This window comes from Hyaena hyaena, unplaced genomic scaffold (assembly GCF_003009895.1).
Source record: "Hyaena hyaena isolate Hyena2069 unplaced genomic scaffold, ASM300989v1 scaffold_1996, whole genome shotgun sequence".
In the NCBI taxonomy this organism is placed as follows: domain Eukaryota; kingdom Metazoa; phylum Chordata; class Mammalia; order Carnivora; family Hyaenidae; genus Hyaena; species Hyaena hyaena.
In genome coordinates, this window is record NW_024082630.1 from 1 (window position 1) to 135,089 (window position 135,089).

The 135,089-nt window shown below is 41.9% G+C and overlaps 2 protein-coding genes and 1 pseudogene across 2 annotated transcripts; 1 reads left to right on the top strand and 2 right to left on the bottom strand.

Annotated features, from left to right (window-relative positions):
* Positions 1-5,660: 5,660 nt before the first annotated feature.
* On the bottom strand, positions 5,661-90,497 carry LOC120227099 (CWF19-like protein 2). Its single transcript, XM_039225258.1, has 14 exons — positions 90,257-90,497; positions 87,476-87,586; positions 86,363-86,485; positions 77,601-77,711; positions 76,750-76,869; positions 70,378-70,471; positions 63,223-63,338; positions 50,509-51,170; positions 35,637-35,733; positions 33,934-34,026; positions 11,833-11,946; positions 10,122-10,259; positions 6,156-6,305; positions 5,661-5,750 (listed from the first exon to the last, which is right to left on the bottom strand). The coding sequence occupies exons 1-14, from the start codon at positions 90,458-90,460 to the stop codon at positions 5,661-5,663; spliced, it is 2,223 nt and encodes a 740-aa protein (XP_039081189.1). The 5' UTR covers positions 90,461-90,497.
* On the top strand, positions 20,622-21,460 carry LOC120227098 (annotated as a pseudogene).
* Positions 90,498-124,025: 33,528 nt separating the features above from the next.
* Positions 124,026-135,081, bottom strand: LOC120227100 (alkylated DNA repair protein alkB homolog 8-like; the record flags this gene model as incomplete). The annotated part of the gene is made up of 3 exons (XM_039225259.1): positions 124,026-124,983; positions 126,276-126,425; positions 135,049-135,081. Coding segments are annotated over 3 exons (741 nt in total), but the record flags the coding sequence as incomplete, so codon positions are not given.
* Between the last annotated feature and the right edge of the window lie 8 nt (positions 135,082-135,089).

A 135,089-nucleotide genomic window follows, 5' to 3' on the forward strand; every position in this document is an offset into this window, starting at 1 on the left:
ATATGCCAACAAATTGGACAACTTAGAAGAAATGGACAAATTCCTAAACACACACCCACTACCAAAATTCACACGGGAAGAGATAGAAAATCTGAACAGACCCATAACGAGTGAAGAAATCGAATCCGTGATCAAAAATCTCCCAACAAATAAGAGCCCTGGACCTGATGGCTTCCCTGGGGATTCGACCAGATGTTTAAAACAGAATTAATACCAATTCTTCTTAAGCTATTCCAAAAAATAGAAATCGAAGGAAAACTCCCGGACTCACTTTACGAAGCCAGCATCACTCTGATTCCCAAGCCAGAGATCCAGCTAAAAAAGAGAACTAGAGGCCAATATCCTTGATGAATACAGATGCAAAAATCCTCCACAAGATACTTGCAAATCGAATCCAACAGCACATAAAAAGAATGATCCACCAAGATCAAGTGGGATTCATTCCTGGGTTACAAGGCTGGTTCAACATTCGCAAATCAATCAATGTGATCCATCACATCAACAAAAAAAAAGATAAAAATCATATGATCCTGTTGACAGATGCAGAAAAAGCATTTGACAAAATACAGCATCCTTCTTAATAAAGACCCTCAAGAAAGTGGGATAGAAGGAACCTACTTAAACATCATAAAAGCCATCTATGAGAAGCCTTCAGCTAACATCATCTTCAATGGGGAAAATCTGAGAGCTTTTACCTGCGACCAGGAACACGACAGGGATGTCCACTCTCACCACTGTTTAACATAGTGCTGGAAATCTTAGCTTTAGCAATCAGACAACAAAAGGAAATAAAAGGCATAAGAATTAGCAAAGAAGAAGTCAATCTTTCGCTTTTCACAGACGACATGATACTCTACATAGAAAACATGTCAGACTCCACCAGAAGCCTACTAGAACTGATCCAAGAATTCAGCCAAGTTGCAGGGTACAAAATCAATGCACAGAAATCGGTTGCATTTTTATAGACCAATAATGAAGCAACAGAGAGAAATCAGGAAACTGATCCCATTCATAATTGCACAAAAAACCATAAATAACTAGGAATAAACCTAACCAAAGACGTAGAGATCTGTATGATGAAACCTATACAAAACTTATGAAGGAAACTGAAGAAGACACAAAGAAATGGAAAAACATTCCATGTTCATGGATCAGAAGAATAAATATTGTTAAAATGTCATTACTACCCAAAGCAATCTACACATTCAATGCAATCCCAATCTAAACTGCACCAGCAATCTTCTCAAAGTGAAATCAAACTATCCTAAAACTTATATGGAACCACAAAAGACTCTGAAGAGTCAAAGTAATATTGAAGAAGAAAACCAAAATGGGAGGCATCACCATCCCAGACTTTAGCGTCTACTACAAAGGTGTCATCAAGACAGTATGGTATTGGCACAAAACAGACACATAGACCAAAGGGATAGAATAGGAAACTCAGCATTGGACCCACAAGTGTTCGGCCAACTAATCTTTGACAAAGCAGGAAAGAGTGTCCAATGGAAAAAAAGACAGCCTCTTTAACAGATGGTGCTGGGAGAACTGGACAGCAACATGCAGAAGAATGAAACTAACAGATCACTTTCTCACCATACACACATCAACTCAACATGGATAAAGGACTTAAATGTGAGACAGGAAACCATCAAAACCCTGGAGGAGAAAGCCGGAAACAACCTCCTTGACTTCAGCTGCAGCCATTTCTTACTCGACACATCCCCAAAGGCAAGGGAATCAAGAGCAAAAATGAACTACTGGGACCTCATCAAGATTAAAAGCTTCTGCACGGCAAAGGAAACAATCCATAAAACTAATAGGCAACAAAAAGAATGGGAAAAGATAGTTGCAAATGACATATCAGATAAAGGGATAATATCCAAAATCTATAAGGAACTCACCAAACTCCACACCCAAAAAACAAATAATCCAGTGAAGAAATGGGAAGAAGACATGAACAAACACTTCTCCAAAGAGGACATCCAGATGGCCAACAGACACATGAAACGATGCTCAGCATCCCTCCTCATCAGAGAAATACAAATCAAAACCACACTGAGATACCACCTCACACCAGTCAGAGTGGCTAAAATGAGCAAATCAGAGAACTCAAGATGCTGGCGAGGATGTGGAGAAACGGGCACCCTCCTACACTGTTGGTGGGAATGTAAACTGGTACAGCCCCTCTGGAAAACAGTGTGGAGGTTCCCCAGGAAACTGACAATAGAACTCCCCTAGGACCCAGCAATAGCACTGCTAGGAATTTACCCGAGGGACACAGGAGTGCTGATGCACAGGGGCACATGTACCCCAATGTTCAAAGCAGCACTCTCAACAATAGCCAAAACTTGGAAAGAGCCTAAGTGTCCATCAACGGACGAGTGGATCAAGAAGATGTGGTTTATCTACACGATGGAATACTACATGGCAATGAGAAAGAATGAAATCTGGCCTGTGTAGCAACATGGATGGACCTTGAGGGTGCTGTGCTGAGCGAAATAAGTCAGGCAGAGAAGGACAGATACCATATGTTTGCACGTATAGGAGGATTAGGAGGAACTTAACTGAGGACCGTGGGGGAGATGAAGGGGGGAAATAGTGGAGGAGAGGGAGGGAGGCAAACCATGAGAGACTCTTGAATGCTGGGAACAAACTGAGGGCTGATGGGGGTGAGGGGGAGGGGAAGGGAGGTGATGGGCATGGAGGAGGGCACCTGTGGGGATGAGCACTGGATGTTATATGGAAACCAAGTTGACAATAAACTATGAAAGAAAAAATAAATTTAAAAAAAAGAAGAAAAAAACAAAGTGTCATTCAAGTCCAATGTTTCCTTATTGCTTTTTGATCTGGATGATCTATTCACTGATGAAAGTGAGGTACTGAATGAAGTTCTCTAATATTACTGTACTGTTGTCTACTTTACTCTCGTAGATCTGTTATTATTTGACATAATTAGGGGCTCTGATGTTGGGTGTTTATGTGTTTACAATTATTATTTCCTCTTGATGAGTTGACTCCTTTATCCTTATACTATGATCTTACTTGTCTCCAGTTACAGTGTTCGACTTTAAGTCCACTTTGTCTGTAGAGGTATAGCTGTCCCTGCTTCCTTCGGCTCCTGTCTGCATGGAATGTTCTTTCCCATGCCTTCACTTTGAACCTATCTGTGTTGTTAAAGCTGAAGTGAGTCTCTTACACGGAGTCTATAGTTGGGTCTGGCTCTTTATCCATTCACCCACTCTCTGCCTTCTTAGTGGAACATTTAACCCATTACACTTACAGTGACTCTTCACAGGCGAGAGCGTAGTACCATCACCTCGTGAACAGGTCTGGCTGTTTGGTAGTTCCTTTTCCTTCCCTTCCATTCTAGCTGTTCTTCTCAATGAATGGATGAGTGTCCACAGTGGGATACACTGGCTCCCTCCATCTTTTCCACTGCAGGCTTTGGTTTATGGTGACCCTAAGACTTAACCTGAAACACCTTAGAGACAGAAGTAGATTTCAAACTGAATGATTTCTATCTCACAGAAAAACTCTACCCTTTTAGGTTTCACAACAGTCACATTTCATGTTTTTGATATCACACTTTACTTTTTATATTGTGCATCTATTGACAAATTATTGTAGCTATCACTATTTTTAACACTTTTGTCCTTCAACTTTTAGGCTACAGTTGGGGTTAACACACCGTTCTGTACCTGACTATATGCTTACCTTTACTAGGGTGTTGTACATTTTCATATGTTTTCATGTCACTAATGAGCAGCCTTCTTTAGAAGGCAGGTCTAGTAGTGATGAGCTCTCAAGTTTTACTTGTTTAGGGAAGTCTCTATTTTGCCCTTTCTGAAGGACAACTGTGCTGGGTAAAATATTCTTGGTTGGCAGTTTCTTTCCTTCAGCACGTGTACCAAGCCATCCTCTCCTGGCCTGAAGCGGCTCTGCTTGGAAATTCACTTAAAGGGGTTCCTTGTAGGAGAGAATTTTTTCTCTTACTGCTTTTAAAATTCTTTTTTTCTTCAATTTCAGTTTTACTATATTGTGTCTTGAAAAAGATCACTTTGGATTGAAATTTTGGGGTGACTTATTAGCTTCATGAACTTACAAGTGCAAATCTCTCCCCAGGTTTGGGAGGTTCTCAGCCATTATTTCTTTAAGGAAGCTTTCTATCCCTTTCTCCTTCCCTTCTCCTGTGGGATGCCAATGACACACAGAGTGTTTGTTAATGGTGTCCCCTAAGACCCGTATGCTTTTTTCCTTCCCTTCTCATCCTTTTTCCTGTTGCTCCTCTGACTGGATGATTCCACACGAATTCTCTGCGAGCTGATTCTTTCTTCTGTTTGGTCTGGTCTGCTGGTGAAGCTCTTTACTGATTTTTCTACAGTTCACTCAGTGTATTCCTCTGCTACAAATGTCTGATTTGTGTTCTGTTCCTTTGTTGAACTTCCTATCCTGTTCTTGTATTGTCTTCCCGATATCATTACATTGCTTATCGGTGTTCTCACAGCTCTCTGAGCATCTTTAAAACAATTACTTTGAATTCTTCATCAGGTAATGCCTGTATCTTCTTTTCTTTGGGGATGGTAACTAGATATTTACTGTATTCCTTTGTTGAAGTCATGTTTCCCTAATTATTTATGATACCTACAACCTTGTGTAGATGTCTGTGCATTTGAAGAAGCAGTCTTCCCTTCTAGACTTTATGGACTGCAGTAAGGGAAAATGCCCATCTGCACGCAGGGGCATGCTGGAGCGTGTGGTGACCTCGGATCTAAAGGTGCAGGATGCCAAGTGGGAGGGCATGTGGTGGCAATGAGTCTGGGGAGGGCGGTGGCTTGTGGGCTCAAGTCGCTGGGGTCCACGGCATCAACAACCGTGTGACCCTTGGCAGCATCTCTGGGGGGCCCACAGAAGCTTTGAGGGCTACTGCAAGAGCTGCACACCAGGGCAACAGACAGCCGTCACCAGAGCCAGGGCGCACCCTCAGATGTGGGGGCCAGCTGCAGGTGGCTGTATAGTGGCTGCGACCACACATGTAGCGGGAGGTGCCAGGGCACGCAGCAAGGGCAGGCGTTAACTGCAGGTGCGTGGCTTTCAGCACACACTGCCATGGCTACACGGTCTTGCCTCGAATGTGTGGCAGGAGATGCCAGTGGTGGGGTCACAGAGAAGTGGGCAAGTACCCAGCGAGTGGGGCCAGCTGCCAGTACAGTTCCCAGGCTCCTAGGGGAGTTGACTGGGGGTGGGATGGGGAGCAGAAAGGGACCCAGACAGCTGAGCGTGAACATCTGCGCAGTAAGAGCTGGTAAACTCTGCAAGGGCTCACTGTTCTCTTCGGGGGCAAACGCTGCTGGCTTGTCTGTAGGGCAGACCCCTGGGAACCATGATCACCCACAGGGTGGCTGCTCCCGGGAGCCCCTACTTTTCTCCCGTTCCTAGCTGTCTCTCTGTCTCGGCTCTGCTGGTCTCTGGGTGGGCGGACACTGAAGTGGGACCTTCACGTGGCGCCACGGAACACTCGGGGAGCTGGTCACCCTGCTCTTCTCCTTGCCACACGAAGTCTCTCCAGCAGGGGCGTTCCCTCTGGGCGCTGCGCGACGCCAGCGTGGGGACAAGGCAACCCAAGCACAAGTGAAGCTGTCCTCGTCCATCGGGTACAGTCGTTACCCAGTGTCTCCGTCCCACCGTGTTGTTGAAGGTTGTATGCAGACTCTGCAGCGCTCCTCAGTCATGTCCGCCACCCAACCGCTGACCTTTGTGAGGGGATGGAGGCGAGGGCCCATTACTCTGTCATTTGGTAACATCCCACTGGTAAATGTGTACCGTACCTATTATAATGTTCTAGCTTAATAACCTCAGAGTTTAAAAAATTCAAAGATTTTCAATGTTTAGGGATCGTAATCACTGCCAAATCAGTTAATACTAAAAACAACTCTACCCAATACAAATATTACTAAAAGATCTTATGCAGAGAAAAAAAACATAAACATCGTCTCTTATCTGTACCCTTAAAGCAAGAATCAACGGTGATAAAATCTGAAAAATACAAAACGAGTCATGATCACTGTAACATGATTCAGTAAAACTGAGTCTCTATCCAAACACGGAAGGGGAAAAACACACGAACACCCTGCCATGTTCAATGTCACATTTATAACCATGACGCTCAGACGGGCCTTCAGCGCCGCCTGGCGATCCTGCTGTACTTCACACAGGTTTTCTAGAAAACCATTTCGCCCTTCCTTCTCGACCCTCTGACGCCCCTTATTCACCGTGACTCCCAGCTGAGAACCGTCGTGTTCCCTAAACTTGGAGGGGCGGAAAGAGGGGCCCGTTCCCCCTCCTACACTTACAAGCTCTTCTGCCTCTGCGCACGGACGCGCACGGACACTCCCCCTTCCCTCGGAGTCTCCAGAAGCCTACACGTTGGCAAACCTAATGGCCACCTCGCCGGCTTCAAAGGTCTGACTCCGCCCCTCAGAAGCAACTGACACTTATTGCCCCGCTTCTCACCCACCACGGCCTGCCTTCCTGGTGCCTCACTGGCCGCCCTTCTCAGCGTCAGTTGTTGAACCCTCCCCGTCGCCTTCCACACGGTGCTCCTGAGCTCAGTCTTCAGACCCACTTCGTCAATAACTCCCTGAGCCCCGTGGCTTTACATACACTTCGACGTCAAGGGCATCCAAGTGTCTGTGAGCGCCAACACGGACGCAGAGCCCCATGGCAGTGAGCCCACGGCACCATGGGAAGGTCTCCTGGGCGTCTGTACTTCACATATCTGTGACAGTGTTCCTGATCGCCTACCTCCAGCGCAACGTGTCCCCTGCCGGGTTTTCTATTTCAGTAAATAGCAGCAGCACTGCCCCAAATCCTAACACTTCTCACTGTTTACACTCTGATCCCAGGCTCTGTCTGAGCTAATGCAAGACCCTCCTAAAGTGATCTCCCTATTTCCACTCCTGCCTCCCTATACTGCCTTCTTGAAAGAGCTGCCAGAATAACCCTTTCAAAAATAAACCAGCAGTTTCCAGCCTGGCATTTAAAGAGCTGAGAAGCTGCCACTCTGTCCCCAGAGCAAGTACAAAGCTGAAGAAACTGAAAAATCAACAACTCTCCTTAGCCCCAAAGTCAGGGAGCCAGTCAGCGGGCCAGAGGGAATCACAATCTGCGTGCACAAAGCAGGGGCTCCGTGGGAACCATCGCCAGGCCAGGAAAACCTAAACTTTAACTGACAAATTGCTGGAGGCTCAGTGCGGACAAAGTGGACAAATCTGAGAGTTAGAAACCCCGGGGGACCCAGTCATGGAGAAGCTGACACGGCTGTGTGGGTTTTACCTCCAGGCAGCTGCTCTCCCTTCCAGCAATGGGCAGGGAGAGAAGCACCACTGTGAAATACACCAGAACATTCTGTTCTTCTTAACAAGCCCAGCCCAGCCCTTAGGAGGAAGGATTTTACCAGAGCTGCACCTGCTGGGGCTTTATCACGGCCTAGCCCACCTGAAGGAAGGGGAACCCCCGAGTCCAGCCCCCCCCCCCCCCCCCCCCCCCCCCCCCCCCCGCCATCCCTTCCCAACTAACGAGGGAAGAGAAGCTGACAAGTGCCGGTGAGGCTCACAGTCCGGGAGCGTGGGCTCACCAAGAACAGACGGCTAATGTAAGCTGAGAGGTGGAAACTCCTAAGAACCAGAAAGAAATTCTAGAGACTAAAGACAGTACCGCGGAAACGAATAAATGATGGGTTTATAACCAGACCAGACACAGTAGAGGAAAGAGCCTCGGAGCTGGAAGATGAGGAGAGAAACTTCTGCAACGGAAGAAAATGGAGCAGAACACACAAGAGTTGTGGGGCAACTACAAAACCTAAGTCAGACCATGACACCGTCCTGCTAAGCACCTTCCCGATGGCGCCCCGTCACTCACAACGCAGGCGCGCGCTCCCACAGCATGGCCCGTAAGACCCGCTGCGACCCCGCCTCTTCTCCCTGTGTCCCCAGTCAGGTCACACGTGCTGCAAGCCCGCCTCTGCTGTGGGCCCTTTGCAGGAACGGCCTCCCCCAGGCACTCCTGTGGACCCCACCCCCCGATTTTGTTCACAGGCTGCGGAGACACCACCTCCAAGGAGGCGCCTGCCTTCAACCCTCTACTGAGACCACAAACCTATCGCCTCCGATTTTGCTTTATTTCCTACAAAAATATTTTCTATTTTGTATCCTACTACTTACGTTACATAGTATTTTATACCATGTATTTGTTCATTTTCTGTCTCATCCACTAGAAACACAAGCCCCTTGAGGGAAGGAATCCGACTTCATCGGCTCCCTACTCGCAGCACTGGAACGGGGCCAACCACGCAGCCCTCAGGCGTTCAGGCACAAGTGGATAACAAGCTTTTTTCGTCTTGTGTAGACACCTGAAGGTACTATGCTCAGATTACTAAAACCGTATTTAATTCAGAGTTGCACACAAAGCGGTGTGCCCCATCTCTGAAAAGAAAACTTTCATCAGAACGGAATTCCAGACCCTACGGGACTGATTTCTAGTCCTTCCCTCCAGATGAAGAGAACGGAAAGGATCCTATGGGCTAAATTTACAATCCTTGGTGATGGAAGGACGGCCGTTCCTGTTTAAACCCGAGTTTGTGTCGCTCCCTCCCCACACACATACACACACACAGGTATCTCTGGTTATCCCTCTTCTAGTTGTCATTACGTTAAGGTTTTCACCAGGCAGTAGAGTCTTCCTCCCGGACCTCAGACACCCCGTCCCAACGCGCACCATCGAAAAGTAACCATGGGTGTCACAAAGCAGGCTTGCGCAAAGTACTGCAAGTATTTCCGCTTTGTGGGCTGTAAGGTCTCTGTCACAACTACTCAGCTGGCCTGTGAGGGAGTGAAAACAGCCTTCGACACTATGTAAACAAATGTGGACAGCTGTGTTCCAGGAAAACTTCACCTGCAAGCAGACAGCAAGCTGAAGCTCCAACGTCAAACCCTGTTCCACAGCTGAGTTTAAACATATCTCTTGTATCAAAAATGTTAGTGGGCGAGTCTGGAAGGAACTATAACAAAGAATGCTACCTTTAACAAAAACTAATCCTACTAACCATAATGATGGATTAACACACATTTTCATAGGAATATGAAATATAAATACAAGTTTTCAGGGGCACCGGGGTGGCTCAGTCGGTTAAGTGTCTGACTTCAGCTCAGATCATGATCTCACAGCTTGTGAGTTTGAGTCCCAAGTTGGGCTCTGTGCTGACAGCTCAGAGTCTAGAGCCTGCCTCACATTCTGTGTCTCCCTCACTCTCTCTTTCTCTCTCTCTCTCTCCCTGCCCCACCACCACTTGTGCTCTGTTCTCTCTCTCTCAAAAATAAATATTTAAAAAAAATTTTTAAAGACAAGGTTTCATATAAATAGATTTAAGATTCTTCTAAAATGCCTCCTGTATAATCCATAGTCTGTCACTTCAAATATATTCCCCATGGTATCATGAAAACCTGGAGGAACACTAATACAAAACGTACCGGTCACATAACTAGCGGCATGTTGCCAACATTAAACTCTGGCCCAAATGTTCCTTTAAGTGGGAGATCAAATACATAATTAATATTTTCATGTTAATTTAAAAATTAAAAAAAAAAAAACTAAACCAGAGTCTATACTTAAAAACAGAATAGAGGTGCCTGGGTGACTCAGGCTCATTGGGTTAAGCGCCCTACTCTTGATTTTGGCTGAGGTCATGACCTCACGGCTCGTGAGTATGAGCCCCACAATGGGCTCTGCACCGGCAGCATGAAGTCTGCCTAGGATTCTCTAGGATTCTCTCTCTCTCTCTCTCTCTCTCTCCTCTCTCTGCCCCTCTGCTTGTGTGTGCACCCTCTCTCCCTCAAAATAAATAAACTTTAAAAAAATAAATAAAAATTAAAAATAAAAGCAAAATAAATCCCAAATATAAGTTTCCCAATCAATTCCAAAATGCATGTTTCTAATATGTCTCACAAAGGGCTGATTTAATAAACTAAATCGAGATCGGAAAGCACAGCTCTCTCTGAAAAATAGACCATTGCTAGATGGAGTAGCCAGCTTCTCAAACTGAAAGATATCCCAGGAATATATCTTACCTTAGATGCCATTCTCATAAAAAGTTTGTTCTGATTTTCTGCTGTTCCCATCTTTTCATTCTTGACTAAATCACTCAGACTGAGATCATCATCATCATGAAAGTATCTCACCCTTTCTTTTTCTTCGTGAGTTGAAGCCTATGAGAAAATGAACATTATTTAGTGAAAACATGGGTCTGCGACCATGAAGTATTTTTAATAAATTACCTGTAAATCGGATAGTAAATGTAAAGGTTTCCTTCCAGCTTATCCCTTTTCTATGTGGTTCCGCTTGGAAGAATTTCCATTAGAATACCACTCCCTATTTTTGCCCCATTAGTCTCCTCTTTGCCAGGGATGGTATGATCTGACTTCAGGATTTGGGGAAACGGCAGAGCTGCTTTATCCCTTCTTCCCTCCTGTCTGCTCCCTTCCTGGGAGTAACCACTCCTGACCGCCGTCCAGGGAAGCGCACAGCCATCCAGAGATGAAGTGAGCACACCGAAAACAGAGAGCGTATGAGCGAACCCATTTCGCATAGCTCTGTCAGAGACAAGGATGATAGTCTATTCTCATCTAAATCAGTCCTGGGTCTTCCTCTCAGTGGGCTCCACACCTACCTGTGGCAAAGAAAAGTGCTATGTTATTTCCTCCCAAGTCACATCTCCCCTACGTCCCTTACTGTCACACTCCTGTAGCCAAGTAAAACCTGCTCTTCACCCTCTTTGAGATCTTTGGATGCACATTCCCAGAACTTTTTCCCAACATCACTGTTTCTGAAATCACTAGCTTAAGTCTCACGTTGCATGGCTCCAATCACTCCCCGGTTCCAGACCCTTGATTTCTGGCCCTCGTGGCCTGTTTCTTACACTCGAAAGGCCAACCTCAGTCTCGAGTGAGTGTGTCCGCCCTGTGCCGGCAGTGCTCAGCCACAGGCAACTCAAACAGGGCCGCTGCTGGCATCTGGCAAAGTACCCTCGGCTCCGTAGCCAGTTCCGTCATTCCACAGAATTCGAACCTATCTCTTCTCCTGCCCCATCTCTGCTCCGAACCCCTAATTCTTCCCATTTCATTAGAGGAGGGATCTGTCCCGCTCTATTCGCTGAAGCAACTACTCTCTCCAGCAGCTCAGGCACTCAACAGACAAATAATAAACATGTGACAGAAAAACTGTGAATGAAAAAAATCTTCTGTGGACCCAATCACTGTTTGTATGATCTTCCAAATTTAAAACAAAAAATCGTACTTGGGAAAACTAAATACACTGTTTCTGCCAACTCTAGAGCCTCGGGGTAGTGCTAAAAACTAATTGGTGGAGCTGGAAGATGGAAAAGAAAATAAGGTTTATAAAGGATCCCAGCAACCACATAATTAAGACATTATTGTATATCGACACCCCATCAGCAGAGCTCAAATTAACTAATGCAAGATTTTCCCTAAGAGCTATGGTAAATATGTAAAAAGAAGTTAGAAACAATGGAAAAACAAAATGTACACAAAATTAAAATTGCTTTAAACATTCAATGTTCACATTTAAAACCCGTGGTTGAATGAGATTACATTTTGTAAAATGCAAAGGGATATACCTGAGAATAAAAGTAATACTATATAATTTACTAGTGTTTGTATTATAAACCTACACTTCAGAAAACATTCCGGAAGTAATCTGAAGCAAACAACACCAGGGAGGAGAAAGGAATTCCGAATTAACAAGGAAATATGGTAAACACACCATCTGCCTCCTCCTTGTCCCTCCTGTAGGTTCCCGAGACTTTCCTTCTGTGCTCACAGGCCACACTCCTCCAGACCGATCTGTTCTGACCAGGACCACTTCTCGGTCTTCATTCTATGGAAGACGTAGAGACAACTTGTGAAACTATTGTGAAGAGGACTGAATATTTATATTTCATAATAAAAAAGAGCATAAAAATTACTCCAGCTTTCACATATAATTATCGTTTATGTTAAGGGGCCTGGAATTTCATTACCCGCCATAAGGTAAAATGATCATGATCTTTTCAGAGAAAAGGTATCATGAAACCCAAAGTTCATTTTATTATTTTCTTTAAAAAAGCAATCACAGAAGCAAAATTCAAATAACGTTTCCATCTAGACAATATTAAAAAATGACCAAGTACCAATATTCATATAGGCACTGGATGGGAGTACCATAATTTAAGCAGAAGACATCATGTTCAATGCATGTTTCTTCAATTTAAAGATGCTACTAAAACTTGTTTAGAAGACATAAAGCAACTAAATGACACAAAAAACTGCTAAACTACCTGCTATGATGCTCCATACAACTTCTATTATTTCCATTAACAGCCCTCAAATGCCTTTCAGTTCTCTCACTCTTCAGAAGTAATCTCTCACATACTTTCAATCCACAATCTTTGCCCTACAAACTATTTACCAAATACACGTCTGGTACAATAAAGAATAAGATTAAACTTTATTCTATGATGAAAACAGAATGTTACTGGAAAGGGTCTAACAAAGAATCACATAAAGAATATTTGATAACAACTTTATTAAAAATCAATTTGAGGGGCACCTGGGTGGCTCAGTCGGTTAAGCACCTGACTTTCGCTCAGGTCATGATCTCACAGTTTGTGAGTTTGAGCCCTGCTCTGTGCTAGCACAGAGCCCTGGAGCCTGCTTCGGAGTCTGTCTCCCTCTCTCTCTGCTCCTCCCCAACTCGCGCTCTGTCTCTGTCTCTCAAAATGAATAGGGGAGCCTGGGTGGCTTAGTCGGTTAAGCGTCCGACTTTCGCTTAGGTCATGATCTCGCGGTCCGTGGGTTCGAGCCCCGTGTCGGGCTCTGTGCTGACTGCCAGCTCAGAGCCTGGAGCCTGTTTCAGACTCTGTGACTCCTTCTCTCTCTGACCCTCCCTGCTCACACTGTCTCTCTCTCTCTCTCTCCTAGAAATAAATAAAACATTAAAAAAAATTTTTAAAAAATGAGTAAACATTTAAATAAATAAATAAATATCAACTTGAAAAAGACCAACCAAATTATTCACATTTCAATTTTTTTCTCAACTCAGAATCAATTATTAAAACCCAATTTCAGCTCCATTTAGAGATTCAGTTCCCATAAAGATAGAAGAAAAAAAGATAAAAGAAAAAAGTACATATCAATGATCTTACATTTACATACAATACTAAGTAATCAGTTTTCTTCTTCAAATAATTAACATTAGTTAAGAATCTGTCATATTTTAAATGTTTTTATTTATTTTTGAGAGAAGGAGCACATTGGGGAGGGATAGAGAGAGGGCGATAAAGAATTCCAAGTGGGTTATACATTGACAGCAGACAGCCTCATGCGGGGCTCGAACTCACGAACCATGAGATCATGACCTGAGCCAAAGTCGGATGCTTAACTGACTGAACCACCCAGGTGCCCTAATGATGTGTCATATTTAAAGGGTATCTCTATTCATTCTCTTACTGGATAACAGAAATAGGCAATACATTTTTTATCTACATTTATCAAATCACTAAAGCTGATCTTCCTAAGGACTCTGAAATTATTAAATCTAATAAATACTTATCAATTATCACCTTCCTTAATTTGAAAGTCTGTGATTCTGTTCATTATGTTCCCAGCCTGAAACTCTTCTTATTCCAGTTTTATACATACTCTACTCTTTCCTGGTTCTGCCTTACCTCTCTGGCCAACTCATTCATTCACTAAATATTTTGAAAAGTGCCTGTCTTGTGTAATTACTAAAAGAAATATAGTCCCTGCCTACAGGAAGTTTATGGCCTACTGCAAGAATTAGCCTATACATGAATTAATCAGCATCAAGAAAGTCAATTTCACTTTCTCCTCCACTTCGAGCTACATTTCAAGCATTAATGACTCCAGGGCTCCTTGGTTTCGATCCTTCCATCCTGAAACCTACTTCTCACTTGTGCTGACAAAAAATTCATTATGCTAGACACAAAAATAATTACGTCATTCTTCACTGAAAATTTTGCAGAGACCCCATATTAGCTAGGAGAGGTCAGTACCATTTAAAGTTGGCCCATGGACCAGTGACAGTTTGAGAATTACAAGCCATGATGTATTTGTTATCAGCCCATGAGGAGTTAAGTACAAAACCTGAGTGCTTATAAATTTTTACAGCAATCTTACAGAGTAATTTTATGTTGGTTCAATCTAAATTAAAACTTGGACCTGTATTTTATAGTATCTTTATTTCATTTTTCTGTAATTTTTATTTGATTTTATAAAACTCTGGGGCGCCTGGGTGGCTTAGTCGGTTAAGCGTCCGACTTTCGCTTAGGTCATGATCTCGCGGTTCGTGGGTTCGAGCCCCGCGTCGGGCTCTGTGCTGACTGCCAGCTCAGAGCCTGGAGCCTGTTTCAGTCTGTGACTCCCTCTCTCTCTGACCCTCCCCTGCTCACGCGGTCTCTCTCTCTCCTAGAAATAAAAAAAAAAAAAAAAAAAAAAAAAAAACTATTAGTTCATAAGGGGCTGGAAAATTAAAAAAAAAAAGAAAACAACAATGTGATTCTACAGCACGGTCAGAGAAACCCAGTCCTGGACTGTGCGATAAAGGCCAAGCACCTTAACACAACACATAAGGCCTTCAGATTCAAATACTATGGACTTCCTCAAATTCTCTTCTCTAGTTCTTCATCATTTTTATATATTTACTGTCCATTTTATAAGTGTAGGCATAAGCTTAGGCATACTTGTATTGCCAGACCATAATCTTTTCAGTAACTTCTTGTCTATTAATTATCTGTCTTTGCCACTTTTCCAGGCCAAAGACCAGGCTACACAGTACCTGTTGTCTACAGTACCTGGTACAGCAGCAAAAAACAATGTGTACTTACTAAATGCTCAACAGATGGAATTAGCATGCTGGTACCTCGGAGAGATTAATTCTACCCCCATACCTAACCCGCTGACCTGGCTATGTGCCTCTTCTCCACGCTTCTCTACTCTGTTCCTTGGGCTGCCAAGGGACACCAAGTTTCCCCACTTTGGGTTCCTAAGACATACATTCGAGCAATTTCCATGTTTGCTACTACATCAATACAGAACACGGCACTTATTTCAGAATCTACACCAGTGCCAACAAACCAAGGCATGCGGGCCAAATCCAGCAAGCTGCTTGTTTTTGTTTGGCCCACAAACTAAGAATGTTTTTTACACTATCAAATGGTTGAAAGAAAATCAAAAGAATAATATATTTCATGACAAATAAAAATTACATACATCTCTCATTTTAGTGTCCATAATGTTTTAATGGAACAGAGCCGTATTCACCTGTTTATGTACTGTCTGTGGCTGCTTTCATTCCATGACAGCTTAAGAGCTATGTAACTGAGCTGTTGTGACAGACACTGGATAGACCATAAGGCCTAAAATACTTAAAATTTGGTCTGTAGATAAAAAGTCTGCTAACCTTTGATCTATACTGTTCTTCAAGTGATAAAGCTAATTTGAAATCATTTAATGATTACTTTTACTACCTGAGAACAAGCAAGATAAAAACTTGGAACTGCTTGGTAACATCAGAAACAGACCCATATTGTAACGGGCAGAGTAAGAGAAAGGGACCTGGTACCTTTTCATTTTGTTAAAGTAGGCTTAAGGTCCATTTCTGGCCATATGGCCACAAGGAAAACCAGATTCAACCCGCCATGGTTATGGAAATATACATGAAACAACCAGGCCAGAGGAAAGAGCCAAGAACTAAAATTGGGATCTCAGAACAGGGATAAGGTCTGAAAAGGGCTCAAGGCACCGTCATTCTTTCACATTAGCCTTTAAACACTATTTGCATGTAACCTGCTGAGTAAAAAGAAAAGAAAAAGCATTCAGTGCTTTGCTTCAAAGCTGGTATTTAAAAGTTCTAAATGTTTGTTTAAAAGCCTTTTGTGGCGTCTTGTAAATAAAGGAAAGCTCTTTCCCAGCATCAGACTTTCCCACCAGTTGGTATTCGGCAAGTCTGTCATCACCGAAGGCCCTATAACACCTGTTTCCATTTTCTATCTTTTAACATTTCAATAAATAAGCAGTAATTACAGTTCACGGTATTTTCATGCTTTCTAAACAATCTCCACTCCGTCTAATTATGTCCACAGAGAGCAGGTTAGTCACTACACATAGGCTCCCAGCCACGGCAATGAGTGGACTGCACGTCAGGCCGTTTTACATTCACTGACATGTGTATCCTGGCTCAAGGCTGTTTTTTAACCGGTACAGAGTTCTTCGCACAACTGCATATGCTCACGGGAGGCAGCTTTTGCTACGTGCATAATGGTGCCAGGTGGGCTCCGTGCGGCCTCGGTTTCAGCCCTTCTCAGTAATTCTCAATTCTCCCTCTCTCAACTCTTACCACTGTTTGTGTCTTCTTTCTGTTTCTCCCCCTTGATCAGCCTTCCAGGAGGCTTATTAACTTTTTTCTTGTTTTCTTCATAACTTCTACTTACTTTTGGTTTCCTATTTCAGTAATTTCATTATCTACCCTTGGATACGTTTTCTCTTCCCTCTTCTGCACTGAGTTCCTGGCCAGTGGCCCCTGGGAGAGCATGTCAGTGTGGATCCCGGGGCCGGAAGCCCACGCACCAACTCTGCCTCATTAGAGAACCTTGCAGGTTACTTAATTACCTCGTTTTCCTCATTTGTAAAATAAAATAAGGTATTTGTGGGATCAAACATGTAAAGTATTTAAAACAACGCCTCAGAATAAAGTGAGTGATCAATAAATATTAGCCATACTCTAGCTCACCTTCATTTACCCAATCCTTTATCTGACGGAGGCCTATCTAGGATTTACCACTTCTCACCTCTAAAATTCCTAGGACATTATTTCTTCTCCAAATACACCTACTACTGTTTCACTTATCCTTCAGAATGGTATTCTCTACTTGTAAGTGAAGCCACTGCACATTCTTAAAGTCCTTTTAAGACTGTGCTACCATTTTAAATTTACTGGCAGTGAGTGTTTACATCCCAATTATTTTTACTGTCTTTCTCAGGGCAACTAGTGTTTTCTGGTTCGCCAGTGCACGGGCTTCAGTGGGGGGCGCTTTTTCGTCCCTCCTGCCTCTCTGCCCACTCCCACCTTGTAAACAGGAGTTCAGCCAGCGTGCACTCCGTGCATGGGAGTTCCCAGGTCTTACGACCACCTCGCGCCCTGTGATACTGGGGGCAGTTCAGAGAGTCCAAGTAAGGGCCCCGAGGCTGTGCGCGCTTTCTTGCACCGACAGCACCTGCCCTCTTCACAGTCTCCCGTGAGCTAAAGCCCAAGCACTCAAGGCCTTTTCCAGCCTCCTTTCTCAGGAGGCCTCAGACCGGGAAGAGGCAGGGAGAGGCTGGAAGGAGAACTTTCAGTGCTCAGCATCTTGGAGGCGCTCAGCTCTCAGCTGCGCTCCCTGTTTTTGGAGCTGGCTCCCTGCAAAGCCCCAGCTCCTCACGGTTGCATGTTTCCGTTCAGCTTCCCGTCCACAGAGCACCGTCTCTTTACTTCTGGCTGCATTACATCTCTCCCAATGTCCCCTCTGCATCCTGTGTCTGCGATGGCTGCACTCCCGTCCGGAGCGCAGGCCTCAAAGCACGCTGCACCTGCGGTCAGAGCCGGAAACGCTGCTCCGTGGTCCCCAGCTGACTGCAGGGCCGCCGTGAGGCTGCGCATCAACACCGACATTCAGAAGACGAGGGGGGCCCACTCCACGAGCACAGCCCCCAGCGCCTCACGCCGCCCGTCAATCCTGGGCTCTGCTAGAGCGCACGCTACCGTTAGAACAAAGGCACGTTTATTTTGGTTTTATTTCCCGTCAAATCGGTACAATAATGAGGAGCCTAACGTCTTCCTCACGAAGCTGCTGGTAAGATATATGCTAAACACAAACAAGTTTGAAAAAAATCACATACTAATGTAAAGAATCATTACTAAAAAATGGCAAGTAATACTTTAGACTACAGTTCGCTTCACAATTTCAAAAGCGGATTGTTTGGGACACATTTAACCGCCAGGGATTTTAATTTGGTTAAGCAGATATTCTGCATAGCCATGTCATATCTGCTGCTGACGGATATGAAAGTCAATTCCGCTCTTCAGTCTCTTTTCCTCCTTCCATCGTAGCTTCTTTGTAATCCTTACGCATGAAGGCAGCTATGAAAAAACACGTAACCGTACACCGTACTTTTAACAGGCTCCTTCCAGCGTTTGCTGCGGTAAGGACTGATCGGAGGAGGAAAGGAGATTGAGACGTTTTTTTAATGTTGACTGACATTCTGGAATCTTTCCACACTAAAATAATAAAGTTCTCTCAGATGTAAAAAAAAAAAAAAAAAAATTAAAATTCTTTCTTGACACTTATGAAATAAATTTAAGGATAACATGTTATTAATATATCAACAACAGCAACAAAACCTAAAAACTGCCTTAAAAAAAAACAAACCCTAAAAACTGCCTTATATTTTTCCTTGTTAAAAATAAACCAAGAGAGGGGTGTGTGAGTGGCTCAGTCAGGTAAGTGTCTGACACTTAATTCTGGCTCAGGTCATGATGTCATGCTTCATGAGAATGAGCCCCATGTCCGGCTTTGCGCTGTCATCACAGAGCCTGCTCAAGATTTTCTCTCTCCCTCTCTACCCCTCCCCTGCTCGCGTGCTCTCTCTCAAAATAAAATTAAAAAAAAAAAAAAAGACAACTTTTGCAGACAGAAATTAATATTTATAGAAGCAGTTGGTTAAGTGTCTGACTTCGGCTCAGGTCTTGATCTCACGATTCGTGGGTTCGAGCCCCGCATCAGGCTCTGTGCTGACAGGTCAGAGCCTGGAGCCTGTTTCAGATTCTGCGTCTCCCTCTCTCTCTGCCCCTCCCCTGTTCACACTCTGTCTCTCTCAAAAATAAACATTAAAAATTTTTGTTTATAAAAGAACTATTTATAAAATTATTTTTTAAAGTTCTAAAATAGATCTCCTGTAATTTCAAGAACCTGGTAACACGGGTATCACTGAGCCACATTTTACGAGGGAGGATACTAAGGCTCACCTACAGTAAATGATGAAGTTCTGGATCCAAATCTAAATCTTTGGCGTTAAAATCCCATTTCCATTCCTTTACTAGTTCTATCAAGTGCTATTTCTAATACTCCATTTCCCTGGAAAAAAAAAGTGAGGTCATGATCTCACAGTTCGTGAGTTCAAGCCCCATATCGGAATCTCTGCTGTCAGCACAGAGCCTGCTTCAGATCCTGTCTGCTTCTCTCTCTGCCCCTCCCCGCCACTCTCAGTAACAAGTAAACATTTCAAAAAAAGAAACGTGGTTTTTAAAAAATGTATTTTAGTAAACACTAACAGTTTAATAAACACTGACACTTTCTGAAAGAAGGAGTAAGTTGGTAAAGCTCCTTTAACCGAAAAACTGGTAAGTTTTCCGATGACGAAAATGTCTTTCCCCTAAATGAAACCCTGCACACCTCCCGACTGAGTACCTTATTAAGTACTCAACAATGAAGCCAAATTTTTACTACTGGCTTAATATATTTTATGATACCTATATCTAGCTTTCGGATGAAACTCTGGGCAATCTGAAAAGGTATGTCCATAATTGTCATAAAAAGTAAATCAAGAACACTGCAGATTTTTCATTTTTTTAATATTCTATTTCAGGTCATTCCATTTGATTAATGAACTCCTAACAGTAAGAATATCTTTTATCATGATGTGATCCAACAGCATGAATGTGTGAATAGGTCTAACAGGATGAAAAAAATCTGGTCCCAGCTGTTAGGGAATTCAGAAATTAACTGTTAGGGAGAAACACAAACTGAGAGTTTATACAAATCTCCACTAGAGTATTAACTGAGAAAAAGTATAAATCGAGTGGTAGCCCATCACATGGGATGGGGAAACAGACGTGTTCTTGGCTACAAATGCACTGGGTCTCTAGAAACAAAGATGAAACGGTAGAGGGTTAGGAAGTAAAGGAAACAACCGTAACAAACCACAGAGATCCAGCACTGCTTCAAGACTAAGGCATATTCATGCTTTTGAGAAATTTCATACTTAAACTACATTTTAAAGTTCTCAAAAGTATTTCAAACACTCTTGTCTCAAGATAACTAACTTGGCTAAAAGAGTAAAGAAGGTCAAACATGACCTGAGGTTCTAACTCCCCAAATCCGAGGCCCTTTCAACTATACTACAACCACATTTAGATGAAACCTGGTGGCAATTTAAAGGACACTTTGATGAGCAAAGGAATCATGGCAAGAAGATCACTTGGGATGTTACTGTACTCGAAGCAAGAGATGATGGGGCACTGAACTACGGCAGTGACAGCAGAAATTAAAAGGATGAGATGTGGGCTCTCTGCTCCTCCTCATCCGAGAGACAGCCGCATCTTCTGGTGAAGTGCCAGCCATGTCCCCAAAACACAATGATGAAGGCCAGAGTCAACAGTCTGGCTGTACTGGGCACCTGGTCACCACAGCTGCTTTTAACACTAGCAAAGTGGACACTGTCAGCATCAATGACCCCTTCACTGACCTCAACTGCATGCGGTACATGTTCCAGTATGATTCCACCCATGGCAAATTCCACAGCACTATCAAGGCTGAGGATGTCATCAATGGAAAGCCCACACCATCTTCCAGGAGTGAGATCCCTCCAACATCAAATGCTGGTGCTGAGTATGTTGTGGAGTCCCCTGGGGTCTTCACCAGCATGGAGAAGGCTGGGGCCAAGAGGGTCATCATCTCTGCCCCTTCTGCTGATGCTCACACCCTGTTTGTGATGGGTGTGAACCATGAGAAGTATGACAATTCCCTCAAGATTGCCAGCAATGCCCCCTACACCACCAAGTGCCTGGCCTCTCTGGCCAAGGTCATCCATGACAACTTCGGCATCATGGAGGGCTCATGACCACAGTCTGTGCCATCACTACCACCCAGAGACCATGGACAGCCCCTCTGGGAAGCTGTGGTGTGACGGCTGACGGGCTTCCCAGAACATCATTCCTGCTTCTACTGGCTCTGCCAAGGCTGTGGGCGAGGTCATCCCTGAGCTGAATGGGAAGCTCACTGGCATAGCCTTCCATGTCCCCAAACCCAAAGTGTCTGTGGTGGATCTGACCTGCTGCCTGGAGAAAGCTGCCAAATACTATGACATCAAGAAAGTGGTGAAGCAGGCAGCAGTCACCCTCAAGGGACCAGGCTGTCTCCTGCAACTTTAACAGTGACACTGACTCTTCCACCTTTGACACTGGGACTGTCATTGGTCTCAATGACCACTCTGTCAAGCTCATTTTCTAGCATGACAATAAATCTGGCTAAAGCAACCGGGTGGTGGACCTTATGGTCCACATGGCCGCCAAGGAATAAGAGCCTCCTGGACCATCAGCCCCAGGAAGAAAAAGAGAGAGGCTCTCAGCTGCTGGGGAGTCCTTCCCCAACTCATCCCCCAACACACTGGAGAATCTCCTGACCTCCAGTTTCCATCCCAGGCCCCCTGAAGAAAGGGAGGGGCTTGGGGAGCCCTATCTTATCATGTATCATCAGTAAAGTATACTGTATCCAGCCCCCAAAAAAAGGATGAGGTGTGTGCAGGAGGGAAGGCAAGGTCAAAGAGTACTACTCGGGGACACTGGAACGTGCTGCCAGAAGAAGGAATTAAGGACTTCTCCGTGGCTTAAACTCAGAAAACAGCAGGAGGAGCATGCAGTTAAGAGAAGGAAAATTCCATACGTAAAGAGGATGGTTTTATAGATTCTGAAATTATGGTACATCCTTAGGGGTCAGGCAGACGACTGAGAACATGAGTTTAGAGCTCAGCCAAGAGCGCGGAGCCCCACTGACAGATCACTCACGGCAAGGTGAAAACTGGCCCCATGAAGAGAGGCGGATACCGCCAGGGTGAGAATGGCGATTCGATCCTTGCCTACCACCCAACCTCTCCTTCCCCTTCCCTCGCTCGCAGCTCACTGTGCGGCCACTCAGAACAACACAGCAGCTTCAGGTCGCACCGCCTCACTCTCACCTTTGTACCCTCACCATGCCCCTTTGCCCGGACCCCCCTTGCCTGCTGGTTTGCCGGAGGAGGACAGTGAAGCTGCCAAGAAAAGAAGGAAGCTGCCCAGTGAATGAGGTGCGTCTGCAAGTAACGAGAAAGGGCCCGACAGGAAGATGAAGATCCCGTTCGAGAGAAGGTGGGACTGTTCCAGAGGGAGAGCAGGAAGCAGGCCAAGCGCACTGGGGAGGAACGTGCCCCCAAGGCACTGCCCCCACTGCCGGATGCGAGACAGAGGCCGGGCTTTCTGGGGACAAGGACAAGAGACAGACACTGAAGACGTTCAGCCTTATGGTCAGGTACGGAGCAGAGTGACTGCTAAGGATAAAGTGGCGAATTTGGGGAGAATGGCAAAAATTCTGAGTAACTGCTAAGAGAAAAGTGATTTTTTTCAACAGGCAAATCTGCAGAGAGAAATCGGTCATTCTGAATTTCTTCACTCTCCCTTCCTAAAATAAATTTTAGAAACTGTATTTTGGGGACACTTAATATGCTGATATGATTACAATTAAATTTAATAGTAAATACTGTGAAGCATGGAAAAATGGTGTTAACAGAATGGACAGAAAAAAAGCAAAATAGAAAGTATTACAATTATGTAAATTATGCGTGTGTTTACCTAGTTATAATAGAAACTTGAGGGAAACATCAAAAAATTATTAAATTCACAATGTTTGTCAATTTTTGTCAAAGCAATTTGCATTGCTTTGTCACTGTGCAAAAATATTTAACATATCTTTAGGAAGGAAGGAAAGAAATCTAGAAGGAAATATTTTAAAGTATTTATCAGTGTATAATACCTAAGTGATAGGATTTGGCATGATTTTAATTTTCTCCTTTATGTTTTTTTGCATTTTCCACATTTCTACAAAGAATACACATTATACTTTTAATTAGAAGTCACCTAACAATAAAAAAATAAAGATACGTTTTATTTTCAACTTTCTTAAAATTTTTAATTTTAGACAGAAAGAGAGCACATGAGCAGCAGAGAGAGGGACAGAGGGGCAGAGAGAGAGAGAGAGAGAGAGAGAGAGAGAGAGAGAGAGAGAGAAACTTAAGCAGGTTCACACTCAGCATGGAGCCCAAAGCGGGGCTCAATCCCACAACTCTGGGATCATGACCTGAGCCAAAATCAAAAGTCAGATGCTCAACTGACTGGGCCACCTAGGCGTCCCCCAAAATATACTTTGTTTTAAGTGCATATACAAAATAATAGAACTTCTCTCTTTAACTCTGTGAGCATTTTTAGGCAACTTAAAGTTCTGTGTTCAGAGCTTGCATAACCGTCACATATGAAATCAGTTTCAACATCAGATTTTCTTTTTATATTTCAAACACCAGTTCATCAATCTACATCAAAGCAATTATTTTCATTAATTTTTATTTACTTTAAATAACTGTAAACTGCACACACACCTGACCTCATTTCTTGCCACCAAATTAAAACTTAAATGAGATTCAGATCATCCTGCACTTAATTTATTCAAAAAAATGAAGATAAATGACTCCATAGAATTATAATGAGAATCAAATAAATTTCTATAATAAAACAATTAAAACAAGTCCTGGCACAGAGCATGTCCTCAAAAAACATCCTCTATTACTATTAATAATGGTAGCAATTATAACACTACACATCAATCAATATCACTGTCCTGAAAAATAAATTTCTATCATGCAATAAATTTAGAAACAGAACCTAAATAAAAAATATCATTAAAGGAATTAGAAGCAAAGTGGTTTTCTTAAGGTAATAACTCTTTGTCACACATATCCTCTAATGCTCGGGCACACACACTTTAAACCAAACTATATGTTATCACTTAATATTTAGACTGAATTCAGAGAATCTTACATGGATGATACACTGGGTATTTCTTGGTAGACAGGAACATAACAAATACCATAAACTTTTTTTATGATTTTTCTATGATATAATCTGAAGTGTTTTGTTTGCTTTTTTAGTGTTTAGTTCCACTCAACTCATTTTATTTCCTCTTCAGCATAAATCTTTATTAGCAACTGTCTACTATAATTAGCGTACTCAGAACCTGAGTATGGTACATGTGCAATTATAATGCACTACAAAATTGAAAAACGCATTTTGTTTTTGGGGACAATAAAGCAGGGAAGATCTCAGCTGGGCCAAGGACACTGGATCTCATTGTCCTACAAGCCCTTTGGCCTTTCCCTGAAGCCCCTCAATAAAATGGTTTCATTATTTCAAAAAAATGAAAAAATAAAAAAACACTTTACTTTTGGCTTTCCTAAAAACACATTAAATTTGACTTTCTTATAACTAACTTGTTATGCGTTCTACAATACAACTAGATTAATTTTTAAGTACATATATGGATAAAACTTACTTTGAGACTGATTTGTTTAACTTAAAATTGTACCCTTGAGTTACAAATCTACAATATAAGTATGTGACACACCCTTCCATCACCCCTCCCGCCACCAAAATCTGGAAAACAATGTATGAGAACCAAACCTTCAGGAGAACACAGAAATCTCAGGACTCACTATTGCCCACATGGAGTAGCATTTCATTTTTCCCTTAAGTCTAATTATACAACAGAAAAAAAAAACTAAGAAAAAAAAATGAAATGCTGATGACAGCAAACCACTGAGCATTTGAGGGAACAGAGGGGAAGTATTGCAGCATCAAGGTCATTCCTCAGTCATTCCTCCTTCTCCAAGAAAACCAACTAACTAGGTATGGCTTCGGTAACTGCTGGAGGGTCTTGGTTCAAAATATAAGAGAGTCTACAAAAGAATTCTTCATACCAAAATTCAATCTAATACACATATGATCACAACTATCCAAAATAATTACAAGTTGCTCTAAATTATTACATTTCAGAGAATACTCTTCACAAAACAGTAATATAAAAAAAACACCTACCCGGATGGTGCTAACAAATATGGCCAACAAGTCATTCAAACGAGTGTTTCCTGCTCGGGAACTGACTCCTATGGTCATCACTCCCAGCCATGGTGAAGATTATTTCCATGGCTTAGAAGTAAGTCTTACGAGTATAGTCATAAAGAGAATAGCTCGTCCTTTGGCAAAGTTACAAAAATGGTAATAAGATCCAAAAATAATAGCTACAGCCTTAAAACATTCTCTGGATGCCCAAATTGCACCGGGTCCTCTTCAGTATCCCCATATTTCTATACTTCAGTATCCTCATATTTCTATACTTCTCCTTTACCATAAATAATTATGTATTTGCATAACTGATCTTATTTATAAGTTTTCTTTCCACAGAGAAGGCTTTCCAAAGGAAAATGTGATGACGGAGTGAAGAGGTAAAGGATGAACAAGAGGTAACTGAGGGAAGAGAGGGAAAGAATAATATTCTAAGCAAAGGAAAAACTGTGCAAAGGCAGTAAGAATGGACAGAAAGGTACTCAGAGGTTCACATGATGATAAATTGCTGATAGCCATAAAGAGCTGATGCACCAGATAAGAAAAGTCAACAGCAGATTTAAGAAATATTTAGCAGGTAATGCCAACACTACTTCAAGAGGAGGTTGATGCAAGATGTAAGAAAAGTGAACAGATAGAAGATTCTATCCTACTATAAAATGTGTCTGTATGTATGTATCATCTATGAAATTGTCTGGCTTTAATTCAGCTTAAACTGTATGCTCTTTAGTAATAGTTTATTTAAAGAAATATGCCCCCTAGTAATGCACAGAAGATATTTTTAATTGTAGAGCACAGAAATGACAGAGAGTTTAGGGAAGGTAAACAAGAGGCAGAAAGGTGTACAAAAGAGGTACAGCCACTGCCCTGCTTTGCGAGGGAGGAACTAGTCAAGTGACGGAAGGGAGAGGACATCTCCGTGCTCCTCTTCTGTGGCAAGGAAGGCTAATCTACCCAGGAAACTATACCCATGGTAATGTGGTAAGTTGTGGAATAAATTCAAGGCCGCAATGTTTATTTTAGATTTAAAATATCTGATTCAGAAAGCTGAGAACACATGTGACTTCTACAAAGAAGGAGGTGAAAGGTATTTGTTGAAGAAACGTCGAAGTTCACTGCTTAAAAATGAAAGGCAGCCATTTGCAACCACGTGGATGGAACTAGAGGGTAAGCAAAATTAGAGAAAGACAAATATCATATGATTTTATTCATGTCAAATTTAAGATACAATTAGATGAACATAAGGGAAGGGAAGCAAAAATAATATAAAAACAGGAGGGGGACAAAACGAGAGACTTTTAAATACAGAAAACAAACTGAGGACTGATGGACAGGCTGTGGGTGGGGGGATGGGTAAGGGGCATTAAGGAGGACATTTCTTGTGAGGAGCACTGGGTGTTATACATAGGGGATGAATCACTGGAATCTACCCCTTAAATCATTATTGCACTATATGCTAACTAACTTGGACGTAAATTTAAAAATAAATAAATAAATAAAATTTAAAAATAAAAAAAGTATATATTCAGTTTTTAGTATTTCTATAACCCAAAAGCTTAAAGTGAGGTTTTAAAATTTATCTATTTAATGAAAAAATATATAATTGTTAAATCCCAACTTCATTCCATTATGGTTAGAAAATATAAGCTTAGTTATAAATCTTCCACTCTGGGGCTTTATCAACATTTTGCCTAAGTAAAATTAATTTTTGTAAATACTCCATGGGCATTTGGAACAAGTGTGATGCCATGTTTTGGGCATGAAGTTTTATATAGATATTTTAAATCACACTTGTTAACACTGCTAGTAAAATCTTCCATATCTTTTCCTATTTCTTACATATCAAAATCTGAAAAAAATCAATTAAGGTATCTCACTCTTGTAAAGAAAAAAAAAGAAAGGCAAAGCATCAACACAAATACTTATTTTAACCTTGTACTTAATTTTTTAACTATGTCTATGAGGATCCGGTGCAAAGACTGGGATGCCAAGACAAAGAAGAAGAGTCCATGCGTGTACGTACACACACACACACACACACACACACACACACACACACACACTCTCTCCAGGAATCCCAGCAACTGCTAATACAGCAGACTCACGATGTTCTCAAGAATCAAAGTCAAAAGACGGTGTTAAGGCCAAGTATGGTCAAACTACTCTTGGAAATATTTTAAATCACCAGTCCAGTGCCTGACTTTATGTACAAAATGCCACAGATGAATTTACTGGTCTCTTTATTTATTGCTTAATGTTTCTCGACAGCCCTCTAAGGTCTTCCATTAATTCCTCAATTTCTTTCAAGAGAATGTCTATGAAACCCTCCCCACGCAGCTGCCCAGGGACTATTACAATGTTTTTTTTTTTTTTTTTTTTTTTTGCCAGCTGTGGAAACAAAACTGTAAATCCATTGCACCATCACACAATGACTATTTCATTATCTCACAAATGGGGAGCTGGATTTCGCAAACTACTGTAAAAAACAAGCAACTACAACAAAAATAAAAAGCTGAATTCCCTTATATTAAATGTGTCCATGATGTGATTCCACTGAAGGATTATTAACAGGCAGAAGTTCTATATTTAAGAATTAGCATTCAATCTGTCCTGACAGAGAACTGGTGGTCTTCCAAAATCCATCACTCAGCGTCCAAGCACCAGTTACACAGAGGTACTGCACAGCCGAGTTACTGTTTCACTAAGGAAGCTATACTCGGGGAAGGCCGGACCAGAGGAGTCTGAAGTTCGCGGATCATTCTTACAATTTAAAATAGAAAACTCTAAGCAATCAAATAAATCAAAGATATTCATACAACAAATATTTCAAGTACTTCTTGGCTGTCTACAGGTACCATGTACTACCCAAGGCACTAGCTATGAAATGAAACAGTCCTTGTCCTAAATAATGAATAGTTAACCCTCTAAAAGGGAAGAGAAATAAGCAAACTAATAATTGCAAGTGCTAATGGGTTTTCACTAAAGCCAAAATAATATTCATAGATTGTTGAATCAAGAGACTGACCTTGTTCATACAGTCTAACATTTCTAACAAACAAACCATGCAATGAAAGCTTTCCTCCCGGGACACCCAGGTGACTCAGTCAGTTGAGCATCTAACTCTTGATTTTGGTGCAGGTCATATTCTCTCATGTCATGAGATTGAGCCCTGCTTTGGGCTTTGTGCTGAGAGCACACATCTTGGATCCCGCTTGGGATTCTGTCTCTCCCTCTGTCGCTCTCCCTCTGCCCCTCTCTTGCTTATGCATGCTGTGCTTACTCTCTATCTCGAAGGAAGGAAGGAAGGAAGGAAGGCAGGCAGGCAGGGAGGGAGGGGTAAGAGAGGGAGGGATGGAGGGAGGGAGGAAGGAAAGGAGGGAGGGAGGGATGGAGGGAGGGAGGAAGGAAGGAAGCTTTCCTCCTTGTTCAACTGTTCTATGAATGGAATTTTCTTTTTTCCCAAAAAGCAAAATTTTTATCAAAAGCATTTCAGGATTTTCCTCTAAAAAGTCAGGAGGTTCCTGTGAGGTTGAAAACAACTTTGCATTCTACTGTCATTTCTTAACAAAACTACTCCCAATGGCAGAGGAGTCAAGGCCCTGGCCCTGGGAGACCCCAGTGACTACTGGCAGCAGCAAATCCCTGCAGAGCTGTGGGCAAAAGTGTTCCACATGTATGCCGGGGAAAGCGTGAACAAAATCGCAAGTCCACCATCTCCGTAGAGATGAACATTCTCCTCTGTGCTCAAAGAATCCTTGAATAAAAGTCTTTCTATATGAAGCTTCAAGGCTATTCAGTTTTGAAAAGAGTTTAGAAACAGAAATACAACTTTGTGTACAACTTTGAATACAACATTGGATTCTATCCCACTGGGTTATGAGGCCCACTGCTCAAAAGCTAGGAGGCGATAAAAATCACAGACAATAGTACTGTTATACAGTACGTGCTCAGGGCATGAGACGTAGTCTGTCAGTCGCTGTATGATATGCTTAAAACAGTAGGAAAAAACAATATTCCCAAAGAAGATTTGCTTCAACTTTTTCAGTTGAATTGCTTTCGATTTCAAGAATCCCCTGAAGTCCAGCCATAGAGTTCGAACCCTTTCACATAAAGTGCCATAGAGTTTGAACCCTTTCATATAAAGTGACAAGTGTCAGGAAAGAAACAGGCATAGGTCACAGGGTGACGACAAGAATACAAATATATACCATGTGAAAAGATAAATTCCACAGAGAATACTTTAAGGGTCTTCGAAGCTTCAAAACTAGAACAGGCTACAACTTTTTGAGAGGCTGAGAAAAAACACTCCACAAAGGAGGTAAAGACAAAGTGAAAAGTGGACACGCCTCAAGAGGATGGTATCTGGCATGGAAAATGAAGAGCACACGTAAATGTCAAAGAGACATGTTATGGATGAGAGAGCCTTGGAGGCGAGGCTGGAAAATGGAGCAGTTCTGTGGGAGGCCACACTGTGGGAGGATCTAGTACTTAATATGGTTGGCGCAAAGAAACCACAGGTCAACTCCCTCATCTGTGTAAGAAATTCTAACTTAACCACTTTTTTAAAACATGAGCTAGCGAGGCACCTGGGTGGCTTAGTCGGTTAAGCGTCTGACTCCTGGTTTCAGCTCAGGTCATGATCTCAAGGTTCATGAGTTTGAGCCTCGCGTCGGGCTCTGCACTGACAGCGCAGAGCCTGCTTGGGGTTTCTCTCTCCTTCTCTCTCTGCCCCTCCTTGGCAAGCTCTCTCTTTCTCAAAAAATAAACAAACATTAAAAGAAGTATTTTAAAACATGAGCTAGCACCCAGCAGTAAAAACAGCCAATTTCCCAAACATTCTCTATATACTATTATCTAAATCATCAATAATGTTAGCTTGAAGAAAATTCTATGGAACTTGACTTTATACATTCTCATCTCGCATACTGACATTAAATGACATAAGTTAATCTTTGAGAACAGTCCTTTAAAATCACATATAAACCTCACTATAATCCTCTCAACACTGTAATACACAAATTCAGCCCTTCAATTTTTTCTAGCTACATTTACTCCTGGGCTGATTTCAAGCAGCATCAAGATTTAAATACCATTTCCATGTAAGGAGCTCCCCAGTTTCCATCTCCAGCTCAGGCTTCCCTCAATTCCCAACATTAACCTCCCTACCTGACATCTCCACTTGCTCCACATCTAAAAGACACCCCAACACAATATATCTAAAAGAGAACTTGTACCCTTTACCTCCAAACATACTCCTCTTCTTTCTACAGCCCTAAGAATGGCTGCTGTGTTCTTCCAGCTGCTCAGACTAAAAACTTTAAAGTAACCTTGCCTACACTCTCTATCTCCTACATCCCGACATCTCATCCAAACCATGATAAAAATCCTGTCAACCCAATCCAACAATACGTTAAAAAAAATTATTCATCACAACCAAGTGGGATTTATATGTGGGATGCAAGGCTGGTTCAATATCCACAGAACAATCAATGTGATTCATCACATCAATAAAAGAAGGGATAAGAACCACATGATCCTCTCAATAGAGGCAGAGAAAGCATTTGACAAAATACAACACCCTTTCTTGATAAAAACCCTCAAGAAAGTAGGGATAGAAGGATCATACCTCAAGATCATAAAAGCCATATATGAAAGACTCAACGCTAATACCATCCTCAATGGGGAAAACCTGAGAGTTTTCCCCTTAAGGTCAGGAACAAGACAGAGATGTCCACTCTTACCACTGTTATTCAACATAGTATTGGAAGTCCTAGCCTCAGCAATCACACAACACAAAGAAATAAAAGGCATCCAAATAGGCCAGGAGGAGGTAAAGTTTTCACTCTTCACAAATGACATGATACCCTATATGGAAAACCCAAAAGATTCTACCAAAAAACTGCAGGAACTGATTCATGAATTCAGCCAAGTTGCAGAATATAAAATCAATGCACAGAAATCAGTTGCATTCCTATATACCAATAGTGAAGCAACAGAAAGAAAAATCAAGGAATTGATCCCATTTACAACTACACCAAAAAACATAAATTACCTAGGAATAAATCTAACCAAAGAGGTGAAAAATCTATACAATGAAAACTATAGAAAACCTGCGAAAGAAATTGAAGAAGACACACACCAAAAAATGGAAAAATATTCCATGCTCCTGAATAGGAAAAAAAAAATATTGGTAAAATGTCAATACTACCCAAAGCAATCTACATGTTCAATGCAATCCCTATCAAAATAACACCATCTGTCTTCACAGAGCTAGAACAAACAATCCTAAAATCTGTACGGAACCACAAAAGGCCCCAAATAGCGAAAGCAATCTTGAAAAAGAAAACCAAAGCTGCAGGCATCAGAATTCCAGACTCTAAGATGTATTACAAAGCTATAATCATCAAGATGGTATGGTACTGGCACAAAAACAGACACATAGATCAATGGAACAGAACAGAGAACCCAGAAATGGACCCACAAATGTATGGCCAACTCATCTTGGACAAAGCAGGAAAGAATATCCAATAGAATAAAGACAGTCTCTTCAGCAAGCGGTGCTGGGAAAACTGGACAGCGACATGCAGAAAAATGGACCTGTACCACTTTCTTACACCATACACAAAAATAAACTCAAAATGGATGAAAGACCTAAATGTAAGACCGGAAGTCATCAAAATCTTAGAGAAGAAAGCAAGCAATAGCCTCTTTGACCTTGGCCGTTGGCCAACTTCTTACTCAACATGTGTCCGGAGGCAAGGGAAAGGAAAGCAAAAATGAACTCTCAGGACCTCGTCAAGATAAAAAGCTTCTGCACAGCGAGAGAAACAATCAGCAAAACTAAAAGACAGCTGACGGAATGAGAGAAGATATTTGCAAACGACATTATCAGATAAAGGGTTAGTATCCAAAATCTATAAAGAACTTAACTCAACACCCAAAAAACAAATAATCCAGTGAAGAAATAGGCAAAAGATATGAATAGACACTTCTCCAATGAAGACATTCAGATGGCCAACTGACACATGAAAAGATGCTCAACATCACTCATCATCAGGGATATACAGATCAAAACCACAATGAGATACCACCTCACACCTGTCAGAATGGCTAATATTTACAATTCAGGCAACAACAGATGTTGGCAAGGATGTGGAAAAGAAGATCTCTTTTGCACTGCTGGTGGGAATGCAAACTGGTGCAGCTATTCTGGAAAACAGTATGGAGGTTCCTCAAAAATTTAAAAACAAAACTACCCTATGACCCAGCAACTGCACTACTAGGAATTTATCCAAGGGACACAGATGTGCTGTTTTGAAGGGGCACCTGCACCACGATGTGTGTTTATTACTGCTGGAGCCTTAACTGGATTCCAGAGTCTGCCCTCATGATCCTTCAGTCCACCCTTAACAAAGAAGTCAGGATGGTCTCATCAAAATATACCTTCCGCTGAAAATCCCTTAATGCCACCTCACCCAGAATAAAAACCCACTCCCTGAACCTGACTTACTTTCTTTCCTTTTTTTTTTTTTTTTACAAATTGTTTATTGTCAAGTTAGTTTCCATATAACACCCAGTGCTCATCCCCACAAGTGCCCTCCTCCATGCCCATCACCCCCCTTCCCCCCCCCCCCCCCCCGCCCTCAGTTTGTTCTCAGCATTCAAGAGTCTCTCATGGTTTGCCTCCCTCCCTCTCCCCAACTATTTTTCCCCTCTCTTCCCCCACGGTCCTCCGTTAAGTTCCTCCTAATCCACCTATATGTGCAAACATATGGTATTTGTCCTTCTCTGCCTGACTTGTTTCACTCAGCATAACACCCTCAAGGTCCATCCATGTTGCTACACATGGCCAGATTTCATTCTTTCTCATTGCCATGTAGTATTCCATCGTATAGATAAAACCACATCTTCTTGATCCATTTGTCCGTCGATGGACACTTAGGCTCTTTGCATGTTTTGGCTATTGTTGAGAGTGCTGCTATGAACATTGGGGTACATGTGCCCCTATGCATCAGCACTCCTGTGTCCCTTGGGTAAATTTCCCTGATCCTGACTTTCAAGCTTCACATGACCTGGCCTCCCACAGTCTCTCAAATCTGAATCTTCCAACCCCTCCCTTCCAATCATTCCACTCAGGCAACACTGGGTTCCTTGCTGTTCCTATCACACATAAGACATGTTCCCAACTTTGGACCCTGACATCTTCTGCTCCTCATGCCCAGAGAGCTCTTCACTCAGATACACAGACCTGCTGTTGCACAGCAAGCCTCAATCACATTTTCAGTAATAGCGTGTGTACCCACAGCCACCCGCACTGGGCACTCAAGATGCCCCCTGGCCTGCCACAGGATGTACCACCTTGCAACACGCTATACAATTTATTATTTTTGTTGTATACATCGCTTCTTGGCCTTCTGGCTAAGATCAAGTGTTGCATTTTTGCTGTGTACTGTCTCTCCCTACCCAAATGAAACCCCATGCAGGCAGCTGTCTCCATCTGTTTTGCTCACGAATAGATGGATAAATGAATCCTGGAACAAAATAATTTGTTTGATATGAAACAGATAATACCAAGTTCAAGTCTCTCATTCTTTAAGTGAAGAATTTAAGGACCAGTGTGATTTGTATGAAGTCAGTAAGTGATACAGTCCAAAATAAAACCGGGTTTCTCTTTTTTCCACTGGGACACCGTGATGGAATATAAGAGAATACACATGAAAATCAATTTTTAAAACAAGCAAACAAGCAAATGCACGTATCAAAACACTGGCACAGATATAGAAAAGATCCTACATTAAAATATTAGCACCACCCAGGAGTAGTAGTATACGAACAAAATTTCTTACTCACCTCCACTCCAGAAATTTTGGAGGGTTTCTGTGTTACAGTGTCTTTGAATTTATTTGCCTTTTCAAGTTGGGCTTTAAGTTGTTCAGCTAATTCCTTCAGAGGGAAAGACAAGAAAAATGAATGTCATATGTAGCTCACTTAATTCCTCAGTGTAGAGTACTTCACATGTACACGCAGAAGGAAAAAGAGCAGAGCGAACACCCATGCAGCAGTGACCCAAATTCACCTAGCAACTGATAGCCTCGTGGACTGCTTTTTAATGAATTCATCTCAGTTACACACGTCTCAAATGCCCATAGCATTTGTTTATGCTTTGACAGTAAGCAATTACAAGGACATATATTCTAGCGGAGAGACAGAGGCATGGGGAAAATACAGAACCTGAAGAAGGAAATTTTTTAATTCCTTGGATACTATAACCATCCAAGACTCAACATTTCAGTTACTGTAACAAGAAAGCCATAATAGGAGTTAACATATTACCTTCTTTATTGTTAAGTAATTTAAATAAGAACTCTGAATATATTTCATTTTTACTCTAGAAGTTTATACAAATGTAGAGAGAACAAGTGACATGTAAAAAAACAAAGAGAAGCATATGAGCAGGCAGAGAACAGTGTTTTCCCGCTGCAGGGGCTCCCTGACCAAAGGGACACTTCTGGTAACATAAATTAACCTCCTAACTTGGTGACCTCTCTTTCACTAGTGTAAACTAATTCCTCTGTGCGCTTTCAACCCTCAGACTTTATTTCCCTGCTATTATTTCCTGGTGGGCTGTCTCTCTTACCAGTTTCGGGGCTGAGCTTTCTGAAGTTCAGTGTACCAAGGACCAGATTCAATGAGAAAGAGCAGCGTGTGCAAGATACGCCTTTTAGTAGACACACGAACTAATAAAAACAGAAGCGTCTTGTTTGGCCACTTTCATCCTACCAAACAGTGACCTACTGACAGTACAACAAAACAGAAGGCTGGGCAAAGACCACTTATATTTGGACTTGAGAGCAGGACACACACATGACGAGGAGGAGATCTATTCAGTCACGCCACGCAAAGCTGTCTGGATTTGTTCTTCTGCCACGTATGATGTCACATGCACGAGTATATCAGAAATGTGACACCAGAATACAGAAGTAACAGACAGATGTAGCTCGCACCAAATCATCCATATTTTCTATTCAGTTCTAAGGCCACTCAGTCTTAAATCATAACGTTATAATGGAAATTAAGTGAGCTCATCTATATAAGGCATCAAACACTTATCAGGCACAGATGTACTGCACTAAAATATGGCTACATGAATTAACCATCTTTTTTTAGGAGTTCATTTGTTATTTTCCTGAGTAAGGGAGTTTAAGAAAGCAATACATGCTCTCAATAATATGGGGCAAAAAAAAGGAAAGAAGACAATGACATCTTTATTTCCCTCAAATATGCTATGCTAGAATTGGAAAAGACAAAGGAAAATTTTTAAACATATTTCATGCCCTGGGATCTTAAACTTCAGACACCTGATAGAAAAAGTAGACAATTTACTGAGAATTGGACAGTACAGGTTTTAGATATGTTCAAGAATTTCATTAAGAATCAATAAGCTGCAGTTTTCAAACTGTGCTACAGCCAACATTGTGAAGAAACTTCCACAATTACTAGTAAGAAGTTAAATAGTTAACCCTATTCTCCTAGGAACACCACAGAAGACATACCATATTTCCCATCATCTCTGCCTTGATAATCCTGGCTCCCAGTTTGTTCTTCTCATCAACACTCAAGATGTGGATGGAATCATCTTCAGGACCGCCTCTGTTTGAACACGACAGATTAAGAGCATATGAAACAGAGGGACATTGTAACTAACAACATCAAGACTCAAATGTAATTTTAATGGACCTCAAAAAATATTTAGTACCAAGAGATGATGATTCTAAAGCCTGAAAAAATAAACAAAAAACAGAGGTTCGATATCCACCGAAAATAAACAATTTAAGGTTCTTTCTTACAATGCCACGATGGCGTATGGCAGTTATCATAACTGACCAAAGTCCCTGTAAGAATGAGGTAAATACTATGTCAACTATTCTTTCCTATCTAATATTTCCATACCCATTCTAAAAAGGAAGAAAGCAAAAGAAAATTAAGACACTACAATCAGGCCATAGTTCTACACAGCTGGGTGTGATACATTATTGGTAATCTAAGAAACAGGAAATGATATCTTTAACTGCATTCAAAGAATAAAAGCAATGAGCCTGTGTTCTTTTTGCAACATAAACCCTAAATTAGTCAGACAAGAAAAATTAGCTTATGCCTAAGTTCATGGGCCAAGCCTAGATTCCCGGAAGACCAGAGAAATTTCCAGTCAAGGTTAGATTCCTGGTACATAAGAAGTTGTCCCAGCTTACTTCCCTAAGAAAGATCATCGTGGTCCAGGGAAGGGATGCAGGCCAGCCTGATGGACTCCTTAGTGAGGGAGACATAGCTAAGATTCTAGAACTCCAAGGCAGCCAGAGAAAAGAAAGCTGCACAGTGAGAGGAGTGCACTAACCTGAAGAGTTCCCCTTGAGTACTTAGCAAGAAACCACCCATAGTCAGAGAGAGCACCAACCCAAAGAGAAGAGGAGCAATCTCCAGCACCTCTGAGAACAGTGCCTGATCTCCCTACCCAGACAAGAAGAGCACCTAACTCAGAAAGCACTGGGAAGAGCATTAGAGGTCTTGCTCCATCACTGGGGAATAATAAGCTCTAAACTAAATGCTAATCTAAGCCCACTGAACCAATGCTAAAAGCAAAAATCTAAAGGAGCAAACAGTTTCCAATCAACTTAATCATATTCCCCCAGGGCAAAGCTCAAGAATATTTACAGGAATGCAAAAATACCCCACACTCAACAAGGTAAAATTCATAGCATCTACTATCCAATCAAAGATTACCAGACGTGCAAAGACACAGAAAAATAAGACCTACAATTAGGAGAAATAGCTGTCAATCAAAATTAACCCAGAACTGACTCAGATGTAAGACACAGCAGATAAGGACATTAAAAGTTATTACTGTAACTGCATTCCACACGCTTGAAAAGTTAAAAACAAGTAAGACATAAAATAGATCAGAACTGAACGTCTACAGTTGAACATTACAGTGTCTCAGATTACAAAAAAAAAAAAGACACTAGATGGGATTCACAGAAGATTAAACTGCCAAGGAAAAATTAGTGAAACTAAAATATTAGAAACTAGGGGTTCCTGGGTGCCTCAGTCAGGTTGGGTGACTTTTGATCTTAGCTCAGGTCATGATCTCATGGTTACGGAGTTCGGGACCCATGTTGGGCTCTGAGCCAACAGCACGGAGCCTGCTTGGTATTCTGTCTCTCTCAAAAATAAATAAATAAACATTAAAAAAAATTAAAAGCTATGCCAAATGAAACATACAGAAAAAAAGAATTTAAAAAAACAAAAAGGGCATCAGAGAACCATGCCATCATCTTAAATACCCTACTAATCATGTCATTGGAGTCCCTGAAAGAAATGGGAGACAGAAGAAAACAAAGGCCAAATTTTGCAAACTTGCTGAAAACTAAAAAACTTACAAAACCAAAAATTTTAGGGTATTTCAAGCACAAAAAAAAGTACATTAAAGAAAAACTTACAGCCAGGCACATCATAATCAAATTGCTCAAAACTAGTAATAAAGAGAACATTGTTAAAGCAGCCACAGGGGGGTAAAAGAGAGACACACTTAGGCACACAGAAACGAAGGTAAGTGTGACAGCAGATTTCTCATCAGACACAATGCAAGCAAGAAAAGAGCAGCTAACATCTCCAAAGCACTTTAAATTATCAACCAAGAATTCTATACCAAGTGAAGGTATCTTTCAAAAACAAACTAAAAAGAAAACTTTCAGACAGAGCTGAAAGGATGTTAAAGAAAAGCCTTCAGGCAGAAGAAAAATTATACCAGACTCAGGTATGGATCAACCCAAAGGAAGGAAGAGCAAGAGAAATGATGACTACAAGGGTGAATATAGAATACTTTCTCTCATTACAAAAATCTCTCTAACATAATTGTTTAAACAAAAATAGTAACAATATATGAGAGGTTTATGACAAGGATAAGTAAAATGTATGACAACACTAACAGAAAAAACTCGAGGGGATAAATGTAAATAAGCTACTGTAACATTCTTATATCATACACAAGTGGGGTGATATCACCTGAAGTTGGAGAAGTTAAAGATGTATACTATCAAATCTAGAAAAAACAACAAACACAAAATACCAAAAAAATCATAACAAGAGAAATGAAAAAGAATCATAAAACTATGCCATCTAAAATAAGTCATATAAAGGGGCGCTAGAGTGGCTCAGTCAGGTAAGCTGCTGACTGTGGCTCAGGTCATGATCTCATGGTGTGTAAGGTTGAGCCCCATGTTGGGCTCTGTGGGAGCCTGACTCTGCTTCAGATTCTGTCTCCCTCTCTCTGCCCCTCCTCCGCTCACGCTCTGTCCGTCTCTCTCAAAAATAAGTAAACATTAAAAAGTCTTTTTAATTAAAACAAGTTATATAAAGAGGAAAAAGGGAACAAAGAACACACAGGACAAGTAGAAAACAAAGAGCAAAATTATAGATTTAAACCTTATTATATCACATTATACATAAATGGTCTCAACATGTGAGGTAAAATTGTCACGCAAAAGAGCACAACTCAATGACAAGAAACATACCATAAAAACAAATCTGTCAAACATAATGAAGGGAAAAGATATATCTTGTTTTACACTCGTCAAAAGAATGGTGAAGTGGCTTCTTTAATATCAAACAAATTAGATTACAGAGCAATAAATATTATCAGGGACAAAGAAAGCTTTTTCATTTCATATGAAAAAGAGGTCACTCCCATCAAGAGTACAAAAGAATCCCTAATGTAAGAGAGCTTCAAAATACACAAAGCAGGGGCGCCTGGGGGGCTCAGTCCATTGGGGGTCCGACTTTCGCTCAGGTCATGATCTCGCGGTTCGTGGGTTCGAGCCCCGCGTCGGGCTCTGTGCTGACTGCCAGCTCAGAGCCTGAAGCCTGTTTCAGTCTGTGACTCCCTCTCTCTCTGACCCTCCCCTGCTCACGCTGTCTCTCTCTCTCTCAGAAATAAATTTTTAAAAAAAATTTTTTAAAAATAAACAAAGCGAAAACTGACAGAATTACAAGGAGAAAGAGACTAATTTGCAATTACAGTCGCAGATTTTAAGACCCCACTCCTGATACTTAATAGAATAAATTCTTCAAGAATATGGAAGACTTGACTAACAGCATCAACCACCACGACCTAATGGACAGAGAATACTCTACCCAGTAAGAGAATACATATTCCTGTACGTGCCAACATTTACCAAGATAGACCATATTCTGAGCCATACAGCAAGTCTCAATAAATATAAAGGTATTTAAGGGGCGCCTGGGTGGCTTAGTCGGTTAAGCGTCCGACTTTCGCTTAGGTCATGATCTCGCGGTTCGTGGGTTCGGGCCCCGCGTCGGGCTCTGTGCTGACTGCCAGCTCAGAGCCTGGAGCCTGTTTCTGACTGTTTCAGTCTGTGACTCCCTCTCTCTCTGACCCTCCCCTGCTCACGCTGTCTCTCTCTCTCTCTTTCCTAGAAAAAAAAATTTTTTTAAATAAATAAATAAATATAAAGGTATTTAAGTCATACAAACTGTGTTCTCTAACCCCAATGAAATTAAATTGGGAATCATTTAAAAAGATCTCTGGGAAATCCTCAACTATTTGGAAACTGAATAGCATATCTGGGAATAACCCATGGTTAAGAACAAAATCAAAGAGAAATTTAAAAGTATTTCAAACCAAATAAAAATACAAACGTAACAGGGCACCTGGGTGGCTCAATCAGTTAAACGTCTGACTTCACCTCAGGTCATGATCTCAGTGTTTGTGAGTTTGAGGCCCACATCAGGCTCTGTGCTGATAGCTAAGAACCTGGAACCTGCTTTGGATTCTGTGTGTGTCTCTCTCTCTCTGCCGCTCCTCCACTCACGCTGTCTCTTTCTCTCTCAAAAATAAGCATTAACATTTTTTAAAAATACATATATAAACATAACAAATAAGAATTTATAGGATGCTAATAAAGTATTACTTAGGGAGAAGTTATAGTTCTAAATGCTTATATTAGAAAAGAAGAAAGATCTCGAGTCTATGTAAAATGCTACAACCACTCGGTAAACCATTTGGCAGTTTCTTAAAGTTTAAAGATATAATTAATCTAGCCATTCCTCTCCTAGGTATTTACCCAAGAGAAAAGGAAGCATACATCCACACAAAGTTCTGTACATGAATATCCCAAGAAGCATTATGTACAATAGCTAAAAACTGGAAACATTCTAAATGTCTACCAACAGGTGAATGGAAAAAAAAAGTAGTATATCTACCAATGGCAAACTACCCACTCATCAATAAAAAGGAATGAATTATTGTAACAACACGGATAAAGCTCAAAATAATTATGCACAGTGAAAGCCAGGCAAAAAAAAGAGTGCATAACATATGATCCCATTTACATAAAACTCCAGAAAATGCAAACTAGTCTATAATTAAAGAAAGCAGATGAGGGAAATCTAGGGGATTTGTAAGGGTGTGGAGAGAGGTGGGAGAGAATTATAAAAGGGTAGCAGGAAACTCTGGGGGATGATGGTTTTTGTTAGAACATACATACTTCTAAACTGACCAGACTGTACATTTCCATGTGCAGTTTATTACGTGTCAATGATACTTCAATAGTTGTTTTTCAAAACCCTCAAAGAGGAGTGATTTAAAAAATTTTAAGTTGAAAACCCTGTCATAATCTCACATTATCAAGGATGTATCTACGGTATTTCTAGTTTTCCTGAATTAGTACATTTCACCATACTCTACTGAAATTAACTTGCATTCTCAACATACATTCTGAGCGAGTAATAGCAAAATACATACACAGACTTTCAAATCAAAACTTGACCTAACAAGTAATTATTTCTAAATAGCAAATTCTCTTTGGGGTAAAAAAAAGAAATGCAAATCTTTCAGTAGACAGCATGTGAAGTTTAAAAAAAAAAGACATTAATATCTGCAGACATTCTATAAGAACCATTCCTTCTCATAGCGGTGAAAGAAAAAACCCTGGTGCTCAGACTAAGAAACCTAAAATATCTTAGCAACATTAGAAATATTAGGTAAAGCACCATTAGAAAGGAACAAGTTTTTGTTCTCCTCAAATTCCTTCAATCTGCATTTTAAACAGCACTTAGGAAGGCCAGTACAGACACTGCGTCCATGGGAGCAGAGCACGACTACCCCTTACGTGCAGCTGTGCGTGGAGGTACTGCTGTCAGTTATTGGACTGTTTTGTATGGAAAATATTTTTCAGTAACTTCTTCCAAATTCAATTCTGAGGTACACATGATTTTTATTGTATTGTAAATGTAATTTATTTTAATCTCAAATGTCAATGTGTCAACAGACTCATGCCTACTAATAGATAGGGATAAAAAAATAAAGGTATAAACACCTAAAAACAGACTCAAAATAAATTCTAAGAGTTCTAAGTTAAAGTTTTTCATGAAGCACTAGAAGCTGTTTCTTTAAAATGCCAATCCGGAGGCGCCTGGGTGGCTCAGTAGGTTAAGCATCTGACTTCAGATCAGGTCATGATCTCACGGTTCATGGGTTCAATCCCCGCATCAGGCTCTGTGCTGACAGCTAGCTCAGAGCCTGGAGCCTGCTTCAGATTCTGTGTCTCCCTCTCTCTCTCTGCCCCTCCTCCACTCACTCTCTCTCTCAAAAATAAACATTAAAAAATTTTTTAAATTAACACATCAACAAAATGCCAATCCTAATGTTGCATAAGCACTGCAAGAAATGAGAAATCCCTGTTAGTATTTTATATAAGAAAAGGAGTTCTGGAGTCAGACTGATGTGGGTTCAAGTCCAGACTCTGTCCTTTGCTAGCTTTATGAGATTGGGCAAGTATCTTAGCCTGAGGCTATAAAACAAAAAAGAAATGATTAATACCTACCCTCACATTATCAGAATCAAATGTGACAATGTATAAAACTATAGTGATTTCCATAACAGAATAAAATTCTAAACCCAACACATAATCTGGTGCCCAATAATGGTTAGCTCCTTTTGCCACCGAGAGCCAATTACTGAGTCAAAGAGGAATATTCTAACCAGTCCTCCATTCACCATGCTCAAAATCCAACGGTGAAATCTTTCCAAGAAAGGGGAGAGGGGTGCCTGGCTGGCTCATTTGGAGACTGACCCCTTGATCTCAGGGTCATGAGTTCGAGCCCCATGTTGGGTGTAGAGATTACTTAAATAAATAAACTTAAGGGAAAATGTTTAAAAGAATGTCTAGAGATGGTTCAAAGATAAGCAACCAAATCCTTCGAAGGGGCCACAGAATTAGAAGCCTCATTACTGAGCCACAGAAGCCAATTCAAGCTCCTCCTCTCCTCTACATTCACTCCTCTGGTTCATGACTTCTTGCCTCTCAACCTGAGCTTCCTCACCAGTATTCCAGCCTCAGACTTGTTCCACTTCCCAAACTAGCTCACACAGTATGTTGGAATCTTTCTGAAATATGAATCTGATCTATTTCAAATGCTGGAGATATTTGTTTCCAATCACTACAGAATACTGTCCCACTCAGAAGCATGACTTCTGGAGTGGTTTACAGGGCATACGAGGCACATTCACTATAACTCCCACTCAACTACATTCCACAAATTATTGAGGGTAATGTGTGCTATGCACTCTACTAGGATTCAGAGACACAAATATATGCCCTCTCCTCAGGGAGTTACTGCATCTGACACTCCAAAACACTGTTCACAAATGCTCAACTAGATCATGCTGACTTATGTCTCCAAGTTTTCTCCATGCTGATTACTCCTTCCCACTTAGGACTAATGAGTTCATCCCTCAAAACCCTAACTTTCCTAGACCCCAAAAGTCCATCGATGGATGAATGGATAAAGAGGATATGGTGTACATGTACATACAATGGAGTATTACTCGGCAATCAAAAAGAATGCAATCTTGCCATTTGCAACTACATGGATGGAACTAGAGGGTATTATTAAGTGAAATTAGTCAGTCAGAGAAAGACAAATACTATATGACTTCACTCATACGAGGACTTTAAGACACAAAACAGATGAACATAAGGGAAGGGAAGCAAAAAGAATATACAAACAGGGTGGGGGACAAAATATAAAAGACTCTTAACTAAGGAGAACAGAGAGTTACTGGAGGGGTTATGGGAGGGGGGAAAGGCTACATGGGTGAGAGGCATTAAGGAATCTACTCCTGAAATCACTGTTGCACTATAAGCAAACTAATCTGGATGTAAATTTTTAAAAGAAATTAAATTAAAAAAAAAAAAAACTGAACTTTCCTGGATTCTGTTCCCCCTAGTGATATCTCAGAAGACTGAATCATCCCTTCCTGTACACAGAACTCTATCCATAAGACCTATTCTTACACCTGTAACTAACTGTTAAGTGTCATGGTGCTTACGTACATATTTGTTTGCATGCCTATATAACCAACTCTTTGATACAGTGAGCTCCTTGAAGACAGAAACTGTGTCATAACTGTTTTTATAGCACTAGAGCTAAGAAGGAAGTGCTGAATTCAGTAAATGTAGATGAACAGCAGAAAGCATCTGTCAAAGCCCTCTAATTAAAGTTCCAAGCCAAGGGACATGTCTGATACAAACATAACCTCCTCTCATCACTGCATTCCTAGTCACACCAGAAGACATTTTTCTTCTTTTTTCAAATCTGACTAAAAGAAAGTTTGTTTCTCAAACTTCCAATTTCCAACGATCACTTAAAGAAAACATGATATGCATATGGACCAGTAACTTTAAGGTAACTCTGTTCCAAAGGTTCATCGATAGTTTTTGGTAAAAATAAAAAGCTAATAGCAGTCAAGTCATAACAATGAGAGGACACTTCAATTTTGTGAGCTGTATGTGACTTAAATTGTTCATTCATTTTTTGTCTTCTGAAGCTACCAAACTCACTGTGGTCCAAACAAAGGAACACCAATATTGTGGGGATCATATGTTGAAAAACGCTGACCTGAGTGGTCAAGAATTTCTGTAATTTTCTCCGGTCACTCACAATTTATAGCCACACTTTCCTCTCCTTCAACACTCCCATCCAATACTAATCCTTCCACTCATTAGTATACATACATACTCATATGGATCCTACATTTGTCCACAGCACCCTTGGGATTTTGCTCATAAATTATGCCATCTATCATCTCTCTTCTAAAAATGATACTTTTCCATTAATATATAAACATATTCAAGTGTCTGCACCTTAAAAGAAAAAAAGGGAGAGAAAAAGGAGGCACTTCTCTTAACCCATGTTTCCCATGTACCCTTTCCATCTCTACCATCTCATGACCCACAATCATAACTTAGTCTATGCAATCTGGCTAATAAATCTTCTTTTACAATGATAATATTTTTTTAATTTTTTTAAATGTTTGTTTATCTGTGTGAGAGAGAGACAGAACACAAGCAGGGGAGGGACAGAGAGAGAGAGGGAGACACAGAATACAAAGCAGGCTCCAGGCTCTGAGCTGTCAGTGCAGACCCAATGCGGGTTTCGACCTCACAAGCCATGAGATCGTGACCTGAGCCAAAGTCAGACACCTAACCGAATGAGCCAACCAGGTGCCCCTACAATGATAATATTTTTTATTAACTTCCAAAGATCTCTATTACTTCTATCCAAAGGCATATCTTTGTCATTTTACTTGACCCTTCCCACCACTTCTCAGTATGCAAGGTTGAAGATTCAATCAAGACAGGACAATGAAGGTGCACCTGGGCAGCTCAGCTGGTTAAGCATCTGACTTTTGGTTTCAGCTCAGGTCACAGTTGTGAGAGCAAGCCCTGTATGGGGCTCTGTGCTGAGCATGGAGCCTGCTTGGGATTCTCTCTCTCCCCCTCTCATTCTCCCTTTCACTCTCCCTCTCTCAAATAAACATTAAAAAAAGAGAGGAGAGGGGGCGCCTGGGTGGCTTAGTCGGTTAAGCATCCGACTTTCGCTCAGGTCATGATCTCGTGGTTCATGGGTTTGAGCCCCGCGTTGGGCTCTGTGCTGACTGCCAGCTCAGAGCCTGGAGCCTGTTTCAGAGTCTGTGTCTCCCTCTCTCTCTGACCCTCCCCTGCTCACGCTGTCTCTCTCTCTCTCTCTCCTAGAAATAAATAAAACATTTAAAAAAAAAGAGAGAGGAGAGAACAATGAAGATATGCTAAACTCCAACCAAAGCTCTCAAGTTTCAAGAAGATTAAGTGAAATCCCAATAAAGCTTTAAAAGCAACAACCTTCACTGTCATGAAATTCATACTCATATGTCTTTTGGGGGGACAGCCTGGGGGGTATTTTCTAACAGAAATTAAACTGTTTATTAGTAGATAAAAAGTAGATAGGGATAAATTAGATGGTATACAAGAATCCTGAACTTCTCTGATGCTAATATTTTCAAAATTAACATATACTTCAACTCACTTCATAGATCATAGGTATCAAATAAAGACATTAAAATGAGTTGCTGGGCACACAGTGAATAAAGGACACATGATTTCATCTGGTTAATGCCACAGCAAAGACACAAGGAACAGACTCTCCCTTACTTTCTCTAAACATTTACAATAATGAGCAAATGTCCAGAAAGAAACATCACCATGACGTCTGCAATTATCCTGTAAGAAGAAAAAAGTACAAGCATTTCTCATTTTCCAGGATTACTGCTCTATTGCAGAAGTCTTTTTCATAATTAATTTCTAAAAAGCAAATCCTCTTTTCCCATTAAAACGTATTCTCTGTGCAGCACACACACCCGACTCTGGCTAAAAACTTTTGAGGAAGAACTAATTAAAAAAGCTCCATCCCAGTGACATTTCAGAAACCTTGAGTACACTGCAATTATTCCTTGCCTGCTGGCAGTGCTCACAGATGTCATCCCTCTAATTATTCTCAATGCTTGTTTGTCAATTTTCTCCTTGTCCAAAGATCTCATGACTATACTCAAAACCTTCAGCAGCTGCCATCCTTCTCTGGTCCTTCTGGGCGCCCAGAGCAAACTCCGCCAGGAATTATATCCAAAGGCTAAGTCAGTATACAAAATGGGCTAGTTCCTGATATGAATTTTATAAAATCTAAATTGGGGACATCACACTAGTTTTGTTCATATTGCATAATATTCTAGGTTTCAGAATCCAGAAAATACACAGCTGATATATTTCCCAACAAAGCAAAATTATCCACAAATGCATTTTATTTCTAAGAATAATAAGCATAAGGTTGGGGCGCCTGGGTAGCTCAGTTGGTTAAGTGTCTGACTTCAGCTCAGGTCATGATCTCACGGTGTGTGAGTTCGAGCCCCGCGTCGGGCTCTGTGCTGACAGCTCAGAGCCTGGAGCCTTTTTCAGATTCTGTGTCTCCCTCTCTGTCTGCCCCTCCTCTGCTCGCTCTCTGTCTCTGTCTCTCAAAATAAAGACATAAAAAAAGTTTTTTTTTTAAACCATAAGCCTCTTGAGCGCAGGGACCCCTTGTAGAGGATGCTTTTCACCTTCTTGAGAGAAATGCAGGGCCTGAAGAAGACAAAGGAAAAGAATGAGAAATCTGATCACAGCAAGAATGAATGAAAAGTAAGGATGAAAAAGGAAAATGAAACAAGAAGAGAAGGAAATCTACAAGTGACGTAAACACTGTATGTTACATGAAAACTATAAAGAGCCCTTATAGAGAACTCAAAGAGTAGCCAAAACATGACCAGGTAACAGAAATAAAATAAAAACTAACATTTATAAAGATATGCCAAACTCTAATTATTCTTAAAGAAATGGAAATCAAGGAAAGATTCTGTTTCTCAACTGTGCGTAAGACCAAAGTTCAAGATTAAAAAGTTCAGTAATGCTGGTAGCAAGGAAGAGAAAAGTCATTCTAATATTTGACTGGTAATATAAACTGGCTAACATAAAAAGATATATAAATCTAATTCTACTGCTTGGAATTTATTTTACAGCAAAGAAACACATCCAAAGCTATTACTGCTGCACTTCTGTAAGAGTGACAAGCTAGAAATCACCTGACGTCCATCACCAGGGGACCCACGAGAACAACTAGTTTATACCTCAGTTTTAACAGAATACTAAAGAGCCTTTAAAAAGTACATATATATGGGGTGATGGGAAAAGATCTTATTAAGATATACTGATTGGGAAACACACACACACACACACACACACACACACACACACACACACACACACACACCAAGGTTCAGAAGAGTACATACATTGTGAAGCTACATAACTTAAATATGTAATTAAGTTTTTTTATAGAATATTATCATCTACCAAAAAGGTCACAAACCCATAAAATGACTAAGTGTTACGTACAATTGCCAGATAAAAAGCATGACACCCAAATTTGAATTTCTGAAAAACAAAAAAAGGTTTTTAGTGTCAGTCTGTCCTCATACTGCAAGGGACTTACTATTTTTTTTTTTTTATTTGCTCAACCTGGCAAGTCTCACAGCACACCCGTGCGCGAGCTACACCCTCAACGCTTCAGTTTCCGCATGTGGAAAATGCAGGACAGACAATTATTTCTTCCAGTTCTATGATTAGTTCTATGATTTCTTTTCCCTACTTCTAAAACTTCCTGGTTCTAAAGCTCCCTAGAATTCTAGCATTTTATAAAGAATTCAGCATATACCCAGGAGAATGTTCAAACTAACATCTTCCCACAATCCTTCCCTGAACCTCTTCAGTCCCTGGAAACAGACATTCCTCAGCGCGCTGCCTGGTCTCTGACCTTAAACCACCCACACAGGCTCAGGAATCTCTTCTGTCTTTCACATATATGTAGAGGATTTCTACATTGTTCTTTTCTTCTCTGGTCAATCATGGAATTCACGGAAGCTTAAAACCATCTGCAACACCAAAACGACACAGCTAACAAAAATACTAACAAAAGGGGCGCCTGGGTGGCTTAGTCGGTTGAGCGTCCGACTTTCGCTTAGGTCATGATCTCGCGGTTGGTGGGTTCGAGCCCCGCGTCGGGCTCTGTGCTGACTGCCAGCTCAGAGCCTGGAGCCTGTTTCAGAGTCTGTGACTCCCTCTCTCTCTGGCCCTCCCCTGCTCACGCTGTCTCTCTCTCTCGCTCTCCTAGAAATAAATAAAACATTAAAAAAAATTTAAAAAAAAATACTAACAAAAATACTGCCTTCATGGGGTGCCTGGGTGGTTTGGTCGGTTAAGAGCATGACTCCTGATTCTGGCCCAGGTCATGATCTCACAGTTCATGTGCCGACAGTGCGGAGCCTGCTTGGGACTCTCTCTCCATGCCTCTGCCCTACCCCTAACCCCGTGCCGCTCATGAGCACTCGCTTTCTCTAGAAAGAAATAAGCATTTAATACATATATGTACATATGTGTGTGTGTGTGTGCGGCCTTCAGACCAAAAAACACAGCTTTCAGTGAGTACCTATATTACTATCAGAAACTTACGATTTAAATACAACCTACCAACACGAAACGATTAGAGAACAGACGAAATACTGAGTGTAAGACCACTTCCCATACAGCCGCACAGAAGTCAGCGCCTACAGCCAACCCTGATGGTAAAAGGAAGTAAGAGTCTCCCCCTGCCACCAGCCGGGGATAGAAACAATTACCTTCCAGCGTGTGTGGACTGAAGCGGGACAATTATATACGGGGACAGCAGGAGACCTTCCCTAGTCCCTGTCCTGTTTATCCAGTCAGTACAACCAGACTTCTCCTCTGGTTTCCTAGGAACAAAACCCTGAGTAGACCCAGGGCCCGTGTGACTGGGGCGCCCATCACTCAGCCCTGGTTTGGCCAGCTTCTTCCCACTGAAAGCTGCACACTGTGCTTTACAATCCACAGCTTCAGATGGGATTAAGAAAAATGATTTGCCAGACTCAAGACCCCAAACCACAACGCCTATACCTACTACGGCGACCACTGATTTTTATTATTTCCTAAAACCTCTCCCTTGAGTGTCCTATTCATTTGGTGGTATTTTTAAACATATTCTAATGATCATTCTAGTAGAAGCTATTCATCATCCTTTGGACACTTCTTTTCCATTTGTGGCTATTTCCAATACGACCAACTCTATAGCTAAATCGATTTTTCCTAGGTTTGATCCCACTCAACGTGGGTTTCCTGTTCTACTGACTCAGCCCTTGTCACTTTGCTGCCCCTGGGCCTCAAAGAGCCCTGGCTGATGTGGGGGTACAGCTGGCAAGCTCCCTCCCCCGAGGGAGGAAACAGAGCACGTGGAGGGGTGGAGCTGCCCTCGCGGCTACTTCCCTAACCCACGGCCTTCGCTCGCGGGGTCCATTCTGCAGGACCAAGGAGAAGCCACCAGTGCTCTAGTGCCCGTCAGCTGCCCGCTGGACCACACAGGAACTAGGCTGCAGACCGCTCCCAGGCGTGGCCCACAGACTTCTGCCTTTGTGAAGACACGTATTAGGGTGCGTTAATTCCAGCCAGACACCCCAGTTCCCCGGTGCCCTAAGCTGGAGTTTAAACCCAAGGGTTCACACTAAGTGATGTCACTTTTCCACAGGAACGTACAACAAAAACAAAAACAGGTGCAAGAATACTAACAGCAGCGAGCGCTACTCCTAATTACTACAGGTACAACCACTAACCTACCTATATTTCCCTTTTTTGAGAGAGAGCACAGGTGTACGCATGCAGTCAGGGGATGGGTGGAGAGTGGACGGGGGAGGGGCAGGTCGGGGAGAGGCAGAGGGAGAGAGAATCTTAAGCAGGTTCCACACGCAGCACAGACGCCAAAGTGGGGCTTGATCTCACGGCCCTGAGATCATGACCTGAGCAGAAATCAAGATTTAGACGCTCAGCCAACTAAGCGACCCAGGCACCTTGTATTTCCCTTTTAAAACTCTAACATTATTTTTAAAACCCGTCAACTGTCCAAAGTGGATTCTTTGTCTGCAGAAACAGTCCACAATTCATGCTTCCCTCTGCACGATCTTCTGTGTATCTTTTTCACTTCATATGTGGCTGCGGCAGCGTGTTTTCCCTGAGTCCCTCAGACCTCCAGTAGGCACGCAATATTTACAGTAATGATTATGCTTAACAATGAAGTGATTTCCTTTGAATGCAATTACAGCAGCAGTAACACAATCTACCAAAATACCTCCTGTAGCATATCCATTTCAAATTATTAACTCATTCCTTTTTTTAATGTGCAAAAACGCAACAGATTTTGAGCTAATATAGCTAGAGAGTTCTTCCATTTGTTAAATGAAACTGTGAAATGAAATAAATGCAACCCATGAAACAAAACTACTGTTAATTGTGCAAATCTTATCTCTTCCACAAAATTTAAGGAACAGATTATAACTCACATCTCATTAATAACTGATTTCTTAAAAATACAGCTCAATTTCTTTGAATCTTCTGAAATGTAACATTCCTTTAACAGTTTAAAAAACAAATGACAAAATACCGAGCAGAAGAAGACTTTGCGTCCTGCACGCGCTCTTTCTCCACAAAATCATCTCCCAGGCTTTCGTTCCGTGATTTCTCTCTTGTGTCTTCGGAAATGTATCCACAGTCCCCACTGCCACTGGTGTCTACTGGCCGTCGATCTGAATGTTTCCTGTCTCCTTCTTTCCCATCAGATCGGCTCCATGATGATGAACTTTCCTCGCTGTTTTCAGTGGGTTTTCGGAAACCACGATGCACAGAATCCTGAGTGACTGGTACTGAAGATGAACTAGATGGCTCAAAATTTCTGACCCTGCTATGAAATGACAGTTCTTCATCATCAGAGGGTCTTAAAAATTTAGGTTTCAAATTTCCGAGAGAGGAAAACTCTTGATTGTGCCTTGGATTGGATTGTCTTCTGTATGTTTCTGAAGACCCAGACCTATTATCTTTTTCATCACCACTACACTTCTCTTTATTGGTACTGTCTGTAATACTTGTTGAACTATATCTATCCCTTGAACTTTTATTATCTTTTACCAAGTCTGGTTTTCTACTTTCTTGACTACTTTGTGCTTTATCTGAACATGCTGGTTTCCTCCACCGTTCTCGTTTAAAGTCTTCTCTTGTGGATGCAGTTCTTTCAGCCTCTTCTAATTTTGACTGAAATATTTCCATTGACTGCAAAGAAGAGAAATTAAACAAGATATCTGAAATTAAAAAAGGTTCAATGACTCGCACCCCCATATGCCATTGTGCCACGATACACCGTCACGTGGCACAATGAAGAAAACCCAGTAAAGGAGAGAAGAAAAGACCCATACAATCATGCTACCTGATAACGGGTCACGTGGGTCCTCTCCCAATTCGTATGCTGAAGCCCTAACCCCTCGCACCTCAGAACATGACAGCATTAGAGACAGACACTTGAAGTTCACTTGGGCCCTAATTCAATCTGATAGATGTTCTTATAAGAAAAAGAAAAGTGGAAATACAAAGAGATATAAAAGATGAGTGCATAAAGAGAAAATACGATATGAAGACAAAGTAAGAAGGCAACCATTTGCAAGCCAAGAACAGATGCTCCGGAAGAAACCAAACATTGTAACACCTTGGTCTCAAACTTCAATTCTCTTGAACTCTGAAAAAATAAATTTCTGTTGTTTAAACCACCTGGCCTGTGGGGGCGCCTGGGTGGCTTAGTCGGTTAAGCATCCGACTTTCGCTTAGGTCATGATCTTACGGTTCGTGGGTTCGAGCCCCGCGTCGGGCTCTGTGCTGACTGCCAGCTCAGAGCCTGGGGCCTGTTTCAGAGTCTGTGACTCCCTCTCTCTCTGACCCTTCCCTGCTCACGCTGTCTCTCTCTCTCTCCTAGACATAAATAAAAAACATTTTAAAAATTTTTTTAAAAATTAAAAAAGAAAAAAGAAGGCATTAAATCACCTGGCCTGTGGAACTTTGTTATGGCAGCCCTAGCAAACTAATATACTACCCTAAGATAAATGCTTAAAAAAATATGATTAATCAAGAAAAAGTTGCCAAACAATGAAAAAAATCTAAGAACTCAAAAGTGGGGCCACTTAGACTGACTGTCCAGCACGAAAACAAAATATAACACAGAAAACAGCAAAGTCATCATTTATAAAAATTAATTCCTACTGTCAGTGAGATTCAAGAGGTCATTACATTACTAAAACATAACAGATTCTCATGTAAAAAGAACAGTTCAAGAACAAGACAAACTTGTAAATGAAAACTATGTGTCCAGAAATATGCATACACAGTGAACAGAAGAGAAAGTATCCAAATCAGTTAATTCAACAGTTAATCTGAGAATTCTCTCTACTTAGGAAAAGAGGGTAAATAGATGCAAGTTATAAGGGAAAAAAGATACAAGGACAATTAACTCTAGAGAACCTAATGTGCATATATGAGTACTTCCAGAAAGAAAGAGCAAAAGTAGAGCAAAGTATTAACAATATAACAATAATATAAGAAAATTCTCCCAGCGAATTTCCACATAAGGCTTATCCAGTAGCCTTAGGAGAGAGGAGATTATGAAGCATAAAGACTCATACCTAAAAAACCCCTAATTCCTCAGTCTCAAAATTCACACACACACACACACACACACACACACACACACACACACACACACACACAATTCCTCACAAATACTGGATCAGAGACGGAGGAAGTAAGCATGTGATATAAACAGATGGGAGCAAGTAAATAATATATATTATCTACAGAAGAAAGAAAGTAACTATCAACTCTTCATCCATAATGTTAAATGCTACAAGATAATGGAATAAAGATCAAATTATAAAAGAAAATTACAAGACAACAATTCTACAAAGAATTCAATTCACAAACTATCCTTATCTGGTATAGACAAAAAAGTCATTTTCAAAAACGCAAGGAATCAGAAGCAAAGGTAGAGGGTGAAATGGCTCAGGATCATTAAGCCAAACCATAAGGAAATTAAGGCAAAGATGCCTGAAAAAAGAAAGGATATGCTATAAGCCAAATAGTAAACACAGTGGTTAAGTCTAAATACTTGTTCTTGTGGTTGTGAAATTTAATACAACTGTCAAGAATAAGATGCATATTTCTTAAACATATGATAAATTGGAATTAAATTTTCAAGTTATTTCATAAAAAAAATACATGGAAACAAATGAAAATGAAAACACAATGGTCCAAACCCTTTGGGATGCAGCAGAAGCAGTCCTGAGAGAGAAATGTATAGCAATACAGGCCTACCTCAAAAAGCAAAAAGGATCTCAAATAGACCCCACCTAACCTTATACCTAAAGGAGCTAGGAGGAAAAAAAAACAACCAAACAAACAAAAACAGCCAAAACCCAAAACCAGCAAAAAGAAGGAAATAATCAAGATTAGAGCAAGAATAAATAATATAGAAACTAAAAACAAACAAAAACAATAGACTACATAAATAAAACCAGGAGTTGGTTCTTTGAAAATATTATAAAATTAATAAACCTCTAGCCAGACTTACCAAAAAGAAAATTAAAAGGACCTAAATAAATAAAATCACAAAGGAGAGGAGAAATAACAAACACCAAAAGAGAAATACAAACAATTATAAGAGAATACTATGAAAGAGTATAAGCCAACAAAACACACAACCTAAAAGAAATGGATAAATTCCTAGAAACATATAAACTACCAAAACTGAAACAGAAACAAATAGAAAAGTTGAACAAAGCAATAACCAGGAAAGAAACTGACTCCATAATCAAAAACTGCCAACAAACAAAAGTACAGGGCCAGATGGCTTCACAAACGAATTCTACTAAACATTTAAAAAAGATTTAACATCTATCCTTCTTAAACTATGCCAACAATAGAAATGGAAGGAAAGCTTCCAAATTCATTCTACTAGGACAACATTACCATGATACCAAAACCAGATAAAGATACCAGCAAATAAGAGAATGACAAGCCAATAGCCCTGATGAACAGAGATGCAAAATTTTCTAATAAAATACTAGCAAACCAGAAATCTCTATCAAAATAACAACAGCATTCTTCACAGAACTAGAACAAACAATCCTAAAATTTGTATAGAACCAGAAAAGACCCTGAATAGCCAAAGCAATCTTAAAAAAGAAAAACAAAGCTGGAGGCTTCACAACCTCGGACTTAGAGATGTATTACAAAGCTGCAATCATTAACACATAATGGTTCTGGCACAAAAATAGACACTCAGATCAATGGAACAGAATAAAGAACCCAGAAATGGGCCCACAAATGTATGGCCAACCCATCTTTGACAAAGCAGGAAAGAATATCCAATGGAATAAAGACAGTCTCTTCAGCAAGTGGTGCTGGGAAAACTGGACAGCGGCATGCAGAAAAAAGAACCTGGGACCACTTTCTTACACCATACACAAAAATAAACTCAAAATGGATGAAAGCCCTAAATGTAAGACAGGAAGTCATCAAAATCTCAGAGAAGAAAGCAGGCAAATATCTCTTTGATCTTGGTCACAGCAACTTCTTACTCAACACATCTCCCAGAGGTAAGAGAAAGGAAAGCAACAATGAACTACTGAGACCTCATCAAGATAAAAAGCTTCTGCACAGCAGAGGAAACAATCAGCAAAACTAAAAGGCAACCAATGGAATGGGAGAAGATATCTGCAAATGACGTATCAGATAAAAGGCCACTATCCAAACTATAAAGAACTTAACAAACTCATCACCCAAAAAATAACCTGGTGAACAAATGGGAAAAACACACGAATAAACATTTCTCCAAAGAAGACATCCAGATGGCCGACTGACACATGAAGAAATGCTCAACATCACTCATCATCAGGGAACTACAAGTCAAAACCGCAATGGGATACCTTCTCACACCCGTCAGAATGGCTAACACTGGGGTGCCTGGGTGGCTCAGTCAGTTAAGTGTTTGACTTTGGCTCAGGTCATGATCTCACGGTTCGTGGGTTCGAGCCCTACGTCAGGCTCTGTGCTGACAGCTAGCTCAGAGGCTAGAGCCTGCTTCAGATTCTGTATCTCCCTCTCTCTCTGACCCTCCCCTGCTCACGCTGTCTCTCTCTCTCTCGGAAATAAATTAAAAAAAAAAAAAAAAAGAATGGCTAACATTAACAACTCAGGCTCAGAGGTTGGTGAGGATGCAGAGAAAGAGGATCTATTTGCACCGCTGGTGGGGATGCAAACTGATGCAGCCACTCTGGAAAACAGTATGAAGGTTCCTCAAAAAATTAAAAATAGAATTACCTTATGACCCAGCGATTACACTACTAGGTATTTATCCAATGGATACAGGTGTGTTGTTTGGAAGGGGCACATGCACCCAATGTTTACAGCAGCGCTACCAACAATAGCCAAAGTATGGAAAGAGTCCAAATGTCCATAGATGGATGAATGGATAAAGAAAATGTGTATGTGTATACACACACACACACACACACACACACAATGGAGTATTACTAAGCAATCAAAAAGAATGAAATCTTGCCATTTGCAACTACATGGATGGAACTAGAGGGTATTATTATTATGCTAAGCGAAATTAGAGAAAGACAAATATCATATGACTTCACTCATATGAGGACTTTAAAATACAAAACAAATGTACATAAGGGAAGGGAAACAAAAAGAATATAAAAACAGGGAAGGGGACAAAATGTAAGAGATTCTTGAACATAGAGAACAAATAAAGGATTGCTGGACGGGTTGTGGGATGAGGCTGGGCTAAATGAGTAAGGAGCATTACGAAATCTACTTCTGAAATCATTGTTGCACTATATGCTAACTAACTTGGATGTAAATTAAAAAAAATTTTTTTTTTTTTATTGCAAACCAGTTCCAATAGTATATTAACAGAATCATTCACCAAGACTAAATGGGATTTATTCATTTATACATCATATCAGTAAGAGAGGATAAGAATCATATGATCATTCTAAGCAGATTCAGAAAAAGCATTTGACAAAGCACAACACCGATTCATGATGAAAACCCTTAACAAAGTATGTTTACAGGGAACACACCTAAACATAATAAAGTCCACCTATGAAAAAAACACAGCTAATATCATCCTCAATGGGGAAAAACTGAGAATTTTTCCTCTATGGCCAGGAATAAGACAGGGGTCTCTCACCACTGTTATTTAACATAGTACTGGAAGTCCTGGCCTCAGGAATCAGACAACAAAAAGAAATAAAAGGCATCCAAATTGGCAAGGAAAAAGTCAAACTTTTGCTACTTGCTGACGACAGGAAACTATATATAGAAAGCCCACCAAAAACTTGCTTGAACTAAACACAAATTCAGTAAAGCTGCAGGACACAAAATCAACATAAAGAAATCTGTTGCGGGGCGCCTGGGTGGCTTAGTCGGTTAAGCGTCCGACTTTCGCTTAGGTCATGATCTCGCGGTTCATGGGTTCGGGCCCCGCGTCGGGCTCTGTGCTGACTGCCAGCTCAGAGCCTGGAGCCTGTTTCAGTCTGTGACTCCCTCTCTCTCTGACTCTCCCCTACTCACGCTGTCTCTCTCTCTCTCCTAGAAATAAATAAAAATATTAAAAAAAAAAAAAGAAATCTGTTGCATTTCTATACATCCATAATAAAGCAGAAGAGATATTAAGTAATTCAATCCCACTCACAATTATACCAAAAACAATAAGATACTTAGGAATAAACCTAATCAAAGATGTGGAAGACCTACACTCTGAAAAGAAATGATGAAAGAAATGGAAGAAGACACAAAGAAATGGAGACATTCCACGCTCATGGATTCAAGAACACTTTTAAAATGTCTATACCTCCAAGCGATCTACACATTTCATGCAATCTCTATCAAAATACCAACAGCATTTTTCACAGAGCTAGGACAAACAATCCTAAAATTTACATGGAACCACAAAAGATCCCAAATAGCCAAAGCAATCTTGAAAAACAAAAGCAAAGCCGGAGACATCACAATTCCAGACTTAAGTTATATTACAGAACTGTGGTGATCAAACCAGTATGATACTGGCACAATAACAGACACAGAGATCACTAGAACAGGACAGAAAACCCAGAAATGAAGCCACACTATATGGTCAATTAATCTTCAACAAAACAGGAAAAGATATCCAATGCAAAAAAGTCAGTCTCTTCAACAAAGAGTATTGGGGAAAGTGGTCAACTACAAGCAAAAGGTTAATACTGGACCACTTTCTTACACTATACACAAAAAGACAAACTCAAAATGAAATAAACGTACATGTGAGACATGAAACCATACAAATCCTAGGAGAGAACACAGACAGGAACTTCTTTGACACTGGCCCAATAATTTCTTACTAGATGTGTCTCCTGAGGTAAGGGAAACAAAAGCAAAAATGAACCACTGGACTACATCAAAATAAAAAGTTTCTGCTCAGCAAAGGAAACAACCAACAAAACGAAAAGGCAGCCTACAGAATGGGAGAAGGTACTTATAAGTGACATATTGGATAAAGGCTTAAATCCAAAATATATTTTAAAAAACTTATAGAACTCAGGGTACCTGGGTGATTCAGTAGGTTTAGCATCCAACGTTGGCTCAGGTCATGATCTCACAAATTCATGAGTTCAAGCCTCGCACTTCAGATCCTCTGTCCCCCTCTCTCTGCCCCTCCCCTTCTCATTCTCCCTCTCTTTCAAAACAAAGAAACTTAAAATTAAAAAAACTTCTAAAATTCAAAACCCAAAAAATGAATAATCCAATTAAAAAACAGGCAGAAGACCTGAACAGACACCTTACCAAAGAAAACATCCAGATGGCCAACAAACTCATGAAAAGATGCTCAACATCACTGGTCATCAGGGAAATCAAAGCTACAATGAGATATTATGTTATTATCTGTCAGAATGGTGAAAATCAACAACACAAGAAACAAGAGGTATTGGTGAGAAGGTAGAGAAAGCAGAACCCTCTTGCACTGTTATTGGGAATTCAAACTGGTACAGTCACTGTGGAAAACAAAGTTTCCGTAAAAAGGTAAAAATAGAACTACCCTACGATCCAGCAATTACACTACTAGGAATTTACCCAAGGAATACAAAAATACAGATTCAAAGGGATACATACACCCTGATGTGTACTGTATCATTATGTACAATAGCCAAATTATGGAAACAGCCCACTGACTGATGGAGGAAGAAGATGTGGTACGTACACACACACACACACACACACACACACACACACACACACACACAGAGTGGAATATTACTCACCCATAAAAAAGAATGAAATCTTGAATTTGCAACAACATGGATGGAGTTCAAGAATATTATGCTAAGTGAAATAAGTCAGTGAGAGAAAGACAAATACTATATGATTTCACTCATATATGGAATTTAAAAAATAAATTAGCAAAGAGGAAAAAAAAGAGAGACAATGAGGCAAACCAAAAACCAGACTCTTAATTACAGAGAACACACTGATGGGTACCAGAGGGGAGGTAAACGGGGGGATGAGGGAAACAGAGGATGGGGATGAAGAAGAGCACTTGCTGTGATGAGCATCAAGTGATGTCTGGAAGTGTTGAATCACTATACTATACACCTGAAACTAATATTATATGTTAAGCAACTGAATTTTTTTTAACCAACTGAAATTTAAAACTTAAAATTTTCTTCCCAATTATTTTAACAAAATCTTAGAGGTAAAATGGGGGATCAAAACATGCTAAAATTATTATCTTAGCCTATGCAGAGATAATCCCTAACATTTCATTTTTTAAAATTATAAAATATAGATTTAACAGTTTCTTAAATTGAATAACAATATGAGCAGAACAGAAATGATGGCGGCTGAGGGGGCTGGGGCAGGAAGGAGGGTATTTCATAATGAAATCACTGCCTAAAAGGCATCTTTTTGCTTTCTTATTGATACATGAAATAATGGTGTACCTACCATCAGTGCCTTCTTAAAGTCAATAAAATATGGTAACAATAAAAACAGCAATTACTACAATTTATCCAGTGCTCATTATATTACCTGTTTTGTGTCATTTAAATGGGTTCTAGGAGATAGTACCTAGATAATACCTAGGTTCAAATCTACTGATTAACCATCTAATCTTGGTTAAGTTATTTAGCCTCTGTCTGCCTCAGTTTTCTCATTTGCTAAAACAAGAACAATAGTATTGCTGTGGTATTAATTATACATGAAGTACTTCAGCAGTGTTTGGTAAATGAAAAGCACTGAAATTTTTATTAGTGCTTGCAACAATTCTAAGAAGTTGGTATTTCGTAGTCGTGTTTTAATAATGGGGAAAAAGGAAGCTAACGCCACACAGCAGAAAAAGAAGAAAATGAATATTGAAATTCAGCACATTAGAAAGCCATTGTTTTTAACTACTATGTTAAATTCTGTGACTCTTCACTGTTCTAAAGCATTCAGAAATTATATCAAACTTCACAATTCAAATAATAAAGTTATAATAACCCCTATCAAAATTTAACAAAAACAACATAAAAGACAACTAAAGGCCATATACATATATAAATGAAGCAATAAATTCAAAATAAAATATTAAGAAATTTAATTCAGTAGTATATTAAAGGAAATGCCATGATCAAATAGGAGTCATTCAAAGAATGCAAGAGTGGCCCAATATTAGGAAATGTATTAACACAATTCATTTCATTAACAAGTCAAAGAAAAAATCCTATCATCTCAAAGGACATCAAAACAGTTATTTCACAAAATTTTATAATCTTTTAAAAAGCAAACGAAAAGAGCACCTCTACTATCTACTAAATTCTGAATGCAAGGATACTTTCCAAAGATGATAATCTTCATCTTAAATGCAAGAATCTAGCATTTAAATGGAAAAATCAGAGGACTAGTTTCCAGTGCTTCTATCAAAGTTCTGAAATTCTATTTTGAGATGACAAAAAAGATCATATATCGTTGATACTGAGCGATAAAGCAAAGTAATAATTTGTAAATAACTATCTTCCCAGATGACCCGACTAAAAAAATTACATTTAATGGCAAGAGTTTAGAAAAATGGCCTTCTAGCACCAACAGCAAGGCTGAAAACCTAAATGAAAAAAGATTCAATACACAATAGAAAAAATGTTTTAATCTTAAGAATACACGTATAATAATTACAAAGAGAAATTTACTGAAATTTGAATAAATATCCAATATTTTAGGATGAGAGGACTCAATATTATAAAGACATTAATCATCCCTGATTTACCAATACATTTGGTTAAATTTAAATCAAAATTCCAGAAAGATCTATAAGTTTATGGTGAATTCTGGGAAAATATTTGTTTTGGTTGAGCTTGAACTTGACAAAACAATTCTAAATTTAAGAACAACAACCAAAAATGGGTAAGAATGAAGAGCTAATTTTTTAATGACTAATAAAAAAAGATTTACCTTGCCACACAGTAGGTGTTCACTAATCATTTACTATCTGTATGAGTTACTGAAAACTATAATAATCTTAAGAGTATAATACAAATTCCAGGAAATAACAGAAAAATCAATGGAATGCATTGGATAGTAAAAGAACAGACAAACTAATATATAATAATGTGTCATTTCAAATTAGTGAGGAAAGTATAATTCATTCAATATATTATAAACGACTATCTGAAGATGTAAAGATAGAAGGCTATGTTACAACATACACAAATATATATTCCAGGAAGATTAAAGATATGCATAAAAAACACTCAAGTAAAATTAAAAAAATAACAAGTACTCAAAGTAAAGACAGACATACATTTTTATGATTTCGAGGTGAAGAAAGTCTTTCAGTGAATTATAGCAAGAATATTAAGTGATGAAAGAAAAACATGGTGGATTTTGTTAGGTAAAAATATTCACAACTTACCCATAGCAAATATAAACAAAGTAAAAAACAAACATGAAACTGAGAGAAAAATCTGAACAGATTAAAAGAACTTACAGCAATCAGTATCCCAGAGGCAAAATGGATAAATGTCATCAACAATCAATTCACTTAAAAATACAAATGGCCAAGACACCTGCGTGGGTCAGTCAGTTAAGTGTCCAACTCTTGATTTCAGCCCAGGTCATGAGCTCACAGTCATGAGCTTGAGTCATGAGCTCTGCGCTGTGGGATTCTCTCTCCCTCTCTCTCTGTTCTATGCATGTGCCCACGCACTTTCTCTCTCAAAATAAAAAAACATTAAAAAAATACAAATGACCAAAAAAAATATGAAAGAAAGTACTCCAATTCATTGCTAAGCAAATATGTAAAGATGAACGCAAAGAAAAAAATCTGTTTAGCAAACACAGGAGCAGGCTATAAAGACTGAGAATCCTACTAATGATAATCATGTGATAAAAGGCATTGTAATGAAAATATAATTTGTTTAATCTTTCTGTAGAGAAATTTGTCAACATATATGTCACTGTAAATGTCCATATCCTTCAAATAACAATTTTGTTTCTAGTAATTCATCTTAAGAAAGTAACCTGATAAGTATAAGAAACGCATTAAACAGGTGCGCCTGAGTAACACAGTCGGTTAAGCATCCGACTTTGGCTCAGGTCAAGATCTCACAGTTCATGGGTTCGAGCCCCGCGTTGGGTTCTGTGTTGACAGCTAGCTCAGAGCCTGGAGCCTGTTTCGGATTCTGTGTCTCCCTCTCTCCTCTCTGACCCTCCCCTGTCTCTCTCTCTCTCGGAAATAAACAAAACATTAAAAAAAATTTTTTTTTTATTTTTTAAAAAATGCATTGAACAAAGATGATCAGACAATATTATTCAACAAGGGGAAAAAAAACATAAATGCCCCTCCACAATAAAGTAAAATATATTTATATGGCAAATTCATATAAATATATATTAAGGTCATTAAAATGTATATTTTTACTGACATCCAACTATGCCTATATTAGTAAGTGAAAAACCCAAAAGGTATTCTATGAGCCTACTTTGATTAAATAAAACTGTTTATTTTACAAGTTTACGACAAACACGAAAAAAGTCTGGGAAAATGTATACATGAAAATTTAACAAGGGTTCTCTTTTTAAAAATAAAAGATGATTTGGGGGCAGCTGGGTGGCTCAGCTGGTTGAACCTCGGACTTTGGCTCAGGTTGTGATCTCCGGTTTTTGAGTTCAAGCCCCAAGTGGGGCTCCCTCCTGTCAGGGCGGAGCCTGCTTAGGATGATCAGTCTCTCTCAGTCTCTCTCTCTCTCTCTCTCTCTCTCTCTACCTGCTGGCACTATCTCAAAAATAAATAAACATTAAAAAAAAAAATCTCGTGGCCTCTGGCTGGCTCAGTTGGTTGAACATCTGACTTTGACTCAGGGGGTGATCTTCACAGCTGAGATCGAGCCCCACAGTGGGCTCCCTGCTGTCAATATGGAGCCTCCTCAGACCCTCAGATCATCTGTCTCCCTCTCTGCCCCTTCCTCACTCGTATTTTTTCTCAAAAATAAATAAAACAGGAGCGCCTGGGTGGCTTAGTTGGTTAAGCGTCCGACTTTCGCTTAGGTCATGATCTCGCGGTTCGTGGGTTCGAGCCCCGCGTCGGGCTCTGTGCTGACTGCCGGCTCGTAGCCTGGAGCCTGTTTCAGTCTGTGACTCCCTCTCTCTCTGACCCTCCCCTGCTCATGCTGTCTCTCTCTCTCCTAGAAATAAATAAAACATTAAAAATTTTTAAAAAATTAAAAATAAAAAAAAAGAAAAAAGAAAAGGACATTACTAACAACTGACAAAGATTATCCACACTTGGTAATGGGGGAGCTGGTTCTAAAATATCATGTGTGCACTCTCTCTCTCTCAAAAGAAAAAAACAACAACTCTGTTATATTCCAAAACTCTGGAAAGTAACAAAATCTCTGGAACAAAAACTTTGAAATATATCAAAATCTCAACAGCGCTATCTCAAGAGGTGTATCATGAAGATTTCCTGCATTATTTAAATTTTCTCACAATGAGAAAGTGCTATCTTTACATTAAACACACACACTTCAAGTGTACATACTTAGGGTTTTTTTTAGTCAGCATATCAATAAAAATATGCTACATAAGTTTACATAATTAAAAAAAGGCAGAAAATGGCTTCAGCAATAGACGGAGTTGAGATTTAGTATCCATTTAATTCAAAAGAGCTTCATGGCACAAAACACTGACAAAGTTACAGACATTATTTCTCACATGACTTTGAATATAATACATATCCTCTTCATACAGTACTTACCCCGTATCTTTCAGCCACAATGTCTTCAAAATGTCTATTCTGTTTCTCAGCTTGTTCCTTCATCCTCTGGTAAGACTTCCTCAACCAGCTTAATCCACCATCTTCCACCACTGAAACTAATCCCAAAACTAAATGTCAGTTATACTTTTCATGTAGTTATAACAGAATTAATATTTATTGCTTCTATAGTAATTTCTTAAATTATAAATTATTCTTGAACAGAAAACAATCATAAGTGCACTTAAAATTCAACATATTATTTATGTACCTATATATTTAAGATACATATTTCAGGGACTGAGGAAGGCAAAAATAAAACTACCCTCAAAAAAAATGCAATCTAAAAGTATGAAGATAAAAGAATATAAACAATAACAATAAATACATAATAAAAATTATAAAAAGATAAAGAACTATACAAAAATGAGAGACAGATTATATCTACATGGAAGGTCATGTAAAATTTACAGCTCAAGCTTAAAACAAGGAGCCGGATTTCCATAAACAAAGATAAGAACAGGCAGGGCATGCCCAGAAATAAAGAATAAAAGTACACACATAGAAGGGGAAAAGTTACCTCAGAAACAAAGAACAAATGAGGAAATTACAGAAGATAATACCGAAATGTGTATCAAAACAAATTATTCTATTATAGTCATGACTGCCAGCTATGAAAATCTGAATGCCTTCGACAAACTTCATCACGGTGCTTGTATTTACTTCTACACACATCACACTTTTATATGCATAAAGAAGTCTAATCAATTACTTAAGTCAAAACTCTGTTGCCGATTTTACTTGTTCAAAAACAGGATCGCTCTAGGGGTGCCTGGGTGGCTTAGTCGGTTAAGCGTCCGACTTTCGCTTAGGTCATGATCTCGCGGTTTGTGGGTTCGAGCCCCGCGTCGGGCTCTGTGCTGACTGCCAGCTCGGAGCCTGGAGCCTGTTTCAGTCTGTGACTCCCTCTCTCTCTGGCCCTCCCCTGCTCACGCTGTCTCTCTCTCCTAGAAATAAACTTTTAAAAATATTAAAAAAAAAAAAAAAATAGGATCGCTCTAGATCACCCCAGTTCTATAATCAATGAAAACGCACAGAAACCCCAAAAGGTGTGTAAAAATCATCGTAGTGGAAAAGTCTGCAGTAATCCCAGCTTAGAAAACAACCCAAATGTCCACCATTAGGGAAATGAGTAAATAGCATAAATTATGGCATATTCCTAAAATACAGAGCAACGGAAATCAATGACTACAACTGTGCATAACAACATGGGTGATTCTGAAAAAGTGAACACAGGAGGCAGGACACCGAAGCGAACAGCGTACCTGCTGTGTGACTCCAGGGAAAACAGACCTTGGCGCTAGAAGCCACAGCCGTGGCGACTCGGACAGGAGCATGGTGACCAGAAGCGCCACGAGGAAGGGTGCGGGACGCCAATGCTGTTCTGCTGATTACACGGGTATTTTCACTTTGGAATAATGATCAGACTGTACAGTTAACTAACAATTTGCGTACTTTTCTGTACGTGGGAAACTTTACTAAAAAGTTTAAAGGGAAAAAAAAGACTTTTCAATCCTCTAACTGTAGTCTCACTCAAATCTCAAAAATCTATCTTTGGGGGGCGCCTGGGTGGCTCAGTCAGCTAAGCGTCTGACTTCAGCTCAGGTCATGAGCTTGTGGTTCGTGGGTTCGAGCCCCGCGTCGGGCTCTGCTGACAGCTCAGAGCCTAGAGCCTGCCTCAGACTCTGTGTCTCCCTCTCTCTCTGACCCTCCCCTGCTCACACTGCCTCTCTCTCTCTCTCTCTCAGAAATAAATAAAACATTTGGAAAAAAAATTTTTTTTAAATCTATCTTTGGTAAGTAATCTCTTCTAAGAAAAAGTCTTTCCTCACAGGTCTAAAATACTTTGCACTTTGAAACCTAGATCTCTAGTTAACTGAATGATTCACTTTTCTTTCAAGTTTATTTTGCTCTTACTCCTTTTTTCTTATTTTATACAATCTATGAGCTCAAAATTAACAATGCAATTACTCACGGAAGTTAGTCAAAATCCTCAATTTACACAGGGATAAGAAAAACCCACATCATTAATACCTATATTAACATCCCAGTTACACAATTAAGTTTATTTCAAAGAATTATCTATGAAACTGATAAAATGCTCACAGGCTTCTTAGAAAAGATTTCCTTAACAATCACCAGTATGTTAACATAGTTCAGAGAAAAAAAGCTCAGAGAAAAAGGAAGACTTTTATTCCTCTGTGATGACATTTATCAAGGAAATCAAACAAAAGTAAAAATTGTCAATGAAGTCAGTAAAGGGTAAAATTCACAATTTTAGAAATATTTATACAATAATATCTTTAGGGGCACCTGGGTGGCTCAGCCAGTTAATCATTCAACTTTGGCTCAGGTCATGATCTAATGGTTGGTGAGTTTGAGCCCCGCGTCGGGCTCTGTGCTGACAGCTTGGAGCCTGGAGCCTGCTTTGGATTCTGTGTCTCCCTCTCTCCCTGCCCTTCCCCAGCTCATGCTCTGTCTCTCTCGGTCTCAAAAATAAATAAACATTAAAAAAGCTTTTAAAACAATTTTTGTATGAATGCTGAAAACAGGTTACTTACTTGTCCACTTAATTTTTTTCTAAGGGAAGAAGATCAAGATTAATGAACTGATTTTTGAAAACATGGCACCTCAATCATTAACAAAAAAACCTGATGATAAACTTTTCCCCCAAACATTTCATCATAAGGACAAGTATTGGCCATTGTCATTGCTGTTTCCCTGTATTCCAGGTATCGTGCCACGAGATCGCCTTCCGGAGTCCTCACAGCACCCACCTGAGACCGGCTCCACCAGGTTCCCTATTAGAAATGAGGGAGCTGGGGGGGCGCAGGCTGCAGGCAGGCGGGACCATGCAAGGTACCGCGGGGTGACTGGTGATGGCGCTAAGAAGGCAAGTGATGAACTTCCTGTGCCGTGCAAGGAGTGGGACACGTGGGTGCTGAGCGGTGCTGGCCGCTGGGGCCCACACGCATACTCGCTTAAATTCATTGATGAAGATTCTGAAGGAAGTGACTCCTGACCAGCCCAAGCTGATCCAGAAATCAAAGCTGATCCAGAATCAAAGCTTAAGTATCAGGGTCGGGCCTTGGTGCTATCTTCAGCAACAGGTGCTGTCTGACCGATTCTCAAGCAAGATAGGCCTTAAAAATGAATGGGAAATGTGGTTTATTATGATTAACCCAGGCAGATTTTCCAAATGATTTGTGAAGCTATTTCTAGACGATGGGAAGCTAAGGAGCCTCTGTCCAGGTTTTATAGCTATTTGTCTTAAGAATTTACTGGAGCTTGTCAATTTCACAAATACTTATTTCTGAAAACATCTTTTAGGAATTTAGGTTGATTAAGAGGCGAGGTCCTGTGAGTGCTCTGATATAAAGATGCACATTTTTTAGGAAAACAGAGCTGGATTTAATGTTGACTACTATTATTCCCATTTGGAGCGAGAGTCATGTAAAGACTGAGAAAACATGTTTTTCCTTACAGAAGACAGGTACACACATATTCCGTAAGTAATAGTCAATAAGTTAACTGGATAATATACAATTTCTTTTTCTCTTTTCATTTCCAAACTGAGCTTAACTGGGTAATAACAGACAGAATGAAAAAATATCAAACATTCACCATGATGCTGTTTTTTCATATTTTGCTTCACGTAGCACTTTGGCTCAGCAGCTTGTCACATTATTCACTCAGGAAAGGTACTGTACTAGCTGCTGGGGATAAAACATAAGCAAAACAGCCCCCCTACCAGCACAGAGCTCATAATCTCAGTAGAGACAGACATTCAAATAACCACATGAGTCCGTGTAAAATAATAAGGGTCCTGAAGAAAGGGGACACAGAGCTAACACATACAGCAGGGAACAGCCCTGCTCTGAGAACCAGGAACAGCCTCTCAGGGGATCACAGGAGTGGTCTGAAAGAGGAGTTGGGGTTCTTTAGGTAATGGAGGGGAAACCTGTGCAAAGGCCCTGAGGCCCTTCAACAAAGGCCTGCAAGAACCGCACCGGTGGCCAGAAAGGAGAGGGTGCTTCCGAAAGGGTGTTTGTTTTTACCCCAGGAACAATGGGAAGCCCTTGAAGAGTGTTAGGAAGGAGGCCTGTGACAGGATTGGTTTTACTTCTGTAGAACCTGCTATGGCCGTCTCGGGGAGGCTGGGCCACAGGGGTCGCAAGCAGATCACCGCGGGGCTGATCAAGACATAGCAGAATCAAGACATAGCCCAGCCCAGCGGTCGTGCAGAGAACAGTGGACTTGGTGCCGGTGCAGCTGGCAGACTTTTTTTATTCTTTCCATTCTTTCCATCTTATACTGCATAAAGGACATTTCCCTTTAAAGATATTTTGAACAAGAAAATTCTGATTTGCTTTAAATGTTTGAGTTGCAAAATCTGGTTCCATAAGCAAGGTGAAGCCTTGGCAACAAACACTACCAGAAAAACTCTTACTTCCTCCCCCTAAAAAACGGGACCTAATAAATTAATACTATATTGAATCAGCCTGGGGGTTTTACTGTGTGCGGGTATATCCTTATTCAGCTATTTTCCTTAACTTCTGAATTTGCCGACTTTGCAGAAAATTAAATGCTTGAACTTGATGTCAAGTTAAGCTGGCTGGTTTTAAATAGGTTTTTTTTTCTTTTTTTCCAAATACAAAATACATGCTTACTCTAGAAAAAATTTCAGGCAAAGATTATGATAAAATAGAGGTAAAAATACACTTCTGTCTCCGTCTTTGAGAGGCACAGAACAGCATGCAGGGAAGTGAGCAGACTCTGGAGACCAATTATCTGGATTCAAACTGTAGTTTGGATACCTACTGGCCATGAGCTTGAAGAATTTACTTACACTCTTCTTGTAAAATAGGGATTAAAAACCAGGGCTGGGATTAAAAACCAGGGCTGTAACTCTTAACTATAGAGAACACAATGATGATCATGGGGGTTGGGGGGTAATGGGGGAAACAGGTGATGGGGATTAAGGACGCACTTGTGGTGATGAGCGCAGGGTGATGTATGCAAGGGGTGCATCACTATATTGTACACCTGAAACTAATATTACTCTGTATGTTAATCATGTGGAATTTAAATAAACACTTTTTAAAAAATGAGTAAACTAGACTCAGAGAAGTCAAGAAACATTACCAAAATCACAAAGCTAGTAAGTGGAAATGCCAAAATTCTAATCCCAAGTAGTCTAACGCCAAAACGTGAGTCCCTAACTCTAACACTATGTCACCATGACACAGCTCCTAATACTAAAGCTACAACAGTTTCTGGTGCCTAGCCATTTCAACCCTACCACTGGTCTAAATAGAATGACTACACTATCTGCATATGTGGTAAGACCTGCACACCATTTAAAAGTTAATGTCAACTCGAAGGCACCTGGGTGGCTCAGTCGGTTAAGCGCTCGACTGGCTCAGGTCATGACTTCAGGGCTTCTGAGTTCAAGCCCCTCATCGGGCTCTGTGCTGACAGCTCAGAGCCTGGACCCTGCTTCAGATTCTGTGTCTCCCTCTCTCTCTGCTCCTTCCCTGCTCACACTCAGTCTCTCTCTTTCTCTCTCTCTCAAAAATAAACTTTAAAAAAATTTTTTAACTTAATTTCAATTCTGGGATCTGAACCTCTGGTAGAAGTTTTCTGTCATTTTTCTTTCTTCTAAATAATATAAGAAAGGGGAGCGGTGAAAGCATATATGAAGGGGAAAGAAACAGGCTCTTTAAAAAGCTTCCTATTAGGTCGTTTTTCTCCTAGAATCTTTGATTATGCTGTTTCAGCTGAATGATACTACCTAAGGTAGAACTTTGAGTCTCCCACACTCAAGAAGTTAAGAACCGACTGACTGCAAATACCCAAAGATTAAGTTTGTCAAGTCTAAGTTTTCCCCAGAGATGAATTTATTGACTGTCCTCTAACAAGAGTGCTGGTAAAAGCCTGGATCATAAAATTAGTCCAACACAGTAATGGCTCAGCGAGCTAACTTACTGCCCTAAACCTTCGCTTTTAAGTTTCTAAAAAAAAAAAGTATCTCAAAGAGATTCCAGTGTGACTACACTTACTATGATAGAAACCAGCAGAGACATTTCTACCAGTGCTGAGAGGCAATAAAGAAAATGCTACGATTACTAATAACTTCGGCAAAACTGCTAAGGAAAAAACTACAAATGAAACTGTAATGTTTCCATTTCCACAGAATGCTCCAGGGATATCTCTACATAAAATATAAACAGAATTTTTATGAATGGCCAAAATAAAAATAAACAATACGATAGAAAGCAGGAAAACATTCTGATAAATCACTAAGATGAAAAGATAACACCCTAACTTACAATGCCACTATCTGTACACTGGGTTAACTGTAGTTAAAACTTTTCACGGGTTTGTCAATGCAACACTCAACTGGCATATAAATATTTTTAAAATTATGGTATCAAGTGTGATTATGTGACACTTAAATATTTTGTCTTCATCTGTTGGAAAATAACAGCACTAACCAAGGTAAGTAACAAATTTATGAATGCTGGCAAAGTAAGAATTTCTCAAGAACATATGAAATCCCATCTTTAGTTTTTACATGTTATTTTTATAAAATTTCAGACTTACTACTTTTTTACATTGTTACAGAATGCAACAAACCAAAGCATTATTATAGCCTCACAAAATCATACTTTGTATTAATCCATTCAAAACAGAAACTGAAATATGAAAACATTATCAAGTATAAATATATATATTTAATCAATTTCCTTGCAAACACATCAATAATCTTTCCAGGTACTAAATTCAAACAAGGCCTCAAAAGACTGCACACATTCTATTTACTGTCAATGTAATCTGAACCGTCAATAATAATCTACAGATGCTCATCATATGAAACCACAGATTCCACAGCAGATGATCAGTAAACTTACAGTTGTTTTGCAAATACAGAAATAAACACAGATAATTATGGACTTAAAACCACAGCACCATGCAGAAATATGTAATATTTAAACAACCAGATCTTGCCAATCTACCAACAAACTTCGGTCATTCCCTTAGGAATACCAAGTTACAAGAAAGGCCTGTGTGGCTACAACCAAAATGTAGAGATACCTTTAGTAAGTGAGGACACATTACAGTCTTCTGGGGGAAGACCTGTACCACCATCTTTCCAGTATGGATTCAATTCTCTTTCCAGCAGTCTGGACTAGAACAAAATATTTTCAGAGGTCATAATTTAAAAAAGAACACCATAAAATACATTAATCAATAATACATGAGACTCAGTTAACAGTTGTAACCCTGGACAAATATTTAAAACACTCCTAAGACATATTCTTCTGCAACTTGTAAAAAATACTGTCTAAATTAACACTTGTCCAATGCTTTCAATGAACGCCTACTATGAACAAAAACTGCCATAGATGCATAAGATATAATAATCAATATGCCTAACTCAGCCCTTGCTAGCGTAGGAGATAGTGAGGAACATAGACGATTAACAAGTAACTGACAAGTGCTTTGAGAACAGAAGTGCAGAGAGCTACAGCCACACTTTTAAAACTCTTCTCACGCTGAAAGATCAAAGACTTCCTAGAGGAGTGCAGTCTTACACCTAAAGACTCCCCTCTTTTGGGGGTCGGGGGAAGACGGCATAGAGGCGCTCCAGTGAGAAGGAGTAACAGCATGTTTATAAAACCCTAGAGGAAATGGAAATCATAACCCTTTCAAGGAACTTAAAATAATTAAGACTGTCTAAAATCTAGAAGCTTGAGTGCATAGTGATAGAGATTAGGTTGTAGAATAACCAGGGTCAAGGGCCACATAGCCATTTTAAACTGTTTCTGGGGCCTCACGGTGGAGCTATGGTGAGTCATGAAAGTGACTGGCTTTGAATTACACAAAGAGCAAATTGGGTTCGGAGTGGAGGAAAGAGTGAAGGAAAACAAGATCAGAGGCAGGAATCCAGTCAGACGACTGTGGTAATAATCAGCAAAGAGATGACAAGTGCCTCCTGCGTCCTAAGCACTGTGCCAGGCCCTGGTGCTGCAACGAAAAAGCCAGACAGAGTCCTTTCCATCAAAGGAAGGATGGCCTAGAGAAAGGAGAAAGCCAATTAAGCAATTCTACGATAGGAAGTGCTATGAAGGTAAGGGGCGCTATAGAACCACATATGAAGGGTGCCCAACCCGACCTGAGGAGGTCAGAAAACGTTTCTTAGGACTAATAACACCAATTATTAGAATTAATGATGGCAACTAGATGGAGAAGAATGAAGAGAGTTCAATATCAGTTTCTAGTAATATGAGCCAATCAGATTATTAAAAACAAAAATGGTGAATGAACTTTTTTAAAGCTTTTAAAATACCTTCATGAGTTTGATCCAAAAAAGTACAGAATCTTCAAAGTACAAAATTTAAGTTCAAAGTTAACATAGAAGGATAGGCAAAACCATAAGAATTTGACTTCTTATTTTGTACCAAAAAAAAAAAAGGAAATAAAAGATTCTGTCACTCCCCTTGTTAGACTACCATAAAATCTCAAAGAGTCTATAATCAAGGCACTTTATCCAGCGGTCTTGTGCAGACACTCAAAGATTCACATCAGAGTCTCAAAAGGATACAAAAGGCTGACAGTATGGAGCCTGCTTGGGATTCTGTCTCCCACTCTCTCTGCCTCCCCCGCCAAATAAATAAAAATAAACATAGAAAAGAGGGGTGCCTTGGTGGCTCAGTCAGTTAAGCATCCAACTTTGGCTCAAGTCATGATCTTGAGGGCTTGTGGCTTTGAGCCCTGCATCAGGCTCTGCACTGACAATGCGGAGCCTACTTGGGATTCTCTCTCACTCTCTTTGCCCCTCCTCTGGTCACGCTTGCTCGCTCGCTCCCTCTCTCTCAAAATAAATAAATAAACATTAAAACAAAAACAATGAAATGCCATTTCTCACTCATTAATGAGAATGACGAAAAGTCATGAATTAGACAATACGGATGTTAAGGACAGTAAAGAAATACACCCTGGTGGGGCAGTGTATGCGAGTGTCTGCACAGAGACAGGTGCACACCAACGACCTTCGTCTAGCACTGTGTGTGACAGTGAAAAACAGCAACCAATGCCAATGTCCACAGATATCCGCAAGAAATGGACAGCTACAGGATGGCTCAGTTAGACGACAAAAGACTACACAGTGATTAAAATGAACCAAAATATAAATCAATCTCTAAAATATGCTCAGGCCTTCTAGTCAAAGTGGCCCAGAAAGGTTCCATTCACTCATCACAACCTCCCTGCTCAGGACAAACAGAAAAGATACATAAAATATAAAACACACTTCAGTTCAAGACAAGATCAACGCCTCCAGAGACCATAATGGTGACGCAAAGCAGAGACCCCAGGCCTTCCTGGGCTCCACCCGCAGGCAGAAAACGACAGCCCTGGCTCAGTTTGTATACGGTAATAAATACTACGAGCGCTCCGGTGAGATGTGGATGGAGCCAGCTTAGCACACGAGGCCCAGGACTGGGTGGGACGCTTCCTGCTTGCAAAAGGCTGACAAATGGATGTTTGTCTGTACGATGCTCTACAGAAGAAGCCTACAGATAGACGCCACAGGTCTACGGCATACAGCCCAGTGCGCGCAGGGGAGGCCCAGAGGACAAAGACACAGCCTTGAGCATTTGCTTTCACACTTGTTTGTGACTTCCACCCAAAGAGAGATTATATGTGTATGTTTATACGTGGGGCGTGTGTGTCCAAAACAAAGGTTTTAGGAAACAAAATGTATCTGCTGACATTTTATATTTTAAGTACTGACTGCAATAAGTCAGTTTCATGACCCACGCTGTGAACTACACCAGCCCCAACACCAGCCTGGAACACCAAAGAAATGATATCCTCAAAAACAAGACAAGACATGAAATCAACGTGCTTCACCCGAAGCTTCAGTTCAGGACCATCATCTTAGACTCCTTCCCACTGTCTTCATGTCATCTGCACTCCCATTACTAGGATCAACATCTGATTCTAAGACAAGGGCCTTTTTTTCTCCCCAAAATAAACCAAATATTTATCATGGGTTAAGAATATAATCATGTGCAGAGAACAGCAAAAACTCATGTGCAGATGTTTAAAAACTGGCTGTCGTCACTCAATAGTCTAGATGATTTACTTGTGCACACAAGAGTCTGAATTGTCACCTAAACAACACTCAGAACCTACTAAAGGTTATAAACACCAAAACTAAATCCAAGGATTTACAGAGCAGCAAGGGAAGGTCACAGGGAAAAGAATAATAAATCTTCCATACTTTCAAATATATAAGAAATAACCATGAGAGATTCTTGAATGCTGAGAACAAACTGAGGGCTGATGGGGGTGGGGGGAAGGGGAACAGGGGGGATGGGCATGGAGGAGGGCACTTGTGGGGATGAGCACTGGGTGTTATATGGAAACCAACTTGACAATACAGTATTTAAGAAAAAAAAAAAACACTACACACAGAGTTCTCTTCTAGCTGCTAAGGAAGATACAAATATAAAGAAAAGTTTCTCAAAAAGTGTATAATCTCAGAGGGAAATCAGAGAAGACTATTAAATCACAGTACTTTACAGAAATCTACAAGTACTATAAAGTAAAGGAGCAAAGAGCTATGGAAACATAAAGACAGAAGAGATTTATTTCAGTGAAGAGAAAGAGAAAAAAAGTCACAGTATATATCAAGTTAGGCCTTGAAGGATAAACAAGATAGAGACTTACAGACTTTCTACTTCACTTAGAAAGGACCAGATGAGGGGCATCTGATGGCTCAGTCAATTATTTATCTGACTCTTGATCTTGGCTGAGGTATCATCTCACAGTTTGTGAGACTGATTCCTGCATCAGGCTCTGAGCTGACTGTGTGGAGCCTGCTTGGGATTCATTCTCTCTCTCTCTCTCTCTCTCTCTCTCTCTCTCCCTCTCCCTCTCCCTCTCCCCGGCTGGCACATGCACTTGCTGTCTCTCTCTCTCCAAAAAATAAACTTTAAGAAAAAGAAAGGAAAAAGAAAGAACAAATGAACAAACCAAATGAATAAAAATGCAGAGATAGGAATTTGCAAAGAATATGAAGGAAACTGGTTAAACTAGCCTGGCTGAGGTACAAATCACCGAAGAGAAAGAGTCCAATCCAATGTGTCTGAACTCTATTTACAGCAGCTTTTGAGGGATAGGGGTCTTTAGGAGAGAAGGATAAACACAGCACCTTATTTTTTCAGTCCAGTCTCTAAACAAATTAAGAAATGCAATAAACACATAAGTAAATAAATGATAAAAAATTACCTTTATTGCTGGTGAAGGCTAAATTGGAAGAGAACTTTTGTGTCAGTAAAAACCAACCGGGCCTGTTAACTGAACCCCACAGTGAGGCCCTTTGCCAGGTACGATCAGCACTGAACCAAGCCCACCCCACCCGATTCCCTACACGGTCCCCAAAGGCAGCCCGTTCCGTTCCACAAGCAGGAGAGGCAGGTGTATCCTGGTGTATCCTTTCCGAATTTCCCAGAATACTCACTCCATATGCTCAAGGACAGGATGAGGAAAGAGGGTGGCATGAAATAACCACTAGCGGAGCTTCTTCCGCCCAAAGGGAAACACCGGAAATGGTGAAGACGTTCCCCTCTGCTTGCACCACTGAAGACTTCTACAGAGTGACACCATGACCAAAGCCGTCCCGTGAAACACGTGACCTGACATCCTTGTAGGATGCGGCACGAAAGATGAAGAGGGTACTGACACTGCCCATGCAAGAGTAAATCAGGGCCTGAACCGTCACAACAACTAACCGTAAACAGTTCTTGGTCCCAGAGGCTGTCCTCGGTTCGTCACACGCATTAACTCAGCTCCAGGAGGGCGGAGGTAAACACGGCCTGAGAGGCCAAGCCAGACACACAGCTTATTAAGTGGCGCGCAACTCGAGCAGGGGCAGCAGCAAGGAAAAAGGCGATAGAGAGACACAGGACAAAACCTGGGCAGATCAACAGATGCGGACTTCATTAAGTCAGAGAAACTTATAGAAGAGTTTGTAAGAAAAAAATTATGCGGGTGAGAAAGCCTAAAGTCAAAGCTGGAAAGGTGGGGAGGTAAGCAAGGAAAAGTTACTACCGTTTCTCAGAAAAAAGAAGACAGTTTCATGTGACAGTATTTCTAAGAATAACTGATCACCACTGCACTCTGTAAAGACAGTCAAGGGTTCACTAGCTTCTACTGTTTGATATGGAGAAGAGGCCTGAATAGGATACGAACAAAACCTAAGACCACAAGCCAGGGTTGCCCTAACACACACCAAAACATTCGTGCCCACCAACAGCAGAGCATGATTTCAGAAGCGAGCCTGTAATGACAATGGGTTCTAGCAGCTTCCAGACTTCACAGGCTCCACTCTCCAGTGGCTACCTCCCTACTGCTACCTGCACTTCCCCTTTCCTCTTTTGATACCATGACTCCAACTCCTTCAGGTCCCAAAGACAAAGATATTTTACAGAGCTCAGTCAAGACGCTCCGAAACCCCCAGACTTCAGTGTTCCATGTGGAGAGCTGCTTAGTTAATAAACCAATACCATGTGCCACACCTACATTGTCAGAATTAAAATTAAACTGGAGGGCAGGACGGCAGAGAAGACAGCACTGACCAGACGACTCTCACCATCACTCTCACATTTTTTATTTATTTGTCCCTCTGTGGCATGTTCAAGGTAAATTCTGAAAGATGATCGTCTTGTTCACTAATTCTCTCTTCAGCTGTATTCAATCTGTTGATTACTCATCTACTGAGTTTCTAATTCCAATAGTGGTGTTTTTCATTTCTGCGAGTTCTTGTCGGCTCTTTCTCAAATCTGCCTTCATAAAAATCTTTTCCTTCTTACTCACATTTTCCACGTCTACTGGTACTGCCTGTATACTGCTATTAAATATCCCAACAGATAAAGGCTTTGTGGGTCTGATTCTACTGCTCATTACCTCAGATGCCTCTCGTTCATGGACTAGTTTTGTATTTTCATGAACTTTGTGATTCCACATTATGAGCTTGTTTATGATCTGTCGTGCCCATGGTGACAGTGTGGCCCTCCAGAAAACACCAGTGTTCACTGCTGCCGAGGGCTTCACGGCACTACCAACACAAGAGTGCTTTAAAAGAAACTCTCACCTTGAAGATTCTCAGATCACACAGGCAGCAGTGAAGCCCTTACAAATCCACACTCAGGGCCAAATGCAATACTCGGGCAACTACACATGCCCAGGATTTATAAATCTAGCATAGCATTCAGCTGACTTCCTAGAGGAGATTCATTTCACAAGAACTTCTATCACACTTCATAGCGGTTCCCACTAATGTTACTAAATACCACAATAGACAAAATAATACTTCACAAGCAAAACTGCATTTACCTAAATGTCTCACTGGTTATTAAAGGTAAATTAGAAGTTACAGCATTTGAAATGTTCTCTTACCTGTTCTAGCGCTTGGGTTTTCTCTCGCTCTGCTTTCTTCACAGTTTCCTTTGCAGCTTTGAGTGACGATGATGACACAGTTTTGACAGACATAAAATCAACAGTCATCCACGCATCTCTCTGTTTAAAAACAAAGAAAAGTAATTTCAATCTCAACTGATTACAAGTGGACAGTAAACACTGGGTAATAACAGCAGGGACTCTGGCGGCACCGAATCCTGGATCAAATCCTACATTTGTCTAACTTGACGCAAGTTTTTTAGTCTCTCTATGCCTTAGTCTCTCTCCTGTAAAGCAGAATAAATTCCTACCTTTTAGGACTATTGCAAGGAGTAAACAAGAAAAAGAGATTTAAGGAGCCTAGTCCGGGGCCCGAGAGGTACTCAAACACCAGCTCTTTCCACCCCTCCTCGCTGTGGCTCACTGCATCCCCACACAGGCAAACCACAGCCCCTAACTTGTGAAGTGTCCACTCTAAATACTGCTGAGAGGCGTGATGACAGGTGTGGTAAGGGCAACCACTCAGTGGAGAAGGGTCTGATACAGGTACCTGCACAGGGCGCCCGGCACAGGAGAGCAAAGTGCCGCATTTCTAGAAACAACTGGCAGCAGGAAACCCTCTGTGGGACTCGAACAGAGGGAAGTACTCACTTTCTCATAGAAGAAGAATGGAAGTCTACAGACTAAGCAAACAGCACCACTGCCAGAATTATCTGTAAAAGTATACCGTTTTCAAAGTTGCTTTGGGAGAAAGTTCATTTTTCTCCCAAAGCAATGAGAACCATCTGTCATTTCAGCATCCATCTATTCTTAGAAGTTCACACATCTTTCTTTAAAATTGGGTGACTTACCTGAACAACGTGGTTGCCTTCTTTCTCCGAATTTTCACCTTGCACTTTCCAGGCCTTCTCTCTGTCAGGCGCCTGGGACGGGACAGCCTCAACCCACTCGTCTTCAGAGCTCTGGGAAGAGTCGGCATGGAAGAGAAGTTCTCAGACATGCACACTTCCATGTGAAAATGTGGTGCTGTTGTTAAACAGTAAATTCAGTTTCCGAGAGAAAATTCTTAAGAGTATACTTCCCCTTTAAAAAGCTACACTGAAAATCTGAACAAAGAACATGTAAACCCACTCTTCTGGGACAAGCCCATGAAACACCAAGACCATTTTCACGCCAGGGGAAAGCGGAAACAAGAGATTGGAAGTGACAGCAGAGAACTCACTTCAACATAGGGCTGCAGTTCCACCAACATTAAGTGATACCGACATCTTTGTTTAACTAGAACAAGGGAAACGAACACCAAAGTAAATGACTGTGTCTCTAAGTTTCCAATTTTTAGATTTCCCTAGGTCTAAAAATGCAGAGATCGCAGTGAACAGCCAGGCTGGTGAGGCACTTGTTACTGTGTTTAAATACCAGATTATTAAATCAGCTAAGAAGTATTTAGCCAACATCCCCTATGTGCTCAGCATCATGCCAAATTCTGGGTTTTGTTTTCCACAAATACATCAATCAACTCCTTCTATGTTAAGTACTGTAACAAGTACGTTCACATATGTTCTCAAGCTGACTCCTTAAAACAACCCTACATAAAATACTATTTGGTTTAACAGATAAGAAAAAGCTTCCCAAAATTAGGTAACTTGCCCAAGTTCCATGGTATCCAAGTAGGAGAACCAGAATAGAAATCTAGATGTGTCTGGCTCTAAATCTTCTCTTTGGAGCTGTATGGGGGAAGGGTGGGAAATGTCCGACCCACCGTCCAACAAAATTATTTATACCTGTGCCTATCCTTACCTCCTGTGAATTCTTCCTGTTCACGGCGGGTCCTCCTCCAAAGTTCTTAGACCCAACCATTCCTGCCCCTCCAGGACCACGCACCATCAATTATCTCCTTCTCTTGTAGCCTGTCCTACAAGAGGCACTCTATTGGCCTAGAAATACGCTCAAGCATTTCCCATCCTGTGTGTGTGCGTGTGTGCGTGTGTGTCTCCCTCTCGCGGCAATTTATCTTCCATTTTCTACTGTGAGCCAAATTTTTGAAAGAGTAATCTGTACCCACTGCCTTCACATCCTCACTTTGACCCAGTTCTCAAAACTCTACAATATGGCTAATGTTCTCATTAATTTACTAAAGTTTCTTCAGAGGTCACCGCTGGCTGCCACTTTGTCCAATGCAGCAGAACGCTTTTGAATACAACTCTTGACAACTCAACTTCCTTGACTTCTAAGACCTTTCGCAGTTCTGCTTCCATTCTTGCTTGCTTCTCCATTTCCCTTATGCACTTTTCCTCCTTTGCTCAGTCCTTAAGTATCAATGCTGTGTGGGGTTCCTTTCTTTGCACACTACATTTTTTAATCTCTAAACACTCCCCTTTGGCCATTAAATCCACTCTCATGCCTTGTGATGATATCTTTCAAACTGGTCTACCCTAGGAGTGGGTGATTTAACCCACCATATTTGGACACCCTGCTGAACTCAATAAGCACAAAAAATACACCCATCGTCATCTTCCACAAAACCCGTTCCTCCTTCTGTATTGCTAAACTGAATTACCTGGTACCACCAACCATCCCCTTACCCAAGTCAACAATCTCAGGATCAACTTACCCCTCCCATCAAAACCTAGTATTTTCATTTCCAAAATATTTTCTCAAATACATCATGCCTATCATGGGAGCCCACTTCCAACCCTGGCCACAGTTGATCGGTTCAAAGGTAAGATTCTGACCCAATTTGCATCAATCTGAGCTCCTCTCCAGGAATTTGAAATCAAGACTAAATGTGGCTGCTCTAAACTAAAGGAACTGGAAATGCATTGGCAGAAGCCATTTCTGCCATGAAGATAGAATTCAGCAAAAACTGATCTGTTACCAAGAAAAAAAAATTAAACTCAGAGAAAAATAAAAATGGAAGATGGCAAGATGACTCATAAAAGCATTTCAACTCTAGATCCAGCCATTCCTGAAGCCCAGCTGCATTCCCACACCTAGAGACTTCTGTACTCTAATAATAAAGTGCCCCCCGGGTGCCTGAGTGGCTCAATCAGCTAAGCATCCAACTTCAGCTCAGGTCATGATCTCGCAGTCTGTGAGTTCGAGCCCTGCATCAGGTTCTGTGCTGGCAGCTTGGAACCTGGAGCCTGCTTTGGATTCTGTATCTCCCTCTCTCTGCCCCTGCCTCGCTCTCACTGTTTCTCTCAAAAATAAATAAATATTTTTTAAATTAAAAAAAATTAAGTGCCCCCCTTTTCTGGATAAGCCAGTTTGTTTGATACCTGTTACCTGCAACCAAGAGCCCAAACTAATACACGCCCCTCCTGTCCATCCTTGAAGCATCCCAGGTCACATCTTATCTCACACCCGGACAACTGCAATAACCTGGACCCTGGTCCTTTCTGCTCCCCTTCCTCTTCCAACCAACTCCCCCCTCCCCCGACACATCTAGAGTAACAGAAAGGGCACATCTGGCCTCTTCTATGACTCGCTGTCACAGAGCTCCTCTTCTTTCTTACCAACGGAACCCAATCTTATTGGGAGACCTAATGGGCCTCCCTTGCTGGAAAGCAAAGACTTCTATGTCCAAAGACACTGAAAGGAAGGTATTATGTGGGACTTTCTGGAAGTCAAATTACGAAAGAGAGAGTCCCCTTTCTTGTTCTCTGGATGAAGAGGTAATGCTGTAAAGACGCAGGATGGGCTCAACAGCAGAAGCCTTAGTTCTGGAAGACCACACTAGACCCAGGGTGCCTACCTGAGTTCTTTCAGGAGACAGAAGAGTTAACTATCTTGTTTAACCAATGGCTAAAATCTGAGATATTCTGGTAAACGCAACTGAACCTAATTAGAGGGCACACTTCCTACTGAATAGTGTCAGAGCTCTTGGTTTAGGCCCTATCAACTCTTACATTTTCACCTCCGTCTACTCCACTCTTGTTTTCTAATCTAGGGCTATCAAATTGCTTGTAGCTATATTTACCTACATATATACAAACACACATACACATTTTCTCACTTCCATGCCTTTGCTCTCACAATTCCTTGTGCACAAAGTGCCAATGCCTTTCTGCGCCTGGCTAAATCTTAGTCATTATTCATGGCTCAACTCAAATATTATCTCCCCAATAAGTTTGCAGATGAAATCCTCTTTCCCTTAATAATCGTTCTGTCTTGGCGTCAGGAGATTACATACTGAAATTATGTACCTATGTATCTAGCTACAAAATGAGTTTTCCACAGGCCTGGAAAACAACCACCATATTTTTACATTCCCTGTGTCTATACCAGCGTCTGACGAAGAGCTGGCGTTCAATAAAGGTGCACTAAAATTACCTAAACCCTCTTTTCCTATCTTTCCAACAGCCCTAGTCAGAAACTTTAACTGGCAGCCGGCACTCGAGCATTAAATACCAGGCGCTGAAGGGAAGAAGCGCCAGTGACACACCTGGTATTCTTGGTACTCATTCACAGAACAGTGACGCCTGGACCCAAGTGTACAACTCGCCCGCCTCCACCCCCTGTCTGATAACCCTGTTTCCCACTTCCACCGCTGTAGTCAGCCCCGCTTCCGCGCGGCTGCTGTTCATGCTGCGACCTCAATCCTTCTGCAGATCTCAGCTCTCCAATCCGCCATTTTACCTTGAACTCCTACCCCATCAAGCGTAATGAGCCTCCTGACCTCACACAGCTCCCAGAAGCCTTGCTCTCCCGCGCGGCGCTCACAGTAACCAAACCCCAGAGGCGGCAAAGGGCTACCAGCAAAAATCAAAGGGCCTCGAGGACTTCCGCCTCTGGCCGTGACTAAATAAATAGCATCGAAACAGAAATCCAAAGATATAGAAATAATCATGGAAAATGTTTAGAGCTGTTTTCAGAACACTGAATCTCAGTCATACAGGGCTGTATCCCTCAACAGGGAAACAACTGAGGCGAATGTTACCATTACGATCTCCACAGCTTTTTGCCTCAAAGCACTTTCTAGACCAAGGCATAAGGAAGGGTTAACTCCAGCTGAATATGACATCTCACTGCGCTAAGGAAACAGAATTTGTGTTACATGATTTTGCCCAACTAAATGCCAACGTTACGCATTCTGAGCATGTGTACAGTGGGCAAGACTCAGCCACAATAATCAGGTTAGGCACATGAAGTGCATTTTTCACTTATGATATCTTTAATTTACAGTGGGTTTGTTGGGACATCACCCGACAGTAAGTCAAGAAAGATCTATAATTACATTAAACATAAATGATCTAAACCACTGCTATCCACAAGAATTTTTCTATACCTACACGGCCCAATACAGGGGCCACTAACCTAGCCACAAATGATCACTGAATACTTAAAATATTTGGCAGGGCACCTGGGTGGCTCAGTTGGTTAAGCATCCGACTTCAGCTGAGATCATAATCACATGGTTCGTGGGTTTGAGCCCTGCGTCAGGCTCTGAGCTGTCAGCACAGAGCCTGAAGCCTACTTCAGATTCTGTGTCTCCCTCTCTCTGACCTTCCCCTGCTCGCTCGCTCTCTCTCTCTCTCTCTCTCTCAGAAATAAATAAAACATTAAAAAAATTTTTTTTAAATCTGAAGACAGTTTATGAATATGAAAGTTATCTATAATAAAAATACTACTAGAGATAAAAAGAAACATTTCACAAAAATATAACAGTCAATTCATCTAGAAGATATAAGAGTCCTAAATGTGTAAATACTTTAAAAACTTCAAAATACTTAAGGCAAAAACTGACAAAACTGAAAGAGAAATAGACAATAATCTACTATGGTTAGATTTTAATACTGCTCTTTCAGTAACTGATAGAAGAGAAAAACAGAAAATCAATAAAAACACAAAAGACTTAACACTATTAATCAACTTTCCCAAACTGGCATTTATAGAACACTATACCTAACAACAGTTGAACTCACACTTGTTTCAAATACACATGGAATTTTCATCAAGATAGATCACAGGCTGGGCCATAAAGTTAGTTGTGGTAATTTTTTTTTTCAAAGTCCAAGATTCAAAGGATATTTATTGTTAGCCTATACATATGAGGGTTTTCTTCCTTTTTTTGAGTACAGTTGACACACAATGTTACATTAGTTTCAGGTGTGCAACTTAGTGATTTGACAAGTTTATACGTTACGCTGTACTCACAATGTAGCTACCATCTGCCCCATTACATTACTTATACAGCACTTCCTATGTTCCTTATTCTCTACTATGGATTCCCATGACTTACTCACTTCATAACTGGAGACCTATATCTCCCTCTTCCATTCACCCATTTTACCCAAACCTCCATACCCCTCCCCTTTGGGAACTATCAATTTGTTTTCCATATTTATAGTTCTGATTCTGCTTTTCGTTTATTTTTTAGATTCCATTTATGAGCAGAAATGGCCCTCTCTCTGCCCCTCCTCCATTTGTGCGCACGCACGCTCTCTCTCAAAAATAAACATCAAAAATGTTTTAAAAGATTAAAAAAAAATCAATAACACCAAATGGCAATTCTTTGAACAGATTAATAAAACTGATAAACCGCAAACTATAGTGACCTAGAAAATGAAAAGAAAATAGAAAAGTGCCAAAATCAGGAAGGAAAGGGGGACTGAACCACAGATTCTACAGACAATAAAAGGACAATCGGGAATATCATAAACAACATTATGACAAAAAAATTCAATGATTTAAATTGGATATGCTTTCCAGCCTCACGTGGACCCTTCAACACAACACAGCAATTAATCTGCTTTTTATTACCTAAACAATGCTGTAGAAATCTACCCTATCTCCTTAATCCTTCATCCCACTTCTGCTCTGGAATCATCCTCTCAGAAGATTTGCTCAGAGGGTTTCATCTGCTATTTCACCAAGGAAACAATCAACAAGCAGAAACACTCAATAATCTGCTCCCTTCTCCCCACACCTCCTCTTGATATTTTTGTACTTGTATCCACCTTGATAACGCCCTCCTAGCTCACATGAGAAGGTGTTCCTATTCCTAAGCAAAGCTTACCCCTTTCCCTGGGTCCCTACTCCAACTTATCCTCCTCAATAGTATTTATCTGTCTTTCACTAAAGACGTTTTCTCAAAAATAAGTCACAATAGCCCAGACTCCTCTAACTATCCATCTGTCTTTCCTTCCCCCTCGCTGTCAGTACAAACTTCTCTTTCATTCTCCATTCTACTCCAATGCGGTGCAGCCATTGACCACTCATTCAAACAATTCTCTCTAAGGTACAGTTACACAACTTATTACAGATGTAAATATGTACATATTGTATGTTGCAACAAAAAGACTTACCTGTACAGTTGACCCTTGAATGACAAGGGGATTACAGGTGCTGACTCCCCACAGCCAAAAATCCACATACAACTTTTGACTCCCCAAAAATATAACTACTAATAGCATACAGTTTGCACTGGAAGACTTACTGATAACATAATCAGCGAACACGTATTTTATATGTTATATGTGTTATACACCGATTCTGACAATAGAGTAAGTTAAAGAAAATGTTAAGAAAATCATAAGGGAGAAAAAATACACTACTATACTGTATTTATCTAAAAAAACATCTGCTTATGGGGCATCTGGGTGGCTCAGTCGGTTGGGCCTCCGACTTCGGCTCAGGTCATGATCTCACTGCTCGTGGGTTCAAGCGCGGCACTGGGCTCTGTGCTGACAGCTCAGAGCCTGGAGCCTGTTTCGGATTCTGTGTCTCCCTCTCTCTATGACCCTCCCCCACACTCGCTCGCGCGCTCTCTCTTTCTCTCTGTCTCTCTCTCTTCCTATCAAAAGTAAACATTAAAAATTTTTTTTTAAAACATCTGCTTCTAAGTGGATGCACAAAGTTCAAACCCATGTTTTTCAAGGGGCAACTGTATTTCTAGGAAAGAACAAAGAAACATGACAGGCAACGTGGCTCTAGGAGGAGGCAAGTATCCTCAATCCAATTACCTAGGTGTTTCCTCCGCCTGGCAGGCCCATCCCCACAAGACAGAGGTTCTTTTTTTTTTTTAAATAAACACTTCCAGAAAAATATTTATTCAAACCAAGACTCCACACATATACAGTACACTCAACCAATAAGCAACAAAGTAAAATTTCAAATGCCTAACACAGAACCAAATCATTCACTTCTGTTGCGGGTTTGGAGAGATGTGGGGTAATTATCCCACTTATTCCCTCCTGCTACATCCTATGATTCTCATAATTAGTGAAGCTTGAATATAAAGGTTAAGTTTTCTCGAGGCTCCGAGAAATCTTTTTGCTTTATGTCTTATTTCTCTAAGGAGCTCTATCTCATTCAGTGGATTCAATATTAAGTCATCTAGCTGAGACACTCTCATCATTTGGGTTCCGGTTCAACTAGTCCTCCCTTTCCCCCTTGTGATCAAGCTGTATAATAACTGGACTCTGCATTGTTTCCGAATGTCCAAATCTTCAGGATAACCCAATTTCAACAAAAAGAGGACTCTGAATTCTTCTTTCTTCATTAGGACAGAGATTCTTAACCTGTGATCTCTGCGTAAACCCCAGGGAGTTTGATAAATCCCAGTGAAATAAACAATTTTGATTACAAATTTCTTTTTGGAGAGAGGATCACTCACTTCTTTCAGGTTCTCAATAGGATCAGCAACTCAATCCACAGGTGTGGAAACACGGTTTCTATCTTCTTCCAGCTCTAAGACTTTCCAACTCACTTTGTCCTCAATTATGTAACACACTTTTTTCTACAGAACATAAATACACTACAAAATATTCTGGCTAACTGACCAAAGTGCCCAGCTGTATTTCTCACTGTGAATTAACAAGCTGCATTCTCACGTAAGATAGGCTCCCACGAGCCACGAACCATCTCAGGGTGTACCGCCACACACTCAGGTTCGGAAACCGCAAGACGGCCAGGCGGGAATAGGGGATTCAGCTGCATACACCACCCTCCGAAGATGAGACCCAGGAAACCAATTTTCCCTCAACATCTCTAGCCCTTAGCTCTCTACGCACCATGTACCTCTTTCTTCCTGAAAATAAAAGTGAGAGGCTTTCCCTTCTTCTCTGAGTCCTTGCATCCCAGAACTGGATACAGACGTAGCAGGGCCACATTCTCTTCCTTCTGACCCCAAAGATCAATATATTAACGTGTCCTATTTTAAAGACTTAATTCTTAATTTCTATTTTAAAAAATAAACAAAGCAAAAGACTCTTAAATGTCTCAAACTCTTTACCCTTATAAGTACAGTACTGTTCTTTCCCAGCATCTTCTTCCAATTTCCAGCAACTGCTACTGACTGGCCCTTGGCCCCACCTGGCTCTTCAGTGTTAACACCTCCCTTCGTTCTCAGCGTCCCTACATGATTCATCCATTCTCACGGCTTCATGGAGCAATGACTCCATCCTGTCTCCATCCTCCAACCTTTCTCTGTAACCTAAGATCCATGTTTCCAGCCTTTCCTGGACATCTCGAAGTCAATGTTTCCCAGGCATTTTCATACCCTAGCTAGTAATATTTTTTAAGGTCTCGTATATTTTAAGTTCCTAAACATCATTCCTTTAGATACGATTTCCTCAGGCAGCTGCTTTGGTTAGCTTTAATACATACTTACTGATGAACTATCAGTTGACTCATTGCTTTTTTCATACTTCTGTTTCTTACTCTTTTTTTTCTTCTCTTTCTTTACTTTTTTTGAGTGCTTATCTTTTTTCTTCTTTTTCTTTACAGAGTGTTCCTGTAAATAATCATTTTAAAGAGGTAAGAAATGAATTTCATCTTATCTTACTTTAAAACAAGAGGGAGAAAAAAATCTCTATTCCAAAAACCACATTTTCATGAAATGAAACAACAAATACGATAAAATAAAATCCTCTGAGAAACTTTAACAAGTATCTATTATATTCGCCCCACAAATAAGTCATACAGATGAGATACCTTATCAGGAAAATATGGGGGAAGTTTCAGTTTTATTTGTGGATTCATCTGACATATATAATCAAATAAATACATTTATACAAAAACTGTGTGCACGCACACGCACACACACACGTACATATATCCTTCTACGGTCCCAAAAGAATTTATAGAAGATTATTAGGGCATATAAAATAGAAGAACCTGGGTGGCTCTGTCACTTAAGCATCTGACTTCAGCTCAGGTCATGATCTCACAGTTCATGAGTTCAAACCCTACGTCAGGCTCTGTGCTGACAGCATGGAGCCTGCTTGGGGTTCTCGCTCTCCCCCTTCCTCTGTCTCTCCCCTAGTCACACACCCTCTCTCTCTCCCACTCTCTTTGTCTCTCAAAATAAATAAAAAGATAAGCTTAAGTGTGTGTGTGTGTGTGTGTGTGTGTGTATAACAAGACAGAAAAAATCAAAACTATGGAAAGAGGAAACAAAAATTCATACAAAAAATATGACATTAAGCTTAAAATGCATGATTTTTTAGATCCATAAGCTTGATACAAGTGAGGCAGAAATTTGCTAAGCTTTCTACCCATCGACTCAAATAACAAAATCTGTCTGTTATAATGTTCAAAATATTAAAATATATTATTTCTGCCACGGAGATAAAACCAGTCAGTAACGCCAACTATGTGATACCCATTCTGTAACTTTTGAAAATAGTAAAAACAGTATATAAAGTTGCTCTTCCACTATTAACTTGAGTAAGAGCAAAAAAAAAAAAGATCTATTACATCAAGCAAACCTGTTAATACTCACCTGTGAGAACTGTTCAATTCGCTCATTCACATCAGGTAGCATCCATGTATCCTCACCCCGCAGTCGTTTAAGTTCTTTACGCCGTTCTTCCTTTTCAAAATTGGCTTTAGCCTAAAACAATGAAAAAAGAAAAATTAACAACTGATCTAACTGCTTTTCGCAAAAAGAGTAAAACAAAATCATTTTCCACTTTCATATAAAGGTTCATAAATCACTGTTTGTCCCCTGCCAGGAATTTGCTTCAACCAAAGTATAAGAAAGTTAAAAAAACAAAAAACAAAAACAAAAACAAAAAAGACCAAACAAAAAGCTCTCCTTCCACATTACCAATCACATCACCAATCACTAGTGAATCAGAGACACAACCCTGGGATCCATAGTAGAACCCCTCCCCGCCCCCACACTCCTTAGCTCCCTACCTTAAATAGGACTTGATTCTCCTTTTCCTTAACCATCCCACGGCTACTGCCTGGGACTTCAGTGACTGTTAGGAGAATGGCCTTGCCTTCATTCCGCAACGCCATATCCTTCTACCCATGCCCCCAAAACGCTTCAGGAAGAATCACCTTTCTAAAAACAAATAATCACACCCGAAAAACAAACAACCCAGTGAAGAAATGGGCAGAAGACATGAACAGACACTTCTCCAAAGAGGACATCCAGGTGGCCAACAGACACATGAAACGATGCTCAGCATCGCTCCTCATCAGGGAAATACAAATCAAAACCACACTGAGATACCACCTCACACCAGTCAGAGTGGCTAAAATGAGCAAATCAGAGGCCTCTAGATGCTGGCGAGGATGTGGAGAAACGGGCACCCTCCTACACTGTTGGTGGGAGTGTAAACTGGTGCAGCCCCTCTGGAAAACAGTGTGGAGGTTCCTCAAAAAATGAACAATAGAACTCCCCTAGGACCCAGCAATAGCACTGCTAGGAATTTACCCAAGGGATACAGAAATGCTGATGCATAGGAGCACACGTACCCCAATGTTCACAGCAGCACTCTCCACAATAGCTAAAACTTGGAAAGAGCCTAAGTGTCCATCAACGGACGAATGGATCAAGAAGATGTGGTTTATCTATACCACGGAATACTCCATGGCAATGAGAAAGAATGAAACCTGGCCATGTGTAGCAACATGGATGGACCTTGAGGGTGTTATGCTGAGCGAAATAAGTCAGGCAGAGAAGGACAAATACCGTATGTTTGCATGTATAGGAGGATTAGGAGGAACTTAATAGAGGACCATGGGGGAGAAGAAGGGGAAAAATAGTTGGGGAGAAGGAGGGAGGCAAACCATGAGAGACTCTTGAATGCTGAGAACAAACTGAGGACTGATGGGGGTGGGGGAGAGGGGAAGGGGGGAGATGGGCATGGAGGAGGGCACCTGTGGGGATGAGCACTGGGTGTTATATGGAAACCAACTTGACAATAAACTATTTGTAAGGAAAAAAAATAAAAAATTAAAAAATAAAAACAAATAAAAACAAATAATCATGTTGCTACTTTGTATTTATCTTTTAACAATGAGTCAAATAAAATAAGTTCTTCCTAGGACAGTTACTGCTGCCTTTTCATTCTCTCTCCAAACTCCAAAACTGGTTTTGGTCCTTCTCAAACTCTGTGGATATCTCTACTACAAAAAAGTTTTTTAAGGCTATTTATTTATTTTGAGAGAGAGAGAGCATGAGCAGGGGAGGGACTGAGAGAGAGGGAAAGAAAGAACCACAGGCAGGCTCCACACTGCCAACACAGAGCCCGAAGTGGGACTCGAATTCACGAACCCATGAGATCATGACCTGAGTCGAAAACAAGAGTTGGATGCTTAACAGACTAAGCCATGAAGATGCACTTTTTACATTAAAGTTTATCTTGGCTTACGAACCTACTCCCTCCAAAAACTGCCTGAAAAATCAAAAAAGTAAGGAAGAAGAATATTTATTATACATGTATGTTACATATGCTGAAATCAGAGAACAAGACCAACCATTCACCTGCCCAAGAGTAATGCCTACTCCTCCCCGTAACATCCAGCTATGGTCATCACGCCTTTCCCCCTCCCAGCTCCTGCTCATGTGTATTTATTTAAAAGTCTTCCATCTTAAGCAAAAACAAAAACCCTCACTTGTAGCCCATGCTGCTCTCCAGGTGCAACTTTTCCCCTTCCTTGCCACACTTCTTACATCTTGTCGGATAGTACAGTGTGCTTGGTCCATTCTTTACAGGTAACCTCTGTGCATCTCAATCTTGGTGAGAAACACCATGTTTCTTAACCCTTTTCGAGTCTCTCCTGTCAATCCTTGCACGGGTCAGTAAGGATTTACAATAACCCTGCAACTGGTACCAACAGTAACACAAGAGCGTCGCGCACACCGTCTGTTGCAACGTGCCTCACGTGTGGTTCTGAAAACGGAAATCGTTATTTCAGAGACGAGAGGGGCGAGGACTGAGGCTGTGAAACGCGCCGGGGGAGCCATGAGTGGTGGGGTCCCTCAGAAGGACGCCGCCCCCGTAACGAAGTGATGGAAATAATCAAGAATGAAGGAATTAAAAATAAGTGACCTCAGGAAAGAAACAGGTCTTCCAAAAAACGGAATGAGCAACTGAAGACTGCCAACGCATGGAAGGAGGCGGGAGACGGCCAAGAGCGTTTGCGCGTCCCGAAGGGAGACCCGCACCCAAAGAAGTGGCGAGGAGGAGGGGAGCCAGAGGCCCAGTTCCCAGGAACCGTCCACTCCCGATTCTAAACGACTCCCAAAACCCCAAAGCGGGGATACCTGGCGCAACACCTCGGCCCTGGCAAGCCTGGTCTGTTCTTTCCGTTCTTCGATACTCCTCTCACTTTCAAATCTGCCACTGGCAGCCGCCATTGTTGTTGTCGTCGTAAAAGTAGGAAGGCGGCACCAAAACCTCAGTTTACGACTGTCGTAATTTAATAAACAAAGGAGGGGGGACTTCCCGCTTCTCCACCAACGGAGCATGCGCGTAAGTGACCGGCGCCGAAGGCTCAGGTGCTGACGCCGGCGAATGAGTGAGGGTCTGCGCTCGTTCGCAAATTGGAATCTCCTCGAGCAGAAAAAATGTCCCTGTGCATTTGTTACGCGCTTGGCGGGACACCGACGGCATTCCCCTCGATTTCCTATTAAAACCTATACGTTAGAAGCTCATAGAAGTTAAGTCCCTGCATCTCGAAGTTTTCCACCCAAGTGCCCTTGTGAGCAAAGATTCCCTGCGCAGGAGGGATGGCCTGAAAGGGGGGCAGGAAAGACCAGTTGCTGTGAGGTTTCAGTGCTTTGATAAAATTCAAGAAAAAAAAATTTTTTTTTTTTTTTTTTAATAAAAAGGAGCCTTACACCTACTTACTAAGAGTACGCGCTGTGTACTTGGGAAGATCAACCCAGAACAGCCGGCGTTGAGCCCTATTATAGCAAAACTATTGGATCTTAAAGGAAAAACAGTATCTGGAGAATACAGGCAAAAAGACTGATTCAGTTGTTTGTTTGTAAATGTAAGTGTGGCATCGGTTATCAAATACACTTTTTAGTTTCTACAAGGTTCTGAGGACAAAAAAATAGGTGATCCCCTATGACTTAAATAAATAGGTGTTTTTAAATCGTGTTCACTTGTTCATTGTCCCTATATACCATTAAATAAAAGCAATAATTTCACCTATAAAATAAATAATGATAATAAAATGGAATTCATGCATGGGGTGTGTGTGTGTGTTATATAACAAATAGAATGAAGAAAGATCAATTCAGTTTTAGGAGAAAGGAAATCAGATGCATACTGGATTTATGAGGTCATCTTTCTCTTCCAGTTCCTCTCCTCTTCATTTCCTTCCTGTTCAGGTCAGCCCCGAAATCATCATGGTGTGGGCTGAGCAAGGTGTGCATATGTACGGGGCAGTAGGAAGGAGTGCTCCCAGCACAAATGGGTGGAGAAGGGTGCTCCTATGGCAGAGGGAGAGCTACGAGCAGGGTGTCAGGGCCCAAACAGGTGAGGGAGGAGTGAATCCATGTGGGAGGGTGGCCTGCTTTCCACGTTGGAGCCTGAGTGGGCTCCTAGCACAGGATGTCAGGGCTTGAGTGGGGTGAGGAGGGCCTCCAGGCGAGGAAGGGGACTATGATGGCAACAAATACTGGTTACATCCTGGATAATTCCACAAAGAAGTTAATATAGTAGCTTTATCGCTGTTGTGGAATGGAATTTCAAATATGGAAATGAAGGGGGCGCCATGTTGAACCATGGGTCTTGATTTCAGCTCAGTTCCCAGGGTTGTGGGATTGAGCCCTGGTGGGGCTCCTTGGTGGGCGTGAAGCCTGCTTTGGATTCTCTCTCCCTTTGCCCCTCTCCCCCACTCATGCTGTGTCTCAAATTTTAAAAATACAGTAAAACCTTGGATTGTGAAAAACTTGTTCTGCAAGCGTTCTGCAAGTGTTCCGCAAGATGAGCAAACATTTCTAATCAATTTTAACGTGATAAATGAGCAATGTCTTGCAATATAAATAATATGTGATGCCAAACATCACATGATCACAACTGAGCCAATGGTTCTCTCTCTCTCTGCGGGACTGTGGGTGATCATCTCCCATGCTCGGATGCTCAGTCTCAGGCTGCAGTGTTTGGCAGAAATCTGATTTTTCAGAATGTTGGAAGGAGCTCACAAGTGTCACTAGTGTATTTTTTGTGACTTTAAAGCATCTATGGACAGTCCTTGGCTTTTCTGTACAAGATTAAGCTTAGGAATGCTTTGTTTCATTCTAGATCACTAGATGGGTTCCTTGTTAAAGTTCTACAAAAAGAAAAGGATTCTACTGAGCCAATAGACAGCAGTGATTCCCATTAGTGATAGTGAAAGTCGTCCTACACAAAAACCCTCCTCTCTCATGTCTCCCTCACACCAGCCATGAAGGTTTCAAAAGTAAGTGCAGATTAGTTTGTTTATTTTCCCTTATATTTTGTATTTTCTTTACTCTTTTTTATATTATATTACAGTATTGTAATCATTTTTATATGGATATTTTTGGGTTGTGGAACACATCATCTGAGTTTCCATTATTTCTTATGGGGATATTTGCTTTGATATACAAATGCTTTGGATTACAAGCATGTTTCCGGAACGAAGTATGCTCACAAACCAAGGTTTTACCGTATATGAAAATGAAGCAAACTCTAATGGACACTGTGGTGTTGAATTGGAGTTGGAGGTATCTATAAGCACTCATGTTGTTGGTTTTTATAGTTAGATATAGAAATACAGACATTTCTGTGTATCTATATCACCTGTCTCCCCAGCTCTGTCCATTAAGAGGACCTGGGAACAGCAAAACCCGATGTCAGTGACCATGTCTAATGCCCAGATCTTCGCTTTGACCATTTTGCGGTTTACCTGAGCCCTGTGCTCCTGAACACAACTGTTGTTTTAGAGGTCAGGGGTAAGAATCCACCTACGCATTTGTGTTCCAGGAAATGGCTTACTGTAAAGAACCATCCTCCCCATGTGATTCAGATAAGACTTGCTCATGGCCTCCTTATTTACCATGACAAAACCCTACAAAGTGTCACCAAATTCCCTTTTTTTAAACAATAATAAATGATTAGCTGAACTGTTTGTCCCCACTTGCCAATCTGCACAAAATACCCACTAGGCTGACTTGACCAAATTTAAGTCAGGCCTCTCCCCTCTCCATAGGTCTCTGGACTCTTACTTGTTTCATTCCATTGCTTTGACTTTCTTCCTTGGATTCCTTTTGGCTCTTCCTTGACTCTCATCTCTACCTATCACTTCCAAACTCTTTTATTCCCTTCATTTCTGTTAGATTTTTTCCTTCGCTTTTCTTCTTCCTCTGCTTTCCTTATGATATTTTCCAGATTACCTCTTTCTGAAATGTTCCTTTGAGTTCTGATTTTCTCCAAAGTCCTTTGAGCCTCCTTTTTATGGCTTTTTTGTTTCCTACTGCTTGTTTACAACAGTGAATTACTATTTTCTTCTATTTTATAGCTATATTTCTCCATATATCATTCTCTACCAACATGATAGTCATATTATTCTATTTTTTCCCTTTACAATATCCTATATGACATTTCACCATAATCCATTTCTGTGAGATAGGTTATCTAGGAATTTTAGAAGGGTGTGTGGGGCCAGGATTACTTTTCACGGCTCTAGGGTACCTTCTATCACTGTTGCCATGACATGAAAAAATGTGGTTTCCCTGTCTTCACCAGCTTTGCCTCAGGTTTTTATATCCATTCTCCTACACCTCTTCCAGTACTATCTGACCCTTCTGCCTCCTTTACCAAAAGAGTTCTTGCCCTGATCAGTATGTGTTCTATTATCAGAAGCTTCTCCTCTATGTTTCCTGGGAGAGCCTTGAGTACCCAGCCTTCTCAGCTCACCTTCTACTTCAGCCTCTTTGTACTCATTTACAGATGGGACTATGTGAAGCCCTTCCTACGTTCAACTATTCCACCACCCTGCGTTGGATGCCCTGATGTTGAAATGAGCACTTGTTGCTGATTTCAGAGTCCACGGGTCTTAAGATCTACTTGTACATCCTGACTTGGCTCATCTATGGGCCCAACCCTCTCATTCCCGTTGAGATCAAGCCTTCTGGACATTCTTTCTCCATCGTTTCTAAACACACATCCATATACACGCTTGAATTTTCTAAATCTTAAAAAGTTATCTGTAGAGTGTTTTTGTGTTTCCCTTATACCTCCTTGGCTTCAAAAAATTCTTTCTTAGCATTTCTAAACTTCATTATCACCCATATGTACTAATTATATACTGCGAGTTTCCTTGCTTACCAATGTTTCCCTCTCTTTTCAAAATACATTTTGTTATTACACAAAACTACAACAATATGTTTTCCACTGTAAAGAATCCTGATATAAACCCTCCCTCCCCGCTAGGAAGCACATTGCTGACAAGGCATTTTTGCCAACAAACAAACAAACCTGTGAATTCAATCCACCTTCTAGGTCTAACTCGTATATTGAAAACACAGGAGCTAGAGAAACAAGTTAAGTGACGTCACACAGAAGTGATCCAGCAAGTCCAGAATTTTACTAGACAGGTTATAGATCCTAGAGACCATATAGCAAGCTACATATCTCTTCCTCATTCCTTTTCACAGCAGCACAGCATCCTATTACAGGAATTTATTCATTCATTTACGGCCTATTTTCCCCCATCAAGAATATGTCTGTTTCAGATTCTGTGTCTCCCTCTCTCTCTGGCCCTTCCCTGCTTGTGCTGTCTCTCTCTCAGAAATAAATAAAACATTTAAAAAATTAAAAAAAAAGAATAGGTTTTATTACAGCAGAGATTTTAGTCTACTCTTTTTTCAGTGCCGACAACAATGCCTACCATAAACACATGTTACTTTGTTTTCTTTTTGTTTTTGTCAGGAGAATTTCAGGGCATGTGGTTGGTCTGCTAGAGGAACCCCCACTGATGATCAGGACTGTAGGTTGCGGGGGGGGGGGGGGGGGCGGGGAGGGATGCTCTCAGGTCAGCCACAGGGCATGAGGTGGGGGCGACTTCAGGGCAGAGAGCACAGTGTAATGTACAGAAATGTACAGAAGCACAAGAGAAAGTGACACCTTCCGGGGGAGGGAGGTAAACTGAGGACCCACAGGTAACAAAATAGCCAGGAGCCAATTAGAATGATCACTTTTTCTAATGTAGCCACTTTAGGAGAATCCTGCCACTTTGAATGGCACACTGATGCTTGACTCTACTCCTGGGCTTCTTGCTTGAAAAATCTACAGAGGTTGAAGGTCTTCTCAAGCTCGGATACAAAAGAGCTCCCATCGCACTGAGGAAAGATGCCCCGGTTAGGTTATCTCCCGCCCGGCGCTCCTTCTTTGCCTTCTTTACGTCTCCAAGAAATAGTTCTTTGCGCAGGAGCTCCGGCGTGGTGCTTAACCCAGCTGCCCACCCAGGTGGATTGCGGATGACTGGGGTAAGCCATCTCACCCCCTCTGGCTAACTCAGGGTTATCTGGAACATGCACATCTAAGGCCAGAAGTCTGATAGGCAGCTGGATTTAGCTACCTAAATTCAGATTTTGCAAGGTGTCCTGTGGTTTTCCGAGCTCTAGGCTGTGAATTCCATCTTTTAAATTCCCAAGATTCTCCGGATCAGGGAGGCTGCACCCAGTGCAGCTGGTTCGTCTCAGGTCAGCCAAGGCCGGGATGAAGGGCGGGGCTGCTGCACCTGCTCTGGGTCCCAAAGGCATCCAAGAGAGCCTGCCACCGAATATTCTCTAGGCACCGCCAGTTGATTTACAGACTCAGCTCGCATCTCTGTCCGTCAGAAGGGCTTCCAAAGGTCATTTTGTGGTTGAGAAAGAAGAAACAGCCCTTTTCCGTAACGAATCCCAGGAAGTGGGCTTAGCAGGAAAGGAAAGACGAAATTTTGGATGCGTCTTTACCGCAGGTCCTGGCTCCTTGCGCCGCAGGCCACCTGATGGTGTGAAGGGCAAGGTCGGGGCGGCCTCCCCTCTGGGGTTCGTGTGCACCAGCTGCCCGAACCTGCTTCACCCCTCGGGGCTGCTCTGCCCTGGGCCCCTGCCCGGTGAGACCTGCCGCCTGCCTGATGCAGACGTTATCAGTCCCGGTATGCTCTAAACACGGTCAGCGCTGGAGGCCAACAGAGGTGGAAATCTGGTCTCTGAGTGACAGATGGGAGATGTGCAGGGCGCCGGAGCTGCGGTGGTGTGTGGGGTGGTTTCTTTGTAGGGGTTAAATTCTAACACCGTGGGTAAGGCAGGCACTGCCAAAATTGTCCTTGAAAATGCTTCAAATTGCCCAAGAAATACAGGCACCTCATCTAGAGAAAACAACCATAAACAGTAATATACATGTATTCGTGTGTGACAGGTTCAAGTTTCGCAACTTCACCAACACTCTGCAGGTCTTGAAAGTTGAAACTTACCTTGTGAGTAGGATGACCTATGTCCCACTTTTCCTGGTGACATTATTAATAGCTCTTGACTTTTGGAAGTGTCCCAGTTTGGGTAATACATCATATGGCCACTCCACCGTGAAGATCTTAATTCTTTTTCAACCTAAGTCTGCCTATCTTCAGAGGAAGGTAGAGTTGAAGGAAAGGGCAAGAGACTTTTCTAACAATATGCTGAAGTCAACAACACAGATAGAAAACTCCCTGTCCTCCAGCCGCGACTGTAGTAACTTAAAAGAATCAGTTGGCTGTTAAATACTCAGGTTCTGAAGCCAGTCTCCCGAGTTAGATAGGAACCCTGCCACTGACTAATTGTGTCAGTTTGTATCATCTGTGAAATGGGAATAATGATAATATACACCTCATAGAACTTCAGTGAGAATTAAATGGGTTGAAACATAAAATAAAGTAAGTTAAACCTTAGAACAGTATGTCAAGGGGTGTCTGGGGGGCACAGTTGGTTGAGCGTCTGACCTCAACCTGGTTGAGCTCAGGTCATGATGTCACGGTTAGTGAGTTCAAGCCCCATGTCAGGCTCTGTGCTGTCAGCACAGAGGCCACTTCGGATCATCTGTCTCCCTCTCTCTCTGCCCCTCTGCCACTTAGGCTCTCTCAAAAGTAAACAAACAAACAAAAAAGAGCAACGTGTCAAAACTGCAAGTGCTCGGTGCATGTCAGCAATAGTCTTTTCAGACTTCTTAATGTCTTTGTCCATTACCTGACGCCACAGGAAACCATCCTTTTCTCTCTCATCGTTACAGCATGGATGCTGGATAGATTCATCACATTCGCACTTATGAGTCACACGGGAAGCTAAGAGAACCATTTCTCAGTGAGTCCACCCTGCCAGCCCTTGACCAGAACCAGCAGATCACCGCTGCTCCGGCTGAGCACCAGACAAAGCAGCTAGCTTCTACAGAGACCACGTGGTCCAAAATCACTTCACCCCAACTGGCCCTCGTTAGTTAGATGCTGATGTGTTTCACTTTACTTCATTGATTCTCAATTAATGGTTTATTTTTAAGGTGAGCGATGTCACCATGATGAACTCTTACACTATTGTTTAATGTCCTAGCAGAATTGCTTTGAAAATACTCACTCTCCCTCTGTCTGATGTGTTCTGACTACTGTGAACTCCAGAGTCTGCCACCTGACAAGCTCACATCCACCCAGTATTTAAACTAAAGTCTAAATTAGCAGGAAACTGGGAGTGCTTCAGGTACCAGAGAATTAGGCCGTGACTCTGCCACGCAGCGTTTAGTGCTCTTGAGGGTGAGTCTGGCACAATGGATGTTTTGCATTCACATCCCCACTGGCTGTGGTCCGTCTGCATGACTAGGCTTCTGAGGCTTCTGGTTTTCCTCTACTGGTGTAAAACTGGAGCTGGATTCTAGGACTGGAGCCGGGTTCAGCACCTCAGCTCAGCTGCAGGGGGCGGGGGGCGGCTCTAAGATCTCCCTTACCTGCCAGCCGCTTTGCTGGGGCTGCCCCCACTTTTGTTTTCTCACACTATTTTACAAGGATCCCTCAACCTGTATGATTCTGATCTCTACCAGATAACTAAGACTCCCCACAGTCTTCCCGTTGGCCCAGGCCCCTTGGGTACGGACCCTTGCCCTAGAGCAGAACCAGTTAACTTTCCTCCATGTTAATGATTTAAGAATGCTGCTTCTCCATGGAGGTGACCATATCTTCTGCCCCTTATAGTTTCTCCCAAGTCCTGCTACTACTCACTTGTACCCCCCACTCGATGGAAACACTGGTGTACCGTGTGACGAGGGGTCGGGATACCGGTCCCACCCATCTCAGTGGGCCTCAGACTCCCACTGTTTTGCCACATGAGGTTTTCGTGGGGTCAGGACCTGAGTGAGCTGAAACTACAGTCAGAAGATTTTTAGCCAGAAGATTTTTAGCCCTGTAAGCAACAAAGGTAGGGAATAACAAAATATTAATTTCTATTTCCCATGCATAAACTTCATTGTGCTTTAAGTACCAATCAACACTTAAGTATCCATGGCAATGGGAGGGAGTGATGACAGATTTCTGTGGAGCACTGACCTAAATAGCATATGCTTTGGAGCTTAATTATTCTCCCCAACGGCAGATGAACTTTGCTAGTTATCCTGCATTTGTAATTTTATTGAAATGGGTCTGCTTTCCCTGAGCACTGAGCCTTATTATCATAGGAGAAGACATCACAAAGGCTTTTCAGTGGCAGAGGCCAGCCTTGGCTTATATATTTAGATGAGATGCTTACTATAGGAAAATCCCATACATCTGTGAAGAGTCAGTCGTGACCGCTTTAGACATCACGTAACAAGAGCAGATGGCGGCATTAGGGGTGCAGGTGGGGTGTGATTCAGAGCGAGGCATTGAATATGTGGACAGTTATGCCAATGAAATACTCATAGAATAACAACAGGCAGAAAAAAGAGAACACGTTTATTCAGTGACAACCTGTTGCAGTGTTGACATGTTCAAGCACTATGCTTGTTTACCTCAGAGTGGAAATAATTTTATAAGAAAATAGTTAATCAAGGTGTTGAGAGAGGTCAGGGAAGGAAAAGAAAGAGAAAAAGAGAAGGGGGAAGGAGAGGGGGAAAGCTCACACTCGCACTTGCTGAGGTAATTGCCAAGAATTGTGCTAAGCAATTTATGTGCATTAGCTCTGAGTCCTTGCCACGACCCCGTGAGGAAGGTGCTATCATGACCCTCATTACACAGGTGGGTGATGCAGAAAGGTTATTTTCCATAAGAATCCAAGATAATCTGACTTCAACATCAGTATTATTCCCTACTTATTTTCCACCCCCTTTCACAGTAGAAAGGGCAGTGATGCTAAGTATAACTTGGACAGAACATCAAAGAAGAGGAAACATTTCTTGCAATGATTGAGCCCTTTTAATCTTGGACAAAAGATGGTGATGGTTTAAGTGCTAAACGCAAACTAGGTGTAGATTGTGGAGATATGTTTATATTTCTTATCTTTTTGACATCCACATTTGTTCATCTGCTTTTATGTCTCACACAATACTTTTAAAATGTTTTGAAAAATTTTTAATGCTTATTTATTTTTGAGAGAGAGAGAGAAAATGTGAAGCAGGCTCCAGACTCTGGACTGTCAGCACAGAGACTGACATGGGGCTCGAACTCATGAACTGTGATCACGATCATGACCTGAGCCAAAGTTGGACACTTGACTGACTGAGCCACCCAGGCTCCTCTCCCACACAATACATTTTTTTTAATGTTTATTTATTTTTGAGAGGGAGGAGACAGAGTGTACACTGGGGAGGGGCAGAGAGAGAGGGAGATACAGAATCCGAGCCATCAGCACAGAGCCCGACGCGGGGTTTGAACCCACAAACCGCGAGATCACGACCTGAGCAAAAGTCAGACGCTTAACCAACTGAGCAGCCCAGGAGCCCCAACCCACAATACCTTTTAAAGCTAGATGCTTTAATCTTTTTTTTCTTCCAAGATTTTATTTAAATTGAAGTTAGAAGGGGCGCCTGGGTGGCTTAGTCGGTTAAGCGTCCGACTTTCGCTTAGGTCGTGATCTCGCGGTTCGTGGGTTCGAGCCCCGCGTCGGGCTCTGTGCTGACTGCCGGCTCGTAGCCTGGAGCCTGTTTCAGTCTGTGACTCCCTCTCTCTCCGACCCTCCCCTGCTCACGCTGTGTCTCTCTCTCTCCTAGAAGTAAAATAAAAATATTAAAAAATAAATAAATAAATAAATAAATTGAAGTTAGTTAACATATAGTATAGTATTGGTTTCAGGAGCAGAATTTAGTGATTCATCACTTACATATAACACCCAGGGCTCATCCCAGCAAGTGCCCTCATTAATGCTGATCATTCATTTAGCCCATCCCCCATCCTCCTCCCCTTTATTCTCTATAATTAAGAGTCTCTTATGATTTGTCTCCCTCTGTGTTTTCATCTTCTTTTATTTTTCTTTCCCTTCTCCCATGTTCATCTGTCTTATGTTTAAATTCCACATAGTGAAATCATATGGTATTTGTCTTTCTCTGACTGACTTATTTCACTTAGCATAATACACTCTATCTAGCACCATCCACGTCATTGCAAATGGCAAGATTTCATTCCTTTTGGCAGCCGAGTAATATCTGTGTGTGTGTGTGTGTGCGCGCGCGCACGCGTGCACGCGCGCCACATCTTCTTTATCCATTTCTATCTCCATTTTAGTTCAATCTTCATTATGTACAACAGTAGGTCAATGCAGATTATGTCTTATATAAATGCCCCTGCTTAAGTAGAGGTGAACTCGGGTGTCTGGGTGGCTCAGTAAGTTCAGTGCCCAGCTCCTGGTTTCAGCTCAGGTCATGATCTTGTGGTTCATGGGTTTGAACCCTGCGTTGGGCTCTGTGCTGACAGTGTGAAACCTGCTCAGGATTCTCTCTCCTCCCACCCTCTACCTCTCCCCTTCTCCCTCTCTGCCTCTACCCCACTCGAGCTGTCACTGTCTCTCTCAAAATAAATAAATAAACTTAAAAAAAAAAAAAAAAACCAGAGGTGAACTACATCTGAGGAAAACCACATGATAGAAAGGGAACAGTCTTTGGGAGCCTAGAACAGGAAAAAGCTAAGAACACCTATCAGCCATTGTTCAAGAGGAAAAGCAGAGGAGACTTCGACATGCCAATCACCAGGGCGATGTGACCTGTGAACGTTTTGTCAATTCGTATCACGGCTGCGATAAAATCTGTGCTGTGATTCCCAGGCCACCACGGGGCACACATCTACGGATTCCACGAGCATCTTTTGAAGACCAAGTCTACCTCCTAAGAACTCAATTCTGACAAGGAAGTGTCTGGAAATACAAGTAAGAACATATAAGAAATGTTTTGGGTTGAAGTTTAATCTCTAGAAAGAGAAGTCTTCCATTAGAAGGGAACAGGAGGGGACTTGATCAGTGTCCTATGACCTTGGGGACTGAGACTCAGTCCACTGCCTCTGATTAACTCTGGCCTTCTGGTCAAAGTGGAGTTTCCGGACCTGCAAGCCTGAGGCTAAAACCTGGACAGCGATGGTCACCAGCCCACCCGCCCCTCACGCAGGCGGCCCCGCCTGGGCGGCAGCAAGTCTCATTGCTTTGCAACCGCGACAACTTTTCTAACTCCCCACCTTGTACTAGTTTATATTAACTGCGCACTGTTGGTGGACAGATGTGAGACTTTCTGCAAACTGAACATGGTCATTCCCCCAGTGAGTCTGTAATCTAAAGAGGCGACTCAGGACACCAGCCAGCACCGCAGAGTCACACGCGAGGAGGCCCTGGTGTAGGAGCTCGAGCTCCACCACTTCTCTGCAGCTTCTCCTCCTTTCCTCCAGCTCTAGCTTACGTTTCATCATGACTTACTTTCATGATGGAAAGTTTCAAGGTCTGCATTGTTTTCCTTTTACCTAACTTCTTATGGGACAATTCCCACAGCCCCTCCCCCCCCGAACCCTCCTGATTCATGGTGTCAGCGTATCTTCAGAAAATAAATGGAACACATTTAATAAGAATAACCAAACCCGCTATCAAGAGATTCTGCTCTAAAAACCCATCTGATGTGCTAGGGTATCACACGTGTCCCCTTCAAAGTGCTCCGCCCACATGGGGTAGTTGAGCTGCAAACCCAGAGCTCAGATTTTAGCTGATATCCGAGTGCTTTCATGAACAAGTTTTGCTGCAGATGAGAGCATTCACCAAAGCAGGGGCGGGGTGGGTCTGGATGGGGGGATGTACAACATGGCATGGGTAGGGTAAGGATGCCTTCTAAAATATTTTCATTCCTTAAGACGGATTTCCAAAGAAGTACTCCTGGGATCGTGGCATCTGGCTTTACTGTAAACTTTCACTGAAGGTTGAAGTTTCCTCCACAGTGCTGTCCAGCAGAATCTTCTGTGATGTAAATGTCCTATATCTGTACTCTCGAATGTAAATATAGTAGCTACCACTAGCCACATGTGGCTATTGAACACTTGAAACGTGATTGGTCCAACTGGTGGACTGAATTTTTAAGTTTTATTTCACTATAATTAATTTTAATAACCATGTGTAGTTAGTGACTACCATATTGGACAATGTGGCTCTAGAAGAAAGAAATGGTTAAGACATTGTGCCAGAGAACTATTGAAAAGTCCTCTCCTTGGGGCGCCTGGGTGGCTTAGTCGGTTGGGCGTCCGACTTTCGCTTGGGTCATGATCTCGTGGCTCGTGGGTTCAAGCCCGCGTCGGGCTCTGTGCTGACTGCCAGCTCGGAGCCTGGAGCCTGTTTCAGTCTGTGACTCCCTCTGTCTCTGACCCTCCCCTGCTCTCTCTCTCTCTCTCTCTCTCTCTCCCCACCCCAGAAATAAATAAAAAAACATTAAAAAAAAAAAAAAGAAAAGAAAAGTCCTCTCCTTGCTTCCATAGCACTCAGCATTGGAGAATAATGACAGTGTGACTCACAGGGATAAGGACCAGGGGCTGACAATAATTTATAATTTCTTTCTGTCATTCAGTAAACTATAGGACACTAATAGCTGCCAAAGGTCTGTATATGTTTATGACCCATGGATGTTGCCTCATAAGCAAAAGCTTCTACATAAAACAGTCATTTATCTTTCCCTGACTGACATATTCACAGCATAATACTGTCTAGTTCCATCTCTGCTGTTGCAAATGGCAAGATTTCATTCTTTTTTACAGCCAAGTAATATTCCATGATGTATATATATTCAACATCTTCCTCATCCATATATCAATTGATGGACACTTGTACTGCTTCCATTGGTTTGGCTATTGTAGATAATTCTGCTATAAACACCGGGGTGCATCTGTCCCTCTGAATTAGTCTTCTTGTATTCTTTGGGTAAATACGCAGTACTGCGATTCTTGGGTCATAGGGTGGTTCTATTTTTAGTTTTTTGAGAAACCTCCACTGTTTTCCAGAGTGGCTGCACCCATCTGCATTCCCAGAAACAGGAGGGCAATGAAACTAATCTTTGAGCCATCTTCTCCACGTGCCTGAGGAAGGAGGAGGGGATGGAGGTGGAAGGAAGGGAGGGAGGCATCTCAGACTCGTGAGTCCGTGACACTGGATTCATCTTTCCCAAGAGCCGGCTTCGGTTTCAGGTGTCTGGACTTCTCCCCAGGACACCCACAAAGGCAAGTCTCTTAGGCCCTTGCTCCCGCCCATCAGAGTAGTTGCTATATCTTCTTTTAGTAGATTTAGTGGATTTTCACAACCATCCCTTCCTGTGCCTCCCACTGCTACCCAACTGCTACATTTTCTTGTCACGTCATTGTCAAAGGTAGTTAGGCAAACAAAACTTCTCTGTACTGTTTACGATTCAGGAAAACTTTTCAAATCACCTTTTACGTCCACTGCGATAGTTCTGCACTGAACATCACCAAAAGAGATGAAGCTCTTAGGAGCTATGAATGTCCTGCCTCTTAAGGAAAAACAATAAGTTTTTATATTTTTTAATAAATACATTTTTAAGTCACCCCTAATATTCACACCTACAACTGTTTTCTGAGGCACAATTATCTGAACAATGTGTAAGAAGCATTTGAAACATTTAAAAGGCACAAGAAATGGAAGGTCTTTAATCTGTTGTGGGGAGGGGGGGACAAAAGCAGTAAATCATGAGGTTTCTGAGCGCTGGAAGAATTACCTTCCTTTCCTTCTGAGTTAGGAGGTTACAGATCAATTACTATAGTGAAAAAAGGTACCAAAAATACACCGGTGCCGATACCTTGTCTTTAACCTTCCTTCTAGCTGACAAGCACCACGGGGCCTTGAAGGTGCACATCTTCCTTAAAGAAGAAATTCGTTTCTCTGATCTCGCCTTTTGTCAGGAGAGGCTTATTTGTCTTTCTTTCACATCATTCAGGCACCACTGTGCTGCGGCCTGACTTCTGCATCCTGTTCCGGCACCCACCCCAGCCTGATCCAAACACCCACACGGGATTCCTCTTCCTGAATTGCTGCTCTGATGTAACCATTCGGCTGCTCAGAAGACTATTAGGTCTCAGTTCCTATCATATGTAAGCTCCACTCTCCTTAACTAGCATTCGAAGTCCACCGTATCCTTATCCCAACCTCTCTCTCCAGCCTCACCGACCTCCCCCCTCCCCCCACGCACACAACACTGTGCAAAATAGCACTTTTCCACCTACAAATGCCAGAGCATGCCTGCATCCAGGCCTCGGAGGTTCTTCTCTAGCTGGCTTCGGGTGGCTCAGACCTCTATATTTTTTTTAATGTTTATTCATTTTTGAGAGAGAGATAGAGTGCAAGTGGCCGGGGGGGGGGGGCATGCAGAGAGAGAAGGAGACAGAATCCGAAGCAGGCTCCAGGCTCTGAGTTGTCCTCACAGAGCCCAACACGGGGCTTGAACCACAAACTGCGAGATCACGACCTGAGTCAAAGCCAGACGCTCAACCGACTGAGCCACCCAGGCGCCCCATCAGACCTCTGTATTTTTAAAGGCTTCCCCAGTGATCCTGGTGTGCAGGGAGGTAGAGAAGCCCTCGTCTAGTCAAACCAGACTGTGAAAATGACGGTGTGCACATTTCTGCTTTCACCTCTTCCTAATTAGCCCCTTTACAGCTATGGAAATCCTTACCCGTTCTTCATGTACCCCTAAAACACCACCTCTTCCGTGAATCTCTGTCTGGATTCCCCTAGCATGAGGTTATCCCACACTTTCTGCAAATTTGTCCACCAATCTGCTCCACCTACACAATCTCTCATCGTTATAAAGAATCAAGTATCACTGATTTCAGGTCTAGCAGTCCACAATGTCCTGCAAATCTCTCCTCTGATCTTTGCCGTTTATTGTATAATGGAGACTTGATCTCCCCCAAGTTATAGACGAAGAAAGTCTGGCTCAGAGAGTGTGTTTTTGCCCCAAGTTCACACAGTTGGTAAATGACAAAATTGCATGCTGAGCCTGGGTCTCCAGAGTCTCGTGATTTGGTCAAAATACTTAAGACAGGAACAGAATCAAATCCCTTGCCACGCACAACGTTACTCCAGGAGCCTGTCAAAACACACACACCCGAGTCCTAGCCTCAGCGATTCTAGCTCGGCTATCGGCACAGATCCCCTCGGGCACCACCAGGTAACTCTTAGGCAGGTGTTAAAGGGCCACATTTGAAGAAACCTACTCTAGGTGAATACACACCAAATGGAGATTGTAGGAAAACCTCCAAAGGGCCATATTACCCATGTAAAATGATAATTCAACAATAATTAACAATTAATTGAGGGAAAAACATTTTGGGGGCCAGTAAAGATCACAGCCCTTTTGCCCAAAAGCGTTTTCTTTATAATTGTAAAAGTTGCTTCTTAAAACCATAGCTGTCAGTCTTTCAGACCAGCAGATAGTGGGTTGACCAGATGACTGCTTCGTGGCCTGTGCAAACCTCCTCCCCCTGAATTATGACAGATGCGATGGCTTTATATTTGCCCTTGGGGAAGCACAGAAGTCACATGCAGCACTTCTCATTTCAGAAGGGCTTTGGAGGAGTTCACTTGGCTTGGAGCTTTCAAACCAAAATTCCCTCATGATAGACTCTTTGCTGACTTTCTGCTCAGTTGACTAGGGTAATGTTCTATGGCTTCCTCGGGGGAAAAACAAAACAAAAACAAAAAAAACTCTGCCTAGATTAGAAATAGGACCACCTGCTTCTGTGGAAAATGTTTCCAGTATTTTAAATGAGACCATCTCACAACAACCTTGACCTTCTGAAGAAAATGTATCACCAAGAATAAAAACTGACACTTGGCCTTTTGGCATGAAACTTCTTCTTCAGGTCAAATATGTCAAACAATGTCCTGACTTAAGTCTGCAAACTTTGTGTCGTCCAAGATTACTTCGGTCTATTCATTTTTGAGTAGGACTTTTATCAAGGTTATTCTCTAACTGGAGGCCATAGATCTTGCATTCCTTCAGGGAATCTTCCCTCACCTATGCTGCATTATGTAGAGAAAGGACACAACACTCTATCTGATGAGCCCTTGTGTCTAGTTTAAACTGAATTTTAAAATAAGGCTCTCTATTCTCTTGAGCACCACTTGATTTTAGAGCTCAAAGAACTCCTGTCTTTGCCCTTCCTAATCCTCTGGCTTCTGACGAAGGTCATGAGTGTCTGGCCAGTAATAACAATAATACCGAGGATAAGCCTACAGGGTATTGACAAATTACTCAGTGCCGTGTCTTTCTCCCTGAAAAGAATTTTCCCCACTCTCAAAACAATATTGAGGCTTTCTAGTGCTTTGGAAAGGGGAGTGGGAAACTAATTAACTTTTGGGTTTCAAGCCAAAAGGGAGTTAGTTGTAGGTGAGACATGGTGAAATCCAATCCATATCTTTCTGTCTACTCTGTGCCCCAGGAAGCCGCCCTTCGTGGACTATATCACTGGGTTTCTTTGCTTTCTGGTTTCCTCTTTGGGTCAGCCAGTGAGGGACACAGGCAGAAGACTGGAGACAGAAAAAGAAAGAAGTAGGGGTATCTATTCCCCTGACTCCCTTCTTGTTTGGCTGTAGATTAAATGGTCTATGTTCTTCTATCAAAGGCCACTTCTGCTTTCAGGCAGCCCCCTCCCACAGCCACAGTCTCTTGGTTCCAGAAACTACCGCCTCCCTCTGGCCTTGTTACTGCCTGCCTGGGGAGACTTATGGCTCCCAGCTGCTGCCAGCCATGGGCTGCTCTCTGATGGTTTCCCTTCACCTTGCCCACACCTTTGTCACCAGCCCCTCCAGTAAAATTTCCTAATTAGAGTGTGTCATCTGTGCTGTTTGCTGGACCCCGACTTACACAGACAGTAACCCTTAAATAGGCCATAAAAATACTGAACTTCTTAATCATCTGGGTGTAAAGATGCTAGGGCTGCCTTTATTCAAATTTGGAAGGTAAAGAAAGAGAGGTCTCAAATAAGGTGATAAATAAGGCAGATCTGATGGATATAGATCTAACTTTATACCCCTAAAATAAATGCCTTCTTTTCAGATGCTGAGACATTCACAAAAACTAACCATATGTTAGGCCATAAGCCAAGCCTCAATAAATTACTAGGAAGTAGAAACGCCACGGACGACATTCTCCGATCATAAATGCAGTAAGAGGAGAAAAGGGGACTTTTGTAAACATTTATTATAAAAGCAGAAAATAAACATTTCCACTGTGTCTGGGAAATTTAAAGATCTTTTTTTGTAATAAACTCTTTGACAAATGGAAATTGCCAGATTTCTTAAAATCAACCATGATGGAAACATGACATTATCAGAGAGGGCAATGGAAATCAATACAAAAGGAAAATGGAAATAAATGAATTAAGCATGTGTCTCAGAAATAAAATCAGAAAGAAGGATGCCAGTGAGTTAGAAAATAGAAAAGCAGTATTAAGTAATAAATCCAATAGCTAATTCTTTAAAGAGAAAGTTGAACAAACTACTAACTGAATCAAGTGATAATGGGGCAAAGTACGGAAGCACAGAGGAAGCAATGAGAAAAAAAAGCAACCACAGTAAAAGAAAGTTAAAAGAATCATAAGAGACCACCTTGTTCAATCCTGTGTAAACTTTTATGAAAACATGAGGAAAAGGGATAATATTCTAAGATACAGCATCTGACTTAGAAGAAGCATAAAATCTAATTACATTTCCACAGAAGAAATAGAGAACTTGCTAAAGATTGTCCCTACCCAACAAAACAAAACAAAACAAAACAAAACAAAACAAAACAAAACGGAAAGGCCCAGACTGCTTCATAAAAGAGTTGTACTCCCGTTTCAAGGAGATCATACCAGTGTTAATTCAACCATATCAGAGCTTGAGGGGGAAGGTGGAGGGAAGTGGGCAGGCAGGTAGAGAGAAAACCTCCATATTGGTTTTATGAAAAAAATATAACATTGACACTAAAACCCAACAAAGACCCCAAAGAAAGCTACAAACAATTTTGGTTCATGAATTGCAATGCAAAGATACAGATTAAAGTATTAGCCTACTAAAACAAAACACACATAACCAAATGGGTTCGCCTGAACATTTTTCAATGACCCAACATTAAAACATCTATCAACGTAATTTATCAGGTTATAGATATAAGGAAAAATAATTACATTCATGTCTTTGGGTACTAAAATAGCACTTTAAAAAGTTAACAACATTCTTGTTTAAATAAAAGTCAATAAAATTGGGATAGACTTGATACTAGAATAAAAGTTCAGCCATTTCAGCCCCAAAAGAAGTAATATGCTTAAAGGAAATCACAAGAATCATTTCCACTAAAATTAAGAATAAGAAAAGATGGGGCACTTAGATGGCTCAGCTGGTTAAGTGTCTGGCTTCGGCTCAGGTCATGATCTCATGGTTCGTGGGCTCAAGCTCCGTGTCAGGCTCTGTGCTGACAACTCACAGCTTGGAGCTTGGTAAGAATTCTGTGTCTTCCTCTCTCTCTCTGTCCCTCCCCCGCTCATGCTCTGCCTCACTTTCAAAAATAAATAAACATTAAAAAAAATTTTTTAAAAAGTCAGGGTGCCTGGGTGGCTCAGTTGGCTAAGTGTCCAACTTGGTCATGATCTCACGGTTTGTGAGTTCGAGCCCTGCATTGGGCTCTGTGCTAACAGCACGGAGCCTGAGGCCTATTGGATTCTGTGTGTCCCTCTCTCTCTGCGCTCCCTCCCTTGCTCATGCTCTCACTCTCTCTCTCTCTCTCTCAAAAATAAATATTTTAAAAATTTTAATTAAAAAAGAAGAATAAAACAAAGATAATCACTATATCCACTATTATTTAAAATTATTTTACTGGAGATACTGAGTAACACAAATAGATAAGAAAAAGAAATTAGAGTCATAACAATTATAAATGAGGGGTTAAAACTATCAAACAAAATGACCATATTTTTTATTACTTTATTTGAGAGAGAGGGGGAGAGAAAATATATGAGCGGGGGAGGGGAAAAGGGAGAGAGAAAGAGAATTTTAAGCAGGCTGAGTAAGGGACCCCAATGGAGGGATTGCTCCTATTACCCTGGGATCATGACCCGAGCTGAAATCAATAGTTGGATGCTCAGCCAGCTGGGCTGCCCAAGCACCCCCCAAGTTTTTTACATTAAGGTGATTTAAAAGTACACACACACACACACACAAAACACAGAGACCAGGGGTGCCTGGGTGGCTTAGTCAGTTAAGCGTCTGACTTCGGCTCAGGTAATGATCTCACGGTTTGTAGGTTGGAGCCCCGCGTCGGGCTCTGTGCTGATGGCTAGCTCAGAGCCTGGAGCCTGTTTCAGATTCTGGGGCTCCCTCTCTCTCTGACCCTCCCCTGCTCACACTGTCTCTCTCTCTCTCAGAAATAAATAAAACCGGGGCGCTGGGTGGCTTAGTCAGTTGAGTGTCCGACTTTCGCTTAGGTCATGATCTCGCGGTTCGTGGGTTCGGGCCCCGCGTCGGGCTCTGTGCTGACTGCCAGATCAGAGCCTGGAGCCTGTTTCAGTCTGTGACTCCCTCTCTCTCTGACCCTCCCCTGCTCACGCTGTCTCTCTCTCTCTCCTAGAAATAAATTTTTTTAAAAAAAGAAAAGAAATAAATAAAACATTAAAAAAAAAAAAAAAAACAGACCAGAACTCTGAAGAAGTGCAGTTGGTGGGGAGGGAGAGGTGATGAGACTCACCAGACATAATATACCTTCAACAACTGGAACTTTATGAAATGAGTACATGACTAGACTAAGAAATAATGAAACAAATTAGAATGTACATAAATACATCCAGCTACATAAAGAAGATTAATATGTGGTAATGTGTGCTCAAACCACTGAGCAAATAGACTATTTAATAAATGGCATTGGGTCAGCTGAGTAACCATGTGGCAGAGATGCATAAATTTGGCCCTTATGCTACAGTATGCAGTAAGATAAACACCAAATGGATCAAATATTGAAGCATAAAAAATAAAGCCAAGATTACTAAAATTTAAGTGTGGGGCAGGAAGGGAAGACACAGACAGTTCACTTTGGAGCTGTTCCCACAGATATATCATTGAAGAATATACGCAAGTACAGAGGGAGATACATGTTTTTACAAGAGTGAAAAATAGGCGTATTGGTTGTATTGCTGTGTAACAAATTATCCCAAATGTAGAGGCCTACAACAACATACATTTACGACCTCAGTTTCTGTGTGTAGGGAATCTGGGCACAGCTCAGAGGGTCCTTTGCCTCACTGTCTCCCACAAGGCTGCCATCCAGACGGCAGCGTAGGGTCTACAGACTCATTGGAAGCTGCAACTGGGGAAGAATGTGCTTCCAAGTTCATTCAGTGGCTGCTGGCACCATCCACTCCTCAACGGTTGTTGGACTAAGTTCCTCGCCGACTGAGGGCGAAAGCTGGCCCTCAGTTCCTTGCCACAAGGCCTCTCCCCGTAGCCTTCCAAGCATGATAGCCAGGAAGGAAACAGAGAGTCAGCCAGCAGGACAGAGGTCACTTTTGTAGCCTAATCATGGAAGTGACATCCCACCAAATTTGCTGTATTCAGAAGCAAGTCACAGGTCCAGCCCACACAGAAACGGAGGGATCATAGACGGGCATGAATACCGGAAGGCAGGCACCACGGGAAGCCGTTAGCTACACAATCTGCAACAGGCAGATGTTGGAACCTCGGCATATAAATGACAGGGTGGTGAACAGGTAATACATTTACAGTGTTGGAAATTTTATTCATTTTTATTTTTTTAATGTTTTTATTTATTTTTGAGAGAAAGAGAGACTTCAAGTGGGGGAGGGGCAAAGAGAGAGGGAGACACAGAATCCGAAGCAGCTCCAGGCTCTGAGCTAGCTGTCAGCACAGAGCCCGACGCGGGGCTCAAACCCATGAACCACAAGATCATGACCTGAGCTGAAGATGGACGCTTAACTGACTGAGCCACCCAGGCGCCCCTCAAAATTTTTAAATAACAAACAGGTTATCAGTGAAAGGCAGTTGGTGGTGAAGCTAACCAAATACCTTTCTTGTATTTTTTTCCTTTGTTTAAGTTTATTATTTTTTTTTAGTAATCTCTGCACCCAAAGTGGAGCTTGAACTCATAACCCCAAGATCAAGAGTCTCATACCAGGTGTCCTTCATTTAAGTTTTCAAATGAAAAATGCGTTTACTGTTTTGGTAATCTCATCCTTCTGCAGGAGCCCCCCTGCTTTTATTCTCTATCAGTAAATCCAATTTACTTCTTTTTTATTTTTTTAAAGATTAAAAAACATTCTTTTTATTTATTTTGAGACAGCACACATTCAGGCAACTTGGGAGAGAGGCAGACAGATGGACAGAGAATCCCAAGCAGGCTCCACGCTGCCAGGACAGAGCCCAACTCAGGGCTCCATCCCAGACTGGGAGATCATGACCTGAGCGTAATCAAGAGTCAGATTCTTAACTGACTGAGCCACCCATGTGCCGCAAATCGGATTTACTTCTTTAGAGCATGTACAGGATTTGTAATTTATGTAATGACTTGCATCTTAACTTGTTTGTTGTTTGTCCTTTTCTCAATACCTTAAGCTTTAGGAAGGTGAGGGCAGGTGTGTTTCGTTCCCAGCATATTACCCAGAGCCACCACACTACCTGGCACACAGCAAGCACTCAGCAATTATCTGCTGCACTGCAAACAGGCCAGTGAATGATACAAGCATTAAGTGTGACAATGCACACAAGACACAAGGAGAATAGATTTGATTACACGTATCTTCATATCACAAGAAAATGAAATAAAGTTGAGAATGAAGTAAAAAAGTAACAATTTACCGACCCAATGGCATGATACAGCTCTTATTCCATCACTATGCTTCTGTCACACCAGATTGCTTTTCCACACCTGTGAGCTTCTTGAGAGATAGTTAAACTTGATACAAGTATAACAGGTTTTAGGGCATCTTGGTGGCTCAGTCAGTTAAATGTCCAATGCTCTGGCTCAGATCATGATCGCATGGTTTGTGAGTCTGAGCCCCACATCAGGCTCTGCGAGAACAGCGCAGGACCTGGAGCCTACTTTGGATTGTGTCTCCCTCTCTCTTACTGCCCGCCCCCCACTCACGCTCTGTCTTGTCTTTGTCTCTCTCTCAAAAATAAACAAACATTCAACATTTTTAATAAAAAAAAAAAACAAGTATAACAGGTATCAAATTTATAAATTTGACAGTTCTTTCCAAAATTTAGCTCCAATACCTTTATTACTTTAAAAAATTGTTTTTAATGTTTATTTTTAAGAGAGCCAGAGAGAGAGTGGGGAACGGGTAGAGAGAGAGGAAGACACAGAATCTGAAGCAGGCTCCAGGCTCTGAGCTGTCAGCGCAGAGCCTGACGTGGGGCTCGAACCCATGAACCACAAGATCATGACCTGAGCTGAAGTCTGATGCTTAACTGACTGAGCCCCCCAGGTGTCCCCTAGCTCTAATGTCTTTAATTATGATATTTCTTTCAATAAAGAATTACTGATTCCCTACTATGTTCTTATTATTAGTGAGCTTACATTCTAAAATAAATAATTCATATATACAAATAAATATAGTAAGGTACAAAGCAACAAACAAGAAAATCTCAGATAAAATACTTTGGAGATTGGAAGAAAAAGATATTATTCCTATTTGGGGTGGGGGGAATGGGAAAAAGCTTTATGAAGGAGACAGCACTCAAAGTAGTGCTATCAAAGTAGGTCTTAAATAATGTGTAAGATTTGAGTGTGTGAAAATAACAGAAAAGAGTATCTTGAGATCAGAAGAGAATCAGTAAACAACGCAGGGAAAGTGTGAGGCATGCATGGGAACGAGCAAGCGACTTGATATGAATGGGGCCCTGGGTGCGAGGTGGGGAGCAGAGAACTCTAGCGGAGCATGGTTCAATAAAGAGTCATATCTGACATTCCCAGGGGTTTGAATTTCATTATTGGGAATTAAAAGTCACTGATCGAGTTCAGTTAAGGAGAAACATTGTCAGATGTTATAAAACTCACTTTGGCAGCAGTGTAGAAAATCAAAGAGAGGTGAGGCGTAGGGCAGGGGAGAAATCAACGCATGAATTATTCGGGAGTAGGAATCAGTGGGACTTGGTGACCTAAAATGCAAGAAATGACTGAACTGCAGGAGACAGAATCGCTCAGAGTACTAAATCTGGAGGTGCAGGCAGTGTGTGGAATGGAGTCCCAGGTGGGGAGTAGTTTAAAAGGGCTGGAAAGGGCGCCTGGGTGGCTCAGTCGGTTGAGCATCCAACTTCAGCTCAGGTCATGACCTCATGGCTTGTGGGTTCAAGCCCTGCATCCAGCTCTGTGCTGACAGTTCAGAGCCTGGAATTTGCTAAGGATTCCGTGTCTCCTTCTCTGCCCCTCCCTCACTCATGCTGTGTCTCTTTCTCTCTCTCAAAAACAAATAAATGTTAAAAAAAATAAAAATAAGAAATGGGCTGGAGAGCCTGGGACAGATGTTTGAATACCTGGTTATGAGGTCGTGCCTTCTGGGAGTCCGCAAGGAGCTGTGACTTTGCTGCTAAAGAAGTCGCAAGTTCTGTTGTGTTCTTGGTGTGAAAGAGCCACGCTTTGTATTTAAGTGCAGATCGAGAATCCAAAACATGGCTTGACTCTCATTACTAACAGAACTAAGTCACTAAATATTTTTCATTACTCAAACAATGCAGTATTGAGCTAGAGTAATTGAAGAAAACGTAGAAGGTGCTAGAAATGTGTTCTGGTGCACACCAGCAACCAGGGGACAGGTTCAGGGGCCCCAGCACTTAGATCGCGTCTGAAACGGCAGCTGCCATCGCAGTCACCACTTGGGTATGTTTACGACCATCCACTGTCATTCGTCAAGGTCTGCCTGTTTTCTGTTGTCTGTTTTCTGGCCACGGAAAGGCCAGGGGAATGGGGACAGCGATCTGAGCAGCGCCTCAGGAATGTGCTGCTGCTGTGCGTTCACTATTTTCCTCAGGGAGGCAGTTCTAGTGGCTTCCACTTGACCTTTCCTACAATCTTGGCCATTACTCCACGGGGCAGGGAACCCACACAGGGACTATGGCAGCTGAATATTCCAAGTATAATTCTGGAACCGGGGAAGTAACTGCAAGATGGGTTACTTCCCACTGGGCTCACTGTGAGACGGACTGAAAACTCCACTGACCACCCGGCCTCCACGAGCCCCCGCTCTTGCTGATGGGTCTCCCAGAACTAGCGTCGGTTCAGACCCAGTGTCCAGGGATCCCCACAAGATCTGATTATTTTCTTTTTCCCAATGCGTAGTTGCCTGGTCAAGGCCTGTGTGTCACTCTGAGGAAGGCTGAGAGAAAGGTTCACAGTACAAAATTTTAGCAGGGGACCAATGTCCGTCCTCAAGGGGAGCTGGCCTCCTCTTAATTCGAGGGTGCTGGGTCTGTAAACTGGCTCGTGCCCAGGGACTGGCTGAGCAGCTGAGACCCTTCGTTTTGGTGATTCAACTTAGATTTCAACTGTAACTTTTCTGCTTCTGCTGTTCACATAAAAATTGAGCAGATTCTCATTGAACTGTCTCGTAGGGACATGATACTCAGCCAGTCAGCACCTTGGTCTCCTGGAGCCAGACACTACTGACCGCTGCTTCCACTCTGCTGTCCTTCTTAGTAACCGTGCCCGCCCTGCTGTGGCGGTCAAGTGCAGCCAATGAGCCCCTGCCACCCAAGAATCCAAGTGCCCCCACTGCTATGGGGATCCTAGTTCCTTGGCAGCTCTCACTGTACTTTCAGAGAAGAGTAGGCACGGAGCTCGTCAAGGCTCCTGGGGTCTCCTCACAAATCTGAGATCTCCTCGGAGGTCCCCGGCCACCTCTTCCTGACGATGTCATTGCTCCACATGGTGCTGCGGTCTCTCTGGCTGCTGCTTGAAGCCAAGATCGTCCCTGTTGCTCTGCCTGTCACTGGAGACGCTGCTACTGATCCCACGGGTATGATGGTCCTGGCCAGAAAACGCTGCGACGCCATTTCTGCCCCACCAGAAAGCCTCATGGTGCCAGTGCTGCAAAACTATAGGATACAGATTCGCTTGCACCTTCTTCTGGAGGGGGAACCATAAAAGCCTTGTTATCTGCAGCCCGGCATCTGTGGTCATTCGGGTTAGTATAGACCAAATTCCCCTTGGGAAAACTTCTCCCCATTCCCAATCCCATAATTGGTGGTACTACCCAGAGATGCACAGGAGGGCCCTGATTGCTTAAGCCAATCAAGGTCCCCCAGCCCCCTGGCTACAGTGAAGGGGGCAGAGAACTGCACAAAACCCAGGCCCGAGCCAATCAGCACTCCATTCCTCTGGCCACAGCGACAGGGCAACAGATCAGAGACAATCCTATGCCACCGGCCTTACGACTGTACAGCCCAGCAGCCAGTGACAATCCATAGGGGAACAGTTTTATTTTTCTTTTTTAAAAAAATATTTATTTATTTGTTTTGGGAGACGGAGAGAATGCAAGCAGAGCGGGGGGAGGGGTAGAGAGAGGGAGGTGGAGAGAGAGAATCCCAAGCAGATTCTCAACAATGTGGAGCCTGACATGGGACTCGATATTCTGAACCCGTGAGACCATGACCTGAGCCAAAATGAAGAGTCAGATGCTCAACCAACCTGAGCCACCCAGGCGCTCCAGTTTTGTTCTTTTCTTTAACTGGCTAATGTTGCCACAGGTCTGCCTGAAAGTGCAGGGATTCCTTGACTATTGGTTTAACCGCTCTGTTTAACAAGGAGATGTACTGGTCTCCTTGTTTTATTGTCCAAGAGGAAAAGGGGGAGTTTTCTGTAGGAAAATACCCACCATCCTGGTTAATACTTATCATGCCTCTCGTATTCCTGCCCCAAGGTCAATCACAAACTAAGAAACATACCTCGAACTCTCATTGTTTTTGCTTACAGTCTTCTCTCCACATAGATGGGGAATACAGACATGTTATCAAAAGGGCTCGATTAAGGACTGATTCAAGTAATTATCTTACAGACATACTACCCCCCCCACACACACACTGGGGGCACCTTTACATCCTGATCTATCAGTGCTTCTGTGCTGGACTCTGGGCTGTCTTTAATATCTCATGAGCATAAGCAAGGTGGGGGGAAGGGGTCAGTGCCTAGAGTCTATAGCTTGTGAGTTAAAACTTTTTTTAGAAAAAAAAAATGGATCCTCTTCCAAGGAAGATGTGTACATGCATCTGCCCACAGTTAAGTGTACAGTTGTGGGTCACTCACAAAGACTCTGAAGCTTAGTCACAGACCACAGTGTAAGAATTCCTTCCCGAACTCTACCTAGACCTCTCTTAGCTATTTATGCTGATCCTTTAAAATGGCTTTTAAAGGGTTTTATTTCTTTAACTGCCCTGTTCTCCTTGCAGGAAAGTATAAAAAGCCAGAATGGACATTCTTTAAAATTGCATTTTTGGCTTATTTGCCGCGTATTATCAATCAATTGCCAACTCCACTGGCTTCTGCAAGAGGGAAGATAACAAGACTTTGCACCTGACAGAGTATCTGTTTTCTTTCACGCTTGCTTTCCAGGGGTTTTGGGGACGTGTCGTCAGAGGGCCCACAGAAGCAAGGCGGCAGTGAAGCTCTTCGCTCCCTCCTCCCATCACTGTTTACTCCTGCTTCTGCAAAGGGCATTTGAAGGTTACGGTCACGCAGGCCCGGCTCTTCTCGGGGAAGCATTTTCTCCTTAGCGACTTTACTAAAAATAATACTCCTGACTGACAGCCACACTTGCTATTTGAAAGCAGAAAAGTGATAAGGGAATGTTGCAAAGAAAGAATTTTTCTTAATTTTTTTAAATGTCAAGGAATAGAGAAATATTCAAAGTTGCAAAAAGAATAAATAATACATTTTAAGAATTTTTATCCTTGGGGCCCCTGGGTGGCTCAGTTGGTTAAGTGTCTGACTGGCTCAGGTCATGATCTCATAGTTCATGGGTTCGAGCCCCACGTTGGGCTCTGTGCTGACAGCTCAGAGCCTGGAGACTGCTTCGGATTCTGTGTCTCCCTCTCTCTCTCTGCCCCTCCCTCACTCATGCTCTGCTCTCTCTCACTCTCAAAAATAAACATTAAAAAATCTTTTTAAAAGAAAAAAAATCTATCCTTATAATAAATGTATAACATACAACATAATATATATGATATGCAATATAATTTTTATCCTTATAGTCAGTCAACATAGCTTACTTGCTTTATCTGGAATCTCAGATTCTCAAACACAATTTCCAAACATTTAGGAACTAGCTAACATCATTCTTCTTTCATACATAGACAGTATCTTATTTTTCTCAACAGATTATAGAAAAACTGCATAATTAAACTGGGTTGTCATTTGAAGTAATCCTACTGCAAATATTTTTGGGAAAAAAACCATTATCGATAGAATAATAAACCTTTTCTACCATTAGTCTTAAAAAGTGAGTACATGAGAATCTTAATTTTTTTTATTAGTTGAATGTTCTAATTATAAAATTCATAGAATTCTCTCCCCGGTCAACTCAGTCTGGCTGGAAGTTTATCAGTTTTATTAGTCTCCAAGAACATGCTTTTGGTTTCACTGATTTTCTCTACTGTTTTTCTGGGTCACTGATATCTGGTCTGATCATCATCGTTTCCTTTCATCTGCATACTCTGTACTGCGTTTGCTCTTCTTTTTCTAGCTTCTTAAGAAGAAAGTTGAGGTTCTTGTATTTGAGACCTTTCTTCTCTTCTAACAGGCATTTAGTGCCATACATTTCCCCCTCAGTACTTCTACTCTGAGTAATGTGCTGGGAGTCCCCAAGTCGATCCCCAGAGTAAGTGACTCTCTGGAGGACTCGCAGGTCCGGGCACATCGTTGCACTCAGGGCTAAGATTATTGTAGCAAAGCACAGGTCAGTCGGCAGAGGGGAGGCAGAGTGGAGAGAAGTCCAGCGGAAACCAGGCATAAGTCCCAAGAGTCTTCTCCCAGCAGAGTCACGAAGGACACTGCTAATCCCTCCAGCACGAAACGCTGCCAAGCAGGGAAGCTACCCACTCAGCGCCCACATTTACTGAGAGCCGGTCACGCGGGCACTCCCTGCCGCACGCACCCGAACTCCAGACTTCCAGAAGGTAAGCGGGCGTTCCGCATAAACCGCAGTATTTGTATAAACATGTTGGGCACAGGGAGCTACTCTTATCATTAGGGCAGCGGGAACTCCCCCCCGCCCCCGCCCAGATCCAAATTCACAGACACCAGCTAGGGGCTAACCTTCTGAGTAAGTCTTTCTAAGGACAGTAGTGTCAAGCCTGCTGTGTTTTTTGTTTTTCTGCACAATTTCTGACAGGCCGTGCTTTTATTTTCATTCAGTTCAAAACACATTCTATTTTCCCTTTTGAATTCTTGCTGAATCTATGGGTTATTTCCACTGTGGCCAGACAGCATATTTTGTATGACTTTAATACTTTTATTTTTTTATTTTTTTTAAAGGAATTATTAACATTCAAAAAAAATTTTTTTTAATGTTTTATTTATTTCTAGGAGAGAGAGAGACACACAGCGTGAGCAGGGGAAGGTCAGAGAGAGAGGGAGACACAGACTCTGAAACAGGCTCCAGGCTCTGAGCTGGCAGTCAGCACAGAGCCCGACGCGGGGCTCGAACCCACGAACCACGAGATCATGACCTAAGCGAAAGTCGGACGCTTAACCGACTAAGCCACCCAGGCGCCCCAATACTTTTAAATTACTGAGTCTTGTTTTATGACCTAGGAGAAGGTCTTTCTCAGAAAATGTTCTTGTGTATTCTGCTGTTGCTGGGCTGTTCTATAAATGCCAATAAGGTTAAGGTTAATACTACCTTTCTTTCTAGGTACTTGTTCTATCAATTACTGAAATTTCCGTCTGTAATTATATATTTGTCTATGTTCCCTGTATTTACATCAGTTTCTCCTTTGTGTATTTTGAAGCTGTTATTAAGTGCAAAGAAGAACAACGTTAGAAACCTCATCCCAAAACTTATTATTAAGCTACAATAGCCAAAATAGTAAGGTATTGGCATAAAAACAGACACATAGATCAAAAGAACAAACAAAAAAACCCACGCAGAAATATATCCACATATGTATGGCCAATTGGTTTTCCAAAAAGGTGCCAAGCAATTCACTTGGGGAAAAGAATCTTTTCTATAAATTCTTTTTTTTTTTTTTTTTTTATTTATTTATTTATTTCTAGGAGAGAGATAGACACAGCATGAGCAGGGGAAGGTCAGAGAGAGAGGGAGACACAGACTCTGAAACAGGCTCCAGGCTCTGAGCTGGCAGTCAGCACAGAGCCCGACGCGGGGCTCGAACCCACGAACTGCGAGATCATGACCCAAGCGAAAGTCGGACGCCTAACCGACTAAGCCACCCAGGCGCCCCGAAAAGAATCTTTTCAAAATGATGTTGGAACGACTGGATAGCAGCATGCAGAAAGGGAAGCCAACCCCACAACATATACACAAAAGCTAATTGGAAATGGATCGTGGACCTAAACCTAAGGGGAAAAGCTGTAAAACTTCTGGATGACAACATAAAAGAAAATCTTAGTGATTTGGGTTAGGCAAAAATTTCTTAAATAGAACACAACAAGCATAATCTTTTAGATTAAAAAATAATTGATAAGGGGCGCCTGGGCCACTCAGGCAGTAGAGCATACAACTCTTGAATCTCAGGGTATGAGTTCAAGCCCCATGATGGGTGTAGAGATTACTTTATAAAGAAAGTTTGGTTTGGGCCCCTGGGTGGCTCAGTCGGTTAAGCATCCAACTTTGGCTCAGGGCATGATCTCACAATACATGGGTTAGAGCCAAGCGACGGGCTCTGTGCTGACAGCTCAGAGCCTGGAGCCTGCTTCAGATTCTGTGTCTCCCTCTCTCTTTGCCCCTCCCCCACTCACACTCTGTCTCTCAAAATTAAGTAAAAAACAATATTTTTTAATATTTAAAATATTTAACTGCATGTTTAGAACTTTCTTTCACAAACTGTTTTAAAAATTTTTTTAAACTTTTATTCATTTTTGAGAGACAGACAGAATGTTAGCTGGGGAGGGGCAGAGAGAGAGGGAGACAGAATCCAAAGCAGGATCCAAATCTAAGCTGTTAGTACAGAGTGCAACTCAGGGCTTGAACTCATTGACCGTGAAATCATGACCTGAGCCGAAGTAGGACACTCAACTGACTGGGCCACCCAGGTGCCCCTACAAACTGTTTTAAATTTTGAGGTTTACACTGCATATAAAGATAACAAATCCTAAGTGCTTTTTCACACATTCAGTGTTAGCAAATTAACACAAAGCAAGCACTCATGTAAATACCACCCAGAGAAATAACACTGTGAACCTCCTATAAGGCCTTGAACTCATTCCTTCCTTTCAAAAGATCACTATTATCCAGTCTTTTTGAAAAAAAAAAATTATGTGTATTTTTGAGAGAGCAAGAGAGAGACAGAGCGTGAGCAGGGGAGGGGCAGAGACAGAGGGAGACACAAAATCTGAAGCAGGCTCCAGGCTCTGAGCTGTCAGCATAGAGCCCAATGTGGGGCTTGAACCCACAAGCTGTGAGATCATGACCTGAGCTGAAATCAGACGCTCAACTGACTGAGCCACCCAGGTGCATCCAGTTTTGTAAATGCATATTACTTGTTTATAAACTCTCACTTTAAGAAAACAGTGTAGTAGAGTTGACCATATCCAACAAGAAGTTTGGCCTTTGCTTAGGCTCCTGGGAAGTGATATCTAAGCCCTTGCAATATCCTGCCTGAAAAGGATCTATTTACCTGTGGGAACTCCAGAGGAGCTAAAGACAAAAGGTCAACCACATGGGCGGCCAACCATGGGTGTGTAGTTAAGCCTCCAGTTAAATAATCTGAACAGTAAGCCTCACGTGAGCCTCTGCGGTTGGCAACACTCCATGTGTGCTGTCCTATTCGCTGCTAGGAGTCAGCTCCGTCCAGGTTTCACCGGGAGAGGGGAACAGAAAGTTCCAGACACGTAACTCTCCTGCACCTCTTCCCTTGGCTGATTTTAATCTGTAGCGTTTTACTGTAATAAACTATGGTCATGAGTTGGACAGTTTCAGTGAGTCCTGTGAGTCCTTCTAGCAAATGGCCAAACCTGAGGATGCTCTCAGGAGCCCCTGAACTTGTAGTCAGTTAGTCTCAGAGACACCAGCCTCCTGTAGGGATTGTATGGTATTGCTTTGGGGGGCTTCTTACTCAACATCACGGTCCTGAGATCCATTCACGGCATACCTTGTGAGGATGGTCTATTTACTTCCACTGCTTAGAAAGTAACATTCAGTTGACCATTACTCACTCACCCTACTGCTGACAGACATTGGGGTTTTCTTTTCCGTTTTGCCTTATTATGATTGATAGACCTGGAGGGAAAAATAGAGAAATCCACAATCATACCATGAAATTTTGATGTATCTGTTGTGAACGATTAAGAACAAGCAAATAGACAAAAACATCAGTAAAAACTCAGATTTGATGTCATTTAATTCCTAAAACTCCCGTGGGCTTTCTCTGGGAGTAATGATAATGAACACGTTTCACAAACACACTGCCCTCAGAGCTCTGTAACAGTGTTATTTCAGCTAATTTCCTAACAACACTTCTAGCCGCACAGCTGAGAAAACTGGAGACAGAAAAGGTAAGGAATTTGTCCAGAGTCTCCCAACTAAAACTAATGGCAGATCGAGAATTCAACTTCCAATCTGATTCAAGAGCCAAGTTCTGAATTCCTACGCGGCTTTCCAACATCCATTTTCTACCGCTTCTTGAGTTCATGTCGGTATTTGCATCTTCTGCGAAAACCACCCATTTCATCTAGAGTTTAAAAGTCGTTACCAAGAACTGAACTTCAAATTGTGATGTGAAGTCCTAGAATTTCTATCAGAATAAAACTGTTTTTAGCTGGGCCGCCTGGGGGGCTCAGTCGGTTAAGCATCCAACTTTGGCTCAGGTCATGATCTCACGGTTCGTGGGTTCGAGCCCCGCGTCGGGCTCTGTGCTGACAGCTAGCTCGGAGCCTGCTTCAGATTCTGTGTCTCACTCTCTCTCTGACCCTCCCGTGCTCATGCTGTCTCTTTTCAGAAATTAAAAAAAAAAAAAAAAAATTTAAAAAACCAAACTGTTTTTAGCTCCATAATTTTTCTTTCCGTATCATGAACCTTATAAATTTATCTGGAGGGAACAGTTATAATCTTGCAGTGAAATTCCATGACAAACACAACTGTCGTCTCATCTGAGACCTATTAATCACAACTGATTTCAGAAAGCTTGATGCTAGAAGATAAACATCTCAATAGTAACTAGAGACGCAACTGTCTGGGCGTCACCATTCACAGAAAGCAATTTTTCTTGAATTAAGCATAACTACCATAAAAGCAATGCATGTTTTATTTATTTCTTTTAATATTTTATTTATTTCTGTGAGAGAGAGAGAGAGAGAGACAGCATGAGCAAGGGAGGGTCAGAGAGAGAGGGAGGCACAGAATCGGAAACACACTCCAGGCTCTGAGCTAGCTGTTCAGCACAGAGCCTGATGCAGGGCTCGAACCCACGGACCATAAGATCTGAGCTGAAGTCGAACACTTAACCGACTGAGCCACCCAGGTGCCCCAAGCAATCCATGTTTTAAAAAGTACTTTCCAGGAGCACCTGGGTGGCTCAGTTGGTTAAGCGTTCGACTTCAGCTCAGGCCATGATCTCAGTTTGTGGGTTCAAGCCCCGTATGGGGCTCTGTGCTGACAGCTCAGAGCCTGGAGCCTGCTTCAGATTCTGTGCCTCCCTCTCTTTCCAGCCCTCCCTCGCTCATACTCTGTCTCTCAAAAATTAAATAAGCATTAAAAAAATTATAAATAAATAAATAAATAAAAAGTACGTTCCTTTCTGCGTGATCATTTGAGCGATGGTTAACTTTCTACCTTTGTTCTTCCTGGAAACTTGACCTGGTAAGTTAACTGAGTAACCATGAATTATTTGGAGGTAGAAAGTGCTGATTGCGCCCAGACTGGTATAAACCACGAAGGAAGAAGAGACACCCGGCAGTGACACCACAGCTGCGGCTGTAAGGGCATAAATAGGTCGGACTGACCATTCTAACTTTTGCTACTCAAACAAAGGAGTTCTACGGGCCACACTGGGGTTGCCTCTAGCTCCCGGTCACTGTATCAGGAATACCAACCACAGTCAGGATTCGTAGTTACCCAGCCCTTTAAAAATGATCCTTTGTCCTCGGGTGAAACATCCAACTCCTGTTTCACTTTTTCTCACTACCTGGCACGTTGGATCTATTGATGCGCTGAGTGCCTGTCCTGCTAGAACGGAAGCTCTGGAGGGCGGGGCTCTCGCTCTTGTTAACAGCTCCACCCCCAGCATTTAAATAGTAACTGATGCATAGTAAGGGTTCAGCAAGCATCTGTGGGATGAATGACTTGATGGGCTACAATAATACTGAGCACCTACTATGGGTCAAGCCTGTGTTAGGAAGGTGAGGGGAGAGTGGTTATCATCTGCGACTTTCCAGAGCTAACAATCAGAGACTTCACACAATTCCCTACTGACCAGGAATATTTCTTTATTAAAATGCTGTATGATTGCTTCACTAAGATTCTACATGATGTAGTTCACTGAGTAAAGTCTATACTAAAACTTTGATCTTCAGAATGGTGCATTCTTACTCTGGGATCCCAAATACTTCACAAACTACTTCAGTCACTTTTAAAACCCGTCCCTGTGCCTCTATTTAGGAGAAGCGTTCCCACAGTTACAGATAAAATGAGGTCAGCGGTAGTAGTAGCCCGAACGTGTCCTAACTAGTCTCCACCTCCAAATTTCTCTCAGGCGTTCTCCTCTGGTTCTTTTCCACACACTGTCTCTTTAAAAAGACAGTAAATTTAGTCTCCTTTAAAAAACGAAGCCGAGCCTCTCCCCGCTGTGTATGGTCACAGAGACAGTCAGACCTTCTCAAGAATCACACACCAGTTCCCCTGATCGTAGCAGCTTCGCAGCACGCGGACATCACTCAGAGCCCGGCAGGCGGCTTCCAGCTCCCCCTCACGGAACACGTGGTAGAAGCGATGAAACACGGGGCTGGGGCCGTGGGACCCTCCCGCACCGCCCGGCTCAGCAGGTTGGTCTTTCCCAGGTTTGCCCTTAAGGTGCCAGGGAACCAGCAGGTCTTGAGAATGGAAAGAAGTCCTATTAGTGTGAACGGGGAGCTGGGACTTGGTAACGTCCCTTGAATTCCGCTCTCCCTGCTGGAAGTCACTGAGGGAGGACAGGCCCCTCGCTGGCCCCGGCCGGCCCGGGTCAGGCGGCTGCGCCACAGACACCTGTGGGCCTGACGTCCCGCGGCGGATCTCCTCCCCCTTCCGCGGGCTCATTCTGTTTTCTCTAAGATACTTGGATTTCTTCTTCTTATACTCTTGCTCCATCGCCCAGACATAAACGAGTGCCCTCCCACCAGGTCTCAGGAGTCGAACGAGTTCCTGGAGAGCGGCCACTCTGCGCTCCTGGGGGAAAGACACACATTGCCATTTATCAGCCAAGAGCAGATACAGAGAGGAAAGAGGAAGAGGACTGGCGATGGTGCTGTTTCTCATGAAGATGAACAGTCCAGAAAATCTAACAAAATATAAATACAAAATAAAATAAACAAAAAAGAAAAAAAAGAGAAGGGAAATTTTCTTCTATGAGGGGAAAAAGTGTTGAAGAAATAGGGAAAAGGTCATTTTTATTTGTATAAATAAAACAGAGGCATAGGGCGCTTGCCACTTGGTTGTGTCTTGCATTCAGTTCAGTCACAGGTGTGCGGACACTGCTGGAAACACCAGCCCAGGGTCATCTATAAAATCATCCCTGAGATTAGGGCAGAGACCACTCACATACAGGGAAAATTAAGATTTTTGTTTTCTTATAAGAAAACTATTAAATTCACCTACTTTAAGTTTATATATTTATGGGGGGGGGCAGTGCAAGTGGGAGAGGGGTGGAGGCAGAGGAAGACGTGGGGCTCGATCCCGCCACCCGAGACATCATGACCCGAGCCGAAATCAAGAGTCAAATGCTTAACGGAATGAGCCACCCCAGCGCCCCCAAATTCAGTTATTTACAATTAGGAACCTGTTGTGACTAATTAAAACCGTGAGTGACACACTACCGGCAGGCAGATTCCTGGATTTTGAGAAGAGAAGACAGGCAGAATGGGAAGCAAAGAGGACACAGACGTCAGGGCGGCAAAGAGGGGCTGGGAAAGGCGGGTGGGAACCGGACAGAGATGAGGCTCCGAGGCTGAGGGAGCCTGGTGAAGGGGCGCAGGGCTGATGAGCAGCCCCGCCCCGACAGCTGGAGCGCTGCGCCCGTGGGTTCGAGGAAGCAACGATGAGGAAGACGCAGCACAGAAGGGGCCAGAGGCGCATGCACCGCAGGGGGGCAGGGGGCAGAGGCGCACGCACCGCAGGGGGGCAGGGGGCAGGGGCGCACGCACCGCAGGGGGACAGAGGGCAGGAGCGCACGCACCGCAAGGGGGCAGAGGGCAGAGGCGCACGCACCGCAGGGGGGCAGGGGGCAGAGGCGCACGCACTGCAGGGGGGCAGAGAGCAGAGGGCAGGGGCGCACGCACCGCAGGGGCCATGGGGCACCTCACCTCCTTCCACATGCTTTCTCAGCAAAGGGGGCACACCACATACCGAGGGGAGGAGAACAGAAAGAAAAGAAAAGCTAAAAGAGGGTCCAAAGGGACGAAATCCATGAGCATCTGCTGCCACCGTGGCCACAAGGTCTTGGAGAGAGAGGCAGTACGCACCGCTGTTGCGAAATGGTGGATAACGGCGACGGAGATGCAGGCGTCACAGGCCCCGCTGCGGATGGGCACGGCCAGCGCGTCGCAGACGAGGGCCGGGAGGTGCCGCTCTCGGCAGAAGTCCACGAGGCCCTGGCTCCGATCACAACCAATCTGTACACACAGAAGCAAACAATTTCACAACACCGTGTTTAAACGTCATGAGAGATTACGAGCACTGGGCTTATTCGTCACACACAGGGAGGGGGCGGCCCTCGCATTCCCCGCGGGGTGGGGTAAGGCCAGGCTTTACCAGTTCTCACAGCCGCCGCAAGGTCAGATCCCACCTCTTAGGGGCAGCGTGTAGGACCTTCCCAGGTACCAGACTCAGCTCGAATTAGTGGAGGGAAAGAAAATGACGAGTATAGAGATGCCAGTGGTGGAAATGGGACGTCCTAATTGGCATCTAACCCATTACCAATCTAGATCCTTTTGTAAGATCACACATAGAAAATGGAACTACTCTGTAAACACAGGCATGAATTCGATCCTTTGTGGGGACCTACACGGGCCCCTCATCACTCCATTAACATACTATGCTGGCCCAGACAGCAGGAGGGTGGCTGGGATTTCTGCCTGCTTCTTGTTAATTTTCAGTACATATAGCTGTACCATCAGGAAGTAAAATTCCCAAACAAGAGAAAAGTAATTTATTTCATTTTTTTTTAAGCTACTGAGTCTCGTTCTGCTGAACACATAACCTATTAAGAATGAAGTGCTAACTTCAAAACCTGCCAAATGCTGTTTAATGACACCTTGCAGTCTAGGCAAACCCTCCCCCTCGGAAAGGCAGCTCGCAGCGGGTCTTCCTGTCCCGGGCAGGGGCCTCACGCGCCTGCTGCCTGTGTCTGCGTCTGTGGGAAGCGTCTGTGGGTGCCACAGCCACCTCTCTCCTCTCTAGCTTGTTAACTGTTGTGCAGTCTTGCTGTCTGGTTCTGAGGCTACCACGTGTGCACATGTGGAGGGGAGGGAGAGAGCATGCATACAGCAGGCGCCCCTGAAGGGAGGGAGGAAAGGGAGGGTGGGCGGGGCATGAGGGGTTAAATCACTAATAATTATCCCCAGACAGTTCTTTACTCAGTGTCTACAACAGAGAAAAAGAAACATGAAAGCAGGTTTCATCAGACAGCCGGGGCCTCTTCGAGCTTGCATGTACTCCTAAATTTCTCATGCAGTGAGCCCTGATCGTTAGGGTTCCCTTGGTCTATTTGAGAATAAAGAGCATGAGTCCTCATGTCAAAACAACTCTTAACACACACTGCGAGGCTAGTCACACTTTATCCGAATTCGCTCAATTTCTTTCTTTCTTTTTTTTAATATTTTATTTATTTCTGAGAGAGAGAGAGAGAAAGAGAGAGAGAAAGAGAGAGACAGCGTGAGCAGGGGAGGGTCAGAGAGAGGAGATACAGAATCTGAAACAGGCTCCAGGCTCTGAGCTAGCTGTCAACACACAGCCCAACATGGGGTTCGAACCCACAAACCATGAGATCATGCATGACCTGAGCCAAGTCGATGCTTAACCGACTGAGCCACCCATGTGCCCTGAATTTGCTCAATTTCTAATTGGTATTAAAAAGCTTCTATATTCTATCCCAGAGCTGCATTAATTTTTAAAGCATAATAAAAGATACGATGCTAGAGGTAAAGTAGAGCAATTTCCCTTTGCTATATTTTAGGATGAAAAAGTCCCTGGGCACCTGGGTGGCTCTATAGGTTGAGAAACTGACTCTTGGTTTAGGCTCAGGTCATGATCACACAGTTCATGGGTTCAAGCCCTGTGTCAGGCTCTGTGCTGACAGTGTGGGGCCTCCTTGGGATTCTCTCTCTCCCTCTCTCTTTGCACCCCTCCAACTTGTGCTCAAAATGAACACCGAAAAAAAAAACAAGATGAAAGAGTACCAAGGGCCCATTAATACCAACAGGGGCCCAACTCTCAAATAATTGCTGTCTTTAATTTTGTGTGATATGTTAAGTGGTTTATTATGACTTTTATTTATTTTCACCCATATTCTATACTGCAGAGCCAGCAGTGACAACATCACGATGACAACACCACTGAAATAATATGCATATTGCACTCTAGAATTTGCCACCTGTTTTCACAATAAAATTCAGTTCACAGGATCAGAAGGTTCAAGTATGTCCGACCCTGACAGATCGCTATAAATCTAGCTAAAAGTCGGCAGGAAAAAAGTCCAATTTTACTACAGAACAAGTACCAGGAGACAGGGCTCAACAAGGAAGCAAAGTTATCACCAGAGAACCACAGATAAAGCAGGACATGGAGAAGAGCAGCCAAAGAGGAGGAAATGTCCCTCTTCCCACGGCCAGGCTACTACAGGGGCCCGTACAGGGCAGCCCCGCGTGGCAGCGTGAGGGCTGGGGACAGTGTCAGTCACCAAGCATGAGGTCTAGTGTACACGTGACCTGTGCCTGGCTCGGTACTTCCATTCTGCACTGACTTGGCCTGAGTCTTTCATAGACTAGTGTCAGATCGTTACTATCTTCTTCTCTTTCCTATGTTTAAATTTCCCTAAGTTTTTATACCAAGGAGAGTACCCAGTATTTGAAATTCTCCTTAATGATGTTGCATAATGTCAACAATATGGCAGAAAATGGATTATTTATAAATATGAACACTTATTAAAGGACTCACATAAAGCTCTGTAATTCTGTATGGCAGATGGAGATCAATGACATAAAAACACATACAGGCTGTGCTTAAAATGTGTACTTATACTCTTTTATAACTGTTTTTAATGTTTTTCAATTTTTTTTTTTTAAAGGAGTCTCCACACCCAGCACAGTGCCCAATACAGGGCTTTAACTAATGACCCTGAAATCAAGATGTGAGCTGAGATCAAGAGTCAGACACTAAACCAACTGAGCCATCCAGGTGCTCCAACTCTTTCATAATTTTTAAAATCTTCAACAAAACGTTAAACATGCAATTCTGGAAGGACTGGTAAAAAAGAAAAAGTATTCAAACTAGTAATCAGAGGTTCAAACTAGAAAACAAAATTTCGTTTCTCTCCTCGTAAAGTACCAAAATTATTTTAAAATCACAGTACACCATGGTGACAGCAGTAATAAAACTTGCTGTCAAAAGTGCTAGTGATGGGGGCACCTGTGTGGCTCAGTCAGCTAAGCGTCCGACTTCGGCTCCGGTCATGATCTCATAGTCCGTGGGTTCCAGCCCTGCGTCAGGCTCAGAACCTGGAGCCTGCTTTGGATTCTGTGCCTCCCTCTCCTTCTGTCCCTCTCCCACTTGCACTCTATCTCTCTCTCAAAAATGAATAAATGTTTAAAAAATAAAAACAAGTGCTAGTGATGGTACAAATGGACTCCGATTTTCAAAAGCAGTTAGACACACCGCTTTTCAAGGAAGATAAAAATGTTCACAACTTTTGACCCAATAATTGTTGTTCTAAAAATTCATCCTAAAAACAGAAATAATCCAACATACAGAAAAAGCTAAACAGACTAAAAAAAAAAAAAAAAAGGCCTTTTACAGGGCACCTGCCTGGTCTTATAGCGGATTCTCGGTGCTGATGTACCCACTGTGAAAACACTCCCTGAGTCAGGAATTCTTACTACCCCGCAGCTGAGGAAACCTCGTCTCAGAGCACGCAGGTAGTGTGCCTCAAGTAAGATAGTTAAGTGGCAAAGCAGGGCTTTAAACCTGGGCTTCTCTCCCTCCAAAGTCATGTTCTTCCTTCTTGTCACAGCATTTCTCTGGGCAGATTCTCATTACTGTGTTATTTATAACAACTTCACACTGAACACAAGGAACCATCATCAAGTCCAGGAACCAGGTAAGGCTACACAGCAAAATGGAAATATGAAGCGATACAAGTGAGTTATTGAGTTGCACACATACTCCTGACGATATAAAACATTACAGGGAAATACTGGAAAGATCTCTGTCACAACAAACTGGTTTATTAGGGTGTTAAGATTATAGGCAAACACCTTTTCTTCCATCTTCTGAACTACAGCTACATTGTTTTTATTACTTAGAAAATACAACATTTTTAAAACTACTAAGAAAACAAGCAAGTACAGGGAGATGAGACGGGCAGTACGCTGTGGAGAGCCAGAGAAGAGGCAGATCCGCTGAAAACAGCCCTCAGAACTCAGGAGCTGAAGGCAGGCTCCAGCAGCAACTAGGCCAACAACCTAGGAAAGCCACGTACTACCTCAGAGCTTGTTTCCTCATCATAAAAACGCCCGCTCCTCAGGGTTCCTTTGAGAGCCAAACAAAACGATGTACGCTGACCATCTCACTAACCACAGAAGAACTATGCAAAGAGAGATCCTTGTACCCTAACGGTACACTACCCTGGGTGAAGGCCCACCCCCGTGAGGCTGTCGCATTTCCTTCAGTTACAGACCACGGCATTGTGTATACTCCGCTTTTCCTGTAAGAAATTGAGGGTGAATTCACAGGTTTGCTCCTCACCACTCAACAAACCATTAGTTAACTTCTATCACGTGCCTGCTAAGTGGACAACAAAACAGACATGATTTCAGGGCGCCTGGCGGCTCAGTCGGTTAGGCGACTGACTCTTGGCTTGGCTCAGGCCATGATCTCACGGTTTGTGGGATCAAGTCCCATGTTGGGCTCTGCATGGAAGGCATGGAGCCTGCTTGGGATTCCCTCTCTCTCCCTCTGTCTCTCCACCCCTTCCCCCTACCTAAATAAATTTTAATTAAAAAAAATTTTTTTTAAACCTCTCTCTTAGCAGAATGCCATAGAGTATGGACTGTGCAGCTGGAGATGAGGCTCCAGTGCTTGTCCTGACACCAGGTAACCGTGGGCCTGTCATGACCTGACTGAACACTCCTTCTCCCAGCTGTAAAATGGGGATGGTAATACCAGTCTCCTACACCGTGTGAGAACGTAGCACAGCACTCAGCTCATGGCAGAAACCTGACGACATCAGTGTCCTTTCTGTTCTTTGCTGCACTGGGATAGTCAACAGTTAAAACACAAGACCAAACCAAACCAGAAATGTGCAAAAGAGGCTTATACGAACATACCTGCAATTCTTATTTTCTTCTTATCATAAATAGGTTCCTGGTGTTGTTGTTATTATACTGCGATCCTATTTACAGCAACCAAGAGAGTCCCTACAATGAATGAGGCAGGCTGAGCTCTGGGTTTGTACTGTCTCACCTCTAATATTGGTACTATTATAAAGGCAATAGGTCTCGAAGGGCTAAAGTCTTTGCTTACTAAATTTAACTCTGAAAATAAAGGCAACAGCTAGTGCTAATGACAAGAAATGAAGAGTAACTGAAGACGTCTATAAAATGAAAAGCAATTCATAAAACTATCTCCAAGAGAGCCAAGCTAGTATTCTAAAAATGCATTTTGTTAAGGAAGTAGGCAATAATAATATTAATGACTTTTCTAATTCAGAGACTATCCTATGTTTGAATACCTGGAATGAATGTCTCAGGTCACATCTCATGAATGTCAAGGAACACACATATTCTCAGGCTCAAAGATAGCTGCTCAAAGTACACTCAAATACAACGGCTGGAGCCTCGGCAGCTTACAAGAGCAGGCTCCCCTTTATCATATATAATTCTATTTCTGGTATAATGAAAACCCTAAGTCCAACCAGACATGTAGCTTTCATTCATTCACTGAACCAACACTTACTGAGCCTTCCCGAGAGGTCAGACACCACGAAACGCTCCGGGAATAGCTAGACAGGAAAGAATACAGGCGGATGACCCTTGGTAAAATGAATAGACAATGGAAGGTGACAGGACTTGTGGCTTTCCCACTCTTCTAAAGGTATTTCTGAAGAGCTTCAGATATTTGACTCAGTTAACGAAGAAGTCATTTTTCTCACTTGTAACAGGATAATGTTATCGTCATGACTAAGTCAGTGTGGTTGACCTCAACCTAGCTTCTCAGCCACAGATGCTGCCTGACTACATAAAGTCATGGGTTATCATTAAGAAAGCACAAAAGCAGAGCTCCCTGAGAAACATTTTGGACAGTGCCTTAAGATTACAACAGCAGAAGATATCACTTTGATTTGAAGTGGCACATCAAAACCTACTTCTTCAACATGAACAAACATAACTCATTCGACCTTACTCTTTATAAACTAAAATTTAACTGTAAACATGATGACAATATGCAACTACTAACGTCTTATCATGATGAAAAGCTATGCTTTTATCTCTTCATGCACAAAACTTTCCTCACAGTAGCACAGTAGTAACTTACTTTGTTCATGCAGGTGTGTGACATCAGGGACGGGGTAGAAACAGATTACACGCAATCTGACGTGCTACAGAAGCCCGTCCACGGAGATGGCTCTCATTCTCCTCACTTACTGTCCTCTCTTTAGTCATCTGTCCCTGGTCTTGAGAAAGGGAAGCTTCAATCCCCCCAGAGCAGCGCGGATGTATTTACAATAATGCACTAGTGCAGGGAGAACTTTCTACTTCCCAGCACAGGAGAAGAAAGGGGACCATAGAAAAGGGAATTATAGCAACTGACAACAGAAATTCTGACGTGAGAGAGAGGTGGGTCCAAATTCTGAACCTAGCACTAACCTTAGTCACATTTTTTAATCTACTTAAACCTTAGTTTCCACAACAGTAAGATGGCAATAAATAGTAACCTTTATAATTTCCTACTATGAATAAAAGCACACTAGATTTGATGTCAGAGGCATGGGTTCAAATCCCAGTTATATTCCCTAAATGTACGGTATTAGGAAAGTAATAGTCTGTGAGCCTCTGTTTCTTCATTAATAAATGACAGATGAAAATATCTGCTTTATAACTGACAGAATCAGAGAAGATACTTGCAAATGACATATCAGATAAAGGGTTAGTATCCAAAATCTATAAAGGACTTATCAAACTCAACATCCAAAAAACAAACAATCTAGTGAACAAATGGGAAAAAGACATGAACAGACACTTCTCCAAGGAAGACATCTAGATGGCTAAGACACATGAAAAGATGCTCAACATCACTCATCATCAGGGAAATACAAATCAAAACCCACACTGAGATACCACCTCACACCCGTCAGAATGGCTAATATTTACAACTTAGGCAACAATAGATGTTGGTGAGGATAGAGAAAGAGGATCTCTTTTGCACTGTTGGTGGGAATGCACACTGGTGTGGCCACTCTGGAAAACAGTACAGAGGTTCCTCAAAAAATTTAAAATAGACCTACCCTACAACCCAGCAATTGCAGTAGTAGGTATTTACCCCAAGGATGCAGGTGTGCTGTTTCAATGTGGCACATGCACCCCAGTGTGTACAGCAGCGCTATTGACAATAGCCAACGTATGGGAAGAGTCCAAATGTCCATCGACAGATGAATGCATAAAGAAGATGTGGTGTGTATATATATATTTTACATATATAATAGAATATTACTCAGTAATCAAAAATAATGAAATCTTGCCATTTGCAACAACGTGGACAGAACAAGAGTATATTATGCTAAATGGAATTAGTCAGAGAAAGACAGATATCATATGACTTCACTCATATGTGGAATTTAAAATACATAACAGATGAACATAAGGGAAAGGAAGCAAAATAATATAAAAACAGGGAAGGGGACAAAACAAGGAGAGTCTTAAATACAAAGAGAGAACACACTGAGCGTTGCTGGAGGGATGGTGGTTGGGGGGAAAGGCTAAATGGGCAAAGGGCATTGACATGTGTTGGGATGAGCACTGGGTGTTATTAGGGGATGAATGACTGAATTCTACTCCTGAAATCATTATTGCACTATATGCTGACTAACTTGGATATAAGTAAGTATATAAGTAAGTAAATAAATAAATAAATAAAAAGAAAATAACTGGATTTTAATAAAAAGAAAGAAAGAAAAAAAAGAAAGTATCTGCTTTAACTTTCTCATACTGAGAAGGATCTAAGCAAAGAACATGACTTCTATACATATCCTTTCCAGGGGCGCCTGATACTGGCTCAGGTCATGATCTCATGGTTCATGGGACTGAGCCCTGCATCAGGCTCTACGCCAACAGCATGGAGCCTGCTTGGGATTTTCTCTCTCCCTCTCCCTCTCTCTCTGCCCATTCCCCACTTATATGTTCTTTTTCTAAATAAACATTTAAAAAATTTTAATATTCTTTCTAGCCTATAAAGAGTTTTATCAGTATTACTGATAAAATAATCTCAGAAAGCAAAATCTAAAGAGAGTGGGGAAGGGAGTAAATTACAAATATTGATATGCATGCCCACAAATTCTCAGGGAATGAATAAGAAGAGGAGTGTTCATTCATTTTCCATCTGTTGGTTATAACTTTTCTGCAATGGCCTAATCATAAAACAGCATTATATCACAAGGCAGAAGGGGATAAGAACCCTTACAAATAAAGGGAGAAAGGGCAAGATGGCGGAGAAGTAAGGAGCTCCGTACTTGCACTCGCGCCCATACATCACACAGAAAAGATCTGAAGCCATTGGAAACGTAACAAAACCTGAGAGATTGGGAGAAAAAGGACGCAGAATCCACTGAGAGAGCCTTCTAACGTGAGTGCGAACCAGGGAAGATAAAATCGGGCCGGGATCGGAGACTCCAGGGTGGGAGGCGATCCCCCTCTACCCTCTTTGGGGAGTGAGAGGGGAAAAGGAGAGAGTCCGAAACAGAAAAACCTCCGCTCGGGGGAGAAAAACCTCCCCTCGGTGCATAGAAAGACCGTACTTGCCAAATACCTGCACACCAGGTCCCCTCGCGCCAATTGGTCCTGGAGGGG

Excerpts from the sequence above, each read along its gene's own strand:
- LOC120227099 (XM_039225258.1), bottom strand. The coding sequence starts at position 90,460 with ATGCTCCGTTGGTGGAGAAGCGGGAAGTCCCCCCTCCTTTGTTTATTA. Across the intron at positions 87,587-90,256 it reads GGGCCGAGGTGTTGCGCCAG|GCTAAAGCCAATTTTGAAAA; the intron begins GTATCCCCGCTT and ends TCATTGTTTTAG. Across the intron at positions 63,339-70,377 it reads TGTGTCCTCACTTACTAAAG|TTTCAGTGGTGGAAGATGGT; the intron begins GTATCTCTACAT and ends TTTTGGGATTAG.